We start from the raw sequence: 142020 nt of genomic DNA on the forward strand, positions 1-142020 counted from the left end.
TTTGCCAGAAGACAAATCTCGGATGCGTGTTTATCTGTTTGTTTGTTTTTTGTTTTTTTTTCTTTTTCCCAGGGGTAATCTTACCGACCCAGTGGTCCTAGAACTTTGCAAGAGGGCTCATTCGAACGGAAATGAAAAGTTCTAGTGTCCTTTTTAAGTGACAAAAAAATCGGAGGGCACCAAAGCCCCCTCCCACGCTCATTTTTTTCCCAAAGTAGTCGGATCAAAATTCAGAGATAGCCATTTTATTTAGCATAGTCGAAAAACCTTATAACTATGTCTTTGGGGACGACTTACTCCCCACAGTCCCCGTGGGAGGAGCTGCAAATTGCAAATTTTGAACAGTGTTTGCATATATTAATGGTTATTGGGAAATGTAGAGACGTTTTCAGGGGCATTTTTTGGTTGGGAGGGGGGGGGGGTTGAGAAGAGGGGGCTATGTGGAAGAAATTTTCCATGGAGAGATTCGTCATGGGGGACGAAGATTTCCATAAAGGGGGCGCAGCATTTTCTAGCATTATTTAAAAAACCAATGAGAAAATAAACATGAAAAAGTTTTTTTCAACTGGAAGTATGGAGTAGCATTAAAACTTAAAACGAACAGAAAATATTATGCATATAAGGGGTTCACCTCCTCCTAATTCCTCACTTTACTCTAAAGGATTTTTAGTAATTTCAACTATTTATTATACGGCCTTTGTGATTCAGGGGACAAAATTTAAGCTTTAATGCAAAGTGTTATTGACGAGGTATTGACGAGTGGGCGAACCTTCTCATATACGTAATAAAAAGATACGAACATAGAAGTTTGTTACGTAAGCAAATTCGTAAGTTACGTATATCTTTTACTAATGAAAACGTTCGTAAAAACTAAAAGTTCTAGTTGCCATTTTAAGTACCCAAAAAATTGGAGAGCAGCTGGGCCTCCTTCCCCTCCTTTTTTCGCAAAATCATTCGATCAAAACTATAGGAAAGCCATTTAGCCAAATAAATAAATATGCAAATTTCGCTTTAATTACTCATCTGCGGAGAGCCGAAATCAAAACATGGATTAACTAAAAAACCTTCAGAAATTAAATAAAAAAAACAAGTTTTTTTTTAACTTAAAGTAAGGAGCGACATTAAAACTTAAAACGAACAGAAATTACCCCGTATATGAAAGGGACTGCTCCTTCTTCAACGCCCTGCTCTTTACGCTAAAGTTTTTACTGTTTTAAAAAGTAGAGCTGGGAGAAAGAGTCAAACTTTAGTGCAAAGAGCAAGGCGATGAAGAAGGAGCAGCCCCTTTCATATACCGGGTAATTTCTGTTCGTTTTAAGTTTTAATGTCGCTTCTTACTTTCAGTTAAAAAAAACTTGTTTTTTTATTTAATGATAGCACTGGATCCATCAATAGGATTGTCCATTGATGCTGATTCGAAATAAATAAGGTTCATTAATTTTAGTATTGTCTTTAAGAAATTACGAGCCTCAGAAATTTTGCCTAAATTTTGGAAAAGGGAAATCATTGGAGGATTTTTTATCATTGGAGGAGGGGGGTTTTTGTTCAATGAATGATTTCTCTTCTGCAAGGACCCAACCCCAGATATAGATGTTCTTTTTCTGGCATTAATAGAATTAGTAATGTAATTAATTTAGTTTTGGATTACACGAATAAGGATGTGGGAACAGGAAGTTTGATATTAGAATGACATAGGCTGAAAACACATTACCTCTATAGTGACAGATCTAAGTAAAAAAATGGTACGAATTATTCTTTTGTAACCCATTCAACTGGAACTTCTGTGGTTTTAAGATGCATGAGAAGCTAACTATTTTTCTGCAGAAATAATTTCTAGATATTAAGCGCTTTTGTATATTTATTTGACTTTTTTCTTATAAATGTTTCGACTCCTTGTGTGTGATAAATTGTTTAGCCGTTAAACAAAATTGTGTCAAAGACATTGTTAAATAGATTAAAATAATAGTGGATGACTTTCTAAAACATGGTTCTGATCTATGACTGACTTTGGTTTCAGCACCTGCAGGTATTCGCGGAAGCGAGCCAAAAAAATGGGCCAGTACAAGGGATCGAAAGTGTCGGGCTGCACTTAAAAGCATTGACCCCACACTACTACCGTTAGCGTTCAATGGTTAATATTATTATTACTTATATGAACATTTTAGTAATGTTATCGATCCTAGCTCAAATATCCTCCTCCCCCAAATATCCCCAGCTCCCAGGCTATAATTGCCAAGCATAACACATAATAAAACATTTAATTATTCCGAAGATTAGTCTGAAGGATATTCCGTCTTTGAAAGTTCCAGATGTTTGGGCGTAAAACAAACTATGTAAAGTGTAACTGCTTCAAAACAACCAAAAAATTATTGGAAATCAAGATGGATTAGAGATCAGTGTCTACTGCCAATGAGACAGGCTGAGGCATTACTGTCTTCGAAACTGAAAAACTTGAAAACTATATTTACTGAAAACTATATTCTGTAAACTATATTTACAGAATTTGCACTTGCTAGCTTTTCAGTACACTTTGAGTGAAAATTGTCGTTTTGCTCCACAGAAAACACCACTTGATATAATTACACAATCACCTTTTGTAATAGAAAAGATCAGGAGGACATCTAATTTTCTTCCTATTGAGTCTTCTTCTTATATTCTTTTTCTATATCCATTGATTCAATATGATCACTCTTGGTAAGGGGGGGGGGGGGAACAAATAAATACACATCCGTGAACATCTTTCTTAGGAAAAAAACAACAAATTTTATGTTTTATACATAGAGGTTTGACACTTCAGCAATAGAGTTCTCTTATGTACTGAATCTGATGGCAATTTTCCCGTTTTTGAAAAATGGAAAAAGGAGCCAAAAACACCTTTTCCAATTTTTTTCAAGAAATTTGTTTTATAGAGTTTCAGTCACTATTAACAGACATTGACGTATACATGCAAATTGTTACCGTGATTTTCTTTTTTCATTTTGCAAATATGAATAGCATATACTAGTCATTGCCTAACATGCAATAAGCTATTACTTCCAATAAGTCTGATAACTCTAAAAAAATTAATAAATAAATAGTATTATTTATAGATTTTTGAAACAAAATGTATATTATAAAAGTTTCACTTCTGTTACAGAGATAAGAAGCAATTTTGGGTTTCTCTTTAACTTTCGTTAGCAATGCCTGCATCCTGGTATACATGGAAAATATTTCCTTCCAAGATACTGTAACATAGTATTCTGTAGCTGAATCAAATTAAAATCAATCCCTCAAATGTTTAATTTGAAAAAAGAATTTATCCTTAGAACTGCATGTACAGATCAACATTGGAACAAGCTCAGTCTAAAATTTGCAATTGGAATAGAACAGAGACTACATATAAGCTAAAACAAATCTACGAGGTATTGAATGTAGAGTTATGACTCCTGTAACAAAAAAGTTACTTAAAAACAAACTATTTTTGAGTTGAAACCATTGAAAATTATGAACAAAGACCCACTGAAGCTGAGTGTTCATTTCATTTTTAAGCAATATCATTAAATGTTCCCTCTTTTACATTACTAAAAAAAACTTTGTAAGCACTATTAATTTCAGAAATAATCCACCTATAAACTTTCAATATATTTGAAGGAAAAGTTATAAGATTTTTTCGATTTTGAAAAATAGTTGCTAGATAAAACAGAAGACAGAATGGAAAATCAAGACGTCATAAAAAGAGCCGTAAGAAACTAAAAGAGGACTTTGGACAAAACTGCCTCCTTTATTATTACCAGGATACTTATGATTAAGGTATGCTAGTACATACTAGTACTAGTAAGTTATGCTAGTAAAATTGTAAAATTTTATGAAATTATAGCCAAAAGCCCATTGAAATATCCATAGAAGCATCTAAGGGAGGCCAGGTCGAAGTGAACAAATGTAAACGCTAGGGGCTTTCTGTGAGGTATTGAATGCAGGCTTGTGACTCCTATGACAAAAAAGTTACTTAAAAACGAACTATATTTGAGTTAAAACCACTGAAAATTAAGACCAACAGAATCTGATTGTTCATTTCACTTTTAACCGATATCATCAAATGCTCCCTCTTTTACATTACTAAAAAAAAATTTCTTTACGCAAAAGTTTTTATTGTTTTGAAAATTAGAGTTGTGAAAAAGGTTCAAACTTTAGCGGAAAGAGCGGGGCGTTGAGGATGGGTAAGCCCCTTTAATATGTTGAAACATTTCTGTTCGTTTTAAGTTTTATTGTCGCTTCTTACTTTCAGTTCAAAAAACTTTTTTTTTATCTAATTTCTGAACGTTTTAAAATTAATGCAGGTGTTGATTTTAGCTCCCCGTAAGTGAATAATTAAAACGAAATTTGCATATTTGCTTTTTTGGCCAAATGGCTTTCTCAAAGTTTTGATCGCACGGTTTTGGGAAAAAAGGGACTGGGAAAGGGGCCTAGTTGCCCTCCAATTTTTTTGGTCATTTGAAAAGGCCATTAGAACTTTTCATTTTATTTACAAACCTTTTTATTAGTAATAAATATACGTAACTTAGAAATTAACTTACGTAACAAACTTCTATATTCGTATATTTTTATTAAGTACTAGCTGTTGGGGTGGCGCTTCGCGCCACCCCAACACCTAGTTGGTGGGGCGCTTCGCGCCCCCCAAGCCCCCCACGCGTGTAAGTCGTTACGCGCCATATTAGTTACGCGCCATTGTAGTTGTGTCCCTGTGTCCCACCTGTGAATAGAGGTATATATATAAATAAATATATATATATATATATATATATATATATATATATATATATATATATATATATATATATATATATATATATATATATATATATATATATATATATATATATATATATATATATATATGTTATTAACTACGTAAAACATGCGAATATACAACATTCTTCGCTGTTCCATTGTCTATGCATATAAATAGATTGTCAGGTTTACTGACTCTTGAACATGCAACATATAATTGTCCACGGGAAAAACAATCCGTATTCAGATTTCGTATTAATAACAATCCGTATTCAGATTTCAATCCGTATTCAATCCGTATTCCCGTATTCGGCTTTCTCAAAGTTTTGATCGCACGGTTTTGGGAAAAAAGGGACTGGGAAAGGGGCTTAGTTGCCCTCCAATTTTTTTGGTCACTTGAAAAGGCCATTAGAACTTTTTATTTTATTTACGAACGTTTTTATTAGTAATAAATATACGTAACTTAGAAATTAACTTACGTAACAAACTTCTATATTCTTATATTTGTATTAAGTACTAGCTGTTGGGGTGGCGCTTCGTGCCACCCCAACACCTAGTTGGTGGGGCACTTCGCGCCCCCCAAGCCCCCCCACGCGCGTAAGTCGTTACGCGCCATATTAGTTACGCGCCATTGTAGTTGTGTCCCTGTGTCCCACCTGTGAATATATATATATATATATATATATATATATATATATATATATATATATATATATATATATATATATATATATATATATATATATATATATATATATATATATATATATTATACAACATTCTTCGTTGTCCCATTGTCTATGCATATAAATAGATTGTCAGGTTTACTGACTCTTGAACATGCAACATATAATTGTCCACGGGAAAAACAATCCGTATTCAGATCTATACCTCATTATTCTAATGATGTGTCCCTGTGTCCCGGTCGTCATTTATATTCCCTGTGTCCTGGTCGTCATTTGTGTCTCGATGTCCCAGTTTGTAATTTCTCTTTGAGTGTTCCGGTCGTCATTTATATTCCCTGTTTCTCGGTATCATTTATATATCCCGCCTGTGCCCCCGGCGTCCCCGTTGTAGTTGTGTCCCTGTGTCCCGGTCGTCATTTATATTCCCTGTGTCCCGGTCGTGATTTGTGTCCGGGTTTCCCAGTTTGTAATTTCTCTTTGAGGTTCCCGGTCGTCATTTATATTCCCTGTGTCCCGGTCGTCATTTGTGTCCCGGTGTCCCGGCATGTAATTTCATCAGTTGACAAACATGACGTCAGTCGACAAACAACTTCATGACGCATACAGCTCAATCCTTAAAATGACGTCAGTCGACAAACATGACGTCAGTCGACACACAAACATGACGTCACTCGACAGACACACACACACACACACACACACACATACACACACACACACACACACACACACACACACACACACACACACACACACACACACACACACACACACACACACACACACACACACACACACACACACACACACACACACACACACACACACACACACACACACACACATACACACACACACACACACAAACACACACACACACACACACACACACACACACACACACACACACACACACACACACACACACACACACACACACACACACACACACACACACACACACACACACACACACACACACACACACACACACACACACACACACACACACACACACACACACACGCACGCACACACACACACACACACACACACACACACACACACACAAACACACACACACATACATACACACACACACACAGACAACTTATTTTTATATATATAGATATGAAGCTGTTCACCCCCTCGTCAATACCTCCCTCTCTTCACCAAGTTTTATTTTTGTTCCAATTCTTTAAGAATGACCCCTGAATCACAAAGGACGTTTAATTAAAATAAATAGCTCTTTTGAAATTACTTAAAATACTTTAGCGTAAACAGCGAGGTATTGTGGAGGGAAAGTAAATAAATAATAAAACCTTGTTTTTTATTTAATATCTCATTTTTTTAAATAATCCTAGAGAATCTAGCGCCCCCTTAATGGAAACTCTGTTCCCCCATGATAAATTCCTCATTGGAAAGATCCTCTTACGTAACCCCCTTCCCCCAACCAACCACCAGAAAAAATCCCCCCTGGAAACGTCTGTATATTTCCCAATGACCAACACTGTATGCATACATGGGCAAAGTTCATAACTTGCAGCCCTTCCCCCTGGAACTCTGGGGGATTAAGTCATCCTCAATGACATAGTTATGATAATTTTTGACTATGCTGAACAAAATTGCTAATTGAATTTTAATCTAATGACTTTGGGGGAAATTGTGCTTGAGGGAGCTAGTTGCCCTCCAATTTTTTGTCACTTAAAAAGGGCTCTAGAACCTTTAATTTCCGTCTGAATGAGCCCTTTCATGACATTCTAGGACCATTGAATCGAAACAGTCATCCCTGGGAAAAAAACAAACAACAAATTAACACCCATTCTTGATCGTTCTACTGGTATAAAAACAAAATTCCACATTTTTGCATATAGGAGCTTGGAGCTTCTAAAGTAGGGTTCTATGATACGCTGAATTTGATGGAGTGATTTTATTAAAATTTCATGACTTTTCCCCCTTTTTTCGAAAATAAGGCAAATTTTTTTAGGCTCGTAACTTTTGATGGGTAAGATAAAAATAATGAAACTTATATATTCAAAATAAGCATAAAATTTTATTCCTTTGATGTATATATTGGTATCAAAATTCTGTTTTTTAGAGTTTCGGTTACTATTGAGCCGGGTCAATCCTTACTACAGTTGGTTAGCACGAACGGTTTGATGTTAGTGGTAATTGTCACCAGGATTGAATCTCCAGAAAATATTTCCACGGGGAAAGGTATTTTTCCGTGGAGGCAGAGCCAGATATCCTGGCATTATTTAAAAAACGATCAGGAAGTAAGTAAAAAAAGGTTTTATCAACTGAAAGTAAAGAGCAACATTGAAACTTAAAAATAAAAGAATTCGTTACATAATTAGGAGGTGTTGGCCCTCCTCAACATCTCTCTCTTTACGCTAAAGTTAAAATTTTGCCCCAGTTCTTTAAAAACGACTGAAAACGACTTTAAAAACGACGACCACCAAAAAAAATGCCCCCTGAAAGCGTCTGCATACTTCAAAATAACCATCACTGTATGTAAGAATGGGCAAGGTTCATAACTTGCAGCCCTTCCCCCTGGGACTGTGGGGTATTAATTCATCCTCAAAAACATAGTTATTATGTTTTTCGACTACGCTGAACAAAATTGCTAATTGAAATTTTGATCTGATGACTTTAAGGAAAAAAAAGCGTAGGGGGGCATTTTGCCCTCCAATTCTTTCGGTCACTTAAAAAGGGCACTACAACCTTTAATTTCCGTTAGAATGATTTCTTTCAGGACATTCTAGGACCGATGGATCGATACGATCACCCTTGGGAAAAAAAGCTAACACGCATCAGTGATCTTTCTGCTCGCATAAAAAACAAAATTCCACATTTTTGCATATAGGAGTTTTAAACTTCTACAGTAGGGTTCTCTGATCCGCTGAATCTGATAGTGTGACTTACAATAAAATTGTTGACTTTTTTCGTGCCGTGTCACCCTTTTTTCGAAAATAAGGCAAATTTTCTCAGACTCGTAACTTTTTATGGGTAAGACAAAATTTTAGTGAAATTTATATATTGAAAGTCCGCATAAAAATTGTATTCTTTTGATGCATATATTGGTATCACAATTTCGTTTTTTAGAGTTTCGGTTACTATTGAGCCGGGTCAATCCTTACTACAGTTTCTTAGCACGAACTGTTTGATGTTAATGGTAATTGTCACCAGGATTGAATTGTCCAGAAAATATATCCACGGAAAAAGGTATTTTTGCGTGGAGGAAGAGCCAGATATCCTGGTATTATTTAAAAAACGATCTGGAATTAAGTAAAAAGTAAGTTTTTTCCAACTGAAAGTAAAGAGCAACATTAAACTTTTAAAGAACAGAATTTATTACATAATTAAGGGGTGTTGCCCCTCCTTAACACCTCTCTCATTACGCCAAAATTTAAATTATGTCCCAATTGTTTAAAAAAGAACTCCTGAAACACGATAGTAGTTTTATTAGAGCAATAAGTAACTTTTTTTGTATTGCCGAAAAACTTTAGCATGAAAAGCCAGATGTTTAGGAGGGGGCAACCCCCCTTAAATACGTAACGATCTTTGTTCGTTTTACACAATTTTTAATGTTACTTTTTACTTTCAGCATAAAGAACCTAATTCATTGGTTCTTTAATCATTGTTTTTATTTATTTATTTAATCATTGAATAATTGAGAATGTTTTATCCAGGGTGTGTTTGAAAATTTTATGGAATCATGAGGGGTACGTTGAGCTAAATCAAAGGACACTATATGTATCCAGGTCAACAAAAATACGTATCAGCAGTGATTTAGAAACAGATAAAGCTACGAATATAGGGAGGAGTTACTATTAGGATATAATAATTATATCCCTCCCTATTATTAGGGAGGTAACTATTAGGGAGGTTAGCGCTGCGACAGCTACTCTATTTGCAAATGCAACCACTCGCAACTGCTACTATGTCTATTGGTGACCTAAACTTCAATTCAAAATTCAAGTCAAACTTCAAACGAATAAAACTACAGCAAAGAGTGGTTTAGCCACACCTCCTCATTTAATTAAATAAAAAAAAAACAAGTTTTTTCAACTGAAAGTAAGGAGCGACATTAAAACTTAAAACGAACAGAAATTACTTCGTATATGAAAGGGGCTGATTCCTCATCAACGCTCCGCTCTTTACGCTAAAGTTTGACTCTTCCTCTCAACTCTTCTTTTTAAAACAGTAAAAAACATTAGCGTAAAGAGCGGGGCGTTGATGAGGAAGCAGCCCCTTTCATATACGAAGTAATTTCTGTTCGTTTTAAGTTTTAATGTCGCTCCTTACTTTCAGTTGAAAAAACTTGTTTTTTTTTATTTAATTGCTGAACGTTTTTGAATCAATGCATGTTTTGATTTTGGCTCTCCGCAGAGGAATAATTAAAACGAAATTTGCATTTTTTTTTGGGGGGGGGCTACATGGCTTTCTCATAATTTTGATCGAATGATTTGAGAAAAAAAGAGCGGGGGAGGAAGCCTAGTTGCCCTCCAATTTTTTGGTTAATTAAAAAGGCAACTAGAACTTTTAATTTTTTACGAATCTTTTTATTAGTAAAAGATATACGTAACTTATAAATTAGCTTACGTAAAGAATTTTTTATTCTCATGTTTTTATAACACATATGAGAGGGTTCGCCCCCTCGTCATTACCTCTCTCTTTACACTAAATCTTAAATTTTGTCCCAATTTATTAAGAATGACCCCTGAATCACAAAAGCCGTAGAATAAATAGTTGACATTACTAAAAATACTTTAGCGTAAAGTGCGAGGTATTAGGAGGAGGTGAGCCCCTCATATGGGTAATAATTTCTGTCTTTTTAAGTTTTAATGCTGCTCCTTACTTCCAGCTGAAAAAAAAACTTTTTCATATTTATTTTTTCATTGTTTTTTTTTTAAATAATGCTAGTAAATCCTGCGCTCCCTTCATGGAAATTTTCTTCCCCCGTAACAAATTCCTCGATGGAAAGTTCCCCCAGTATATCCCCCTCTTCTCAACCCCTCCCCCATCCAAAAAAATCCTCCTGAAAACGCCTGTACACTTCCCAATAACCGTTACTATATGTAAGCACTGGTCAAAGTTTGTAACTTGTAGCCCCTCCCACGGGGACTGCAGAGGAGTAAGTCGTCTCCAAAGACATAGTTGTAAGGTTTTTCGACTACACTGAATAAAATGGCTATCTCAGAATTTTGATCCGTTGACTTTGGGAAAATAATTAGCGTGGGAGGGGGCCTAGGTGCCCTCCAATTTTTTTGGTCACTTAAAAAGGGCACTAGAACTTTTCATTTCTGTTAGAATGAGCCCTCTGGCAACACTCTAGGACAACTGGGTCGATACAATCACCCCTCGGGAAAAAAAAAAACAAACAAACAAATACACACGCATCCGTGATCTGCCTTCTGGCAAAAAATACAAAATTCCACATTTTTGTAGGTAGGAGCTTGAAACTTCTGCAGTAGAGTTTTCTGATACTCTGAATCTGATGGTGTAATTTTCGTTAAGATTCTATGACTTTTAGGGGGAGTTTCCCCCTATTTTCTAAAATAACGCAAATTTTCTTAGGCTCTCAACTTTTGATGCGTAAGACTAAACTTGATGAAATTTATATATTTAAAATCAGCATTAAACTCCGATTCTTTTGATGTAGCTATTGGTATCAAAATTCCATTTTTTAGAGTTTTTGTCTCTATTGAGCCGGGTCGCTCCTTACTACAGTTCGTTACCACGAACTGTTTGATAACTGTAACAGTTCTAAAACTTATTACTTGCACTTTACTCGAAAAAAAATATTATGAAGCCTTTTTATATTTATAAAATTCAAAAAAATACAATTTTGTAATTCAGTTGTGTTGCATCTTGAAGATAAAATGTTGTATACAGAAGTGTTGTAATCTATTTATAATAAATAATATCTATTATCATTATGTTTGATTTAATCATTTGTTTCAATTTCTGTTCCTTTTGGTTTTCTTTTATTCTTTAATAGTAATTTTGGGTCATTTTAGGTTTGAATGGTTAAAGAACCTTGTTATTACTATTATTACTTGTCTTAAGTTTAGTATTTCTCTTTAAATTTCTTTAAAAAATTTCTTCTATCAATACTTTTAATTGATTAAAATCAAATGTTTAAGATAAAAAACCAAATTATTCGACAATTAGTCCAAAGGTAGCAGATATCCCGAAATCATACAAGTTTGTACACTCATATGTATATACATGTGCAAGATTGTTTCTTTTATACTTCTTCCCCCCCCCCTCTCTCTCTCGCTCTCTCTCTTTCTCTTTATATATATAATATATATATATATATATATATATATATATATATATATATATATATATATATATATATATATATATATATTAAATTGAAATATATAAACATTAAATTGAAGCTGCTGACATGATCGTGATTTCACAAACTGGATTCTCAGCCTGTTTGAGTGATACGCTCAATACACACACAAAAAAAAAGATCTTGCGAAAAACCTACATTAAGACTTAATAGTTTGAGGTTGCCTATTAGAACTGGTCTTTCTCCTTGCCACGTTGGCAATCAACAGCTGCTAAACTTGCTTAAAAAGGAACAAAATTAAAGAGGAGTGCAGTTATTTTTATTTATAATGAAAGAAAATTGGGTTTGGATGGCCGATTAAGTTGGTCATTGGCTCATGTTGAATCTGTAACTACCAGTACTTTCCCTAATGCGCATTCTTAGCCATAAGGTACTATAAACTCATATATATATATATATATATATATATATATATATATATATATATATATATATATATATATATATATATATATATATATATATATATATATATATATATATATATATATATATATATATATATATATATATATATATATATATATATATATATATATATATATATATATATATATATATAAAATATAGTACGTCTTTGGAGATGACTTAATCCCCCACAATCCCTGGGGGAGGGGCTGCAAGTTACAAACTTTGACCAGTGTTTACATATAGTAATGGTTATTGGGAAGTGTACAGACGTTTTCAGGGGGATTTTATTTTGCTTGGGGGTAGGGCTGAGGAGAGGGGGCTATGTTGGAGGGTCTTTCCTTGGAAGAATCTGTCGTGGGGGAAGAAAAATTCAATGAAAAGGGCGCAGGATTCTCTAGCCTTACTATAAGAAAACAATGAAAAATAAATATGAAAACGGTTTTTCAAATGAAAGTAAGAAGTAGCATTGAAACTTAAAACGAACAGAGATTATTCCGCATATGAGGGGTTCTAAAAATACTTTAGCATAAAGAGTGAGGTATTTAGGAGGAGATAAATACCTTGCTCTTTATGCAAAAGTATTTTTTAGTAATTTCAACTATTTATTCTACGGCCTTTCTGATTCAGGGGTCATTCTTAAAGAATTGGGACAAAACTTACGATTTAGTGTAAAGAGCGAGGTATTAGCGAGGGTACAAACCCCTTCGTATACATAATAAAAATATAAGGTTATGAAAGTTTGTTATGTAAGTTAATTCTTAAGTTACGTATATTTTTTACTAATAAAAACGTTCGTTAAGAATTAAAAGTTCTAGTTGCCTTTTTAAGTAACAAAAAAATTAGAGGGCAACTAGACCTCCTTCTCCACCCCTTATTTCTCAAAATCGTCTGATCAAAACTAAGAGAAAGCCATTTAGCCATAAAAAGAATTAATATTAAAATTTCATTTTAATAATTTATGTGCGGAGAGCCAAAACCAAACATTCATTAATTCGAAAACGTTCAGAAATTAAATAAACGAAACTGATTTTTTTTAGCTGAAAATAAGGAGCGACATTAAAACTTAAAACGAACAGAAATTACTCCGTATATGAAATGGGTTGTCCCCTCCGCAATCCCTCGCTCTTTACACTAAAGTTTGACTCTTTGCCAGAATTCTACTTTTTAAAACAATTAAAAGCTTTAGCGTAAAGAGCGAGGGATTGCAGAGGGAACAACCCATTTCATATACGGAGTAATTTCTGTTCGTTTTAAGTTTTAATGTCCCTCCTTACTTTCAGCTAAAAAAATCAGTTTTTTTTTACTTAATTGTAAACAGAAGACTAGCAGGATCAATACAAGATACTAGGGTGTATAGGAGTGCCGTTATTGATGTTAAAAGTAATGATCACCATCTAGTAGTGTCTAAGGTTAATTTAAAGCTGAAATTTCGGAAGGGTAACTCCCTACCGGAAAGTTATGATGTTGGTAGACTTCAGGATGAAAATTTGAGAAAAAAATTCCAGGAACAGTTGAGTACTAAACTTGAGGGTTTAAAAATTGACAACGAGGAAGATGGATGGAATAATTTCATAAAAACAATTTGTGAAGTTGCTGATGGTGTCCTAGGGAAGAGTGCTAAGACTGCAACTAGGAATATTAGTGAAAAATCTTTAGGTTTAATAGAGAGTAGAAGTGGTTTGTATAAGAATTATCTGAGTGATAGGTCGTATGAAAACAAAAGGAATGTAAAGAAAGTGGAGAAAGCATTAAAATATGAACTAAGGAGATGTGAAGTGGAGGCGATGGATAAAACTGCTGAGGATCTGGAAGATGTGGCTAGACGGCATAATAGTAAAATATTATACTCGCATGTTAATAAATTGAAAGGGAGTAGCCAATCCGGACTAGTCTCAGTTAAAGATAGAAAGGGGCCACAATTAGTGATAAGGAAAAAGTTAAAGAAAGATGGGTGAAATATTTTGAGAATGTGCTAAACTGAGATACGGTTGCAGGAAAAGATATAGATGAAAATGAAAAAGTTTGTGATACCTTGGATGTGAAGGAAGATTTGTTTAGTGAGGAAGACTTAGCGACAGTACTAAAAGGATTAAAAAATAATAAGGCCCCAGGTGTTGATAGTATGATTAATGAGTTTCTTAAATATGGTGGCTCTGAGGTTAGGAATAAGCTACTGAAGATTATGAACATGATTTTTGAAAAAGGGGAAGTACCAAATGATTTTTGGAAAACCTTAATTAAACCACTGTATAAGAAAGGTGACAAGAGTGAGTGTCGTAATTATCGAGGCATTAGTCTGGTCTCTGTAGGTAGCAAATTACTGAGTAATATGATACTTTTTAGACTGAGACATGCTGTAGACAAAGTTTTAAGGGAAGAACAATGCGGTTTTAGAAAAGGTAGAGGATGTGTCGACCATGTTTTCACTCTTAGGTTAATAATTGAGAAGTCCCTTCGTTGTAAAACACCTTTGGTCTTTAGTTTATCGATAATGAGCAAGCTTTCAATTCTGTTGATAGAACAGCGTTAACAAAGGTCTTATCGTTATATGGTATACCAGAAAAATACATTTAAGTGATTTGCGCTATGTACGAGAATAATACTGCTGCGGTTAAGGTAGGAAATGAGGTTAGCAACTGGTTTTGTATTAAATCAGGAGTTAAGCAGAGTTGTGTTCTATTCCCCTTTATATAGATCATTTTGATGGACTTCGTCTTAAGGAGCACAGGAAAGGCAATTGGAGACCATGGAATCAAATGGGGAGGATATATATATATATATATATATATATATATATATATATATATATATATATATATATATATATATATATATATATATATATATATATATATATATATATATATATATATGCGTAATTTATATATTTAATATATCATTCTATATTTACTTTATTGTATATATATATATATATATATATATATATATATATATATATATATATATATATATATATATATATATATATATATATAATTATATATTTTTTCTATACAAAAAAAAATCCTGAACTTATTAAAAAGGCTTGGATGCTTTTGTTCTTATCTAATTTTAATGTCTTATAACTAAGACATATTGCATTGTGTTTGACTGTACATTTGATGTAACTATTTTGTTTATTTATCTAAATAATTTAAAATAAAACAGCACCACTATGTAAAGAGGCTATTTTTAATATTTTTAATATAGGTAAATATATATATATATATATATATATATATATATATATATATATATATATATATATATATGTGTGTGTGTGTGTGTGTGTTTGTGTGTGTTTGTGTATGTTTGTTTGTTTGTGTGTGTGTGTGTGTGCGTGTGTGTGTGTGTGTGTGTGTGTGTGTGTGTTTATAGTACCTAAAGGCTAGGGACGCGTATTAGGGAAAGTACCGGTAGTCACAGAATCAATATGAGCCAATGACCTACTTAATTGGCCATCCAAACCCAATTTTCTATCATTATAAATAAAAATAACTACACTCCTCTTTAATTTTGTTCCTTGTTAAGCAAGTTTAGCAGCTGTTGATTGCCAGCATGGCAAGAAATTCTAATAGGCTTTCTCAAACTATGAAGTCATAATATAGGTTTTTCGCATGATTTTTTGGTGTGTATTGAGCGTATCATGCAATCAGGCTGAAAAGCCAGTTTGTGAAATCACAACCATGTCAGAAGCTTCAATTTAATCTCTATAAACTCGAGTCCTTCTGTGTTAATAAAGAGCTTAGAAATTAAATATGGCTATAAAAGCAGTGGGTACAAAATATATATGGATAATATTAAACCTTGCACTAATCATTCTAGAAAAATCAGCTATAGCTAACGGTAAGTAGGAGTAAACAACATACACCCTATATGCATTTAGAATATCGTAAGTTATATATTAACTTTCTAAAGATAAATTTAATATTTTTTCTTGAAAAAAGTTGAAAAAATGTTTCAAAGATTTAAGATGTATTTTCTAGCAAAAGATAAAAGCCACTAAACTTACAAGTACGCACTGATTTTCAAAAAGGTTCTTTGATCTTTAAAGGAATTACAAATAGAAGAAAAATTAGAACAGAGATCTTATTTCAAAATATTGCTTTGCTAAATAAACCAGACTTTTTTTTGTCTGACTAATATCTTAAATATTTCAAATATGTTGATGTTTTATATTCTCGTAACAGTTAATTTTTCTTGTGCAAAATATACTTTGAACAACAAGGAAATAAACTAAAATTAACAATGTCAGGTCTCTAACCAGGTTTCAGTTTTATTTAGAGGCCCCACTTCTAAATAAAATTTTAGAAAATCTATAATAATCCTCAGAATTTCTTCAAGCCATACCATAAAATTTCATTTTATCTAGGGAGTTGTGTATTCTCCTGATGAGCCCGTGTGTTGGGTAGTCGCCTTTGAACTATTTGTCTGATTTATTGTTTTAAATATTCGGTATATGACGACCTATGCTCATTTACGATACGACTGCCTGTCCATGGACAATTCTTTGTGGTTGATTGTTTACTGCTATGCTGTTTGACCTATGTAATTGGTTGGATGAGTAGGGTTAAAGCCTCGTTCAAGTACTTATCTATATGAATGACTAAAGTAGGAAAACAAAGTAGTCTTTTCTACAAAGTAGTCGTTTCTTAAAGTAGGTCTTTCTTTCTCCTTCTGTCTTTTTTTATACTTTATATTTTATCTATCATTTATCATTCATTATATTATATATATTATTTATTATTTACTAATTAATATTTAGGATTATTTTTTATGGTTTGCGTTTGTTTCTGTGTTCATGCTGTTGCACTGGTGATTTCTTTTTTCACTATAGTAATTAAATGGCAATTGTGTTTCATGAGTCGTTGTTAAAAAATGGAACAAAAGGTTGAATTTTAGCATAGAGTGGGACGTTGAAGAGGGAAAAGCCCATGTCATAAAAGGATTAATTTTTAATAATTAATAATTTATTATTTAATAATTGACAATATTTTCTAATTAATTATGATTAGTTTATAAAATTAATTTAGAATATTAATTTAGAATCTTCCCTTCCAAAAATAAAACGTCTCTTTAGAAATATGTCCCCAGAGAATTCCCCACCTCAAGAAACGTCTTTATACTTCACACTAGCAACTATAATTCGTAAATAATGGGCACATGGGCGTGGGAGAGGAGCTAGCTGCCATTCAAATTTTTCAATCAAATTCAAATATCATCAAATTTCTTTTGCAAAATTAGTAAATTTCAACTGCCATTGAAAATAGGCTACGAGGCTATATAGGTTACATATAAGCCTCTACGAGGAAGTGAAAACAAATTATAATGAAAAAAGAAATTACCAATGCAGGAGAGAAGGGATATTCATCTAATTATAAGAGGCACGGGCCACACCAGATAGCTTTACTTGTTTCTTCATATTTTTTTTGTGCGTTTCTTTCTTAGTTGAAAGAGTTTATAAGAATGAAATAATAATTGTGCAAATCAATATTTAAGCTACAATAATGATATTGATCAAGCATAGTTCCGATTAAGATTGATTAAGATTATTAAAAGTTCTGATTAAGATTGTCATAGTTCTGATTATGTACTGATCATAGTTCTGATCATAGTTCTGATCATTCTGTACTGATCAGTGTACTGATCATAGTTCTGATTAAGATTGATTAAGATTATTAAGATTGATCAAGATTGATTAAGATTGATTAAGCATTGATTAAGCATAGTTCATAGTTACTCCAAAAGAAGACTAGAATTTTTAATTTCCGTTCAAATGAGTTATCTTCCGATCCTCTAGGACGATTTGTTCAACACGATCAACCCTGGGAAGAAACAAAATTCAATAATAAACACTCATCCGTGTCCTGTCTTTTGGCGAAAATTACAAAATTTCAAATTTTCGCAGATGGGAGCTTAGAACTTTTATAGTAGGGTTTTCTGATATGCTGAATCTTCTGCGACAGTTTCAACAGGATTTCGTGACTTTTGGGTCATGTTTCTCTCCTTTTTTGGAAATCCTTCAAACTTTCTCAAGTTTTTAGGTTTCCATGAGTACTAATAATCTTATCTAATATGCTTGAAACATATAAGATTAACAAACGTGTCTCATACAACTGGAATCAGCCTGATGAGCAATTTTTATGGCACTTGGTATTAACCAAGTGACATATAGCAATCGCAAATTCTGTCGGTCTGTCGATCAGTCTGTCGGTCCCGGTTTTGCTACTTTAGGCACTTCCAGGTAAGCTAGAACGATGAAATTTGGCAGGCCTATCAGAGACCAGACCAGATTAAATTAGAAATAGTTGTTTTCTTGATTTGACCATCTGAGGAGGGGGAGTGGGGAGCCCGTTCATTCGTAAAAAATAGAAAAATTGAAGCATTTTTAGCTTACGAACGGTTGATTAGATCTTAATGAAAGTTGATATTTGGAAGGATATCGTGTCTCAGAGCTGTTATTTCAAATCCCGACTGGATCTGGTGACACTGGGGAGGGGAGTTGGGAGGGAGAAACCTAAAATTTTGGAAAACACTTAGATTGGAGGGATCTGGATGAAACTTGGTGGGATAAATAAGCACAAGTCCTAGATACATGATTGACATAACCGGAATTGATCCACTCTCTTTGGGGTAGTTGGGGGGGGGGGGGTAAAATGAGATATTTTTAACTTACGAACGGGTGTTCGGATCTCAATGAAATCTGATATTTAGAAGGATATCGTGTCTCAGGGCTCTTATTTTAAATCCCGACCGGATCTGGTGACATCGGTGGGGAATTGGGAGGGGGAAACCTAAAATCCTGGAAAACGCTTAGAGTGGAGGGATCGGGATGAAACTTGGTGAGAAAAATAAACACAAGTCTTAGATACATGTTTAACATAACCGGAATGGATCCGCTCTCTTTGGGGTAGTGAGGGGGGGGGTTAATTCTGAAAAATTATAAAAATGAGGTATTCTTAAGTTACGAACGGGTGATTGGATCTCAACGAAATTTGATATGTAGAAGGATATCCTGCCTCAAAGCTCTTGTTTTAAATTCCGACCGGATCTGGTGACAGTGGGGGGAGTTTGGTGTGGGGGAGCCTAAAATCATGGAAGACGCTTAGATTGGAGGGAACGGGATGAAATGTGGTGAAAAAATAAGCAGAAGTCTTAGTTACGTGATTTACATAATTGGAACGGATCCGCTCTATTGCAGGTGGGGGGGGGGGTTAATCCTGAAAAATTAGAAAAATGACGTATTTTTAACTTACGAAGGAGTGATCGGATCTTTATCAAACTTCATATTTAGAAGGACCTCGTAACTCAGATCTCTTATTTTAAATCTCAACCAGATCCAGCGTCATTGGGGGGGGGGCAGTTGGGGGGGGGGTACCGGAAATCTTAGAAAATACTTAAAGCGGAGAGATCAGGATGAAACTGGACGGGAAGAATAAAAACCTGTCTAAGATACGTGACTGACATAACTGGACCGGATCTGCACTCTTTGGTGGAGTTTGGGGGGGGGGTAATTTTGAAAATTGAGGTATTTGTAACTTACGAAAGGGTGACCAGATCTTAATGAAATTTGATATTTAGAAGGATCTTGTGCTTTAAAGCTCATATTTGAAATTCAGACTAGATCCTGTGACATTGGGGGAGGGGAAACTGGAATTCTTGGAAAACGTGAAAATTCGGGTATTTTTATCTTACGAATAGGTAATCGGATCTTAATGAAATTTGATATTTAGAAGGAATTCATGTCTCAGAGCTCTTATCCCAAATCCCGACCAGATCTTTTGACATTGGGGGGAGTTGGAGGGGGAAATCTTGGAAAACACTTGGAGTGGAGGAATCGGGATGAAGCTTGGTGGATAGAATAAGTAAATGTTCTTGATACGTGATTGATGTAACCGTACTGTATTCGCTCTCTTTGGGGGAGTCGGGGGGAGGGGATCAGTGATTTGGCGAGTTTGGTGCTTCTGGACGTGCTAGGAGGATGCGAATTGGTAGGCGTGTCAGGGAGCTGCACAAATTGATTTGATAAAGTCATTTTCCCAGATTCGACCGTCTAGGGGCTAAAGGGAGAGGAAAAACTACAAAAAATTGGGTATTTATAACTTACGAGTGGGTGATCGGATCTTAATGAATTTTGATATTTAGAAGGACATCGTGACTCAGAGCTCTTGTTTTAAATCTTGACCGGCATTAAGCCTCTGATTTTCCTTTTAAATCAATCTATTGATTCTTAGAATTTTCTTAGAGCTCATACCATATGAGCTCTTGGCTCTTAGCTCTTCTTGTCTCGTCACAAGAGCCTTATGAGCTGTTAGCTCTTTTTTTTTCTTTTTTTATGACGCTATTACTACCTAAATTCCAATTTTAGGGTTTCTTTAATTACTCTTTAATTACTGCTAATTACCCTGAAGTAATAGATGCAGGATGCATACATTCAAGAGATTAGAGTTATGTGCAATGATAACATTGCTGTGGTTAAAATATGAAATGAAATCATTAGCTGGTTTCATATTTAACTAAGATTCAGGTAGGGTTGTGTTCTATCCCCATTTATATGGATTACTTTGATGGATTTTGTTCTAAAAATTATGGTGAACACTCTGGGAAAATATGGGAGAGATTTAGTCTGTATTTAGGTCCCACATAAAATTTTAAGTCAAATAAATGTTTTTTGGAAGTTGTCAGAGGTCGGGGTAAAAAAATTAATTCAAAAATTAACATTAGACTGGTCGTCTAGTGCTAAAGTGGCTTAGATTGGGGTTAAGTAAAGGGATTAGATTGGGGTTAATACAGTGGATAGTATTTGTATTCTAGCACCACCTATTCTGTACGTAGCACAACATCACCAGTGCCGCTATTTGTGCCACTAGTGTAGGTATGCAGCCCACGATTCCTCGGTGACTATTTCACCCAGGGTGTCACAGTTCTCTGCCATTGATAATTTGTGTCGATATATCTCTTTTGAGGTCCAGTATGTATTAAAATGATGAGAAGCTCCAGACACCATCTCTTCAACCCTACAACAACCGTAGAAAATGTAATTCACTTTTGCTGACCAATGTGTTAAACCCAGCACAACTATTTATCAACTCATAAGCTAAGGAGATGATTTCCTGAAACAAACTTTAAAGACAAAATTCTATAGATGAACTCCAAGATGAATTCTAAAGATGAATTAACAAAAATGCCTATACACAAAAAGGGTTAACTAACTTATTTGGTGAACCAGGGCAGACGCTAGTCAATCAGTCCATTGCAGCCCAAAACTACATTTACACTATCTTTAACTTAAAATCTATGGGCTAAGTTTTGCTGCCCAACATATTTTATTTTAAAAAATTAGTAAATTTCAACTGTCATTAAAAATAGGCTAGCCTCTACGAGGGAGCAAAAAATTATCTTAAAGGTAAATTTACATCTAGGAGAGAACGGATATTTATTCAATTATAAGAGGCACGGGCCTCGACAGATAGCTTTACTTGTTTTTTTTTTCATTTTTTTGTGTGTGTGTTTTTTTATTGTTGAAAAAGTTTATAAGAAGAAAATAGTAAGTTTGCAGATCAATATTTAAGCTACAATAATAGTATTGACCAAGTATTGTTCTGAAACTTGAATGATTCAAAAGACTCAGAAGGGTTTGATATATATTTTTCAGAGGAATTCTCTGGTAGTTCTTGTGGGTACGCATCTGACTGATCTTGTTTCAAAAACTAAGCTATATGAAAGATTTTGGTTTTATTCCACTTTTATTGCAAAAGTCAGAGAAAGGCTGAGACAGCTAGGACAAGTTGTTTGGATTAAGGAAGACGATTTGTGGAAGATCGTCCAGTTTGGCCATCTCCAAAATCCTGATTTCGTCATCTCTAAAATCCTGAGAAGGAAGAATTCCGCAAAGGTTATCAGAGAAAATGAAAATTCTTAGAATGGTCTAAAGGGGAAGGGGCTTAAATAGATTGAGATCAAAAAAGGTCGGTAGTAGCTGTACTGGCATCAGGTATATGGTTGCTGCAGTGACTTGTCAGTATTAAATCAATTTACGCTTGTCAGTGGGAGTTCGTTTAAATTTTTTCCTTTGGAGGAAGTCTATTTTTCAATTCCTTTCCTTCTGTGTAGATGAAAATTGATTTCTTTTATTATTCTCGATAGCTCCAGATCATTTACTTCTTACCGTATCAGCTTCACATTCTTTTGGTGGATTGTTTATAGTATCTCCAATAGTTTAATTACTTAGAAATTTCTAATCAATCTTCAAACCTTCTCCAATAGTTTAATTATTTAGAATCTCTCCCAATCAACCAGGATGTATTTACCATTATTGTAGGAAACACATTTATTGGAAAAAGAGTATTTTCTTTGTTTCTTATAAAAGAAATTTTAATAAATATCGTTAATTGTCCCTTTTTGACTTTTATGCTAATTTGGCATGCTGTAGAAATATAGCATATTTTCACAATTCGTTCTAGTCCTAAACTTAATTTATATGGTAGATGGTCTTTTACGTTTTTCAGTACTCTTTATAAGCTTTTTTTGTTCTAAAATTTGTATATTTATATTTTTTATCCAAATGGTGAGAAACGCAGACTCTACTTGATTAAATTCATGGGACATTTCCATTATAGCGCCTGATAATAATTATAAAACCATTTAAATATTTATGTCTGCTGTAATTTCATTGCTATTTCCTAAGATTGTTTTTAACGTTATTAGTACTGCATCTGTTATCTCTTGCTTGAAAATCGAAACATTAATAATTTTCTGATTGCAATTTTTGTTTTGTTTCATGATGTTTTGATATTGTTAATCGCTTGTATACTTTGTGTACGAAGATTTGATTTGTTTTTGTGATTTTTCCTATCCGATTCTCTGCTCTTTTCCAAGTTTCATTCTTCCAAATAGATACTCTGAAATTTCTCCAAAAATTTTAATTAGACTTGTTATCTTTTGATTAAAGTTTTCATTTTTCTCTTTGTTATTTTTTTTTTGTAAAGTGATAAATATTCGCTCAATATCTGCAACTTGATTGTACCAGAAAATTTAACAAGGAGGTAGTTTGATGCAGAAACAAGATTAATTTCAACCTTTGTTTGTAGGGCTATGTGAAACTTTCTTAAATGATGAGAACGTGAAAGCAATAGATTTCTTTATTCCAGGGTATAAATTGTAATATAAAGGTCGTTCTTTCATACAGAGAGGGGGAATAGCCACCTTGATTAGAAGTGATGTTGGTTATAATGCAGAATACTTCCCGGTCGGCTCATGTAATCAGATACATGGGAACGACTGTCTGGAATCCATTCCCACAACAAGTTAAGGAATAAGAAAGTCTTCCTCAGCTGAAACGGCGCTTCAAGGCCTATATTCTAAACAATTAGTAATGTTGAGTATTTTAGGCCGAGAGAAGGGTATCTCCCCTCCCCCCTTTTTGTTAAATTGACCATCACTTTTTTCTTTTGTTTTTTTTTATAGTTTATGTATCTTATTTATTTATTTTCTGATGATATGTGAAATCAAACAGTTCGTGGTAACGAACTGTAGTAAGGAGTGACCCGGCTCAATAGTAAACGAAACTCTACAAAACAGAATTTTGATGCTAAAATATACATCAAAAGAATTGGATTTTTATGCTGATTCTAAATATATAAGTTTCATCAAGTTTAATCTTTGTCATCAAAAGTTACGAGCCTGAGAAAATTTGCCTTATTTTGGAATATAGGGGAAAAGAACCCCTAAAAGTCATAGAATCTTAACGAAAATCAAACCATCGCATTCGGCATATACAAAAATGTGGAATTTCGTATTTTTTTCCAGAAGACAAATCACGGGTGCGTGTTTATTTGTTTGTTTTTTTTTGTTTTTTTTTTCCCAGGGGTCATCGTATCTCACAAGTGGTCCTAGAATGTCACAAGAGGGCTCATTATAACGGAAATGAAAAGTTCTAGTGCCCTTTTTAAGTGACCAAAAAAATTAGAGGGCACCAAGGCCCCCTCCAACGCTCATTTTTCTTCAAAGTCAACAGATCAAAATTTTGAGATAGCCATTTTGTTCCACATAGTCAAAAACCATAATAACTATGTCTTTGGGATTGACTTACTCCCCCACAGTGCCTGGGGGAGGGGCTGCAAGTTACAAACTTTGACCAGTGTTTACATATAATAATAGTTATTGGGAAATGTACAGACCTTTTCAGGGGGATTTTTTTCGTTTGGGGGTGGGGTTGATGGTTTGAGGGGAGGAGGCTATGTGGGAGGATCTTTCCTTGGAGAAATATGTCATGGGGGAATAGAAATTCAATGAAACGGGCGCGGAACTTCTAAAATTACTATAAAAAAACAATGAAAAAATAAACATGGAAAAGTTTTTTCAATTGAAATTAAGGAGTAGCATTGAAACTTAAAACGAACAGAGATTATTACGCATATGAGGGGTTCTAAAATACTTTAGTATAAAGAGCGAGGTATTTAGGAGGGTACAAACCCCCTCTTATACATAATAAGAATTTAAGAATATAAAAGTTTGTTACGTAAGTTAATTCTTAATTTACGTGTATTTTTTACTAATAAAAACATTCGTTAAAAGTTAATATTTATAGTTGCCTTTTTATTTAACCGAAAAATTCCAGGGCAACTAGGCCTCTTTCCCCACCCTTTATTTCTCAAAATCGTCTGATCAAAACTAAGAGAAAGCCATTGAGCCAAAAAAGGAATTAATATGCAAATTTCATTTTAATAATTGATGTGTGGAGAAACAAAATCAAATCTGCATTAATTCAAAAACGTTCAGAAATTACATAAGAAAAAGTAGTTTTTTTAACTAAAAGTAAGGAGCGACATTAAAACTTAAAACGAACAGAAATTACTCCGTATATGAAATGGGTTGTCCCCTCCGATATCCCTCTTTACGCTAAAGTTTGTCTCTTTGCCACAATTCTGTTTTTAAAAACAATTAAAAGCTTTAGCGTAAAGAGTGAGGGATTGTGGAGGGGACAACCCATTTCATATACGGAGTAATTTCTGTTCGTTTTAAGTTTTAATGTCGCTCCTTACTTTCAGTTAAAAAAACTAGTTTTTTTATGAAATATTGTAAAGAAACGGATCGTATTATATTTTAGCTATATTTACTGGCCATTGTGACCTTTTTTTTTAGCTGATGAATGAAAGCTTATAGTATTTTTTTTAAATAAAGCTACCTGCTTACTTAATGTATGGCATAACCTTTCGCTCTGGCTTGAAGATAAAGTTGAAACTTTACTTATTGAAACACAGACTTCTGTCCGAGGAAAGTTGATATTGGGAATAGTATATAAAGTACCATCATTTTGGGATAATTATTTTATAGATGCATTGGAAGGTGTTTTATTCCAAATTACAAGTGAGCATAAAAACATGATTTTGATGGGTGGTTTCGATATTAATTTGTTGAATTCAGATGGGCGCGATGACTTCATTAACAGCAGGTTGTCATCTCATTTATAACCTCTAGTATCTATTCCTACAAGAATAACAAAGTCTTTGGGAACTTTAATTGATAATATTTTTGTTGAATGTCGATTACTAAATGTTTGTTTGGCTGATGTTCTTATAAGTAATGGATCAGACCATCCTATACTAATTAGTAAAATTAATTAGTTTATTATTAAAATTAATTATTTAACTAATTAGTAAAAATTTTCGAGAGTTTTTGGAAGTAAGTGTGCAAATGAGGCTTATGATTTATTTGTGATGACATTTCTTTAAGGGCTTAACAAATGTTGCCCATACAAGCAGATAAGAAAGAAAAAAAATATTCCAAGGAGGGAATGGATGATGAATGATATCCTTGCATCTACAAAAAAGCTGTAAAAGTATTATCTAAATGACTCTACTGAACAGAAACTCCAGTGTTTTAAAGAATACCATAATCAATTAAATGAAATTAAAAGGCATACTGAAAAACTATATTATAAAAGGGAATTCGAACACATTAAAGGAAATATGAAAAAGACATGGACAAAAATTAATGAAGTAATTGGGCGTAAAAAAGAAAAAGAGAAAATAAAAAAGATGAAATCTGGAGATGCTATTGTGAATGATCCAGAAGAAATAGCGGAAAACCTGTGCAAATCTTTTCTGAGGAAGGTTCAGAATTTTGTCATGAGGCATCTAAAAGATCAATAGGTCCCGCTGTTCTTATATACTCAACTCGACATGTAACTTCGGATTTTTTGTTTATGAATTATGATGAAAATGAAATAAATGAAATAATCATGAAAATGAAATCTGAATCTTGTGGAATAGACGAGGTTTCGCTAAAAATTGTTAAAGCCAGCAAACAAATTCCCATTCCTATTTTAGTTTATTTAGTAAATTTGTTACTTGAAGCGGGAACTCTCCCAGAAAGACTAAGAGTTGCTCGTGTATTACCATTCACAAGAGAAAGTAAAAAACTAACCCAACCAATCATCAACCTGTATCCATTCTTTCTTTTTTCCCAAAATTAATGAGAAGGTAGTTCATAAACGAGTGTATAACTGTCTCCAAGAGCAGTAAATACTTTCCAAAACGAGGTTTGGTTTTCGTAAAGGATTTTCAACAGATCATACCATCCTAAAGTTAGTTTATTGGGTAAATAATGTATTTTATAAAGGCCTAATTCCTGCAGCATTATTTATATATATTAAATAGGCATCCAATACTATTGATCATGATAAAAATGCTGTATATTCTCAAATCAATTGGGGTAGATAACTTAGCTTTAAAATGGTTTGATTTGTTTTTAAGCAACAGGGCGCAAGTCATGCATAATTCAAAATAATATCCTAGAGCCATTTTATAACGCGTGGAGTCCCGCAAGGGTCAATATTGGGATCCTGATTTTTCTCATTTATGTTGACAAAATAAAATATTATTTAACTGAAACTAGCGTAATAGTATTTGCAGATAAAACACTTTTGTTTGTTGCATCTGAAAGTCTACCTTCTTTGCTTAAAAAAATGGAAACCGCTCTCAATAAATTTGTGTCATGGGTGGATTTAAATTATTTAACGCTTAATTACATTACGACAAATTATATTATATTTTCTAGAATAACATCAATTGAAACAGATCTGAAATTAAGAATAGGTAATAATACCATAGAAAGAGTAAAAACTTGTTGATATCTGGGTTTTATAGTTGATGATAATGTTTCATGGAAAAGACATGGAGAGTTGGTTGGTAGCAAACTTTCAAGGTCCTTTGGAGTCATCCTCCACCTCAAATTCCGTTTAATTAAGAAAATACTAAAAATTATTTATTGTTCTTTTTTTCATCCTCATTTGTCTTATGGATGTTCCATCTTTTGCAATGGGTGTCCCCATTTCGCAATCATAGGCTATGAATAAGCCCAGCGTTTCCTCGGCCATTCCATTGACCCCAGACTTCAGTAGGATGAACAAAGGGTTAGAATTGCCTTCTTAAAGCACAATTTTTTTATTTTATGGTTTTAGAGTACATTAATAATGCTAACGTGGGTAAAACTAGAGATACAATAATTGACCCCAACAATAGTAATGATGAGACGGTTATTGAGCTTTAATTGAAAGGCAATGTAAAAAATTACAAAATTTATTTGTAATCCAAGACATGAAAATAAAAATCGTATTGGTTACAATCTAAGAGAAGAGAATAAGTGCCGTGTCAAGAGAGAACATGATAAATTATTCTATTGAATAAATTCTAAACATCCAAAGTTGTTCAATGATTGTAATAAAATGTATTATTGTATATGAAATTGTTTCATTAATGCAGTTCTTTACATTCTGTTCCTATGATTCTTTTATGCTGATAGTTGTCTCTAATGTAATTCTTGGAAGTATCGTCTATTAACTAATAAAATGCCATTAGCATTCTACTTCGATATATCGTATATATATATATATATATATATATATAGCATATATATATATATCGTATATATATATATATATATATATATATATATATATACAATGCAAAGAGAAATCACCAATGCAACAGCACAGACACATTAAAAAAAAACCCTGCATATGTGCCATCTCACCATATATATATATATATATATATATATATATATATATATATATATATATATATATATATATATATATATATATATATATATATATATATATATATATATATATATATATATATATATATATATATATATATATATATATATATATATATATATATATATATATATATATATTAGGAGTTGTAGTTGCTAGAAATGATGATTTTATTGAACCAACACCTGAACTATTGAACGCTATGAGATTGGACAATCGACAACCAGGACAATCAATTGTGGCAACATCAATCCAGCAGCTAAAGCAAAGGCCATTGCTAAACTGTCTGGAGTAATCAGAATCCAAAATGTTTCAAAAATTAAAATGACGAGCAAAGACGCGGCCAGTTAGAAAACGTGCGAAAACGACAGTGAGAGCACGTCAAAATTGAAAATGAAAAGCAAAGAGACACGCGGTTAGAAGACATGCGATACCGGGCAAGTCAGCCAGTAAAAAATTAAAATGAATATGATTAAACTTCCCTGAAGTAATGATGCTAGGACTGGTTTTAAAAATTTCTTAGTTGTATAAGGATTGTATGTTAATGTGAGTTATTTTATCGTGTTTTTTTTTCATTTGTTTTGCTGATGACAGCCCTTGGATATAGAGTCGAAAAAATTGTTTAAAGTTGCATTCCATTGTCTATATATATATATATATATATATATATATATATATATATATATATATATATATATATATATATATATATATATATATATATATATATATATATATATATATATAACCATTCAGCGTTAAACTACCCGAGGCCAACAAAGCTGCACATGCTCCTCCTCATTCCCTATATACATAAAGCCTTCCTATCTACCCCCTCTCATGAAGATCCAATTCCCGTTAAATTCTTCCTCCTCCAATTAGAATCGGTGATAGCCTGCTCTTCTAGTTGCAATAAATGAGTAGCCAAAAAGGGTGATCATTGGCAATATGTTATCTTACAAAATCAGCTAAAACAAATATCGTTAGTTTTATCTAGATATATATCAATTACAACTATATATTTTAGATTCCTTAAAGAATTCGGCAAAATGTCCAAGATATTTCCAAAAGCTATGTCGACAACTGAATGGATACTGTGTTCAAAGCACTTCGAAAGCAAACATCACTTGTGAATGTGCAGAAAATACCGTCAAGTCCAAATCGGGTGTATGTACAGCCTTGCAGGGAGTCAAAAACGGAGTAGACAAAGTTCGATTTCTACTTGGAAACAATGTTCAATGGTCTGATGACTTGGAAGATAAAAGTTCTGGTGATTATTTGAACCTAAAGAGCAGTGCACTGAAATTTGTGAGTACTCTCAGATGCACTTAGTATAAGTCATTACGCCGAAATTGTAGATGTAGATCCAGTTCCATATTGTCATTTATATATTATTCAGATTTTTATTTTATTTAAATATTTGTTATGGTTTTGTTATTTCATTATTAAGCTACTATTATATCGGCTGGGTCCGTTGAGTTTTTCTGTTGAACTTTAGCATGTCTGCTATGATCAAAATACCTCACAATAATTATATTTTATTTTAAAATTTTATTTCAGATTCACAGTTTTATTATAGTTATAAACAGGATAGCCTTGGTTATTAAAAATTTGAGGTTGTCAGAACATTATAAGCAACTCCATGTCAAAACAAAAACCTGAGAAGGCGAGCTAGTTGTAAATATTTTGAACTCATTTTTGGAGACTCTTCAGGAGGCATATGCCGAAGAGACTTCTTAATGAGGGAGACAAAAAAGTATATATATATATATATATATATATATATATATATATAAAATATATATATATATATATATATATATATATATATATATATATATATATATATATATATATATATATATATATATATATATATTCTTTTCACTGTCAAATACCTCCCTAAGACATTGCGGAAAATCCTATTCTGTGGAAATTATAGTTACCTAAACATATATAATTTAATGATCTATACGTACGTAAGATTGGAGAGCCAAAGCAAAGTCAAACTTGGATTTATATTTTTAGTACAAGAGATTTATTTATTGATAGCATCTATTCGTGTAGTCTTTGCCCTAGTTATTGAAGGGTTCTGCCAGTGTAAAAGTTCCCATACTAAAAGAGGACTTCTATTGACGCCATTTCTAAGTATAGGATCAGTTTGTCTATCTCAAAATTGTAAAAAACGTTCAATCTTTAGTTTTTCTTTGAAGGAAGGAGAAAGATTATTTTGAAATAATTTTTTTGAAGCTTATCACCAAAGCGCTGAGGGGATATTTCCTTAGCCTTCCAGCTCCAATGTAAAATGAAGAAAAAACAATTCCTCAGAGATTCACACCCATGTTCCCACACGGACAGAATATCATCAACAAAACAGGATCGTAAAACTATTTCAAGAGAAAAATATCAAAAATGGAATTTTGTGTTAATCCAGGTAAAAATTCGTTTAATAAGGAGAAATATATCTCCTTATTTTATAACAGATTTGTATTATAGATTATTATATAATAAATTTATACTATAGATATACTATAGATTTCTAGAATCTTATAAGCAAAACCCTCAGATTTATCCTAGAATTCTCTTTCTAAGTATTGCTCACATTTATTTATGGTTAAGTAAGTCTACATAGACACTGCATTGAAACTCGCTTATTTTTATTACCTTTGTCTATGAAGTCGTAACTAAGTTTTGATTTTGTTTGGCCCGAAAACCATTGATCTTTTTTTATTCGTCAACTCTGACATCTTTCTGAAACTTAAAATCAAAAAGATAGAATATTTTCCTAGTTTTACCTGTTACATTCATCCCTGTCTACCAAGACTGCATGTGGGGAGCTAAATATTACATTTCATTTACCATTGCAATTAGTCTAGCCTCTACGAGAGTTTAAAGTTGGCTAAAAATAAAAATTATATTCCACATATATTTAGATGTACGTAAAAATGGAACGCTTATCTCATAATAAGGGGCAGGAGTGTCAAAGCCTCCCCCGTTTAAATGGCCAACCACGCACCAAACTGGTCAGCATCTAACAACACAAAACACTAAACATCAACTTTAAAATGTCCAATAGTCTTTCGATCTTCTATCTCTCATACAATCACTCTCTTCCATTAAGAACCTCGATTCAACGGCTCCGCCATTTCACTTTTGTTGCTGACTTGTGGCTGCTGAAAGGTTGCTACAAAGACAAACCTAAAAATAACAGCGTTCAAATTTGTACTTGAGGCACATCTTCAATGTCATGTTGCGACAAGAAATTAGTAGCGTGAAGATTTCTCTGTGATCTACCCAGCCATTATCTCTGGAGTGGAAAAGAGGAAGGCGTAGATTTTTCTTGAATATGTTTTCGGACGGGTGAGTCTAGAATCTTGGAGTAAGTGGGACAATGGCAGCCACAAGGGCGTTGTAAGATATAGAGACAAGAAATAAACTCAGACTTAATTATGACGGTTACTTTTGATTTATGTACGCATCCCTTAGGCTAATCTTCAGCGGGAAGATACCCTTACCAAATTTACCTTGCGGATTCGTGAGAGGCTTCGTTGAGACTTTATATTCCACAGACATCCCTGGAGAAACTAAGTTTTGTATCTAAAGTTAGCAAATGCTTTCACCCCAATTATGAGGTGTGGAAAAGTTGCAAATTGTTGGTTTTGCAAAACCTTTACTAAAAATTTACTAAGCAGCGTCTTAGCAACGAATATCCATTACATTTCTTCCAATCTCTTTGAGACGAGATTAAGATCCAAAACTGTAAATTGAAATTCTTAAATCAAATACTAGCAGTGTATATCTATTCAATCTCCTTGAGTTTCTTTGAAAAGAGATTAATAGCCAAAACTCGAAGGTGCACTTCTTAAGTCAAGTACCCTGGCTAATACTTTCCAGGAATCTCTTAATATTTTTTTAACTCCATCTCACCTAGAAATATTTTGAAACCTGTTATAAACCATTGTCTCACAATTTCTAGTGCTTTTAAGTGGGACAGAAATGTTGAAGATATTATCAAATAGCAGTGCGTGAATATTTATCCTTGATTAAACCTTTCAACGAACGTATTATGCTTATCATACCCATGTTTCACATAACCTTAGTGATGAAATCAACTCTGTCCAAAATGATTTGCACAAGATCGGCTAAAAGAAGAATCAGATCACTGACAACTCCCTCCTTAAGGACCCAGTTCTCACTGGCTCAAACGGAGTGATGGTCTGCATTTTCTTGTGCTTGCTACGTCCATCATTTCAAAAACCCATGCAACGAAAATTTTCCCAAAAACATTGATTCCGTCTCATCTACCTAACCCACTCAGCTTAAGTAGTGAATAATTAATAACCTTGGTGGTGAAATCAACTCTGTCCAAAATGATTTGCACAAGATCAGCTAAAAGAAGAATCAAATCACTAAAAACTCCCTCCTTAAGGACCCAATTCTTACTAGCTCAAACGGAGTGATGGTTTGCATTTTCTTGTGCTTTCTACGTCCATCGTTTCAAAAACCAATGCAAAGGAAATTTTCCCAAAAATATTGTTTCCTTCTCATCTACTTAGCCTACTCAGCTGTCCTAATTGACGCAATGATTAATTCTGCTAGGTCAACTGAAATGTTTTGAATTAGTTTCAGCCCTTGATCATATAGCACTCAAATAAAGCCTTTACGTTTTTTTTTAAAAAAGAATGGTTGTTTCGTATTTCTTATAGTTTAATTTATAGTCATATTTTAATTTCCGATTATTTTTATTTGTTATCGTTTTTGTCTTCTCATTTCTGACTCTATTCACAAACAGCATATAACTCTGTTCCTTTGGTCACTTCTTACTTTGATAATCTTGCTCCGTCGTCTTGTCAAACAGTTCGTGGCAACGAACTATAGTATGGAACGACCCTGCTCAATAGTAACCAACAACCTAAAACATGGCATTTCGATACTAATAGATATATCCCAAGAATCCGACTTTTATGCTGATTTTAAAGTTATAAGTTTTTTCAAATTTAGTCGTACCTTTCAAAAGTTACGAGCCCGAGAACATTTGCCTCATATTGGAAAATAGGGGGAGAAACCCCCTAAATGTCATATTATTTTAACGAAAATCATACCATCACATTCAGCGCATCAGAAAGCCATACTGTAGAAGTTTCAAGCTCCTGTCTACAAAAATGTGGAATTTCGCTTTTTTTGCCAGGCAGATCACGGGTGCTTGTTTATTTGTGTTTTTTCCCATGGGTGATCGTATCGACCCAGTGCTCCTAGAATGTTACAAAAGGGCTCATTGTAACGTAAATTAAAAGTTCTAGTTCCCTTTTAAGTGACCAAAAAATTAGAGGGCACCTAGGCACCCTCCCACGCTCATTTTTTCCCAAAGTCACAGAATAAAAATTCTGTCTCACAGTCCCTGGGGGAGGGTCTGCAAACTACAAGCTTTGACCATCGTTTACATATAGTAATGGTTATTGGGACGTGTACAAACATTTTCAGGGGGATTTCTTCTGATTGGGGGAAGGGGGTTAAGTGGGATGATCTTTCCCTGGAGAATTTATCATAGGGAAAGAGAATTTCCATGAAGGGGGCGCAGGATTTTCTATAACTCTTTAAAAAAATGAAAAACTAAATATGAAAAAGTTTTTTCAACTGCATGTAAGGAGCTTAATTAAAACTTAAAATGAACAGAAATTATTATGCATATGAGGAGGTTCATCTCCTCATATGAGATATAAATCTCCTCATCTCCTCACGGTATATAAATACCGTGACCATTACGATAAAGTATCTTTTGTAAATTTCAGTATTTATTCTACGATCCTTGTGATTCAGGGGCTATTCTTAAAGAATTGGGATAAAATTTAAGCTATAGTGTAAAGAGCAAGGTATTGACGAGGAGGCGAACCCTCTCATATACGTAATAAAAATATACCAACATAGAAGCTCGTTACATAAGTTAATTCGTAAGTTGTGTTTATTTATTACTAGCAAAAACGTTCGTAAAAAAGTAAAAGTTCTAGCTGCCTTTTTAAGTAACAAAAAAAATGAAGGGCAACTAGGCCTCCCCCCCCCATTTCTTAAAATTGTCCTATCAAAATTACGAGAAAGCCATTTAGCCAAAACAAAATTAATATGCAAATTTCGTTTTAATTATTCATGTGCGGAGAGCCAAAATCAAAACATGCATTAATTTGAAAACGTTCAGATATTGAATAAAAAAGATAAGTTTCTTTAACTGAAAGTAAGGAGTGACATTAAAACTCAAAACGAACAAGCTGTTCCATTCTCAAGGCCTAACAATTTACGCTAAAGTTTTTTATTGTTTTATAAAGTAGAGTTGAGAGCAAGAGTCAAACTTTAGCGTAAACAACGGGGCGTTGAGGAGGGAATAGCATCTTTCATATACGGAGTATTTTCTGTTCGTTTTAAGTTTTAATGTCGTTCCTTACTTTCAGTTAAGAAAACTTGTGTTTTTTTATATCTAATTCCAAATCAAGGTAGGAAGGCCATCTCAATTATTGGCGAAGAAAGTGTTTGATAAAGATGAGCAAAACAGTTAGAAAATCTTTTAAACTTTAACAAATTGTAGGAAATCATTTATAATAGGCCTACAAAGAAATTATTGACAGTTTTGAAATGGTTCAAACTGCGATGTAATTAAGATTTACTCAGTGATGTATTGACGATTAAGTAATGTAAGGAATGCATTACTAATTTTATAAATTAATTTAATTTTTAATTTAATTTTAAGTGATGTAAGGAAGATTATACTTGTAAAGGCTGGGATGAAAGGTTACTATTACAAGCAGTAATGAAAGGATTAGAAATAGGTCTCTCACAGCACAATGACCGTCTTCAGCAGATAAATTAGAATAATGTAAAAAAATATTGCCATTTATAAAAAAATTCATTAACTGTCATAGCATTTAACGTACTTATTTTCTTCAAGGCAGTTACAGATGCAAAAATCTTTGACTTCTAAGTTTCTAGGCGCTTAGGCTCCCTATTTTAGTCTTCAGATGGGGACTTCTAAGCTTAGCAACTCAAAGAGAATTGTATCTGTAACTGCATTGAAGAATGTAAGAGTGATTAACAATTAATAATTGATTTTCGTTTTGCATGAGTGTCGATGTTTAGTTTGGATTATGCAAGGTTATCTACTGAATATCGGCCACTGCGTATGTGACCGAAGTATCCATATTTTTTTTGTCTTCTACTGTCAAATAAAATATTTCTTCCTATTGAACTATTATTTATGCGTCATTAAAGGCAGTGTGGTCTTCGAAAGTAATTATGGAATATAGTGGCTGCAAAAATATATAGGAAGCATTAAAAATTATTGATATTATTTTTGAAAAAAAGGAAATACCTTTCAACTTTATGAAAGATTAAACAAAACCCATTTACAAGAAAGGTGGTAAGAGTGAGTGTAATTAAATGAAACTATTTAAAGGTAACTAAAGAAAAATTAGCTCATTTTCTGTAAGGAAAAATTTGTTGGATTAATGGTACTTGCAATACTTAAAGAATATGTAGAAAAAGTTTGTGGAGAATGACATTGGGGCTTAGGAATAGGAGAGGGTGTGTAGACAATTTTTTTTCTGTGAGATTAATAAATTAAAAGTGGGTCAACCATCAAACCCCCTTATCCTCATTTTATAGTTTTTTTTAATTTGGGTTTGCTAACAAAATACCTTAAGTAAAAGTCTTGTCCTAATATAGTATACTAGATAAATGCATTGAAATGATTGATAGTATGCAAAAGAACAACAGTACTGCGATTGATGATGGATGCAAGGTTAGTAGCTGATTTGACCTGGGATAAGGAGTTCAACAGGGTTGTGTTGTATCCCTATTTTAAAGACTAATTTCACAAACTTCGTTTTAAAGAACATGCCAAAGGGTATGAAAGGGCATGGAATTAATTGAAAAAATCTCCTAAAGAACAAATATCCTTTAGATGGCAAAAATGATTTGATTGTCCAAATAAAAAAAAAATATTTGTAAAATATTTAGTTTTAGGAAGTTTTGGGAGTCCTTTGGGGTGCGAGAATTAGTTTGAAAATTAATTGTAAGAAGACTAAGTTACTTGGAGTAGAGATAAATTAAAGGAATAGGGGATAGTGGTTAAAGATAAGATTGGTCAAGTAGATTGCTTTACTTACCTGGAAAGTGGGGTAATACATAAAAAATGAAAAGGTCAAAGCCTAAAGTGTATTTTCACAGTTAAATATTATTTGGATAAATAGAAAAATAAGTCTGAGAGCTAAGATTAGAATACTGGAAGCCACGGGTGCCGGTAGGGCGGGGGGTACGGCCCTCTTATGGAAATTAGGGACTATAAAGCAATTATAAGGAAACCAAAGGAAAAAGAGTAGAATAGGGAAAAGTCATGGAAAAAATATAGGCTGCCCCATTGATGGCTGCCTTCCAATAGATTTTGACCCCCCCCCCCTAAAAAGGAAAGCATAAGTTCTAATTTGTGACTGAGTGACCCCTTTCGAGTTTTTCACAAACATTTTTCTATATGATTTCATTGGAGCAACAGAAAAAAAATTGAATTCTTTATAGTAATGAATGGTAAGTAAATAGCGATCCTTGTCAATTATGAAAGTATATGAGACTAACTAGTGATAACGTTCAATCAAAGAATCAGCTTTTTATGGTAATCCTAAATATGTATTTGTTTATTAGTAATAAGTGCAGTTATTAGTACACGAGAAGGTTCGTATTATTATGGAAAACACAAGAAACATACTTTATAAGGGGCAATTTTAGTAAAAATATGCTGTCAACTTTTGCTTACATTGCAAGAGTAACCATTAGGTGATATATGAAGTCACTATAGTCAGAAATGTTTCGTCTGAATGGATTGCAGGGATTTTGTTTTATTTTCTCTCTGAAAGCATGTGTCTTTTGTTTTTTATATATCATTTTTTTACAGGAGTGATTGTATTTATCCAGTTGTCAATTTGAGAAAGATTTATTTTTTTACAGTTATGAAGTATAAAGGCGTTAAATATACCGGTTTTTGGTATTCAAAGTTAGATTAAAAATACTTAAATAAAATTCTATTGATTTTCGTAAGTTTAGTTTAAATGTTTTACTTTTAACAAACTACTTTGACAGTGCGTTACTTTTTTTTATATACAATTGAGTCTAAAGTTATTAAAATACTTTGATATTTGATAACCAGGTTTAAAACTGTCGATATTGTTAAAAAATATCCTTCCAACGATTCGGCTTTGCTCAACAGAACTGAATTCTAATCATTTATATCTTAGTTCTTGTAAATAAGCTTTTGTTTCGTAATTTTCCATTTTTATATACTTTTACTTTAATTGACATTCTTTTCCCATTGCCTTTAGAAAAATACTTGTCTCTAAGCTTTATTAAATAAATAAAGAACAAGTTTTTTCAACTGCAAGTTAGGAGCAAAACTAAATATTAAAACAAACAAAAATTATTGCGTATGTAAAAAGGGGTTGCACCCCTTCTCAACACTTCGCTCTTCACGCTACAGTGTTTTGGCACTATAAACAATATTACTTATTGTTCTAATTAGACGACCCTTTTGTCTCAGGTGTTGTTTTTAAAGAAATGGGACAAAATGTAAAGTTTAGCGTAAAGAATGAGGTGTTGAGGAGAATGCAACCCCCCTTATATATGTAATAATTTCTGTTTTTCTTAAATTTTAATGTTGCTTCTTACTTTCAGTTGAAAAAACTTGCCTTTTAAAATTCAATTTCTCATCGTTTTTTTAAAATAACATCAGGATACCCGGATCCATCTCCACTGAAAAAAAACCCTCCCCAGAGAAATATCCTGCCGGTAATTCAATCTTGGTAAAAAAAAAAGCTTACCCCGTACAATTACTCTTAATATCCCCACGCCTAAAATTGAGTCGGTAAAGAGAAAGAAAGACGTATAAAGAAATTTCGTAGAGGAATTCTGGTGAATTCACCCTGTAAAATTTCCCCTAAAAAGTTCACCCCCTGGAAAATTCCCTCTCCATGGAAAATTCTTCTTCCAAAATCCTCCCAGCAGAAAATTAATCCTCCCCTCCCCACCCGGAAAGTGTAAGCATACTTCCCAATAACAGATAAAACAATTGGTAAATTTACAACTTAAAAACCTTTCCCCAGGGGCTTTAGGGGGTCATTTTATCTTTAAATAAATAGTTATTGGGCTTTCAACTATGCTGAAGAAAAAAACCTATCTCAAAATTATTATCGATTTGGGGAGAAAAGTGGTTTCGGAGGGGACCTAGTTGCCCTCAAATTTTTTGGTAACTAGAAAAGGGCACTAGTACTTTTTATTCCATTAGAATAAGCCCTCTGTAAACGTTCTAGGACCACTGGGTCGATATAATCACCCTTGAAAAAAACAAAAACCATAAAAACAAAGAAACAATGAACACGCATCCATTTTTCTGGCAAGAATTACAAAATTCCACATTTTTGCACACATGACCTTGAAACCTCTACAATATTGTTCTTTGATACGCTGAATCCGATGATGTGGTTTTCAATAAAATTATATGATTTCGAAGGGGTCCTTCCACCATTTTTCGTGAATAAGACAAATTTTCTCAGGGTCTTACCTTTTGATGGGTTATGTTAAACTTAATGGAACTTATATATTTGGAATCAGCCTATTAAGCCAATTCCTTTGATATATCTATTCGTGTCAAAATTCAGTTTTTTTTAAAGTTTCGGTTACTACTGAGCCGGGTCACTCCTTACAGTTTGTTACCACGAACTGTTTGATTATCAATCTATATCCAAACAGAGATCATAGAAATATGTTTTTTTCCGTCACCGTAATTATTGTATTCATAAAACTTCACAGTTTCATGAAATGTAATTAAAAAAATAGAAAAGGTTTTTTGAATTATGTAAGGAACAAGTTTCGAACTCAAAACAAATATAATCCTCAGAGTGTTCAGTGCTGCATTTAGTTTTTAATTGTAGATTTAAAAGTAGTTTATAATGCTAACGTTTGAGGTTTTCTGATTGAATAAAGTAATCTGACTCTGTCAGAGCTTGTTAAAGCCTATTTGGAAGTTCGATGAAATGCTATCTTGATATAGGAAACAAAGCCTTTTTAAAGTAATGCATGCAGTGTAACATAATATCAATGCTACTATAATATGATACAGGTGACACAATTGTTGTATTTCAGCTAAAGGTAGTGTTCCCCGACGCTCAACCTTCTATTGTGGGTTTCACTAGATTAACTAGTCTTCAACGAGGTTCAACAAGCCCCCAAATCATAATGGAGGCTTTATTACCTTCAGAAGTGTCTGAATATACTCAAGACAATATTTATATAGCACTGCTAGCATACCAAGATCCTGATACTACACTTGTGAATGTTCCAGGGATTGCGTTTTCTGTTTATTCTCCAGAACTTAACACCAAACGTAAGTTTTTTTTTTACCAAATGTAAGTTTGTGCACCAAAGTTATAGTTTTTTAATCGATGTTATATCCGGATTAAATATTATTTTAAACTGTATGTTGTTATTTAAATTATACTTCCATATAATTTGGGATTTGGGGACCATGAAACAAGTACTAGTGGTAAAATATTGAAAATGTATGCTTGCGCTGTCATTATAGTGAGCAAATAGATTTATTTGGAATGCTGAAACGATTCAAAATTGCGGATGGTGGATAAGTGAGAGTGAGCTACCCAAAGATGATACCATTCTATGAGAATGCAAACATAAATTAATAGTCAATGATAAGGGCCAAATTCTTACTAGTACGTGTGGTAACACGTTATCTGTTGATAGACCCTTTTAGCACCGCTCTGGTATTACCGCTCAAATGAAGGCAAAGAGAAAAAGAAATGCCTACTGCCGAGCCAATACTATAAGCCATATCACGTCTACCTGCCAGAACTGTTTCCTGTAAAGAAATAATGTGTTAATAGATCTTGAATTCGAAAGCAAAATAATAAGGGCATGGCATACAATATAACAATGGGGCATAAAGCTAAATTGATCAAAAATAAAGCGTTTGTGAAAAATATTACTACCATTGATCATGTATCAACAGATATTGTCAATAGACCAACTAATACAAACGATGAAATGTGTGATGGACTTGTAGCTGAAACTATGTTAAAATTCGTTTAAGTTTAAAAAAAGGAATTGGAAATGTCAAGAGAAAACACAATGAAGTATATTTCGAAATGGAGACAAGGCATTCGTTTTCATTCTTATGATAATGTGGGACAAAAAACACGTAAAAAACATATTCAAATATAAAAACAGATTTCGGACTATTTCGGAATGGATACGAGGCATTCATTTTCATTCTTCTGATAATGTGGGACAAAAAACACGGAAAAAACAGATTCAAATATAAAAACAGATAAAGACAGATACTGGGACAAGCAGACACCCGACCTAACACACAAGTACAGAGAGTGAGAAAGACAAAATATATACAAAAAACAAACAGATTCAGATATACAAACAAAGACAGACAATGGGAAAAGCAAACACCCACCTAGACACACTCGCACAAAGAGTGAGAGAGACAAAAACACATACCACATACATAGATTTGGACTTACAAACAGACAAACACAGACATTGGGACAAGCAAACACCAACCCAGACACACATGAATAAAGTGTAAGAGAGACAAAAACACATAAAAAAGCACACACAGATCCAGACACAAACACGAACACTGAGAGTGGGACACGCAAAACCCCACCCGTACAAATAGGCACAGAGAGTGAGAGAGACGAAACAAATACGAAAATATGGATTCAGACATACAAACAGACACAAATAGAGAATGAGACAATAAAATACCAGCCCAGACACACAGGCAAAGAGACAAAACACTTAAAAACACAAAAATTCAGATATTCAAACAGACAAAGAAAGACACTGCGAGAAGCAAATAGCTGCTCAGACACACATGCACAAAGAGTGAGTGAGACAAAAACACAAGAAAACATATACAGATTCAGATACACAAACGAAGACAGACAGTGGGACAAGCGGAAACCCATCCAGACACACAGGCAAAGAGAGTAAGAGAGACAAAAACACTCAAAAACACAGAAATTCAGATATTCAAACAGACAAAGAAAGACACTAGGACAAGCAAATACCCTCCCAGACACACTTGCACAGAGAGTGAGAGAGATGAAAACACATATAAACACAAATATTCTGACATACAAACTGACAAAGACTGACATTTGGACAAACAAACATCCGCCTAGACAAACAGGCGCAGGGAGTCAGAGAGACAAAAACGCATACAAAACAAAAATTCAGATGTGCAAACAGACAAAGATCAAAACTGGGACTAGCAAACACCCACCCAGACACACAGGCACAAAGAGTAAGAGAAACAAAACACAAACATACACACACTTATTTAGACATACAAACAGACAAAGACAGACACTGGGACAAGCAAACACCCACCCATAAATATAGGCAAATAAAATGAGAGAGACAAAATACATACATCATCCTAGATACACAGGCACCTTAGACAAACAGTGGCATGCCACTCTATGTGAACCAAAATTATCCTAACTTTAATTAAACTATTTGAAAAATATGGAGATTATAGATTGGCTGCAGTTACCCAGGTTCATGCAGAAATTTACTGGCCATTTGCTTGTGTCTCTCACTATGCCTGTATGTCTGAGCTGGGGTTTGCGTGTCCCAGTGTCGGTCTTTGTATGTTTGTATGTCTGAATTTCTGAGTTCGTGTTTTTTGTTTGTCTCTCTTACTCTCTGCGCCTGTGTGTTTGGACGGCTATTTGTGTGTCCCAGTTTCTGTCTTTGTCTATTTGCATGTCTGAATCTGTGGGTTTGTATGTTTTTTTGTCACGATCATTCTCTCAGCCTCTATTTCTGGGTGGGTATTTGCTTATCCCTGTGTCTGTCTTTGTTTGTTTATACGTCTGAATCTGTGTGTGTTTGTTTTCGTCTCTCTCACTCTATGTGCCTGTGTGTCTGGGCAGGTGTTTGCTTGTCTCAGTGTCTGTCCTTGGCTGTTTGTATATCCTAATCTGTGTGTTTTTATATAATTTTGTCTCTCTCACTCTCTGTCTCTCTGTGTCTGGGCGGGTGGCTGCTTGACCCATTGTCAATCTTTCTCTGTTTGTATGTTCTAATTTGTTTGTTTGTATGTGTTTTTGCCTCCCGCACATTCTGTGCCTGTTTGTCTGGGCGAGTGTTTGCTTTTCCCAGCGTATTTCCTGGTCTGTTTGCATGTCGGAATCTGAGTGTTTGTATGTATTCTTGTCTCTATCACTATCTGTGCCTGTGTGTCTGTGCAGATGGTTACTTGTCCCAGTGTTCGTCTTTCTCTGTTTTTATGCTAGATTCTATGTGTTTGTTTGCGTTTTTGTCTCTCTTTCTCTCTCTATCTCTCGCTCTCTCTCTCTCTTTCTCTCTCTCTCTCTCTCTCTCTCTCTCTCTCTCTCTCTCTCTCTCTGTCTCTCTCTCTCTGTGCCTGTGCGTCTGGTTGGGTGTTTGCTTGTCCCATTTCCTGTCTTAGTCTGTTTGTATTTATGATTTTCTACGCTTGTATGTTTTAGTCTCTCTCACTCTCTTCGTCTGTGTGTCTAGGCAGGTGTTTGCTTGTCTGAGTGTCTGTCTTTGTCTGTCCGAAATCTGTTTCATGAGTTTTTGTCTCTCACTGTCTGTGCCTATGTTTCTGGCTGGTAGTTTGTTTGTCCCAGTGTCTGTCATGGTCTCTTTGTATTTCCGAATCAGTGTGTGCTTGTATGTGTTTTTGTCTCTCTCACTCTCTGTGCCTCCTTCTGGAGGGTGTTTGCTTTTCTGAGTGTCTGTTTTTGTCTATTTGTAGGTCTGAATCTGTGTATTTGTATATGTTTTGTCCTTTTTCCTCTTTTTGCCTGTGTATCTTGGCAGGTGTTACCTTGTCCCAGTGTCTGTATTTGTCTGTTTATTTGTCTGAATCTGTGTGTTCGTATGTGTTTCTGTCCCTCTTGCTCTCTTTGTCTGTGTGTCTCGGCAGGTTTTGCTTGTCCAAGTGCCTTTCATTTTCTCTTTATATGTCTGAATCTGTTTTCTTATGTTTGTTTTTGTCTCTCTCCCTCTCTGCACCTTTGTGTAAGGGTGGGTGTTTGCTTGTCATTGTGTCTGTCTAGGTATGTTTGTACTGAATCTTTGTGTTTGTATGTGTTTCTGTCCCTCTTGCTCTTTGAGTCTATGTTTCCGGATGGGTGTCTGGTTGTCATAGTGTCTATCTTTGTCTGTTTGTATGTCTGATTATGTGTGTATGCATGTGTTTTTGTCTCTCTCACTGTCTGGTTCTTTGTGTCCGGGCGATTGTTTGCTTCTCATAGTGTCTGGCTTTGTCTTTTTTTACATCTGAATTTTATGTCTAGCTCTTTGTGTCTATGTTTCTGGGCGCGTGTTTGCTTGTCAAAGTGTCTATCTTTGTCTGTTTGTATGTCTTAATGTGTGGGTATGTATGTGTTTTTTTCTCTCTCACTCTCTGTGTCTCTGTATCTAAGAGGATGTTTGATTGTCCCAGTGTCTGTCTTTGTCTGTTTATATGTCAGAGTATGTGTGTTTGAATGCGTTTTTGTGTCTCTCATTCTATGTACCTGTGTTTTTGGACAGGTGTTTGCTTGTCCCTGTGTCTGTCTTTGTCTGTTTTTATGTCTGAATCTGTGTGTATGTATACCTTTTTGCCTCTCCTATTATCTGTGTCTGTGTGCATGGGTGATTTGCTTCTAATAGTTACTGTCTTTGTCTGTTTACACGGTTGAGTCTGTGTGTTTGTATGTAATTTTGTCTCTTTCTCTCTGTGCTTTTGATTCTGGGCGGGTGTTTCCCTGTCCCAATCTCTGTTTTTGTCTCTTTGTATGTCTAGATCTTTTTGTTTGTATGTGTGTTTGTCTCTCTCACTCTCTGTGCTTGTTTATCTGGGCTGGTGTTTGCTTGTCCTAGTTTCCGTCTTTGTCTGTTTGTATGTCTGAGTCTGTGTGTTTGCATATGTTTTCACTCTCTCACTCTCTGTGCCTGTGTGTCTGGGAGGTGTTTGTTTGTCCCAGTTTCAGTCTGTGTTTGTGTGTATGTCTCAATCTGTTTGTATGTATTTGTTTATGTTTCTCTCACTCTCTATGCCTTTGTGTTTGGGTGGGTGTTTTCTTCTCTTTGTGAATCCTGCCAAAAAACACATCCAGCTCATATCAATCAGACATTGGTTAAAACCCTGTTTAACTTTCTTAGTTTCTAATATACCCTCTATGATCCCACTAGTAGTATCTATTTTTCCGAAAACTCCTGTTCTTACATCACTGACTTCTTAACAAGCGTTCTAAACTTTCGACTTGATAGCATGCCTTAAATAATGGAAAAATAACAAGGGAATGAATAAAATATTTTTTATTGAAATAACAGATTGTAAAATATTTTCATAAAAGTAAAATGAATGCTTTGAATTCGTTCCATGATAAATTACATTATTTATTTTTTTAACATTGATACTTCTTCTGCTTTGGGGTCGTACACGAATTTTAGCATAATTTAAGTTGCAATTGCATCAAACATTTCATCATTGATATTACTGGGTTCATTGACTATATCTGTTGGTATATTATCCATTGTAACAATGTTCACATGCACTTTGTTTTCCATCAATTCATCTTTATACCCCGTTGTTATATTTTATGCCAATGCCCGTTTTATTTTGCTTTCGATTTCACTGTCAAATACCTCATTATTTTTACACAGGTAACAGTTCTGGCATGTAAGCAAGATATGGTTTATGATATTGAAGCAACAGTAGGCCTTTCTTTTTCTCTTTGCTTTCATTTGAACGTTAATGCTAGAACGGTGCTGATAGGATCTACCAACAGGTAACGTGTTACCACAAACACTAACAAGAAGCTTTCCCTTAATATCGACTGTTAGTTTTATGTTTGCATTCTCGTTGAGTGGTTTATTTCTGGATATCTCACTCTCGCATATCCGCTATCAGCAATGTTGAATTGTTTAGGAAGTCCAAAGAAATCTAATTGCTCACTGTCATGACGAAACACGTATACATTTCCAATAGTATTATCTAAATAGTGTTATCAGAACTTGTTTCATAGTTCAAATATTTTTTTTTTTTGTCAGCATTCAATGCAACAATGAAATTATTCTGTGCACATACTCTCTTGGAATATTTCATCTTCACTTTTTATTTTAAAATGTGATGCAAGTGTTTATCCTTCCTGGGTACGATTAATATTGATCAAGCCACACAACAAACCATCTACTCTTGATGACCAGCCACAGAGCACCATGGAGGTGGCCACATAAAAAAAAAATTAAAAACAATTTTCAACAGTTAAAAATATTTCTGTCCAAAAGAAATTCATTTCTTACATTTCTGAAATACAAAACGGAAATGGTATACATATGATGCTCGTGATTTTTTTTTCTAGCAAAATCATATTTGTAGTGACTTCTTTTTTATTTTTTTTTAGTGTTTCCACTTTTTTTATTTTTTCTACAATATTAAAATTCTATTTTCAGTGTATTTTAATGTAATATATTTGAAATTCCCGCTTCCTATAGTTGTTATTCGGTTTACCTTGGAAATCAAGCCCAGATAAGAAATATGCAGATTTTGTAAGCATTGAATACCTGTCTGTAAGGGACCCTTGCGGAAACCCTCACTGTCCTTACGTATTGTCCCTATCACAACTGGCCTTAAAATGGAAACGGAAGGAGTATTCGATCTTGGGTGTCTAATTAGTTTGAAAGTTTTTGGCTGTCACTCTTTTTGACAAAAAAACCATAGGTATCACTAGAGGCTTGGAGGGGGATGTGATAGTCAGAAAACCGCTATTTTGTTCCACATTAGTTGTATTTCAAGCGAGCTCGTAAAAATTATTTGTCATTCAAGTATTTCTGGAGTTTCTCAAGAGGGTTATTCTGGAAAAGACGCGCAAGCCCAAGTAATTCAAAAGACGCTACGGTATGTGAACTTGATTTTTCAAAACGTAAGGAGAGCTTTAATTTTGAATCAGGGAAGGGGGAAAGGGTGGTCAAATTTACTAAGCTCTTCAAGCCTATTGATATAGCATTTCTGAAAGATCTTGAGAATGGCTTGGAAAGGAACTTAAAGCTTTTAGACACTAATTGACGAAGGAAGGGAGGAATAGGTGATAAGAGAAGTTAAATTTCAGTTTTCAGGGGTATGGAAAGGGGGAAGCAAATTTTTTTCAAATCCAGAATAATCAACACAGTTGCGCTACAAGCTCCCACAAGACTCGTATGATATGCTCGGTTTAGTAGTGACCAAATTAAAAGCCACCAAGTGCTTCCGGGCTGTCAAAATGGTATATGCGTGGTATTTAAGGGTATTTAGTTAAAATTTCTGTAGAATTTCGAGAGGAATGTTGAACTAAAAAAAGTGCAAATGACGCTTTGGGTCTTAAAAGATTTAGAAGACTGGTGATATCTGTTCTTATTCAGTTTAACTTGATTATTCAGTGTAATTTAATTTCTTTAGGTTTCCGGTCATGTTTATTCATTGTTAGTTATTTCTGTTATTCATTGCTTTTAAATATGAACTACAAAATGATTTTATTTCTTTGTCTTTGACTTAATTAACGTCTTTACTTTTCTTTGAAAAACTTCTGTTTTAGAAAGTTTGATTTTAATTAATCACATTATAAGTACCCTAAAGCTTAAAAGGAAACAAATATCTGCAATGAATACAATGAACTTTTAGAGCTCCAAATTTTGAAATAGCAGAAATTATTACCTATTAAAAAGAAACCCAAAACATATAATTCTACAACGGATACTTGACACAAATTTAAATTGAACAGAATCTATCGCAAAAAACAACTGAGCTACTGTCCCCTTAAGGGACTTGAGGAATTGTTTTTTTAGTTTTTATAGCATAAGAAACGACGAAATTAAACAAAATCTTTTTTTGTGTTTTCCGTTTGTTTCTGGTTTCATTCGTTTATTAAACATGACTTGTGGTAGTTTTTCGCTTGAAAAGTTACTTGACTTTATTTTTACTCATTTCTGTTTTAATATAGATCTTTACTTTTCTTGAAAACTAAACTAATTTTGGTGAACGAGTTTTTAAAATTAAAATATGTTCTTTTTTAATGACATGGTATTTTTCATGGAAAAAAGCATTTTAAATCTTAGCTGTTTTTTCTATAAGTTTCCATTGTTGGCTTGTCATTTATATGTTGAAGAAATTTTAAAAGCTCACACATTTTGAAAATCTCAACACAAAATAGTATTGCTTAATTTAGTTTTATATCTTCTCAAGTCGAAAAAATTTAATACAAAAATTGTATCCACACTCTTTGAGAGCCTGAACATTGCTTACACTCTTTCAATTTATTTAAATTGTAAGCGCGAAAGCAGTAATAGTAATGACTCTGACACTTTCAACATAATGCCTTCAGTCTTTTGTTGGGATATTTCTGAAATATTTTATTGGTAACCAGCATACACACAGTGCCGTTTGACTTAGTTTTAAATCATAATGCGAAAATTTTATAACGGTAGAAGGGTTGTAACATCCAATTTCCTTAGAGAGGTAGTTACTGGACTTTTCGACTATGCTTAACAAAATGGTCATCTCAAAGAAATAATGGGATGTGTTTTGAAAATTAGCGGGGTTGTAAAATTGGCTGCTTGCTCTTGAATCACTTCTGACACTGAAAAAAACCTACAACTTTTGATTTCCAATCGGATTAGCTCCTTTACAAGTTTCGATTTTATTGCTATCTATTATAGCACTGTGATATTATTATTATATTATAATTTGATATTGCTTATGTGCCCTTTGAAAACCTGCTTGCATATTGCTTCTTCGTTTATGTTAATTTTCCCCTAAGCATTCCCTAAGAGTTTTACATTAATAGCTAAAAAAAAAAAACCTTAAAGCTTCTGAACCTTAAGCCTTAAAGTTACATTAGTCGTAGTATTACTACTTCGGTGGGAACAAGGGTACAAAATGATGTTTTTCTGAGGAAATGGAACAGAAAACTTCAGAAGCAGATAAAAAGTGTGTTTATATTTATTTTGATTACATTTTTAACAAGTCGGGCAAACATTTTGGGGTAACCCCTTCAAACCCTGTAATACCCCCCCCCCCGCCTATGCATTCAGCATTGGTAGAAATAGTAGCATTAGTAGCAGCAAGGACATAACACCTTTGATTTTCTTCAGCATTCCACTAAACCCACACTGAAAGTTTCAATTTAATACCATTCTTGAGGCATTGCTGATACGTCCTGTCGACAACCTGTATGTGCGTGTTGCAATTCAGTTCACCTGACCCCTTCAATTTTCCCCGGAAATCTCACCTTCATACCCTTAGGCATAATTTTAATAGTAGTCACAGTAGTAGTATACTAAAAGTACTAGCAGTAGTATAACTAGCAATAGCACTAGCATTAGTGGCATCGGTAGTATTTAGAGGTTGTCTTTAGATCGGTTGAGCACCTCTCTCTTCAAGTCCTGGAAGCTAACTTAATACAGATAGCCGTTGCTATGAAATTACAGATTTGGGCTTTTGCTGAAGTTACTGATTTACACTTTTGATAAAATTACCGATTTGGCCTTTTGATAAAATTACCAAATTGCTTTTTTGATGAAATTACGTGTTTATTCATATACTTCCTGAAATTTTCATCTTAATACTATTAGCCTTACCAGTAGTTGCAATAGAAGTAATTTTTTTTGTTTTAGTAGCAGCAGTAACAGTAGCAGTAGCAGTATTAATAGCAGTAGTAGCATGTTCATTTTGCCTTAGGTGATTTCAAAGACCAAACTGCCTTTCCATGAGGATAAATAAAAGTTCAAATATACCGCGCTAAGTCAACCTTTACAGTTTTTTAGACGCACAGCAGCAAAAAGTTATAACATATATTCCATTACAAATCGCAACATAACCATAATCAACTCAAATTTCAAATCAAGCGCCCTCATTTAAACAAACAACACATTATTCAGCCCCCCCCCCCACAGAAAAAATCATTCAGCCTCTCCCCCCCCCAAAATGCCACTCTATACCACAATACACAGACCCTTTCCCTGCCCTCACCCCTAAAAAGAACTTTAGTTACTTACCAACAAATGATCTTTTAATTTTATCTTAAATGAATTTGTTTTATTAAATTAAAAGAAATTTTGGAACATCATAATTGTTTTCATGGTGATTCAAAATTTACTACTGTGGAATTTCTCGATGTTCTTCTTTTAAAAAAAGAAAATAGTCAGTATTTTAAAATTTAAAGAAAATCAACTAAAACAATATATTTTCGTCGTTTAGCTCCGGTACGCTCGCCAAGTTAAAATTAGTTTAATTATATTTTGTATGCAAATTATTGCTTTTAATGATTTTAGTTTAGTATTATTACTGCTGACGTTCACTGCATATGTGATCAAAATGTCTAGTCTTTTTGTAAATTTATCACTATCCACTAAAGGATTTTATCCCTAGTTGAACTTTTACTTATCGTCAAGGAAAGAAAGTGTCGTCTTCGAAATTATCTAAGGTGTTGATCATGAGGAACCCCTTCATATATGTTATAATTTCTGTTCGTTTCAAGTTTTAATGTTGCTCCTTACTTTCAGATGAAAAAACTTGTTTTATTTATTTAATTATCTACAAACGTTTGATATAGCTGATATAACTTCGCTAGCAAAGGTCTTACCTTTATATGGTATACCAGATAAATTCATGAAAGTGATTAGTGCTAAATACGAGAAATTTTTCTGTAACAAATGAGGGTAGTAGCTGGTTTCATATTAAATCATGTGTTAAGTAGGGTTGCACTCTATTCCCATTATGTGGAATATTTTGATGTACCTTCTCCTAAGAAGCAGAAAAAAGGCAATGGGGTAACGCGAAGTCAAATTGGAAAGCAAAACTCTTCTGTACTTACATCATACAGATGACTTAAGCATCCTAGACTAAAGTGTGAGCAAAAAGAATGGACTTTCGGAGGTTTTCGAGTTTAGGTTTTAAGGATAGCTTTGAAAATTAACGTTAAGGAGACTAAGCTGCTACAACTAGGACTCAGTGGAGGTGGAAAAAATAGAACATTCCAGACACGGAAGAAATGGAAGATAAGTACAAGAACCAAGCTTAAAATATTGGAAGCTGCAGCAATGACAGTGGTTAACTATGGTTTTGAGGCCTGGGCGCTCTGAAAAACGGAGGAAGGTTTGCTAGATGTTTTTTTCAGACGAATTGTCTGAGGATTCCTTGGGGTAAACGACTCCATGGCCGTATTCCAAACAGTGGGCTCCTCAAGAAAATTGATTTAACCGCACTTTCTAGGGCGATAACGAGAGGAATGTTGAGATAGTTAGAGCAAGCTCTTTTGATGAAGGATGGATGAAAAATTACTTTGTTGGCCAAACGTCTAGGGCCAATTAAAAAGTAGGGCTTGAAGGAAAATGGAAAGTTTTGGTGAGGATGTGAAGAGGGAGGCCTTTAATAGTTTGGGTTGGAGTAAGAGTGTCCCCAGCTGTGTTGGCGTCAGGTGGCTAGATGCTACAGTAGCCATTTAGTTGCAGTAATGGTAGTACTTAAAACTTGTGTTGAATTTCATATCTTAGACAAAATTTTGATTTTCAGTCAAAAATTCTAATCAGCCTTTAAAAAAATTTTTTTTCTAAGAATATGATTCACATAGGAGGATGGGGTTTCTAATAACAAAGGTTAAAATCCTATACGATTTCTCGTTTACCATTGGTTTGAAACCATCCTGCTCCCGATCCTATGGACTTACTAAGGTGGGAAGTTGCGTAGAATTTTACTGGTTATCCAAAACTTTTCTAATAATATACCTGGGGTGGAATGTCTTGATTCTAATAATCAATGAGCTTGAATATAATAAGAAAATCAACTAACCCTTGAAGTGAATAGCTGGAGGCGAAGTCGTACTGGAAAGTCCAACAGCTGTATTAAGCCTCCAGGTATACAAATTAAAAATCAAGCAAGGTGTCTAGAAGCAAGCTCAAACAAGGTCTTTAGACGTTACCTCTTTTCTAAACAGTCAGTTATTGGTTCTAGTTTTCTAGGGAGAGAGGTACTAGAGATGAAGGGGGCGATTTTGGCGTTAAATGAAGAAGATTTTAAGTTGTCTAATGATTTTGGTGCTGAAACTCTCAATTCCCATTGACCCTATACAATTGAACAAATGACAATCAAATTCCTAGCCACTAATGGTTGTCGATAAGAGCCAAAGAGATTGTCAGAAGGTTCATGGGACCTGTTGAGCTTATAATTACAAACATTGAAAATGATTGCAAATATTCGGTAAAAAATAATAAGGAAGACACTATAAAACATTGGCTAAGGTCAGTTTTACAGCATGACTAGTTTTGCATGTTTTGAACGAAATTGGAAACATGGTTCTTTGCAATCAGCGTCCCAAAGAGCTACGGCTTTGACTTTTATTGTTTGATCAGCAACTTTTGAAAGTGGAATTGAATGATTTTGAAAATAAATTGTAGGAATTTGCTCAGTAATGGATCACCACGGTATAAAACTACCTTTCTGGGGGAGACACATGGGAATAACGACAGCGTGTTAACCGCTTAAGCAGTAGCATGGTGAAAAGTTTGCAGGGCAGTGGAAGCAGAGTTATACCATGATAACTGCAACATTTTGCTTTCCTTCCTTACCTCTTGTAGATTTGCACAAGTAGGTCCATCTTCTAGACTGATTGGATCATTTCAGAAAACTTCACAGTATTCAACAGCATTTACAGCTGAAACATCATCATTGTAGCAATATTCTGTATGATTTTTGATGTCAGATCACATATATCCAGAACTTTTTGTTGTTCAGCTCTCAGGCTGCAGCTTTAATTTGTCCTACTTTGAGATGAGTCCCATTAGAGGTAGGTTTAGCCATGGTTGCAGCACCAGTGAGCAGGTCGTCGATTTGGTTGGGAGCTTCTGAATTTAGTAGTTTTTATGAGTGATCTTTCCAATGGCGGAGGCAATGTGATTGGTCTTAAATTTTCTTGACAATTTCTTTTTGAGATGCATCATAACGGAAACCCATTGCCTCTTAAAATAGTGAAAGAGATTTTAAACCAAATAAAAAAAACTATCTGGATCCTGGTTGTCAAAAAATTGTATCTGTAGCATCTTAAGAACGACTTCTGGTATTAAGTTTATACTTCTGGGCTGTTAAGAGTTTGTGAATCAAAGTCCAAAACAGTTATGGTCATCGTGACTGTCAGAAAAGCACAACTTTAATATCTCAGGGACGGCCCAGGGTATTAGGCTGAAGCATTTTAATAAATTGGTTCAAAAACACAAACTGCATCAATGTTCTCAAAAGGGCATATCAAAGATATTTAAAAAAATGACTTAGGAAACTTACCTGAAACTTTCTGGGAATGTTGAAAATGATTTGAATTAATACAAAATACATCATGTGCAGATAGAATCTCAGAAGGGTATATCTGCATTTTCTCAGAAATGGCCAAGGTTATCTGGTTGAGACTTCGAGAGAATGTTAAAAACATTTGACTAGATCAAAAGACAGCAGTTACATCTAGAATCCTAAAATGGCATAAATTCAATTTATATACAATATCTAAATAATGGCTTATGCTACCTAGTTGAAACTTTCAAGGAATGTTCAAAAAAGGGTTCAATTAAATCAACAGACACTTTGTACACATAAATTTAAAAAGAAAAAATTTGTAATATCTCAGGGTCTCTGAAGACAATAAATTGAAACTTTCAGAGCATGTTGACAGGGATATTGAATCTAATCAAAAGATACTATACACTTTTAGGTGTTAAAAAAGGGGTACCTGAATTATCGCGTAAACAGCTAAGCCGCCCCAGTTGAAACATTTGAGGAATGCTGAGACGGAAGCTGAGTCAACTCCAAATAAAGCATATTCATCCAGGTTGTCTAAATGGTGTATTTGCAAAATCTCAGAAACATTTATGTGTATGAAACTGAAAATATCAGGGGAGGAAAAGGGGAATTTTAAACTACGTCAAAACTCACAATATGCATTCAGGTTGTCAAAAGAGTGCATCTGCTACATTTCAGGAACAGGTTAGGGTATTAAGTTGAAAGTTCTAGAGAATGTTGAAGTAAATCAAAGCATATCGTTTATCAAGGTTGTTCAACTAGTACGGCTAAGAGGATGGTTTAACACCTCAAGGTACCCAGTCGCAATTTGGAGGGAAAATTACACTGGGAGATCATGTAGATTTTATATTTTGACTTGCAAGTACCAGGGGGAGCTTATCAAGGAGAGTAAATGTTTGAACAAAAATAGGGCTCTATTTATACAAAATATTATTTTCGTATTTTGATCTACTAAACATTTCTGGCCATGCAGACACATCAATCAAAGTTTTCAGGACATAGAAGACCTCACTATAGAAAAAATCTGGCTGTTCTGACTCTTGGTGTTCCATTTTTATTTTTATCTTTAGAAAATCTTTCTATTTTTAAGTTTTATCTTTTAACTATTTTATTTTTATCGTTAGACTTCTTTCTAATAAATGAGCTCCTTTGCATCTACTTAAACAAACAAGCGGTTGCTTGTTCTATCTATCTAAAGTTATCTATCTAAATTATCTATCTAAAGTTATATTGTGCAATGATTGCTCAAATATTCTGCAAAATTTTGTCTAAGAAACAAATAGCTAGCCAGAGTTTCATTCTTTGTGCAGAAAAACCGAAACTAAAGTTTACAAATATCCGTCTTATTAACCAATAAAAAAACAAAGGCCAATCATAAGCGAATAAAATTTTATTAAACTAACATTTGCTAGGAATATTTTTCAATTAAAAGTAAATAGTTTCATTATGGCAAACACAAGCAGAAAAATATAAAATACTAATTCAAACCGAAAAAAAACAGAAATCAGTATTAATGAATAAATTGTACTCTAATTGGACGTAAAATACAAAGAATAATTGACTAAAACCTTCAACGAATAGAAATTATCACAAAAAAGGTGTATGGACAAGAAACTCTAAGCTATCTAAACGCAAGGGCGTCAAATAACGCTTTGCTGAAAACAAAATAACTTTTAACTATTTTTTAATGTTAATAAATTCAATATTTCAGAGCCTTCCAGGAATGAATATTTATAGCCTATATATTAAACATTTAGTTTACTTTATGTAACAACTCAGTAATAAGATGATTTTCTCTCTTATGTATTAAAAGTCTGACTCCTGCTTGCTGCCTCCTAACCATTCATTGTAGTATCTGTTTTATTTAAGGGTCTCTGTTGATCGATTTGTTTGTTTGTTTTAGCTTTGAGTTATTTTATTTTTCTTGATTTCTGCTCGTCTTGGGATTAATAGATTTCTTTTCTATTCTCTGAAAAGCTTCTTTTTGGTAAAACATTTTGTTACTTCATCAAATAAAATAATTTTCTTTGCCTTTGGAAAATTTTCAGTCTAATATTTTGCCATTATCTTTTTTCAGACACTACTCCATCTTCTACCACAATAACAACCACTCCTTCAACTAAAACACCAACAACAACTGAATCTTCAACAACTACAACTTCTATTACAACAACAGTAACAACCACACCAGTTACTGAAACAACAACCCTGACAACAACTCCTACTACTACATCAACTGCAACTACCACCAGTTCCACAACATCTGTGACGATGGGCCCAACTACTACGACTACAACTACGACTCCTTCAACTACATCTACAGCAACAACAACCCCTAGTACAACATCCACTACAACTACGAATCCTACCACAACATCTGCAACAACCACGCCGACTTCTACGACTGCAAGTTCTACAACTCCTAAAACCACGTCTTCCACAACAATAACTCCTACTACTACATCCATTACAACTACCACTAGTTCCACAACATCTGTGACGACGAGCCCAACTACTAAGACTACCACTACGACTCCTTCAACTACATCTACAGCAACAACAACACCTAGTACAACATCCACTACAACTACGACTCCTACCACAACATCTGCAACAACCACACCGACTTCCACGACTGTAAGTTCTACAACTCCTAAGACCACGTCTTCCACAACAATAATTCCTACTACTACATCCACTGCAACTACCACTAGTTCCACAACATCTGTGACGACGAGCCCAACTACTACGACTACCACTACGACTCCTTCAACTACATCTACAGCAACTACAACCCCTAGTACAACATCCACTACAACTACGACTCCTACCACAACATCTGCAACAACCACACCGACTTCCACGACTGTAAGTTCTAAAACTCCTAAAACCACGTCTTCCACAACAATAATCCCTACTACTACATCAACTGCAACTACCACCAGCTCCACAACATCTGTGACGACGGGCCCAACTACTATGACTACAACTACAACTCCTTCAACTACATCTACAGAAACAACAACCCCTAGTACCACATCCACTACAACTCTGACTCCTACCACAACATCTGCAACAACCACACCAACTTCTACGACTGTAAGTTCTACAACTCCTAAAACCACGTCTTCCACAAAAATAATTCCTACTACTACATCCACTACAAGTACCACCAGTTCCACAACATCTGTGATGACGAGCCCAACTACTATGACTACCGCTACGACTCCTTCAACAACATCTACAGCAACAACAACCCCTAGTACAACATCTACTACAACTACGACTCCTACCACAACATCTGCAGAAACCACACCGACTTCTACGACTGCAAGTTCTACAACTCCTAAAACCACGTCTTTCACAACAATAATCCCTATTACTATATCAACTACAACTACCACCAGCTCCACAACATCTGTGACGACGGGCCCAACTACTACACCTACAACTTCAACTCCTTCAACTACATCTACAGCAACAACAACCTCTAGTAAAACATCCACTACAACTACGAATCCTACCGCAACATCAAGCAATGCATCTACAACATCTTCCACAACTCCTACATCTGTGTCTTCCGAAACAACAACTCCTGCTACTTCATCCTCTACAACTACGACTCCTTCCACAACATCTGGGACGACCAGCCCAACATCCTCGTCAACTACGAATACTATTACAACAACTATAACACCAAAACCAACTACTAAACCCACTTCTAAAACTCCAACGACAGCTGTAACTCCTACCATAGCTCCTGCAACAACAATAGGACCAGGATCGGCGACTCCGCCTTTGATAATTACTACAGAAGGTAAGTTTTTGTTTTAGTCTCATATTTGTTGTATTTATTTGCTTTATTTGCATTTTAGTTGTAAGAAATAATTAAATTTATGGTCCTAAGTATGGAAAATTGGCAAAACACCCTATATTCCACTCTAATGTGCAGAAATAATTACAAATTAATTGCCCTAGCACATTTTATGGGTTACAAAAAATCTCGTTCATAAGACAAGCAACGGTGATAAATAAAATATGATTTAATTAATTGTTTTGATTTGAATGTAGTAACATTATGAAAAGAAGGATTTATAGGGAAGTTTTTTTGGCATTTCTTTATGTATAGGATAATGACGAATGGTCTTGGGAAAACATTTGATTTTGACTACGAGGGAAATTTAAAAGGAAATCCGTCAAAGTGGTAGTTGAAACTCAAATGAAGAAACTGGCTTGCCATTATCAGCTAATCAGTATTCTAAGAAGACAGCTCTGTGACTTTATAAAGTGCTTTATCATTTAATCTAAGAAATATAATGACTGGACTTAATTATATTGATGTCTGACAGAATTTCTGCACGCAAGATCTTATTTATCTCTTGAGAAAATTGTATCCCATTCTCTAAAAGCCCTACTTACCTGGGAATGTCCATTAGAAATTCAGTTAAAGAGACTATAAAGTGTGGCAGCCAAAATTTTGAAAAAACACAACGATAGCTTATGCGTCACTTGTCTCTAATGCTACACGCCCTAGTCATTTCCTTCTTTTTAAAATTTACAATAGTCTAACTGTTCCTCATCTTCTTGCTCTGTCTCCTATATTGCAACAATTTCCTGCTTCAAAAAAAAAAAGCTCGGTCGCCAAATTTATTTTAAACCTGCTAAATTCCTTTTGCACATGCCCCCTTGGTCTAATAACTCTTTTATATCTCAAAAATTTAAACTCATCTTTCCATCTATAATTATTGATAAAATAGTAAAAGATTTTAAGTCTTCCATCAGTAAACTTAACAACGGTTGGTCTTCTCTGTTTCAATGATCTTATGATTGGGTTATGATTTCTATAATTTATGTCCTTTGTGTTTTTTATTATGATTGTGTCACGCTACGGATTCATTCCTTATGCTCTTATGATTTTAAAAACTAATTATTTTGTTAAATGTTCAAATTTTCTTTTCTTTTCTATTTTTTCCTCTTATTTTGTACTCTGTCATTTAGGAGATCTACGCCCCTTTTTGTTTTGACAGAATATAAATAAACTGAATTGAATTTCTGCTTATCTTAAGCTTAACATACCTTGCTACATTTTTTTGACAAACTTCTTTTTTAGAAAGCTTATTTAATAATTTTTGTCTGTTTTCTATTGCCAGTGTTTTTTATTGGTTTATACAATGAATATTTATCTAGTTTTTCATGTCTCTGGCACATAATTTGCAGCCCCTAACATTTTCCAGTAGTTTTGCCTCAGTAACTTTAGCAACTTGGAGAATTAAGATCAAACATGCCCGCTTTTCAGTTAACAACCCTACAAAGAAATAGCAGGCAACATATATAACATGCAACACTTTACCCTGGGCTGTTGGTGAATTTTGTCATCAACTATCTTTGGTACCTTTCTCTACTTTTGCCATTAGTTATACGTGGTGGATATGACTTTTGAACTATTTTTCACAAGATGGCTATTCCAAAATGTTTTAAAAATAAACGCACCATCATCTGATAGATAAAGTAAATGTATCAACAGAAATGATGTTGATACAAAATAAATCAACAGAGGATGTAGAGAATTGATCTACAAAATTTTCTTCTGAAGGCTTTGAAACAAAAATAAAAAAACTAATTTTTTTTAGCTGAAAGTAAGGAGCGACATTAAAACTTAAAACGAACAGAAATTACTACGTATATGAAATGAGTTGTCCCCTCCGCAATCCCTCGCTCTTTACGCTAAAGCTTTTAATTATTTTAAAAAGTAGAATTGTGGCAAAGAGTCAAACTTTAGCGTAAAGAGCGAGGGATTGCGGAGGGGACAACTCATTTAATATACGGAGTAATTTCTGTTCGTTTTAAGTTTTAATGTCGCTCCTTACTTTCAGCTAAAAAAATTAGTTTTTTTTTTATTTAATTTCTGAACGTTTTTGAATTAATGCATGTTTGGTTTTGGCTCTGCGCACATAAATTATTAAAATGAAATTTGTATATTAATTCTTTTTTTGGCTAAATGGCTTTCTCTTAGTTTTGATTAGACGATTTTGAGAAATAAAAGGTGGAGAAGGAGGCCTAGTTGCCCTCCAATTTTTCGGTTACTTAAAAAGGCAACTAGAACTTTTAATTTTTAACGAACGTTTTTATTAGTAAAAAATATAAGTAACTTAAGAATTAACTTACGCAACAAACTTTCATAACCTTATATTTTTATTATGTATACGAGGGGGTTTGTACCCTCGTTAATACCTCGCTCTTTACACTAAATCGTAAGTTTTGTCCCAATTCTTTAAAAATGACCCCTGAATTAGAAAGGCCGTAGAATAAATAATTGATATTAGTAAAAATACTTTAGCATAAAGAGCAAGGTATTTATCTCCTCCTAAATACCTCACTCTTTATGCTAAAGTATTTTTAGAACCCCTCATATGCGTAATAATCTCTGTTCGTTTTAAGTTTCAATGCTACTTCTTTTTTTCATTTGAAAAAACGTTTTCATGTTTATTTTTCATTGTTTTCTTATAGTAATGCTAGAGAATCCTGCGCCCTTGTCATTGAATTTTTCTTCCCCCATGACAGATTCCTCCAAGGAAAGATCCTCCAATATAGCCCCCTCTCCTCAGCCCCACCCCCAAACAAAATAAAATCCCCCTGAAAACGTCTGTACACTTCCCAATAACCATTACTATATGTAAACACTGGTCAAAGTTTCTAACTTGCAGCCCCTCCCCCAGGGATTGTGGGGGAGTAAGTCATCCCCAAAGACATAGTTTTTATGGTTTTCGACTATGTTGAACAAAATGGCTATCTCAAAATTTTGATTCGTTGACTTTGGAAAAAATGAGCGTGGGAGGGGGCCTAGATGCCCTCCAATTTTTTGGTCACTTAAAAAGGGCACTAGGACTTTTCATTTACATTAGAATGAGCCCTCTTGCGACATTCTAGGACCACTTGGTCGATACGATGACCCCCGGGGAAAAGAAAAAAAACAAAAAAACAAACAAATAAACACGCACCCGTGATTTGTCTTCTGGCAAAAAATACAAAATTCCACATTTTTGTAGATAGGAGCTTTAAACTTTTACAGTAGGGTTCTCTGATACGCTGAATCTGATGGTGTCATTTTCGTTAAGATCCTACGACTTTTAGAGGGTGTTTCCTCCTATTTTCCTAAATAAGGCAAATTTTCTCGGGCTCGTAACTTTTGAAGGGTAAGACTAAATTTGATGAAACTTATATATTTAAAATCAACATTAAAATGCGATCCTTTTGATGTAGCTATTGATATCAAAATTCAATTTTTTAGAGTTTTGGTTACTATTGAGCCGGGTCGCTCTTACTACAGTTCGTTACCACGAACTGTTTGATAAAAAAGGAATAGGATCAATGCTAAATTTGAGGACGAATACAGTAATTCAAAACTTACTTCATTTGGGACTATTATAGCTATTATTATCATACAGTATAATTTAGGAGAAAAAGGTTAATCTTTTGCTATATCCTGGGTTCCAAATTTTATTAGTGAAACAATATGTCAAATTAATCTGTAATACCATACCAAGTAAAATTTTTCTCTGGAAAATAGGTATTGGGGAAAATATTTGCATTGAAATGATGTAATTATATGCTGCTAAGTACATAGAATTGACCAACCAGAACCATATTTTATCCCACTCTCCCCCCCCCCCAAAAAAAAAAAATTATCCAGTTTTATTCTTCTATAAACTACAATTTCTGTAAAAAGCAAAATTCATATATTTAGTTTTTCTGTGCTAATGGATTATTTGTAGCAATATAAGAAAATACTTTGTAATTACTTAAACATTTTGATTAAATTCCTTTGGAGGAAAAGGGGGTAAGAGAAATGGTCTTTCAAGCGCTGCCACACTGAATTTGATAGTACTTTTGACCTTTGTCTAACTATTAATTCAAAAAAATTAAGATAATGCTAGTGTTAATTCAGATAAAGCTAATATGCCGCAAATTAGGAATTCAAAAAGAGTTATTTCCAGTATTAGGTTGAAAAATACTAAAGCACTAGATGATATTTAACTATTTTGTTTTATATATATATATATATATATATATATATATATATATATATATATATATATATATATATATATATATATATATATCATCGGGTTTATTTGCTTTAATCAGAGGCAACGGTGTAGCGTTGCCTCTAGTTATGGCCATATGGCTCCAATGTTTAGTTTTTTTTCCCCAGAGGCACTTCATGGGGAAAGAATTGTCACATAAACTACGGAAGAGGTTCAAATAAATGGAAATCAGAAGTTCTAGTGCCCCTTTTAAGAGTCATAAGAAATTGGAGGCCTATAGACCTCCCCCACGCCGTTTTTAAAGTTCTAGTTCAGTGTTTGAGAGTCAAAACAGACTGGAGGACAATTGACCCTTTTTATACCCCTTTCTCTTCAAATCCATCCGATAAAAAATTTGACATAGTCATTTTGTTAAAAATAGTTCATTGGTCAGGTAAAAAAACTCAGGTGAAGAAACATCCCCCAAGGGCCCAGGGCAGGTGTTGTAAGCTTATGCCCTGGGGGTATATATGGTTCTTATGGAAAGAAATGCTCATATAAACTTCAAACAAGGCTCAATTGTTTGGAAATTGAAAGTTCTAGTTCATTTTTTTAAGAGTCAGAAGAGATCTGAGGGCAACTAGACCCCTAGCCCTTTTCTCTCCAAAACAATTCTATCAAAATTTGAAGATTGCCATTTTATTAAAAATACTTCAAAGGTCAAATAAAATAACTTCTCTGTCAACGCAACCTTGCAAGGCCGGGGGCAGGTGTTGTAAGTTATGTTCTGGGGACTTATGTGGCTTATACGGAATTAATGCTCGTATAAGCTTCGGACAGGGCTCATTTGATTGGAAATTGAAAGTTCTGGTTCACTTTTTAAGAGTAAAAAGAGATCGGATGGCAACAAGCCCCCCAAACCTCCAAGCCCCATTTTGTTAAAACCCATCCGGTAAGAACTTTGAGATACCCATTTCTTTAAAACTAGTCCAAAGATCACATAAAAAAAAACTCCAGTGTTGACACAATCCCATAGGACCCGGGGGCAGGCGTTGCAAGTCATACCCTAGGGTATGTATGGTTGTTATTGAAGGGGTGCACATATAAACTTAAGAGAGGGCTTATTTGACTGGAAATTGAAAGTCCTAGTTCAGTTTTAAAATTCAAAAGGGATCAGGGGGTAACTAGCCTCCCCCACGCCCATTTTTCCCAAGATGTATCAGATATAAATTTTTAGATAGCCATTTTGTTAAAAAAGGTTCAAAGTTCAGATAAAAAAAACTTTGGTGTCAAAACAACCTCACCCCAGGCTTGAGGGCAGGCACTGTAAGCTATTCACTGAGGGCATCTATGGTTTTCACGGAGATGATGCTCGAATAAACTTCTGAGAGAGCTGATTTAATTGAAACTTGGAAGTTCTAGTTCACATTTTAAGAGTCGAAAGATATCGGAGGGCAACTAGCCCTCCCTCCCACGCCTTTTCCCCCCAACCGCGTTTATGTCCTGGGGGCATATATGGTTCTTATTGAAGGAATGCTCGTATAAACTTTAAAGAGGGCTCTTTTGATAGGAAATTGAAAGTTCCAGGTCACTATTTAAGAGTCGAGAGTGATCCGATGGCAACTAGTCCTCTCCCACGCCCTTTTCCCCCAAACCCCTTCTGATAAAAAATTTGAGATAGCGATTTTTGATTAGTTCAAAGGTCAGAAAACAAAATTCCGGTATAGACACAACCCCAAGGTAGGGGGGAGGCATTGTAAGTTATGTCCCTGGGGCACATATGGTCCTTCTATAAACTTTATTGAGGGCTCATTTGATGGGAAACTGAGTTCTAGTTCACTTTTTAAGAATCAAAAGAGATCTGAAGGCAACTAGCCTCTCCGCGCCCTTTTTTCCCAAAACCCATGCGACTAAAATTTTGAGATAGCCTATTTCTAAAAATAGTTCAAAGGTCAAATAAGAAAAACTCCGGTGTCGATGCGACCCCCCTAGGGCTCTGGGCTGGCGTTGTAAGTCATGGTCTGGGGACATATGGTTGTTACGAATTTTGAGGTAGTCGTTTTCTTTTTTTATAGCCAAAAAAGGAATTAATATGCAAATTTCATTTTAATAATTTATGTGTGGAGAGCCAAAATCAAACATGCATTAATTCAAAAACGTTCAGAAATTACATAAAAAAACTAGTTTTTTTAACTGAAAGTAAGGAGCGACATTAAAACTTAAAACGAACAGAAATTACTCCGTATATGAAATGGGTTGTCCCCTCCGCAATCCCTCACTCTTTGCCCTAAAGCCTTTAATTTTTTTAAAAAGCAGAATTGTGGCAAAGAGTCAAACTTTAGCGTAAAGAGCGAGGGATTGCGGAGGGGACAACCCATTTCATATACGGAGTAATTTCTGTTCGTTTTAAGTTTTAATGTCGCTCCTTACTTTCAGTTAAAAAACTAGTTTTTTTATGTAATTTCTGAACGTTTTTGAATTAATGCATGTTTGATTTTGACTCTCCACACATAAATTATTAAAATGAAATTTGCATATTAATTCCTTTTCTGGCTAAATGGCTTTCTCTTAGTTTTGATCAGACGATTTTGAGAAATAAGGGATGGGGAAGGAGGCCTAGTTGCTAAGCAATTTTTCGGTTACATAAAAAGGCAACTATAAATTTTAATTTTAACGAATTTTTTTATTAGTAAAAAAATACTTAACTTAAGAATTAACTTACGTAACAAACTTTTATATTCTTTAATTTTTATTATGTATATGAGCGGGTTTGTACCCTCGTTAATACCTCGTTCTTTACACTAAATCGTAAGTTTTGTCCAAATTCTTTAAGAATGACCCCTGAATCAGAAAGGCCGTAGAATAAATAGTTGAAATTGCTAAAAAAATACTACAGCATAAAGAGTGAGGTATTTATCTCCTCCTAAATACCTCGCTCTTTGTGCTAAAGTATTTTTAAAACCCCTCATATGCGTAATAATCTGTGATCGTTTTAAGTTTCAATGCTACTCTTTACTTTCAATCGAAAAAACTTTTCCATGTTTATTTTTTCATTGTTTTCTTTTATGGTAATTTTAGAAAATCCTGCGCCCTTTTCATTGAATTTCTGTTCCCCCATGACATATTTCTCCAAGGAAAGATCCTCCCATATAGCCCCCTCCCATCAACCCCATCCCCAAAACCAAAAAAAAAATCCCCTGAAAACGACTGTACACTTCCCAATAACCATTATTATATATAAACACTAGTCGAAGTTTGTAACTTGCAGCCCCTCCCCCAGGGACTGTGGGGGAGTAAGTCATTCCCCAAGACATAGTTATTATGGTTTTTGACTATGCGGAACAAAATGGCTATCTCAAAATTTTGATCTGTTGACTTTGGAGAAAAAATGAGCGTGGGAGGGGGCCTAGGTGCCCTCCAATTTTTTTGGTCACTTAAAAAGGGCACTAGAACTTTTCATTTCCGTTAGAATGAGCCCTCTTGCAACATTCTAGGACCACTTGGTCGATACGATGACCCCTGGGGAAAAGAAAAAAAAAACAACAAAAAACAAACAAATAAACACGCACCCGTGATTTGTCTTCCTGCAAAAAATACGAAATTCCATATTTTTGTAGATAGGAGCTTGAAAATTTTGCTGTAGGGTTCTCTGATACGCCGAATGCGATGGTGTGATTTTCGTTGAGATTCTGTGACTTTTAGTGGGTGTTTTCCCCTATTTTCTAAAATAAGGCAAATTTTTTCAGGCTCTTAACTTTTGATGACAAAAACTAAATTTGATGAAACTTATATATTTAAAATCAGCATGAAAATCTGATTCTTTTGATGTATCTTTTAGCATCAAAAGTCCGTTTTTTAGAGTTTCGTTTACTATTGAGCCGGGTCGCTCCTTACTACAGTTCGTTACCACGAACTGTTTGATTCTTCAAACATTAGATAACAAAAATAAGGTTTTCATGCAACCATTTTTTCAAAATAGACCAAATATAATATAAAAAGAACTCCAGGGATACAGCAGTCCCCACCTCATCCCTCCAGATTCCAGGCGCAATTGTCGCAAAATGTGACATTGGGGATATAAGGTTTTTATCGAAGGGATGGTCGTCTAGACTTCGGAGGGGGCCTATTCGATTGTAAATCAGAATTTCTAGTGCCCTTCTCAAGATTCAAAAGTGATTGAAGGGAAACTATCCCCCTCCTTCAATGCCTTCCCCCCCAAATGCATCCAATAAAAATTATGAGATTGATATTTTGTTCAAAATAGTTTAAAGTCCAAATAACAAAAACTCTAGGGTCTACATATCACCCCAGAGCCTTGGACACGTGTTGTAAACTATACCCCGAGGCCGTATAAGGCTATATTTCAGGTGTGGCCGTATTGACTTCAAAGATGGCTCGTTTGATGGTAAATAAAAAATTCTGGTTACTTTTTTAAGAGTCATTGAAAGTGATCGAAGGGTATCTCCTCCCCCCACGCATGTTCTCCAAATACATCCGATAAAAATTTTAGATAGCCATTTTGTTTAAAATAATCCAAAATTCAAATTACTATAAATAAGTGGTTGAGAAATCCTCTATAGCAGACAGGACAAGAATTGTAATTTATTTAAGTTGTAAGTTCTTAAGGATCGATGGTGATCAAAAAGTAACAAGTCCCATTGTGTCTTTTTTCTCCAAACCTATCTTATAACAATTTTGAAACAGCCATTTAGTTCAAAATATTTCAAAATTCAAATTACTATAGCTTGGGAGTTGTGAAATCTTCCCTAGCCTCTGGGCAAGGATTGTAAGTTATGTGCGTTGCCCGTTATTAGATTATAAGGTTCTGTGGAAGAATCGGTCGTGTTAATTATGGAGGGGCCTTCTTCGATCGGAAATTAAAACTTCTGGCTTTTTTAACAGTCAAAAGGTGATTAACGGCCAAATAGCCCACGCCCCACTTTCCCAAAGGGTATTAGGTCAAAATTTGGGGACTGGCATTTTATTCAAAATAGTTGAAAGGCCAAATAAACATACTTTCAGGGTTGACCACCCCAGCCCCGGAGAAATGGCTTTGAGTTACGGAACTTATTTATCGTTTCTTTAATACTTTGTTTACTTTGATGTTTGATGTTTGGATTTAGTGATTTACGTGGTAACTTCTATTTACGGTGCAAGGGCTGTAAGTCTTGCAAGTTGCTTATGGTTACTTTGATACTTTGTTTGCTTTGATACCTTGTTAACTTTGACCCTATAGTTACTTCGATACTTTGGTACTTTGATACTGTTACTTTGATACTAGTTTTGATACTCTGATGAAAGATTGAGGTTGGAAAAAAATCTTATTTTGAAATAAGGAGTTTTTTAAAAACTTGAAACTTTTTGCAATCCAAAAACAAAACAAAAAAGAAAAAATGTTTCGAAAGTTTTTTCCCAATTCTTTCTGGAGTATATATGGTTATCAACTGCTAATGAATGGTATCTCCACTACAAACAAGAGTATGGCTACTGCTCATTTCCCAAACAGTAAAATATCATTCTCATACCTAAATAACCGATTCTATTACTTAATTGTCATTCTATTACTTAAGTGGCTATAAAGTTCTGAAAAACTAGCTTACCTTTTGTATTATAAAAATTAGGAGAACAGAACTCAAACACAAGGGAGAACTGGATTAAGGATTTGTAGTTAGACCGCAGTTGTTTTCAGGGAGTAGGGGCTATGTACTTATACTGAATCGTGTCTTCACTACAGACAGGAGTATGGTTACTGCCCGTTTCACTAGCGTGAAAAATATACGGTCTTCTGCATATTTGGCACTTTACTAAAACAGATTTTATTACAAATATATTCTTCTGTCCTTAGTAAACATTGAAAAGAAAATGAAAATTGCAGTGAAATCAGAGAGGGATTTACCAATAGGCATACTAGGCCTTGCGGCCTTCAGTATTCCCGAAGTTTTGGGGATTTCCCCGAAAATATTGCAAAAACAAAACGGCAAAAACGCTTGAGTCTAGAGACGTCAAAACTTTAAATCTGGGCTGGCTGAAACAAAATCATGAGCTGATGAGCTTTCAGTAATTAATATTATCATATATCTAGTATTTAGTTTAATTTATTAGTTCTTACTAAAACTGTTAATTTATTTTGGAATAGAAAAAACATTTTTAAATAGGGAATTTTGAAAAACTTGAAACTTTGGCAATTAAAAATGAATAGAATTAAATTAAAATTAAACTTTCCGAAAAATGAGTTTTCAGTAAAGGCCATATGAAACTTAAGATAAGAAGAAATAGAAACCTACAATAACTCGAATTCAAAACAACCAGAAATTACTACTAAAAAATAAATGAAACCCAAAACAAAGTCAAATTAAAAAAGAACAATCATAGAAAATAAATACAACAGGTACTAATATAAATGAATAAATGAATCTTAAAATGAGCAAAGCTTAGGTTGAATAAGCAAATCAAGTTTAAAATGAACAAAAATATATTACTATTAAGGTATAAATGAAACCCAAAACAAACAGACACTTAATAAACAATCATGGCAAACAAACAAACGATAGTTACTAATATAAATGAGTAAACAAATCTTAAAACGAGTGAAACCTCAACTGAATATGCAAAATAAAATCTCTAAAAACAGAAGGGTCTTTCACTATAAACGTCTAAATTCTACTGTGTCATTGACGCTTTGCTGAAAATGAATTATATTACAAATATTTCCTTTTGTGTTGATTACAAATTTGAAAATAAACATAAAAGTTACAGTAAAATTAAATTTTGATCTGATGAGCTTTTAGCAATTAAAATCGTTATATATCAAATATGTAGTTTAATTTTATTAGTTCTTTCCAAGACTGTTCGAGATAAATATAGCTTCACTATAAACAAGAGTTTTTATTCTGCCCCCTTCCCTAGCTGTAGGAGTCTAAAGCCTACTACGTCATTGATGCTTTACTGAAAACGCATTATATTAAAAATGTTTACTTTTTCAGTTATTGCAGCATTGAAAATGAAAATAAATTACAGTTAAATAAAATTTTCAACTCATGATCTTTCAATAATTAATACCATTATATATCAAACCGTCAGTTCGATTTTATTTGTTCTTTCCAAGACCGTTCAAGACTCTTATAGTTTTCAGTAAAGCACCAATGACGCAGTAAGTTTCAGACTTTTACAGTGTAAGAAGGACACCCAAGCTCTTTTTTGTAGAGATTTTTGTTCGTTTCAAGCTGCATTGCAGATTCAATTTAAGTTTCCCTCGTTTTAAGATTTATTTACTCAATTATATTAGTAACTATCGTTTTTTTGTTTGTTTATTATGACTGTTGATTTCGCGCAAAGAGCGATATGTTGAAGAGGAAGCAAAGCCCTTCATTGACGTAATAAGTTCTGTTTGTTTTAAGTGTTTATGTTGCTCCTTACTTTCAGTTTAAAAAAAAACAGTTTATCCTATTTAATTTATCATCGTTTTTTAATAATGCCAAGAAATCTAGCCCCTGCTCCACGGATAAATCTCCCGCCCCTTGGAAATATTCTCTAGACAATTCAATCCCGGTGAAAATTTACTCCTGGCAATAAGCCTTGCCAATTCTACGCGTAAAATTGACACGGAAGAGAGAGAGCAAGACTCATAAAGATATTTTTGTTTAGGACTTTTGCCAAATTTCCCCAGTGTATAATTTCTCCCGTAAGTTCAACCCCTGGAAACTATCCTCCGCATGGGAAATTCCTTTATTGATATACCCCCCCCCAGAAGCTTTGTCCTACCTATACGAAAATGTATACACACTTCTCAATTCAAATACTATAAGTAAACAATGGGGAAATTTTATAACTCAAAGAGTATACCCTGAGCTGCGGGTGGGGCTATTTTACATCTGAAGGCATAGTTATATGGGCTTTCAATTGTGATGAAAAACATGGCAGTCTCAAAATTTTGATCAGATGATTTCTGGAAAAAAGGTCGGGGTAGGGGGCCTAGTTCCCCTCCAATCTTTTTGTCCACTTAAAAAGGGCACTAGAACATTTAATTTTCGTTTGAAAAAGCATTCTCACGAAATATAGGACCACTGGGTCGATACAATCACCCCTAGAAAAAAAACAAATAAACACGTATTCGTGATCTTTCTTCAGACAAAACATACAAAATTCCACTGTTACTTATGATATAAGAGGGGTTTGATGGCTACCCTCTGATTACTGATTAATCTTAAAACGGAAATACTTTTGTCAATGTTAACATTTATAACTTCAACTGTTCTGCAAAGTTTATATGACCGCCCCTTCAATCAAAACCATTTATGCTTTGGGGTAAGACTAACAACCCTTGCCCCTGGAATCTGGAGGGTTGTGTCAATCCTGGAGGTATTGCTAGATGACTTTTTGACTATTATAGAACGTGGTTAGAGGGCTAGTTACTCTCCAATTACGTTTGACGCTTAAAAAATGAAATACAACTTTCAATTTCTAATTAGATGAGCCTCCTTCAAAGTCTATACGATAATCTTTTCCATTGAAACCTCGTATGCTCTCGGGACATATTTTATAACCTTTTTCCTTAGGCTCCGAGGCTTGTTTCAACCCTGAGGGCATTTTATATAATCTTAGTAATTTTTCGAACAAAATGGCTATCTATGAATTTTGAAGATCCGATGCATTGAAGACCAGAGGGTTTGAGCGGGGCCACTAGCTGCCCTTCGATCTTTTTTTTATTCTTAAAGAGGAACTAGCACTTCCAATTTTCATTCAAATAAACCTCCTCTAAAGTTTATACGATCATTCCTACCATAAAAGCCTAGTATGCCCCTGAGGCATAGCTTATAATCCTTACTCTGGGGTTCTGGGGGGGCTATGCAAACCCTTAAAGCATTCTCACATAATTTTTGGACTTTTTTGAACAAAATAATTTTTTTCAAAACTACTCTTGAATGCATTTGGGGAGAAGTGAAAGTGACGATAAGTTAGTTTTCCTCTCATCACTTTTGACTCTTTAAAGAAGAAATAAAAACTTCAATCAAAATTTTTCAATCAAATGAGTCGCCTCCAAAGTTTATTTGACCATCTTTTCCAGATCAAACTTTATAAGCTCCTGGAGAATCTCTTAAAACTCTTTGCCTGGATTTATGGGGGCTGTCTCAACCCCGGTTACGTTATTTTATAATCTCTGGACTATTTCAAACAAAATAGCTCTCTCAAAATTTCGATTAGATACATTTGCAGAATAGATGGCATGGGGGGCTGTTGCTTTCCGATCAGTTTTGATTCGTAAGATTGGGAAGTAAAACTGTCAATTTCCAATCAAATGAGGGTCCTTCAAAGTTGATATGATCACCCCTTCCATAAGAACATTACATTCTTTCTGTAATAACCTTTCTTAAAAGCCAAATTTGTTGTCTGTTTTGAACATTTGGTTATCTCAAAATTCCGATTAGGGTAAAGGGGGCTTGATAGGGGAGGATTGTATTCCTTGGCTTATTGGGAAACCAGATGCTTAGTATGAATTAGAGTCATATATTCTAGAAAAAAGTAAAGGATCTGCCTATGTAACGGTCGAACATTTAGACTGTAACTAATCTAAGAGACAAAGAATCTTAAAGTTTCTTATTAAGCAAATTTCATATTCTGGAAAATGTTTGAACAAATGTATGATCAAAATCATGAATAAAATATCTACCTTATTTGCTCATTGGTAGTTTCTTTCCAAAATGTATTGTAACTGACCTCAAACTTATTCAGTCGACAAGCTGTTATGAATGGTAGTTTTATTGATAAGTGTATTTAGGTAGAGAACTAATATCTTTTTTTTTCATTCCAGCACCAATTCCTCCATCGTCTTTTCTCCAAAATATAGTGCAAGCAATATTCAATATCCTTCTCTTTGGACCTTTTGCTATAATCACAGTCTTTTTCAATTTAATTCAATTTCTATTTAATGGCTTTGGAAGAAAAAGGTCATTCAATAGCCGTTTGTTGTCTTGGAATAGAGACCAGAATGTTTTGAAAACGCTTATTAAAATTAAAGAAAATGAATTCTTTAATAGCATTATTGAAAAATTAGAAAGGACAAACGATTGGCAAGAACTGTAATAATGGAAAGTTGAATTTTTGAAAACATAGATACATCATTGTTATTTGAAAGTATAGCCTTTGTATTTATGCTATTTATTGATTTCCGTGTTTATTTGTTATTTAATTTTTTTAATTTATTATTTTAATTTATTTTTAAAATTAAAGTGTCTTAACTGAAATACGCTTCTTTAGCCGATTAGACCTAAGCATGTTCAATTATAAATTCTAGGTTTATTTACATAAAAAGAAAGTATTTCTTTTTCTAGGATGTCATTAAAATGACAAATTATTCATGATTTAAACATTTATGCATATAAAGTGAAAGAGTAGTAATTGAAAGGGCTATTTCTGGGCTAAGAATGCATGCAGCAAGTTCTTCCTTTGTTATCTCAGCGACTGAATTCATATTATCCAGATATGTTGGGTCTATATAAACACAAGTAATTGCCAACACTATTGTTAACTCAATTCTATTTGTATGGGCCAAAGCAAAGAAAGAAGATTCTGAAACTGAAGTATAACTAAAAATTTGAATTTATACTTTTTGTTTATAGACAAGGATGAATCTAGGAGGAAAGAAGAGAAATAATTAGCACCATTTTTGCAATATTTTTCGAAAAAATATCGCTTTTATTAAACAACAACGATCTGAAAAAAATAAACCAAATACTTTAAATATTTATGAAAGACTACATGCTTTAAAAAAGAACAAGAATACAGGCTAGTTTTTGAAGATTTTTCTTTATGGTAATTGAATTAAAGCTAAAATAAAATTTTTTTTCTTGGCAGTCCAGGACAATGTGCTTTTCTGTTTCAACAGCCTCCCTAAAAACTTGCATAAGAGCTCTAACAGGGTCAATAACGAAAATGTTGTCAAATAAAACAAAATGAAGCATATTGTCATAGTTATGTTGAGTAAAGGTGGAATTAAAAGTACCAGGCTTTTGGCGTAAGCCCATATATTCATTGATTGAGGACCTATGTTCCGACAACCTCTCCCACAATTGCTAGCTGATTCTTCCGATACAACCGCAAGAACAGGGAACCGTGTAAACACTAATTCCCGAAATGGGGCTGGTTCTATATTTGCGGCTGTTAAATAAGCTCTGTATTTTACTAGAAATTTTATATTTGACATTTAGGTTTTATTTTTTTTTTAATTCTTTGTAGCTTGTTGCTTAGTTTGTGAAAATAGGGTAAAACAATGAAGTGTTTCTTATCACTTACCAAAAGGATGATACATGCTAAGGGTTGTGGAGCTAATGCATCCTTTTCTGCCTTTTTTGTTTTGTTTTTTTATGGTGGATACCAGCAAATTTGTGGGTAATCCGCTGGAAAACGAAATGAATAAAATTTTAAGATTGTGCACTGAGGACGGTCAAGCAAAGGTCTTGACCGAAATATTTGCATTATTATTTACGTTTTTCGCTTGCTTGTATTTCTTGTTTCTCTCTTCTTTACGATTTTTTCGTTTTGTCAGAACCAGTAGGCCTATTAGCAAGAAAGCTTCTATCTCCCACCAGATTAATCCTCGAGAACCATTTCTTGCACCACGGTCGGTGCTTCTAACGGCAAGGGTATTGACCAGTCAGTGTAGCAGAACCAAGTGGTCATTTTTATCCCATCATGACTCCGCTAATGATTTAAATTTTTTAAACTTTGATTTGACCTTGCCGACCTTATTGTGGAAAAATTTCATATTTGTAGGATTGCTAGCAATTTCTTATTTAAAAAAAAGCATGAATTTTGATTGTTGGCCTTTCAACCACTAACATAAATTTTCTGAGTTGATTCTTCTCTTTGTTGCAATTCATATTCCATAACTGTTAGTAACGGTGTTCATCCTAATTCTTTGAGTACGGATTTTCTGGTCCTCAATTAAATATAGCATTCATTTCTCATGCAAAGAAAGTAAGAGTGAAATGTTAACTTAAAACGCGGAGATGCGAGGGGGGCAGTATCTCTTATATATGGGGTATTTTTTCAATTTAAGTTTTAATGCCACTCTTTACTTTCATTTAGAAGATCTTTCAGCCCCTCAGCTCCTCATTTTTTGATTATTGTTTTTCCAAAATTTTCGATAACATCGTTTCGAGGAAAAGGCTCTATTAAGGTTTTGGATTTTGAAACAAAAAGTAATTTTTTGATTAAATCATCGTTTACTAGCATTTTATTCATTGATATAACACCTGCAAAATACTGCTACTACTACTTATGAAAACTTATCGCAGCCTCAGGCAGTCTGAGACCAACACAGCTACGCAAGCTCCTCCTACATCCCATTCTGTTCAAATCCTTCCTCTTTACAGCCTCCCAGGAAGCTCCCTTAAATCTTTGTCCCTTAAATCTTTCTTTATAACATCCTCCAACCCTAACGTTGGAAGATCTGCTTTCTGTTTAGCTCTTGACAGTTGGCAAAAAAGGACTATCTTCGGCAATCTGTCATCCTTCATCCACAGAACGAGCACTGGCCATCTCAACCTTTCTCTCATTATAGCTCTAGAAAGCGGGGTTGAAACGCATTTAGCGTACAGCCTACTGTTTAAAATATAGTAACTCAGCCGGGTACCCAGAAAAATCCGCATGCAATTTCTTTGGAAAATATCTTTTTGGAGCTTCCATGCTTCAGAGTTATATTTCATCACTATCATCACTGTAGTTTCCAATTTCCAAGTCTTGGTTTCTGACTTGGCTTTCTATTCTTCCAAACTTTTTCAACTATGAAAAAATACCCTTAGCCTTGGATATTCTACTTTTAACATCTTCAGAGCTCCCACCGTCTTTACTAATAATAATACCGAGGTAAGTGAAATTGTCCATTTGATCAATTTTTTTGTTACCTAGCGTAACTTTTTCATCTTGACTTATTCCTAGCTTTAGTGACTGAATTTTCTCAAAATTTATTTTCAAGCCTTTCATCTAGGATGCTTAAATCATCAGCATAATCTAAGTCCAGGAAAGTTTAAACCTCCCCATTTGATTCCTTGCTCTCTATTTGCCCTTCCTGTGCTCCTTTAGACAGAGTGTATCAAAATGAACCATATAAAAGGGGATAAACCACAGCCCTGCGTCACTCCTGATTTAATACAAAACTAGACCTACGTTGCCTGAGCAGCATGAAGTGTTGCGGCAACCTTTGTCCGGCTTCGCCGAATAAAGTGTTGCAAGAGCAACACTTTGGTTTTATTTCTTTGCTATTGGTTAAACGCTGAAGTTGTCAGCCCATCGAAGCTTTTAAAACGTTATGTTCAAAGAAGAACGCGATCAGTAGTCACATGATCAAAGGCTATTCCTCAGCGTTGAAAAAACAACATTAACAAAAGAATATCGAAAGAAGGGACTAAATTGACTTTGCAGCCAGTTGAGCTTTATCCTTTTCAATCGTAGACATCGTGACGGATCAAGACTTAGAAAAATATCTTATATAATGTAGTTGGTATTATAAAGCTATCCGTAACTTTTCAGGATCAAATACCATAGATGACACTCTATTAATTATTACGAAACTGCCTCGTTGTTTTACGTTATCGTTTGTACCTGTTGCGTAAACACTTAATTCTAGGTTACAGTGAGTATGGGTAGGCTGCGCCAACTAGAAACAGTTACCAACCCCTCTTCACTAAAGATAATTGTAGCCTAACAGACGATTACTACTTACAAGTCCCCTACATGTCTTACCACTGGAACCAACTCGGTCTTACCATCAAATACACTGGAAACAAATAATAGGTACACCAAATAGCAAAATTTGCAAACCCCTCACTTCCGAAGATGATTATGAGCTAACAGCCGACCTTTCATTACAAGTCCCCTACATGTCTCACAATTGGTATCGGCTTATTTTTGGTTTCGGTGTGTAGCCTACTACTGAAGTTGTCAACCCCTTGAAACTTTCAAACTAGTATATCTCATGAAGGAATTTTTGTACCATAAAATGGATGACATGTACTTTGATCTGATCATCTCATCAAGAGCTATCAATTGCCGTCGAAAAAAACTTATATCTGTCTTAGTTCAAAAGTTGATTTTTTTTTTCCGTAGGCCAACTTTCTAACATCACCACTTAGAAAGGAGCAAAGGATAAGCTCCAATTTCTTTAGCAATGACAGAACGTTTAAAATTTAAGAGGTATATCTGATAACATCTCTCTACCTAAATCCCAAATCCGAAAATAAAATGATAAACCCAGCCAAAACCACGGCAGTACTTTCGGACCCGTGGGAAAATGCCGCTTTTTTGCTTCTGTAAATTTTGGTATTTATCACTCAAAGAAGATATATTGGCTGTGGGGCCGGGTAACTGCCGCATATATTTAACACTTATAGATTTTAGTCCATCTTCAATTTGAAAGTGGTGCCTGCCTGCTTTCCTGCTAGAACGGAGCTTTCCACTCGAAAGCAGAAACATGGTTTGATTAAACGAAAGCTTGGCTGCACTACTTCAGATACTCCTCTCTGACATAGGCTACATAACTCCACTTCACTTCGCACACTATAGGCTGTGGCTTGTGGACAAGCAAAAATCATCCTTTTTGACCCCAGGCAAGAGTTCTGTGGAGCTTTCTAAAATATAATACCATATTCATCAATCCGGCCTGAGATCCACAGTATCCGTAAAAACCGCACAGGTTAGACCCTTACCAGTTTCCAGGAATAAGCCGACATCGGCGGCATAGAAAAAAAAGGGACAAAACCATCTGGTAACCTCATTTCCTACCTTAAATGCAGCATAATAATTGGATGAAATTGGGGAAAGCTCCAATATCAACAGAGAAGCAAAACTCAAAGTGAAAGCTTCCTAATATTAAATGGATTTGATTATACTTTGAAAACAACAAAACTCAAAAACAAAACAAAAAAATGTGTAAGATATGAAAGTGGCTAGAAGTGAAAAAAAGGAAAGGGGGTTTTCTACAGAATAATTGAACCACAACACTTTTAACAGAATAATGGAAATGAAATTAAAATTATCATTAGATCAAAGGAATCAAAGGAAATAGTATTTTTTTTTTTTTCGTTCAAGAATTAGACTTTTCAGAATTTTAATATTATTACTTAATTTTAGTTTGCTAGATCATAGAAAGGATTTAAAATCTTATTAAAAATATACCGCTTTCATCTTTCATTGAAACAGGTCTATATGCTCGAAAATGTGCCAAAGAAGTGACTGAAAGAAATTTGTGACTGAACCAGAAGGCTCTTTGTGTATATTAAATTTTAAAAAATAAAGTTTTTTTAACTACAAGTATGGAGCGACATTAAAACTTAAAACCAACAGAAATTATTCCGTATTCATTTTAGTTTGGCTCTTTGTCACAACTCTACTTTTTTAAAACAACAAAAAACTTTAGAATAAAGAGCGAGGCTTTAAGGAGGGAGCAACCACTTTCATATACAGAATAATTTCTGTTCGTTTGAAGTTTTATTTTCGCTCCTTATTTGCAGTTAAAAGAAACTTGCTTTTTTATTTAATTTCTGAACATTTTTAAATTACTGCATGTTCTGATTTTGGCTCACCGCATATGAATAACTAAAACGAAATTGGCATATTAATGTATTTTTTTGGCTAAATGGCTTTCTCATAGTTTTGATTGGACGAATTTGGTGGAGGAGGCTCAGTTGCCCTCCAATTCTTGGTTACTTAAAAATACAGCAAAAACTTTTTTACGAACATTTTTATTAGTAATAAATATACGAAACTTACGAATTAACTTACCTATTGAACTTCTATATTTGTATATTTTTATAACGTATATGAGGGCGTTTGCCCCCTCGTCAATACCTCGCTCTTTATACTAAAGCTTGAATTTTGTCCTAATTCTTTAAGAATGACCCTTGAATCACAAATACCGTATAATTAATAGTTAAAATTACTGAAAATACTTTAGCGTAAAGAGCGAGGCATTGTGGAAGAGACAGACCCCCTAATATACGTAATAATTTCTGTCCATTTTAGGTTTTAATGCTGCTCCTTACGTCCAACTGAACAAACTTTTTGTTTATTTATTTTCTCATTGTTTTTCTTAAATAATGCTAGAAAATCTTGCCCCCCTTCATGGAAATTCTATTGCCTCATGATAAATTCCTCCATGGAAAGATACTCCCAAGCAATCCCATCCCCAATCCCCCCTTTAACTCGAAAAAGTCCCCCTGAAAACGTCTGTACACTTCCCGATAACCATTAGTGTATGTAAAGAATGGTCAAAGTTTGCAACTTGCAGCCCCTCCCCCAGGGACTGTAAGGATTAAGTCATCCCGAAAGATATAATTATTAGGGTTTTCGACTACGCTGAACAGAATGACTGTCTCAAAATTTTGATTCAGTGACTTTGGGAGACAAATGATCGTGGGAGGGGGTCTTGGTGCCCTCCAATTTTTGGATACTTATAAAAGGGCACTAGAACTTTTAATTTCCATTAGAATGATCCTCTTGTGAAATTCTAAGACCATTGGTTTGATACGATCGCCACTGGAAAAAAATTAAATAAAATAAACACGCATCCGTGATCTGTTTTCTGGCAAAAAATACAAATTCCATGTTTTTGTAGATAGGAGCTTGAAAGTTCTGCAGTAGTGTTCTTTTATTTGCTGAATTTGATGATGTGATTTTTCTTAAGATTCTATGAAATTTAGGGGGTGTTTCCCCCTGTCTCCTAAAATAAGATAAATTTTCTCAGGCATGTAACTTTTGATGGGTAAGACTAAACTTGATGAAACTTATATATTTAAAATAGGCATAAAAAGTAATTTTTTGATGCAACTATTGGTATCAAAATTCCATTTTTAGAGTTTTGGTTCCTATAAAGACGGGTCACTCCTTACTTACAGTTCGTTACCACGAACTGTTTGATAGCCCCTGAATCACAAAGGACGTAGAATAAATAGTTGAAACTGCTATAAATACTCTAGCATAAAGAGCAAGGTATTGTGGAGGACACAAATACCCTTATATAAGTAAAAGTTTCTGTTCGTTTTAAGTTTTAATGCTGCTCCTTACTTCCAGTTGAAAATTTTTTTTATTATTTAATTTCTCTTTTTTTTTGTTAATAATATTAGAAATTCCTGTACCCCCTCCATGAAATTCTTTTCCCTGTTGATAAATTCATCCATGGAAAGATCCTCCCACGTAATTTATATATTTAAAATAAGCATAAAAATCCAATTATTTTGACGTAGCGTGTATCAAAATTATTAGTATTAGTATCTAACAAAAATATTAGTATCAAAATTCCGTCTTTTAGACTTTCGTTTACTATTGAGCCGTGTCGCTCCTTACTACAGTTCGTTACCACGAACTGTTTGACTATCAGTATTACCACTACGATAGCAGTAACTATTAACGCTAAGGATATTAAGGAAAAAAACTTTTAGGGAACGTTTAGGGGGAGTTTCAATGAAACAAACAATTTAAATGCATGAGGGTTTTCAAATAGGAATATAGGCAATATCTTAGGCATCATGAACATGAAATGTATATAGATTAATTATAGATTATTTTAGATTATCTTAGGCATGATTCTATTAATGAATGATGAAGCATTTTAATCATTCAAGATGGGAAATAGGTTCAAATCAACATAAGCAGTTGGGATAGTTTTGAAAGCTGACTGAAGAAAAACAAAACTTCAAAAAGAATAACTTCAAAATATGAAACCAGTCTGCCTTGAATATGAAACGGTTTAAACCACTAGATTTTCAGTCAACAAAGAAGGAATTTCGGGTTGCGTTAGCCATCGTTACGTCCTTTTTAAACATAACTATTAAAATAAATAAATACTTTGGGGAATCAGTTATGTAAATTAAAATAGTAATATTCCTGGTAGTTCCCCCTTGGAAATGTTATATCATTTAAGGACTTGGACTGGGTCAGTGGTTTTTGAAATTTTACATGGATTCCCAGATTAGTAAATGAATATAAAGGTAAATAAATATTTAAAACATTTGACAATGTCACCCAGGATTTAAAGAGAGGATTAGTATAACTATGTTTCCGCACTCTTTTAATTTTTTAAACAGCTGGTCTCACCCACTTCACCATAATAAAATTCCCCGGCCCTTATACTTAATTAAATAAAAAAAACAAGTTTTTTGAAATGAAAGTAAGGAGCGACATTAAAACTTAAAACGAACAGAAATTACTCCGTATATGAAAGGGGCTTTTCCTCCTCGACACCCCGCTCCTTACGCTAAAGTTTTTTATTGTTTTAAAAAGTAGAGTTGCGAGAAAGAATCAAACTTTAGCGCAAGGAGCGGGGTGTCGAGGAGGAAAAGCCCCTTTCATATACGGAGTAATTTCTGTTCGTTTTAAGTTTTAATGTCGCTCCTTACTTTCATTTCAAAAAACTTGTTTTTTTTATTTAATTTCTGAAAGTTTTTGAATTAATGCATGTCTGATTTTGGCTCTCCGTACATAAATTATTAAAATGAAATTTGCATATTAATTCTTTTTTTGGCTAAATGGCTTTCTCTTAGTTTTGATCAGACGATTTTGAGAAATAAGGGGTGGGGAAGGAGGCTTAGTTGCCCTCCAATTTTTCGGTTACTTAAAAAGGCAACTAGATCTTTTAATTTATTAACGAACGTTTTTATTAGTAAACAAAATACGTAACTTAAGAATTAACTTACGTAACAAACTTTTACATTCTTATATTTTTGATTATATATATATGAGAGGATTGGTCCCCTCGTTAATACCTTGCTCTTCACACTAAATCTTGTTTTGTCCCAATTCTTTAAGAATGACCCCTGAATCAGAAAGGCCGTAGAATAAATAGTTGAAATTACTTAATTTTTTTTTAGCATAAACAGCGAAGTATTTATCTCCTCCTAAATACCTCGCTCTTTATGCTAAAAGTATTTTTAGAACCCCTCATATGCGTAATAATCTCTGTTTATTTTAAGTTTTAATGCTTCTCCTTACTTTCAATTGAAAAAACTTTTTCATGTTTATATTTTCATTGTTTTTTTTTATAGTAATGCTAGAAAGTCCTGCGCCCTTTTCATTGAATTTCTCTTCCCCCAAGAAATATTTCTCCAAGGAAAGATCCTCCCATATAGCCCCCTCCCCTGAACCCCACACCCAAACCAAAAAATCCTCTTGATAACGTCGGTACACTTCCCAGTAACTATTACTGTATGTAAACATTGGTCAAAGTTTGTAACTTGCAGCCCTCCCCCAGGGACTGTGGGGGGTAAGTCATCCCCAAAGACATAGTTATTATGGTTTTCGACTATGCGGAACAAAATGGCTATCTCAAAATTTTGATCCGTTGACTTTGGGAAAAAACGAGCGTGGGAAGGGGCCTAGGTGCCCTCTAATTTTTTGGTCACTTAAAAAGGGAACTAGAACTTTTTATTTTCGTCAGAATGAGCCCTCTTGCAACACTCTAGGACCACTTGGTCGATACGATGACCCCTGGGAAAAAAAAAAACAACAAAAAAAAACAACAAATAAACACGCACCCGTGATTTGTCTTCTGGCAAAAAATACGAAATTCCACATTTTTGTAGATTGGACCTTGAAATTTTTTCTAAAGGGTTCTCTGATACTCTGAATGCGATGGTGCGATTTTTTCCCCTATTTTCCAAAATAAGGCAAATTTCTCAGGCTCGTAACTTTTGATGACAAAGACTAAATTTGATGAAACGTATATATTTAAAATCAGCATAAAAATCCGATTCTTTTGATATTTCTTTTAGCATCGAAATTACGTCTTTTAGAGTTTCGTTTACTATTGAGCCGGGTCGCTCCTTACTACAGTTCGTTACCACGAACTGTTTGATTCCCATATTCGGTTAAGTTTCACTCTAATTGTTATGGGAATATTCCAACCCGCTTGGAAGTGCTTCATGGTGGTGTTCTTTCCCCGTATCTTTTCAGTATTTGTATCGCAGTGTGTTATACAAAATTATGCCCTTTCTTTTTTGTAATTTGGCAAATGTCTTTGTATTGCATATGCGGATGATATACTTCTAGATCTAGCCGTTCTAGATTTAGCCTCTCGAATTCCGTATCATCTATTTCAAAACATTTCAAAACTGTTGGTCTGTCATTGAATATTGATAAGTGTGAGTAACTAGTCTTTAATGCAAAGTCTATGCCCATTTGAAATCCGCGTTCTAACTTCTCCATCCATTATGTCTCTGATTTGTGGCGGTCAAGCATTCATATTTATTGGAATCTACTAGCTTTCCGGATCAATATTGTACGGCATATTAAAGAAAACTAAAAGCGGGTTATGGTAAAATAGTAGCTAATCGTGGTTATTATTATCGAAAAGCGCTTGCATTGCTATACACTAGTTTTTGCGACCATTCAATACTTTTCCTATCTGGTATTTCACCTATCCTGAAAAAAAGACAAGATCTGGCTGAATTGTGTATATTATATTTCCGCTATTGTAAGTTTGTTTCATCTACCCCGGTCTTATAGGAAAAAGAAAATAATTCGGTATTTCGGGGCTTCTGACATTATTACTCATTTGCGGAAGTTAGGCTCAAAATTGGAAAAGGATTATATTTTTTCTCTGGGCCCCTTCCACCTCTTAGTTCATTTATTTTCCCATTAGTTTTCACCTGTTTTCGCTTTATAGTTGTGTTACCTCTTAGCAGTTCTTTCGTTAGTTGAGTTATGGTTGTGGTATATATGTTTTATCGCTCGTATAGTTGCGTTATTTTCAAATTATACTCCATAATAGAGAGGCTCCGAACACCCAGCATTGTATATTAAGCTCTGAATTTGACGTTTTTTTCTAACGTGACCAGATTCGTCCTGCGCCCTGCGCCCTTTTCATTGAATTTTTCTTCCTCCATGACATATTTCTCCAAGGAAAGATCCTCCCACATAGCCCCCTCCCCTCAACCCTACCCCTAAAACCAAAAAAATCCCCCTGAAAACGTCTGTACACTTCCCTATAACCATTATTATATGTAAACACTGGTCGAAGTTTGTAACTTGCAGCCCCTCCCCCAGGAACTGTGGGGGAGTAAGTCATCCACAAAGACATAGTTATTATGGTTTTCGACTATGCTGAACAAAATGGCTATCTCAAAATTTTGATCCGTTGACTTTGGGGAAAAAATGAGCGTGGGAGGGGGCCTAGATGCCCTCCAATTTTTTCGGTCACTTAAAAAGGGCACTAGAACTTTTCATTTCCGTTAGAATGAGCCCTCTTGCGACATTCTAGGACCACTTGGTCGATACGATGACCCCTGGGGAAAAGAAAAAAAAAAAAAACAAAAAAAAAAACAAACAAATAAACACGCACCCGTGATTTGTCTTCTGGCAAAAAATACAAAATTCCACATTTTTGTAGATAGGAGCTTGAAACTTCTACAGTAGGGTTCTCTGATACGCTGAATCTGATGGTGTCATTTTCGTTAAGATCCTACGACTTTTAGGGGGTGTTTCCCCCTATTTTCCTAAATAAGGTAAATTTTCTCAGGCTCGTAACTTTTGATGGGTAAGACTAAACTTGATGAAACTTATATATTTAAAATCAGCATTAAAATGCGATTCTTTTGATGTAGCTGTTGATATCAAAACTCAATTTTTTAGAGTTTTGGTTACTATTGAGCCGGATCGCTCCTTACTACAGTTCGTTACCACGAACTGTTTGATACAAGATTATATAATGCTCTTTAGCGATTTTTTTTTCTTAAAAGTCTATAGTAACAGTTCATTTATTAATTGCAAGTATTTTATGCAACCAGTATTGCCTTTAAGAATGAGTAAGGACTGAACTAGTTCAGAAAACTAGTCCAGTACTCATTTAGTTTTCAAAATGTCAACATTTAACTAATTGGATTATATTTCATTTTCACTTTCTTGATGACATGACCACTTCAGAGGCAAAACTGTAGCATTGCCTATACTAAAGGTTGAAAGGGACAATGTCGTCAAAAAAGTGAAAATTAAATTTAATCCGATTAGTAATATGTTAGACAAATAACACTTAAAGTAAATCTCTTGGATTACTTGCAAAACCTTTTGCCACTGACTTTGATTTGCGGGAGTTTTTGACTCGCAATAGATTACCTATGACGTTTATAATTGAATATTGAATGAGATTGAAATATAAATCATAGACTGAAATTGAAAATAAAGATACAATTGGTTATCAGCTCTATATGGAAATTTCTCCAAAGATATGTTAAGAAAAATATTGAAAGAGACAAAATTTTGAAAGATGCAAAACTTTTTAGCAAACAAGCTTTAACGGACGCCATCAATACTTGCAAAAGTCAATTTGACATATACGTACTTAATGGTCTTAGGGGCAGCCAGCCACCAGCTGCATTTATGGATGATATGTTTGATTTACTCTGTTTTCGTTTGAGTGATGATCAGTCTATTCCATGTTTCGTAATAACTGAGCCCAATGAAGTTCCTGATTTATTTAACGACTTTAATAGTGCTATTGCGTCAACATTAAACGACTGTAGCCTTAGCCCCCCCCAAGACTTTTCTGGCACCCTATTTCGCATTCCGTACTTTTTTCTTTTTTTAATTAAACTTGTCACTTTGATCAATTATTCGTTGTTGATTTACCCAATTAACAACAAAAAGCAAAGCTTTCCTATGAATGTAAAAAGCAAAGTAGAAACTTAAAACGAACAAAAATATATTTATCTTCTGCCGGTTCAGTGTATATCTGCAAAATTGGCACACAAATCTTTGATTGGTGCTTTCTTTTCCCTATTTTACAAACATGGAAACTAATGTTGAAAATGGATCAGTTTTTCTTTGCGTTAAACGTTCGATAAACGTTCGGTAACACTGAAAATTATAGCTATTTGTCTTTTCACAATGACAGATTGAAAAGTAGGAATTTAGCTAAAATTTCAAAATAGATAAAAATAAAATCTGGACACGAGCATTGAGTAGATAAGAGACAAAGACTGATGGCTGGATATGCAATGGGGATAGGAGGATATTTCCGGATATTTTGGAAAGATATCCGAAAATACCCAGAAATCAAAAGGTAAGTTTGGACTAATAATAAACCACCTCCAACCTAAAAAAAATCCTTAATTTCGTTTTGTGACTAATTAAATAGCGAATGGCCCAATAGGGCTTTCGTGTGAACAAATCTATCTATCTATTTATTTTAACTATACAGATAATTTGATTGAAATTAGATTAATGAAAGAGTTAAAAGCAATTTAGGCCAGGAACAGATCCATAGGGTCGGAGGTTGACCCTCCCCCCGAGACACATCTGGCACCCTTATTCTGTACTTTTTTCTTTTTAATCTTTTTTAAGATAAACTTGTCCGTCTGGTGCACACCTCAAGTCACATTGACGCCCTTGGTCCATTGGCCCCCGTGCCCAAGATTTTCCTGTTGATCTGTTTTGAGATTCAGACATGAAACTGCTCGCACCATCAGTTTACGAATCATTCTGTCATAAAATAAAAAGATATACCTCGTTTTCAAGAAAAATTAATCATATAATTAAACTTGCTTTCTCTTAATTCTCTTTCTTAAGAGCCCATTGATTTTGGGTACGGTTTCCAGGAGTCATTGGTGGAGATATGATAAGGATGGGTCACAAGAGGGGACACACATTTCAAAGGTGGTTTTGGGAAATGTTTTGGATATTTGAGTTTGCCGAGTGGGGTTTGGGAGAGCTAATTCACATACCCTATCTTATTGAGCTGCCCGACTGTAGTATGATGCATGGTAGAATACTATCTTCCTAGGACGAAGTCCTAGTGGAAAGTCGTCTATGTTATCTGAACATAATGTGGAAGTCTACGTAGGCTGGCTGGTTCACAAGTATCAATTATCTCAAGCTCTATCTCAAGCTGGCCGTTTTGGCCAAAATTGCTGCTCTGCTGTACAAAAACTAGAAATTCTTAATTTTTTAGACAGTAGCTATAAGATTGTCGTTAATATTGAATTCATTTTATGTTTTATTCATGGGAAACTTATCTGGGACTATTCAAATTCGCTTCCCAAAAATATGCACATTTTAATGTACTATTAGCTGTTGATGACCACATTTAAAATTAGCATATTTTGCATATTTATAATATATAAATACGTTAAAAAGAGTGATTTCTATCATTGTATAAATCGTATTAACAGCTTCGATTGGTAGAGTTTTATTATCTTTTGACAAAGATCACTCTTTAGTTGTAGCGTTTTATTACGATTTCTGTGATCCAGGTATCTCCTATATGTTAAAGAGGATTCTTCCCTCAATCTACCATTCACCAGTTAAGGACTTACCCCTGACAAAGCTTCTTGAGGAAAAACAGAATTTGTATTTTTTTTTTTTTTATAGACACTTGAAGTCTATAAATAGACCTTTTCTAAAGTTATTTCTCCTAAACTGAGTTTGATAATGTAATTTTCTTCCAAACTACTTGCCATTTGTGTGAGGTTTTCTCCTCTTTGGCAAATAAGACAAATTTCTTAGGCTTGTAACCTTTGATGGATAATTCTACATATAATAAATGTTTTGGATTTGGAATTTCGTGAAAAAACGTGTTCTTAAATCATTTCTTTCATTTCAATAAATTGCCTCGTTTCATCACAATTTATTTATCCGTCCTGGTTGAACTTCGCTGAGGTAAGGATGCTGGGACTGTTTTGAAAAACTGTTCATTTTAGTTTTATTGATTTTATCCTCTTGTAAGTTGTTTTTTCTTATTTGTATTGCTGAGGACGGCCCTTGGACATAGGGCCGAAATATTCATTCTAATTTGTTTCCTACTGTCTTGAGAAATTCCCTATTGTTCTTCTTGTTTTTGGTGTTTGAAGCTATGAGTTCTAATGCCCTTTCTAAATGACAAAAAAAATGAAAGACAACCAGGCCCCCTCCAACACTCATTTTTTCCCAAATTCACTGGATAAAAATTCTGAGATAGCCATTGTGTTTAGCATAGTCGAAAAAGCAAATGACTATGTCTTTGAGGACAACTTAATCCCCCACATTCCTCGGGGGAAGGGCTGCCAGTTCTGAACTTTGCCTATTGTTTACTTATAATATTGGTTATTGGGAAGTATACAAACGTTTTCAGGGAGGATTATTTCTGGTAGGGGTATTACTTGGGAAGATCTTTCCATGGAATAATTTTTCATGGGTGAAGAGAATTTTCCACGAAGAAGGAGCCAGATTTCCCAGTATTATTTAAAAACGATCAGAAATTAAATTTAACAAAAAATAAGTTTTTTCAAGTGAAAGTAAGGAGCAACATTAAAACTTAAAACGAACAGAAATTATTACGTAAATGAGGGGTTTCGCTTGTCATCAATACCTCATTCTTTACGCTAAAGGTTCTTTAGTACTTTTAAAAGAGCTATTTATTCTAATTACATGGCTTTTGAAATTCAGGGGTCATTCTTAAAGAATTGGAACAAAGTTTGAACTTTAGCGTAAAGAGCAAAGTATTCACGAGAAGGAAAACCCTTTCATATGCGTAATAATTTCTGTTTGTTTTAAGTTTAAATGTTGATCCTTACTTTCACTTTTAAAAAACTTTTTTTGTTTTATTTAATGCTGAGTCAGTAAATGATTAAAGCAATGAATACTTGGTTATGGCAGCAGGTGGTGGTTATTTATGAAGAGGTTATTTTAAAATTATTTCAGCTGCTTTTACCTTCTAAATTCTGGAAGTTTTCACTGGCATGACATGTAAATTGTTCAATTTTGCGTAGTCTTGTTTTTTCAGTAGGTTACGTCAGTTTTTTTTTTACCCTCTATATTCAGAAACTTTGGCAAGTATCTTAACTTCTAAACTTGGTCACTAAAATAAAGAAATACTCAAAAAGCTTTCACTGCCATGACAGTTGGAATTTTAAATTAGTTTTATGGTTAAATAGCGACGAAGACCACACTGCCTTTCCATAACCAACAAATACAAAGTAGAAACAATAGGGATTTTTTTTTTCAAGACAGTGGAAATCAGTTCTCTGAATATTTCGGCCCTATGTCCAAGGGCCGTCTTCAGCACAATACGAGAACAAGAGAGAAAATATGTATATATAAATAAACTTACATTAAATTATGAGAATTAAAACTAAATAATATTATTTAAAAACTTTTTTAAAAACAGCCCTAGCATCCTTACTTCAACGAAGTTCAACCAGGACTGACAAAAAGAATGAAGTGAGAATATAAACTCATTCAAACTAAAGAGAACAAAGGGATTAAATGCGATTTCTCAGAGCCAACATTGCTTTTTTAGCAGTATGTCTCAAAAGCCTTTTCGTAGCTGGTTCAGTACTATTATAAATCGGTTTGGTAAAATATTTTGTTAGATCGTTTTTAATTAAATTTGAGTATAAAGAATTTAGTGAGTATTCCCCTAGTAAGTCCCTGTTCAAAGAAATATTATTATTTATTTTGAGATTAATTTTGATTGACTCTCGAACCACCTCTTTTATCCCCAAATAATGAAGATTTTTCAAAAAGTATCGTGCAGGACGGATTATTAAATATATGCCAACCTAAAGCAGAATCAAAGGAGTTGTAGGAACTATTTGAAATTAATGCCTTATCTATGTCTTTTTTATGCTGTTGCAACCGTTTTTCTAGATTCTAATGGGTCCTGCCGACATAGTAATTTCCACACTCACAGGGTATTTGATAGGCCCCTCTTTGGCGAGTAACTGGGGTCTTATCTTTACCAAAATTTAAGAAATTAATGATTTTGAAATTATTAGTAAAAACTACGTACATATTATTTTTTGTGCAAATATTTTTTAATTTTGTTGTGATCTTTGGGATATACGGAAGATAGACAGTATTTGAGGGCTTATAACTTCATTCTTTTTGTCAGTCCCGGTTGAACTTTGTTGAAGTAAGGATGCTAGGGCATTTTAAAAAGAAGTTTTCAAATAATATTAATCAGTTTTAATTCTCATAATTTAATGTAAGTTTATTTATATATACATATTTTCTCTCTTGTTCTCGTATTGTGCTGAAGACGGCCCTTGGACATAGGGCCGAAATATTCAGAGAACGGATTTCCACTGTCTTGAAAAAAAATTTCCCTAATGTATCTACTTTGTATTTGTTTGTTATGGAAAGGCAGTGTGGTCTTCGTCGCTATTTTCGTCTAGCCTATGGGGAGCAGTTGACCTATGATATCTTTTATTTTGCTAGATTAGAAAAGAATTTGTTTAGCCACGATTTTCGCTTGTCCAAGGAACGCCTCTATAAGAAATTGGAAGGCTTGCGAAATGAATCTTCGATGAGAAACCGTATTTATTCTCCAAGATTCACTCCTGGACCTGCTATCGTTAACCTCTCTTCTAAAACATTGGAACCCCAGGAAATCGAAACACTAGAAAAAGGTCCAAAATTTTCTTTTCTACCGAAACAGGTTCCTGTGGCAGATATAGTTTCCTCTCTAGAGTCCGCTTTGCATAAACAGTATCCTTCTGGTTCTAACCCTGATGAACTTAGATCTGGTCTTATAAATACCCTTTATAACAGCCAAAAAAAGTTTAAGCCTCCTACCATTTCTATACCGAAAAATTTGCACGACATAAAAATATTATCTAATCTCCGAAAAGATCCTTCTATTGTAATAAAAAAGCAGACAAAAGCAATTCATTTGTTGTCATGAATACGACAGACTATGACAACAAAATTCTTTCGCATTTAAATGACACAATTACATATAAAACAATAACTCATGATCCTACTGATCAGTTTGCTAATAATATTATAAATGAATTAAAGCAGCTAAAACAAAACAGTAAAATCACCCCACAATTATGCAATAAATTTTTTCCCCGTGGTAGTTTCTGTCCTAAACTCTACGGTTTACCAAAAATCCATAAACAGGGTATTCCCTTAAGACCTATCGTAGCGTGTACTAAAGCCCCCGCTGCCAATATTGGGAAATGGCTCTGCACAGCTTTCAAACCTTTATTGTATTCTCAAAATTCCTATATTCGTAATTCGGCAGATTTGGTTGAAAAACTTATTAACACAAGTGTTTCAGAAAACACAATAGTTAGTAGTTTTGACATTGTTTCCATGTATACAAATATATGTGACTATTTCTAAGGAATTATTAAAAAACAAAATAGAAGAAAATTACCACTTAATCGAGGCTTCAGCGACGGGAATTGATTGTGAAGTTTTAATGACTCTGGTTAAAATTTGTAATAAGTTTCTATGTATTTTCAATTTCGCGATTCTTTTTATCAGCAAAAATGGGTTACCCATGGGGGCACCTTTATCCGGGCTACTGGCAAATATTTATGTCGAGAACCTTGAAAATTGGGCATTAAATTCTTATTTTTTAAAACACGTCTATTGGGATCGTTATATGGATGATGTAATTTCACTTTGGAATTATGGGGAAGCTGAACTTCGGGGCTTCTTAGATCATCTTAACACTTATGACCGAAATTTGTAGTTCACCCTAGAAGTTGAAATTGAAAATAAACTACCGTTTTTAGATGTGTTAATTATTCGTAATGCTGATAAACTGGATTTTACAATCTATCGAAAGCCAACACAAAACAATAGATATCTTCACTTTAATTCAAATCAGCCCCCACAAGTTAAACGAGCAGTTGCAACTTCCCTCATTGATCGTGCCCTGAATATTTGCTCCGATTCGTATATAAATGCAGAAATAAAATTTATCAGAGATATTATTTTTGGTAATGGATACCCCATTCCTTTAGTCCAGAAAATAATTAACCGTAGAATAAAAAGACATTCTTGTAAAATCGAAGAAGATATTTCACAATGTGAGGCTACTGATAAGGACATAGGGCCGAAATATTCACAGAACTGATTTCCACTGTCTTGAAAAAAAAAATTCCCTATTGTTTCTCCTTTGTATTTGTTAGTTTTATGGTTGTTTTGTCAGTAAGCAAGGTCAGTAGGTTACGCTTGTTTTTTTTTTGTCTCTAGGTCACGTTTATATGTTCCAATAGATTTGGATGCAACAAAAAATCCACGCCGACAGCTTACGTCGAATATTTTTTTTTTCATACACACAAAAAACTTGTATGCTCCTCTCTAAGAACTAACCTACTATAGGAAATAGCTTGCCTTTTAGTGGAACCATTAGGTATAGAGCATATGTTTTCGTCTCAAGCTCTTTAGTTTATAAATAAGTTCCGAAAAGGAAAAAAAGTCTCAAATAGAGTAAAATTAAATTTTACAAAGTAAGTGCAATCAAAAGATTTTTGAATTTACAAAGTCCTTCCTATAAAAAAAATATACATGTATGGACTTTCTTTTCATATTGATTCTTACCCTAAAGAAAATTCACGATCAATAAAAGGAGAGTTTCCATATACCAATGGAGTCCATAATGTCATATAAGGCTACTCAAAAGTAAATTGTGCTTATGTTAGTTCAAAAATATTTGTATATTTTATCCCCTATTCTCGACAATTGAATTAGATATCGTAATTTACAATACAAACTTTTTGAATCTGTCAAATACTAAGATTTTTTGTCTATTTGTCCTATTTAGTGAGCAGCCTAAGAGAATAGAAGAGAACATTCATACGCAGTTACCAAAGAGGCTATTACCGTAGTTACGTACCGATACGCACGTTACGTACGTTAGTACATACCGTATTGACATCAAAAATGTGTTAAATACAGCGAAATACACTGGCAAAGTTTCTTGCCAAGATACTGGTCAGAAAATGTCTCTGTATCAACAGAGAGTGGTGGTTGCCTCCCTGGAAAGTGACATGAAATCGTTTCTCTATCTTCTCTTAATATTGGTTCTTACCAGGGTTAAGATACAACATCAATGTAGATATAGCCTAACATTTATAGGACTTCTCAATCGTTCAGTATTCGTTGAACGCTTTATTTGAAGTTTAATCAAACAGTTCGTGATAACGAACTGTAGTAAGGAGCGACCCGGCTCAATAGTAAACGAAACTCTAAAAAACGGAATTTTGATGCTAAAAGATACATCAAAAGAATCAGATTTTCATGCTGATTTTAAATGTATAAGTTTCATCAAATTTAATCGTTGTCATCTAAAGTTACGAGCCTGAGAAAATTTGCCTTATTTTTGAAAATAGGGGGAAACATCCCCTAAAAGTCATAGAATCTTACCGAAAATCACACCATCAAATTCAGCGTTTCAGAGAACCCTATAGCAAAAATTTATATGTGGGAGGATCTTTCCTTAGAGGAATATATCATGGGGGAAGAGAAATTCAATGAAAAGGGCGCAGGATTTTCTAGCATTACTATTAAAAAAAACAATGAAAATATAAACATGAAAAAGTTTTGTTAATTGAAAGTAAGGAGTAGCATTAAAACTTAAAACGAATAGAGATTATTACGCATATGAGGGGTTCTAAATATACTTTAGCATAAAGAGCGAGGTATTTAGGAGGAGATAAATACCTCGCTCTTTGTGCTAAAGTATTTTTAGTAATTTCAACTATTCATTCTACGGCCTTTCTGATTCAGGGGTCATCCTTAAAGAATTGGGATAAAACTTAAAATTTAGCGTAAAGAGCGAGGTATTAACGAGGGGACAAACCCCCTCATATACATAATAAAAATATAAAAACATAAAAGTTTGTTACGTGAGTTAATTCTTAAGTTACGTATATTTTTTACTAATAAAAACATTCATTAAAAATTAAAAGTTCTAATTGCTTTTTTAAGTAATAGAAAAATTAAAGGGCAACTAGGCCTCCTTCCCCACCCCCTATTTCTCAAAATCGTCTGATCAAAACTAAGAGGAAGCCATTTAGCCAAAAAAAGAATTAATATGCAAATTTCATTTTAATAATTTATGTGCAGAGAGCCAAAATCAAACATGCATTAATTCAAAACGTTCAGAAATTAAATAAAAAACTAGTTTTTTTTAACTGAAAGTAAGGAGCGACATTAAAACTTAAAACGAACAGAAATTACTCCGTATATGAAATGGGTTGTCCCCTCCGCAATCCCTCGCTCTTTACGCTAAATTTTGACTCTTTGCCACAGTCTACTCTTTATCAGACTCTTTGTCTACTCTTTAAAACAATCGAAAACTTTCAAACAGTTTGTGGTAACGAACTGTAGTAAGGAGCGACCCGGCTCAATAGTAACCAAGACTCTAAAAATAGAATTTTGATACCAATAGCTACATCAAAAGAATTGCATTTTAATGCTGATTTTAAATATATAAGTTTCACCAAGTTTAGTCTTACCCATCAAAAGTTACGCGCCTGAGAAAATTTGCCTTATTTTAGAAAATAGGGAAAAACACCCCCTAAAAGTCATAGAATCTTAACGACAATCCCACCATCAGATTCAGCATATCAGAGAACTCTATTGTAGATATTTTAAGATCCTATGTACAAAAATGTGGAATTTTTGTATTTTTTGCCAGAAGGCAGATCACGGATGCGTGTTTATTTGTTTGTTTTTTTTCCCCAAGGGTAATCGTATCGAACCAGTGGTCCTATAATGTTGCGAGAGGGCTCATTCTAACGGAAATGAAAAGTTCTAGTGCTCTTTTTAAGTGCCAAAAAATTTGGAGGGCACCTAGGCCCCCTCCCGCGCTAATTATTTTTCCAAAGTCAACAGATAGAAATTCTGAGATAGCCATTTTATTTGGCGTAGTCGAAAACCTTATAACTATGTCTTTGGGGACGAACTACTCCCCCACAGTCCCCGTGGGAGGGGCTACAAGTTACAAACTTTGACCAGTGCTTACATACAGTAATGGGTATTGGGAAATGTACAAACGTTTTCAAGGGGATTTTTTGGTTGGGGGAGGGGTTGAGAAGAGGGGGATATGTTGGGGGAGCTTTCCATCGAGGAATTTGTCATGGGGGACGAAAATTTCCCTGAAGGGAGTGCAAGATTTTCTAGCATTATTTAAAAAAAAAACAATGAAAAAATAAGTATGAAAAAGTTTTTTAACTGGAAGTAAGGAGCAGCATTAAAACTTAAAACGAACAGATATTATTACGTATAAGAGGGGCTCACCTATTCCTAATACCTCGCTCTTTACGCTAAAGTATTTTTAGCAATTTCAACTATTTATTCTACGGCTTTTGTGATTCAGGGGTCATTCTTAATAAAATTAATATATAGCCAAAAAAATAAATATGCAAATTTCGTTTTAATTATCCCTCTGCGGAGAACCAAAATCGAAACAGGCATTGATTCAAAAACGTTCAGAAATTAAATTAAAAAAAACAAGTTTTTTTAACTGAAAATAAGGAGCGACATTAAAACTTAAATTGAACAGAAATTACTTCGTATATGAAAGGGGCTGCTTTCTCATCAACGTCCCGCTCTTTACGCTACAGTTTTTTACTGTTGCAAAAAGTAGAGCTGAGAGCAAGAGTCAAACTTTAGTGTAAAGAGCGGGGCGATGATGAGGAAGCATCCCCTTTCGTATACGAAGTAATTTCTGTTCGTTTTAAGTTTTAATGTCGCTCCTTACTTTCAGTTAAACAAACTTGTTTTTTTTATTTATAGCGTAAAGAGCGAGGCGTAGAGGAGGGGACAGCTTATTTCATATACGGAGTAATTTCTGTTCGTTTTAAGTTTTAATGTCGCTCCTTACTTTCAGTTAAAAAAACTAGTTTTATTTTATTTAATACTCTCAAAAAACGAACAGCCAATAATAAAGTATGTAAGAAGCCTTTTCTTGTAATTAACTTTAAAAGGACTATGATAGCCATGATAACTTAAGGTAGACAAAGTTGTTTAATACTTCTAAATCCAGAAATAATATCCAGAAATAAATTAAACCCATCAAGAACAGAAATTAAAATAAATCATGATAACAAGCATAAATTTAGCAGGTTATGATATAGATGAATAACTTGATCTTAAATTTAAGAAAAATCAAATGAAATATTTAAGTATTTTAAGAGTCATATTAAAATAAAGATTAGCAGAAATCGGGTTCATATAGTAATTCAAACTGAAAGTGTACACAGATTACTATAAGAAAACAACTGACACCCAAAACAAAAAAAAAGAAAAATTAAATAAGTGATCTTATCCAATATGAAGATTACCAATGATGATACCAGTCTTAAATATACGTTTAATCGATTAAAAATTAGAGTGAAGGTTTATATCAAATTTAGAACGAACAAAATTACTACAAACAAGAATTGGATTACTGCCTCCATCCTTACCATCACTATAACATTTCTAATGTATATTTTATCATTAGTGCTCATAATCAAGTGATTTCTCATCCCGGGGGGATTGGAGAACACGGTTTACCGGAGCTATATTTGTTCAATTTCTTTGACTATTTTGAAAATATGGCTTTTTCAATTTCTGTCAGTGTTGAAGGGACTTGACTTTGACTTACTTAGGTCTCCAACTGGACGTTGTTCGGCATACAGTGTGACATCTGCCTCTTCCAACCACTTCAGTCCAGTGCGAACGTTTGTGCTTCGCTCTGTCTGATGTTTTCCATCGCCTGAAACTCGGACAGGTTTTCGAACCATCGCTTCTTCGGTGAGCAGTGGGGTTGCTTCCAACCAGCTTCCGCAGGGTCAAAGTTGAAGATCATCTTTGCAGGTAAGTGCAGAGGAATTCAAAGAAGGTGTTCGAACCATCGCAAGGTATGTTCAGCTGCTTAGATAGAAAACCGAGACTGGTTGGTGACTTGCAGCAGCTTCTAGTCATTCATGAAATCAAACCACCTTAGACCGTTCTCAGGCTCTTTGTCTAGAATACATCGACGGACTTTAGTGTTGCGATTGATGCATACCATATTTCAGCTCCGTAAAGCATTAAAAAATCGACGAGGGCGTCGAAAATCCGCAGTTTTATTAAACAACTGATGTTCAGTTTTCACCAAAAATGAAGGTTCAGCCTACCCATGTCAAAACACGCTTTTGATATCCTTGCTTGCAGCTCAGGGAGAATTGATCAGGTTCACCAGGTGTGTGAACCTTTAGATAATTTCAATGCTAGTTGCTCTGTCTAGACTAACTGGAAAATTAACAGTAGGAGAAGAAGGGTTTTAGCCGTAATTTTCGTTTTATCTCCGTTTATATGAAGTCCCACGCTCGCGGCCTCTTCTCGTCAGATCCGAAGCGCTTTCAGCAACTGATCCACGGAGTCAGCTAGGATGGTATAGTCATAGGCAAAATCAGCATCTGAGATGACGCAATCTCTAAACTTGAACCCAAAACTGAGATGTAAATCTGTCTTTGTTACAATGTGGTCTGTGATGGCATTGAATAGCTCTGGGGCCAGTGCACTTCCGTAACCGACTCTTGTTGTGATTTGGAAGAATAAGCTGCGCCGACCGTTGACTTGAACACACCTCTCTGCACTATGGTGTAGAAAATAACATCCTGAAGCTGATCCTGCAGGACCATTGAGAAAGGTTTTCCGGGAACAGACAGAAGAGTTATTCTACAGTAATTTGAGCAGTCAGTTGTAGAGTCTTTCCTTTTCCATAAGTGGATAATGACACCCTTCTGCCGATCTTCAGGGATTACCTCAGTTTGCCAGATTATGTGGAAGAGAGTGTGGAGGAACAGAATCACTCTTTAATATCCCCATCAGCAAACTCTGAAAGTTTCACGGTATTACCCTACGCCTTTAGTGGAGACCAATGATGAACCATGTCCTCTAGTTCCTCATAAAAAAAACTAATATGTAAATAGTAGGTATTTTGCTAAAATTTTGACCTTTTTCCCAGGGAATCTACGTTGTTTTATTCCGGCACGCATATTTATTTGACCTTTACACTAATATGGACAAGATTTGTTTTTCAAATTTTAATTCGATGTATCCAAGGGGAGCTTAGCTACAAAAAAGTGTGGGAGGAGTATGGGTTTCCCTCCAATCACGTTTTAACATCCACTTCAATATGATCTGAAAATTTTAACTTAATGTCCTCTTCACTTTGTCATAAGATATCAAACATATCAAACAGTTCGTGGTAACCAACTGTAGTAAGGAGATATCCGGCTCAATAGTAACCAAAACTCTAAAAATAGAATTTTGATGCCAATAGTTACAACAAAAGAATCAAATTTTAATGCCGATTTTAAATATATAAGTTTCATCAAGATTAAACTTACCCATCAGAAGTTACGAGCCTGAGAAAATATGCCTCATTTTAGAAAATAGAGGAAACACCCCCTAAAAGTCATACGATCTTAGTTTAAATCACACCATCAGATTCAGCGTATCAGAGAACCTTATTATAGAAGTTTCAAGCCCCTATCTACAAAAATGTGGAATTTTGCATTTTTTGCAAGAAGACAAATCACGGATGCGTGTTTATTTGTTTGTTTTTTTTTTTTGTTTTGTTTTTTTTTGTCTTTTTTTCCCAGGGATGATCTTATCGACTCAGTGGTCCTAGAATGTCACGAAAGGGCTCCTTATAACGGAAATTAAATGTTCTAGTGTCCTTTTTAAATGACTAAAATAATTGGAGGGCACCTAGGCCTCCTTCCACGCTCATTTTTTCCCCAAATTCACCGGATCAAAATTCTGAGATAGCCATTTTATTCACCATAGTTAAGAAACCTAATAACTATGTCTTTGGGGACGACTTACTCCCCCACAGTCCCCGTGGGAGAGGCTGCAAGTTACAAACTTTGACCTGTGTTTACATATAGTAATGGTTACTGGGATGTGTACAGACATTTTCAGGGGATTTTTTTGTTTTTGGGGGTTGATTTTAGGGTGGGGGTTACGTGGGAGGATCTTTCCATGGAGGAACTTCTCATGGGGGAAGAGACTTTCAATGGAGGGGGCGCAGGATTTTCTAGCATTATTAAAAAAAAACAATGAAAAAATAAACATGAAAAGTTTTTTCTACTGAAAGGGAGGAGCAGCATTAAAACTTAAAACGAGCAAAAATTATTACGCATACGAGGGGCTTACCTCCTCGTAATACCTTGCTCTTTACGCTAAAGTATTTTTAGTAATTTCAACTATTTATTCTACGGCCTTTGTGATTCAGGGGTCATTCTTAAGGAACAGGGACAAAATTTAAGCTTTAGTTGAAAGAGCGAGGTATCGACGAGGGGTGAGCCCCCTCATATACGCAATAAAAACATACGAAAATAGAAGTTTGCTGCGTAAGTTACGTATATTTTTTACTTATGAAAACGTACAAAATTAAAAGTTATAGTTGCCTTTTTAAGCAATAAAAAATGGGAGGGCAACTAGGTCTCCTCCCTCGCTCCTTTTTTCTTAAAATCTTCCGATAAAGACTATGAAAAAGCCATTTAGCCCAAAAAAATTAATATGCAAATTTTGTTTTAATTATTTATGTGCGGAGAGCTAAGATCAAAACATACATTAATTCAAAAACGTCCAGAAATTAAACACAAAAAAAAACAAGTTGTTTTAAATGAAACTAAGGAGCGACGCTAAAACTTAAATTGAACAGAAATTACTCCGTAGATGAAAGGGGCCTTTCCTCCTTAACGCCCCGCTCATTACGCTAAAGTTTATTAATGTTTTAAAATGTAGAGTTAAGAGAAAGAGTCAAACTTTAGCGTAAAAAGCGGGGCGTTGAGGAGGAAAAGCCCTTTTAATATACGGAATTATTTCTGTTCGTTTTAAGTTTTAATGTCGCTCCTTACTTTCAAATAAAGAAAAAAAATGTTTTTTGTTTTGTTTAATATTATGATAAGCCGAGTGGAAATGACCTGTTTTGATTCAGTTAAACATACCCCTCAACAATCCCAAAAGCATCCCGTTATGCCTATTCGCAATCTTTTAGGCCACAGCAAGCATCAAACATTCCCCCTTTTCTGAATGATAAATCCTTCATGTAAGCCAGGGATATTTTGCTTTGTTAACCGTTCTTTGCCCAGGAACTCTGGGTGACCTCCCCAGAAACATAGTTGTGCGGCTTTTTGACTACATAGTTGTGCGGCTTCAAACAAAGCAAATTTCCAAAGAATTATTCAAAAAGTCATGGATATTGAGCTTAGAGGGGGATCTAAAAAGAGCAAAGGGCTTGTTTTATTTCGATCACTATTTAATATCTCCATCAACAAGCTCTGTAAGTTTCACGATATTACCCCACGCCTTTTTGGAGACCAAGGATCAAATATGTCCCCTAAATCCTGATAAGAAAAGAATCTTATTATGTAAACAGTAGGCGGATTGCCAAACTCACGGCTTTTGCCCCTGGAACTCAGGGATGGACTACCTTAATTTATACCAGGATGCACAGTTATTTGACAATTAGATTATTTTGAACAAGATGGCTTTGTCAGAAATTAAATCCGGTGTATAAAATGGGAGGTTAGCTACAAAAAGGCCTGGGATGGGCTACCGTTCAATCACGATTTTAATATCCATTTCAACATGCTCTGAAAGTTTTAACTTAATACCCTCCTCATCAGTTCATAAGATATAAAGATACACACTTTTGATAAACCGAGTGAAAATGATCTGTTTTGATTCAGTTAAACATACCCCTCATCACTCCCAAAAGCATCTCATGATGCCTGTTCATAACCTTTTGGGCCACACCAAGCATCAAACATTTCCCCTTTTCTGCCTGCATGTAAGTCATGGGCATTTAGCTTTATTAACCGTCCTTGGCCCGGGAACTGTGGGAGGACCTCCCCAGAGCCATAGTTGTGAGGCTTCTTGACTGTTTCGAACAAAATGACTTTCCAAAGAATTAATCAAAAAGTCATCAGTTTTGATCTGTGAGGCTATCTAAAAAGGCCAAACGTTTTAACATTCATCTCAACATGCTCTGAAAGTCATAACTTAATCCACTCCTCATCTGTTCATAAGATATCTAAGATACACACTATCGATAAGCCGAGTAGAAATAATCTATTTTGATTCAGTTAAACATACCCCTCAACACTCCTAAAAGCATTCCCTGATATCAATTCATAGCATTTTTGGCCACACCAAGCATGATAAATTTGGCCGAATGATAAATTCTGCATGTAAGTCATGTGAATCTTGTTTTATTAACCGTCCTTGGCCAAGGAACTGTGGAAGGACCTCCCCAGAGCTTTAGTTGTGACACTTTTTGACTGTTTTGAGCAAAGCGACTTTCTAAAGAATTATTTAAAAAGTCATCAGTGTTGAGGGGAGTGGGCATATAAAAAGGGTAAGGAGATGGTCACCCTTCGATCACTTTTCAACTTTCCCCTCAACTATAATGAAATATTCAATTTGATGCCCTCAGCCACTTCATAGACCTTGCCTTAGTGATATTCCTTTTTGACAACCAGCAAGCACATTGTGGGTTTTGAATATACTCAAAAACTCTCTAAACATTCCCCGAAAACTTCACCTTAATACTCTAAGCATTTTGAAAGACCCAGGATCAAACATACCTCCTTTACTAAAAAAAACTCATATGTAAGAAATGAGTAAATTGAGTAACTTATTCCCTTGGCATGGGGGTTATGTCAAAAATAGAAGCCTTCGGACTATTTTGAACAAAATGGCTGTCTTAAAATTTCGATCCTGTTTTCAAACAGTTCGTGGTAACGAACTGTAGTAAGGAGCGACCCGGCTCAACAGTAACCAAAACTCAAAAAAATTGAATTTTAATGCCAATAGCTATATCAAAAGAATTGCATTTTAATGCTGATTTTAAATATATAAGTTTCATCAAGTTTTTTCTTACCTATCAAAACTTACGAGCCTGAGAAAATTTGCCTTATTTTAGAAAATAGGGGGAAGCACCCCCCAAAAGTCATAGAATCTTAACGAAAATCACACCATCAAATTCAGCGTATCAGAGAACCCTTTGGTAGAAGATTGAAGCTCCTATCTACAAAAATGTGGAATATTTTGAACAAAATGGCTGTCCTTGTTTTCAAACAGTTCGTGGTAACAAACTGTAGTAAGGAGCGACCCGGCCCAATAGTAACCAAAACTCTTACCCATCAAAAGTTACGAGCCTGAGAAAATTTGCCTTATTTTAGAAAATAGGGGGAAACACACCCCAAAAGTCATAGAATCTTAACTAAAATCACACCATCAGATTTAGCATATCAGAGAACCCTATTGTAGAAGTTTCAAGCTCCTATCTACAAAAATGTGGAATTTTGTATTATTTGCCATAGGGCAGATCACGGATGCGTGTTTATTTGTTTGTTTTTTTTTGTTTGTTTTTTCCAGGGGTGATCGTATCGACCCAGTGATCCTAGAATGTTGCGAGAGGGCTCATTGTAACGGAAATGAAAAGTTCTAGTACACTTTTTAAGTGACCAAAAAAATTAAAGGGCAACCTAGGCCCCCTCCCACGCTAATTATTTTCCCAAATCCAACGGATCAAAATTCTGAGATTGCCATTTTTTTTCAACGTAGTCCAAAAACCTTATAACTATGTCTTTGGGGATGACTTACTCCCCCACAGTCCCCGTGGGAGGGGCTACAAGTTACAAACTTTGACCAGTGCTTACATATAGTAATGGGTATTGGGAAGTGTACAGACGTTTTCAAGGGAATTTTTTAGGAGGGGAGGGGTTGAGAAGAGGGGATATGTTGGGCGAACTTTCCATCGAGGAATTTGTCATGGGGTAAGAAAATTTGCATGAAGGAAGCGTAAGATTTTCTAGCATTATTTTAAAACAAAACATAAAAAAATAAACATGAAAAAATTTTTCAACTGGAAGTAAGAAGCTGCATTAAAACTTAAAACGAACATAAATTATTATGCTTATGAGGGGCTCATCTCCTCCTAATACCTCCCTCTTTAACCAAAATTTTTTTTAGTAATTTCAACTATTTATTCTACGGCTTTTGTAATTCAGGGGTAATTCTTCATGAATTGGGACAAAATTTAAGATTTAGTGTAAGAGCGAGGTACTGACGAGGGGGTGAACCCCCTCATATATGTAATAAAAACATGAGAATACAAAAATTCGTTACGCAAGCTAATTTATAAGTTACGTATACCTAATACTAATAAAAACATTCGTAAAAAAATTAAAAGTTCTAGTTGCCTTTTTAACTAACCAAAAAATCGGAGGGCAACTAGGCTTCTCCCACCCCTCACTCCTTTTTTCTCAAAATCATTTGATCAAAACTATGAGAAAGCCATTTAGCCAAAAAAATAAAAGTGCAAATTTCGTTTTAATTATTCCTCTGCGGAGAGCCAAAATCAAAACATGCATTGATTCAAAAAGGTTCAGAAATTAAATAAAAAAACAAGTTTTTTTAACTGAAAGTAAGGAGCGACATTAAAACTTAAAACGAACCAAAATTACTTCGTATATGAAAGGGACTACTTCCTCATCAATGCCCCACTCTTTACGCTAAAGTTTTTACTGTTTTAAAAAGTAGAGTTAAGAGAAAGAGTAAAACTTTAGTGTAAAGAGCCGGGCGTTGATGTGGAAGCAGCCCCTTTCATATACGAAGTAATTTCTGTTCGTTTTAAGTTTTAATGTCGCACCTTCCTTTCAGTTAAGAAAACTTGTTTTTCTTTATTTAATCTTAGGAAGAGGATAGTTTAAAAAGGGTGATAGAAGGAATATTTTTAGCCTCCAACCACTTTTGACTCTTAAAATGAGCCCTAAAATTTCAAATTTATAATCAAATGAGCCCTTTCCTAAAGTTTTTACAGTCACTCATTCCATATGAAGTAGCTGCGGAAAAAACAATATTAATAGTACATTGTCCAATGGTTTTATGGCCAATGGAAAATAGCTGCCTTTAGGATCCAATAGCTAATGGATCAATTGCAAGGTAGTCTAAAATTAGTTTAAATCCGATTAATATAATTATTAATCCAATTATCAGATTAAAACTATTTATAAGTATGGGTTATATGTTTAAAACATTTGAAGCAACAATTATGCTAAAAGATATGGCTAGCATTTAAGTAAAAACAAAACAACTCGCTAAATTACCGCAAATGATTTTTTGAATGCGTGTTTTGTCGATGACCTTATCAATTTAGCAGCAAAAATAGTTCAATTACCCTTGCCGAAAGTATGGTCTATTTTCAAAAAAAAAGACCAAAACTTCGATCGGATTCATTTGGCGAAAAGAGGGGGTTGGGGGAGGTCAGCTAGTTGCCCTTAGTACACTTTTGACTTTCCAAAAGGGAACAAGAATTCAATTTCCAATCCAATGAGCCACCTCCAAAGTTTATACCACCACCCCTTCCATAATAACCTTATACGTCCTAAAGGCATAAATTACAACACTTAATCTCGGGTTGTGTGGAGTTTTTTTTCCATCCCGTACTTTTTGTTATATAGTCTTTGGTCATACTCTTTTGGGGGGAGGAATCAGGCCAGGGATAAGTCCCAATAAATTTTGAAATAAAATGTTGTTAATAATTTTTAAGGAGGAGTCGGGCCAGGAGGGGCCAGTCCCTTAAGTTTTGGAATATACAATCCTTAATAAGTTTTTTTAGGGGGGGGGGAATCGGACCATGGAGGACCAGGAGCCACCTCCCATAATATTTGGAGTATAATATGATTATAAGTTGTTTTTTGGTTTGGGGCGGGGTTGGACCATTGGTTCCAGGGGTTAGCTATCTTTAGTATTGATATAAAATACCGAAATTAATTTTTTGTGTGGGGATTGGACCACGGAGGGCTAGGGTTCGGCTTCGAATATTTTTGGAATGAAATATCATTAATAAGTTTTTTTGGGAGGGAGAGGGGTGTCAGGCCATGAAAAGCGAGGTATCAGCTCCCCTGACTTTGCAATAAAATATCCTTACAAAGTTTTTCTGAGGAAGGGGGACTGGGCTATAGAAATCCGGGGGTCATCGCCCATAATTTTTGGAATATAATTTCGTTAATAAGTTGCTGTTTTGTTGTTGTTTTTTTTTTGGGGGGGGGGGGGCTAGGTCATAGAGAGCCAGGGATCAGCTTCCATCAGTTTAAGAATGAAACATTGTTAAAAAAAAATTCTTGGATGAATTGAGCCATGGAGGGCCAGGAGTCAACTCCTATTAGCTTTAGAATAAATTATCGTTAATATTTTTAGGAGGGGATTAGGCAATGGAAGGTAGGGGTCAGCTTCCTTAAGTTTTAATGAAATATCATAATAATTTTATTTGAGGGATAGAGGAAAGGGGTAGGCTTCATTAAGTTTTGGAATTTAATATTGTTAAACAATTTCCTTTGGTGGGGGAATCAGGCCATGGAAGGAGGTCCAGAGATAAGGTCATTTAAGAATAGAACATCGTTTATAAGTTTTTTTTTGTTTTTTTATGGAGGAGGGTAAGGCATATCTAATCTTTGAACTATTTTAAAAACCCTTCTATAAGAATCTTATATGCCGTTGGGGCATAATTCAAAACACCTGTTCCCGGGCTCTGGGGGTTATATCGACCGCAGAATTCTTTTTCATTCTATCTTTGAAGTATATTTAACAAGAGAGCTAATTTAAAATTTTTATCAGAAGCATTTGAAGGAAAAGGTAGTGGGGGTGGCTAGTTGCCCTCCGATCAATTTTGACTCTTTGAAAGGTCACCAAAACTTATAGTTTCCAATTAAACCACCCCCTTTGAAGTTTATGCGACAACTCCTTCCATATAAAATGCCTCAGGTAAAACAAACAGTCATGAAACATTGAAGGCTTATGGCCTTTAGCCTCCAATAGGCAACGCTATAGTTTTGCCTCTGATTGGTTCTTACCGGACACAAACTCCACCATCAAAAAAAGTATAGCCAGTATTTTCAGATGTATTTAAGGCTATTTCAATCTTTTAGTATTAGTTAAAACCTTCATTTGAAGTTAGTTAAGCTTTGAAAACAGCAGCTAATAATGAATTATGTAAGTGTCCTTTCCTTGTCATTATTAATTGTAGATTAGTCTAATATTGATTCAAAGTCTGATCTAAATTTATTGACATAGGTTAAATTTTGTAAACGATTAAAATAGTGATATTAAAAAGATATGACTAATACCTAAACAAAAACTAAATTATTTGCTAAGGTTATGCCAATTGATTTTTTGAATGCTCCATTTGTCAAAGATTAAAATTTTTTAGTAATAATGATTATGCAGTATACCTTGCCAGAATTATGTAATATTAAAAAATATCTTAACTAATCAAGGCAAGAATGATATTATGGCACCAATTGTGGGCAGTCCAATGATTTAACCAGTGCAGAGTTCATTCAGGAAGTCCGGGAAAAAGTGCTCATATTTTGTTCAGAGGCGCCATTTGGGCCAAATCTTGGGGCGGACATGAACTCCATCTGGGCCCCCCTCCTCGATTCACTTTGTGTCGCATAAAAAAAAATCCGGGTTTTGGCAGCACATTGATCGAATATTCTCAGTAAAAATGCATTTTCAGCACCCGTGTGTTGCTTGGGAATGTACTGCAAACAAATGTGGAACTCAGCCACACTGACCTCTAAGATTAATTATAACGAAGAATACAATCAACGAGGTTAAGTGATTAAACTGAAAGTGGAAAATTCAACCAGACTACAGGCTGGCATTCCTCAGCGAGAAACTTTCTTATTTAAGTAAACAATACGTCGGTGAAAGTAAGCTTCATTGTTATGCTGAGGGTTGTAACCAAAATCTCAGTGTCCCTTCAACAGAAATCTTCCAGATCAAATATGTTTACAAAAAGGAAAAACATAACGAGAAAAAAAAAATAACAACATTCAAGGTAACAAGGGGAACCGCCGAGCTTTCATCTTTGCAAAATCCAGCAACAAGCTGGTTTTAGTCTCAAATTGTTTCCGATGCTTGGTGATCTTTTGAATTCTTCAAGGTCGTCCTTTCTGACCAACAGAGGAGGGTCTAGTCGCGGGTCCATTCACAGCAGGTACTTCAATTTCGAGTTCTGTTGCAAACTCTCTAGCCTTCTTGAAAAGTGATACAAATGAAGCATCTGAACGAAGGTCGGTGAGTTTGCTTCTGGTGGCCTGAATCAGGGTGCGCGATCGGGAAATAACCAAGTCGACGGCGATGGCATGGAGTTGCTGAGACAGCGATTTCGTCGCTTGCGTAATTGCTTCTATGTAGTGCAATTGGAAGATAACAAGGAACGATTCCATCAAGAAATGATAGCCCAGGAACTGACCTATTTTAGTCTATCAACTTAGAGGAATTACTGCAAATATTCAGAATTTATAATATTAATATAATCATCTAGGAAACGGGCATTTGACAGAACTTGAGAATTAGATTATGTATCTAACCTGCCTGCAAAGTCTACAATGGTTAATAGCAAATAGTGTTATTATTATGACCGGCAAAGGACCCTTTTTGGTTGAAGCTTGGACCCCCTGGAAAATCTGGGGTGGGCATTTGCCTACCCCTGCCCCCCCCCCAAATGGCGCCTCTGATTTTGTTGTTGTAACTGTGGAACTATTGCTGGTAATAATCGAGACCTGAGAACATTCAAAATCCCCCCCCTAAAAAAATCATTCTGGAAACTAATTTAAAACATTCAACAATACTTAGTTACTCCATACAGTAGGGTACTTTGCTTAGTTTTACCTCCCTCCTCTACCACAGTTTTGAGAGTTTACTTTTGAAAGAATGACATAAACAAAATCAGTAAAAGAGTATCGTTACTGTAAAATTCAATAGCAGTGTATAAGCTGCCATAAGCATTTCTCTATTAGTAGGGCGGAAGGTTATTCAAGTAAAGTGATTTTGAATTTAAATTAGTAAATATTTGTGATTGTTTTAGTTTTAAGAGTTATTCAGGGCCTCATTCAAAATAGTTCCGGTGGTCTTGACTATTACCCTCTCCCTTGCAAAACCTGTTCTCTCGGCATGGTCTTATTTCTTAATAAATATTTCTGCCTTGCAACGACAGAGCAGGTAAAAAAAAAACAAGACTAAGAAATACGAACAACAAGCGGAAAAATCTCTGTTATTTCTACTTATTTTTTTTTACTATTGATGGAAAGGCAGTATATATATATATATATATATATATATATATATATATATATATATATATATATATATATATATATATATATATATATATATATATATATATATATATATATATATTTATATATTTATATATTTATATATTATATATATATATATATATATATATATATATATATATATATATATATATATATATATATATATATATATATATATATATATATATATATATATATATATAATATATATATATATATATATATTATTTTTAAATATCAGATTTGACTCTATAATCAAATATCTTTAAAAAAATTTCGTATGAAAAAACAATATATTGAGTAAAGAGCAAAAACTGGTAACTGCAACAATACTTGTATACATTATAAAAAGGGACCAGGTACGTTAGGGGCTTTAAGTTTTTCGTAACAGGGTTTTTGACTTGAGCAGTTTCAATTGCAGTTCATTTTTTTAGAATGAACTTATACAATGCGGATTGAATGAAATCATGATTACCATTCAAAAATAATCTTGAAATTCAATATTTTTTTCGCACAACAGCTCTTTCCATAAAAAGCTTTAAATTTTCAGTTAATTTTGGCTTGGCTCCATTATGTTTGTCTCATTATTAAGGATGAGTATAGAACCTATGGAAATTTTAATGCCCAAATTAAAGTTAAACACTTCCCATTCTAATAATTTATTTTTGTTTCTCAAATCAGCAAAAACAAAAAACCTAAAATTAAAATTTCTTCAGAAAACTTTAATTTTTCACCTGACCATTTTTACAGCTAACGGTGGCTAGGAATTGGACGAAACAAATACAACAAAATATAAACTTTGCCTTACTCTTGGAATATTGCAACTTCAGAAGCGTTAGGTTATAATTCGAGACGTCTTTCATTCCCCAACAATTGAGAATACAATACAATAAAAATGCATTAGAAATACAATGCAATAAAAAATAAATTTTGCCTTATTCTTGGATTATTGCTGTTTTAGAAACTGTTTTCCCCAAAAATTTATTTTAGACTGTTTATATTTATATTATATTATATTTATATTTATATTATACTTTTATTTCTAAATTCGTCTTTCGTGCATAATGTTCTTATAGATGAAGCCAATCATATTCTTCGTTGCTGTTGCAATTGTTGCCACAAGAGCAGATATATTTCTAGACTCATCCATGAATAGTAATCCTGAAGAAGTGTGGCTTCTTCAGGAAACCGAACACCTTTCACGTGTTCGCACTATTACAACCAAGGTGATTGGAACATCACTTTGTTATTCTGTTATTCCAACAGACGTTTTTGCGGTTATACAGGCTTTTACTCCTACCACTTTTCAACTTAATGTAGCAATTGCAACACTTGAAGATCCAGGAAATTGCAGAAAGAAGAGGTGGGCATTTGAAAACGCTGTTGATGGCAGACTTTCTGGCCCTAATGAAGCACTTAAAATTGCTGATGATGCCAATCCAAGGTAATAATTTTGTAATAATAAAAAGTACCAAAGGCCTTTTACATTCAGTAAATCAGTTTTGAAAAACATTTTCAAAAAACAAGTTTGCAGGGATAACCGACCAGAAACAAAGTTATCCAATAAATTAAATATAAAAAGAAAAGAATTACTAATAATGAATAAACGATATTTGAAATTTAAAAAAATATAATGAACAATACAATTAAAATAAAAACGAAGAAATACAACAAATGAGAGCGGTGGCACCCACTACACTAATTGCCCTTGAGGCAATTTGCATTATACTTGGACTAACGCAAAGTTCCTTTTTCTGCTCTTGTTATGCATTTTATTCATTTTAAATTCTTATTTAAACTACAATGTTTAAGGCTTCCAGCTCATGTATTTGACTATCAATAGGAGAGTCTGCTTTCCAGAATTAAATTTAGTAAATATTAAAAAAAAAAAAAAACTAAGGAGCAACTTTCAAAACTAAAACAAAAAAGTAATAGTAGTAGTAGTAGTAGAACAATTTTATTAGAAATAAACATTTCTTAATCAATAGCACAACATAAGCGAAGCTTGCGAGGCTGTGCTAAATTCAAAGAAAATAAAGAGACAATATGGAGAATAAGAAAATATGGAGAATGAGACCATATACCGAAATCAACAAAAAACCAAAAAACATAAACAATACACTCCCTTGCGTGACCCCAAGACAACAACAAAAAAACAAAAAAATACATAAATATTACAAATGAATAAGCAATGTAAAATTTATTCTATTTACTCTGTTTCAAAAGCATACCTACCGACCAACTCCACACGTAAATCAGACTTAAACTGGTCAAGGCTACCTATTTCCTTGATATCTATACACAGTTTATTCCAAAGTTTTGAAGCTCTGTAAATAAGTGAAAAAGAAGACCTACTTGAAGCTAATCGAGGAACCTCAGTATTACCTCGTATCCGAGTAATGTGGTGGTGAACATCAGACCTCTCACAAAATATTCCTGTAAAACAATCAGGAAGGCTACCTCTGTAGTACCTATATATAAAAATCAACGTATAAAAATCACGTAATCCAGCTGCAGGCATTATATTTAAATCTCTATACATAGACCTCAAAGACTCCTGATTCCCAACACCACAAAAAACTCGGATAGCATTATTCTGGATCACACGGATTGGACGAACTATCGAAGGGAAAGTACCAAGCCAAATCGACGAGCAATACAAAATGTAAGGGTGAATCAGGGAAAAATATAACAATCGTAGAACATTTGGGAGGAAAATATGTTTTAATTTGCGCATGATACCTAAGTTACGTGACAATATTTTCGAAACTGACTTCACATGATCTTTAAATGATAGGGTTTCATCAACATTGATTCCGAGGTATTTGGTGAATCTTGTTCGTTTAATAATTCCCCGCTCCGAAATTATTTCCGTAAACCAAGGGTAAAAATTCGGAGATCGAGAGAAAATAACAAAATTTGACTTATCTATATTCAGGTCAAGGTGGTTTATTTTAAGTCATGTACATATCCTGCTCATTGCTGCATTTATCGTTGACATGAGCAGTTCTTCTGTAGGGGCAACACACACCAAGGTTGTATCATCAGCAAATAAGGGCATAGTAAGCTGGGTCTTACTCGTACCATTGTCAACAAAGTCGTCAATTCTGGGCAGAGCTTTCACAACATGCGGTAGATCATTAATAAAAATTAAAAACAGAGTCGGACCCAGTACGGATCCTTGGGGGACCCCCCAATTAACAACATTTTTACTAGACAAAAATCCTTGTAAATTGACATACTGCTGTCTATTTTGAAGATAACTGCAAAGCAAAACCAATGTAGCACCCCTTAATCCATAAAATTCACATTTTTTTAATAATATTCGATGGTCAACAGTGTCAAACGCTTTAATTAAGTCCAAGAAAACACCAGCTACCCTAAGCTTTTTATCAAGAGCATCATTAATTATAGTAGTAATAAATGAAATCGCCATTTCTGTTGTTCTGCCCTTCCTGAAACCAAACTGATTGGTATGTAGAAGTTTATGACGCTCCAAATGCTCATAAATTCTAATATTAATACATTTTTCTAAAACTCGTGAAACAACAGGTAATAATGAAATTGGTCTATAATTCCCCAGATCATTCTTATTACCACCCTTAAACACAGGAGTTATTCTTGCAATTTTAAGACAATTGGGGAACTTCCCTTGCTTAAAGCAAGCATTAATAAGGGACGTTAATATATGTGAAATGCTTGGAAACACGGCTTTTAAAACAAGAAGGTTAATGGAATCACTCCCAGCCGAAGAACTTTTCATCTCAAAGATAATCTTACGAACTTCATCATGAGTGACAGGTCTTAGATACATTGATACATCGACAGAAGTACCCATAAAAGTCTCAAGCGGAGGATCATCAGAAGCTACATCAGAAGCTACATTATCAGAAGCTACTGTAGTACAAGAAAATCGAGCCCCAACTGTTGCAAAATGTTCCGAAAGGGCGTTACAAATTACAGCAGGCTCATTCGATTTTAACCCATCACTTGTAGTAACTTCGTCAGGCAGAACCGGATCTGTTGAAGATATAACACTTTTAATAATTTTCCAAGTTTTAGCTGGGTTACCAATAGCATCTTTAAATTTACATTCAAGATATTTTTTCTTCGCGTTTCTCAAAAGTTTATTAAGAGCATTTCTATAATTTTTATAAATTCTTGTGCAAACTGGATCGTTTTCATTCCTTATTGAATCCCTATATAACTGGTCTTTCTTATTTATGCACCGCAGAAGACTAGGTGACACCCACGGCTTGTTGGGCATCTTTTTCCTTGACCTTGTCCGATTCACTACACAAGTTTTACTCAGAATAGAGATCAATGTATCATAAAATCTTTGAAAACTTATATTTATATCATCTAGATTTTCAACTTTATTATTCCAATCAACATTAGAAATCTCTTGTTTAAACTTTTCTAAGTTACCCTGGTTGAGCACAGGTAACATACTCATTTTCAGTCTAGAACCTTGCTGCCTCGGAAAACAAACTTTAAAACTTGCCGAAATCCCAAAATGGTCAGAAACATCAGTAACAATAACCCCTGGATCTGAAAATTTAGAATTAGAAAGAATATTATGAAGTAGCTTTGCCGTTAAAGTGGTAACACGCGTACAAATATTGATAGTGGGAAATAAACTATATGACATGCAAAGCTGTAGGAAATCTATAGGAGTATTCGAATTCATATCGTTAAGGTCAATATTAAAGTCCCCAAGCATGAAGAATGGGTGCGAACCAGTAGGTAGTTTATCCAACTGTTCCTCCAAAATATCAAAAAAGGTCAGTATAGACCCAGATGGTGGTCTATATAGTACAACAACATAAACATCTTTTGGCTTAAGCCTGAGCTGAAGGATAAGTGGCTCAAATAACATCTCGTGAAACAGTACTAGATCACTTCTTACCAAAACCTCGATATCGCTCCGTATATAAGCTTCAATACCTCCATGTTGACGAAATTGACGATTCCTATGATAAAATGTATACCCTGGAATATTCAAGAGAGCAGAGTTATGCTCATTTAGCCATGTTTCTGTGAGACCAATAGCCTGAAAAATGGAAAGTTCACATATTCACCTGGCTTTCTTTCCCATCCTGACTTTATCAAAATAATATGTCACCTACCTTTGCAAAAACTTATTTTTTACCCACGCTAGTTTACAGCGTGCAGTTTGCATAAACCATTAAAAGGGCACGGCTAACACCACATCAGGATTCCTCAGGAACTAGCTCGAACGCAGAACTCACTCCTTTATATCCAAGATTATATTGTAACAATTAATTTAAGCAATTATCACGCTATTATTCACATAAGTCTACAACATGGCATAGCAACCGTTGTATCCGGGCAAAAGCAGTCAGACAAGTTTATCCATTGACTGCTGAATGCGAACTATATATTTTTAATTTATATACCTTTAATTTTTCTTGTGTCAATTCAGAAAACCAGAAACAAACACAGATTAAAAAGATTAGTCTTCTGAAAAATAGATACAACCCACATTGGAATTAATAGATATTTCAATTATAAAACAGACGAAAGTAAAAATAGATAATCAAGTCACACTTAAACCGAAGAGAAATTAAAACATATATCAGGAGGTTTTGAAGGATATCGCCTCCTTAAAATCCGTTACGATCAGACGATAATTATTTCTTTGCTGAAAAAGAGTACATTTTAAACAGATTCTCTAACGTGTTTAAAACCAACAAGTTTTTTCAAGTGTAGGTAAAAGAGATACGCTAAAACTTTAAACGAACATGGATTATTACGCATATGATGGGGTTGGTCCCCTCCTAAAAAACTCACTCTTGGCCCAAAAGTTTGAATTTTTGTCCTAATTCCTTAAAAAAGACTCCTAAAACACAAGGACTGTTAAGTTAGAACAATAAGCTTTTAAAAGTTCTAAGAAAAATAGTGTAAAAAGTACAAGATACATCAGAGGGGAAAACCACTCTTATATGTGATTAAATAAAAAAAAAACAAGTTTTCGACTCTTTCTTTCAGCTCTACTTTTTAAAACAGTAGAAAACTTGAGCGTAAAGAGCGGGGCGTTGAGGAGGTAACAGCCCCTTTCATATACAGAGTAATTTCTGTTCGTTTTAAGTTTTAATGTCGCTCCTTACTTTCAGTTAAAAAAACTTGTTTTTTTTTAATTTAATTTCTGAATGTTTTTGAATTAATGCATATTTTGAATTTGGCTCTCTGCACATAAATAATTAAAAGGAAATTTGCAGATTAATCTATTTTTTGGCTGAATGGCTTTCTCATAGTTTTGATCAGACGATTTTGAGAAAAAAAGGAGCGGGGGAGTAGGCCTAGTTACCCTCCAGTTTTTTGGTTACTCAAAAAGGCAAATAGAACTTATAATTTTACGAACGTAACTTACGAGCTAACTTAGGTAACGAACTTCTAAATTCGTATGTTTTATTACGTTAATGAGGGTGTTCGCCTCCTCGTCAATACCTCGCTCTTTACATTAAAGCTTATAGTTAGTCCCAATTCGTTAAGAATGACTCCTGAATCACAAAGGCCGTAAAATAAATAGTTGAAATCAATAAAATTACTTTAGCGTAAAGAGTGAAGTATTAAGAGGAGGTGAACTCCATCATGTGCGTAATAATTTCTGTTCGTTTCAGATTTTAATGCTGCTCCTTACTTTCAGTTGAAGAAACTTTTTCATTTTTTCATTGCTCTTTAAAAAAGAGCTAAAAATAATCCTGCGCCCTCTTCATGGAAATTCTCTTCCCCCACGACAAACTTCTCCATGGAAAGTTTCCTCCGTATAATCCCCTCCCCTAAACCCATCCCCCAACAAAAAAATCCCCCTGAAAGCGTCTGTACACTTCCCAATAACCATTACTGTTTGTAAACACTGGTCAAAGCTTGTAACTTGCAGCCCCTCCCACGGGGACTGTGGGGGAGTAAGTGGCCCCCAAAGACAAAGTTATTAGGTTTTTCAATTTTGCTGAATAAAATGGCTATCTCAGAATTTTGATCAAGTGACTTTGGGAAGAAATGAGCGTGGGAGGGGCCTAGGTGCCCTCCAATTTTTTCAGTAACTTAAAAAGGGCACTAGAACTTTTAATTTCCACTAGAATGAGCCCTCTAACGGCATTATAGGACCACTGAGTCGATAGGATCATCCCTGGAAAAAAAACGAAAAAACAAACAAATAAACACGCATCCGTGATCTGTCTTGTGGCAAAAAATGTAAAATTCCACATTTTTGTAGATAAGAGCTTAAAACTTCTACTGTAGATAGAGCTTGAAACTTCTACTCTGATAAGCTGAATCTGATAGTGTGATTTTCGTTAAGATTCTATGACTTTTAAGGGATGTTTTCCCTATTTTCTAAAATAAGGCAAATTTTTTCAATCTTATAACTTTTGATGGGTAAGTCTAAACTTAATGAAACTTATATATCTAAAATCAGCATCAAAATGCAATTCTTTTGATGTAACTATTGTTAAAAAAATTCGGCTTTTTAGAGTTTTGGTTACTAATGAGCCGGGTCGCTCCTTACTACAGTTCGTTACCACGAACTGTTTGATTACTCTGTAAATGAAAGGGGCTGTTCCCTCCTCAACACCCCGCTCTTTACGCTAAAGTTTGACTCTTTCTGTCAACTCTACTTTTTAAAACAGTAAAAAACTTTAGCGTAAAGAGCGGGGTGTTGAGGAGGGAACAGTCCCTTTCATATACGAGGTAATTTCTGTTCGTTTTAAATTTTAATGTCGTTCCATACTTTCAGTTAAAAAAACTTGTTTTTTTGTTTAATTTCTGAACGTTTTTTAATTAATGCAAGTTTTGATTTTCGCAATTGCATATTTGGAAATTTGCATATTAATTTATTTTTTTGGCTAAATGGCTTTCTCGTAGTTTTGATCGGACAATTTTGAGAAAAAAAGAGCGGGGGAAGAGGCCTAGTTACCCTCCAATTTGTTGGTTACTTAGAAAGGATACTAGAACTTTTAATTTTTACGAACGTTTTTATTAGTAAAAATATATGTAACTTACGAATAAACTTACCTAACGAACTTCTATATTAGTATGTTTTTAGTACGTATATGAGGGGGTTCTCCCCCTCGTCAATACCTTGCTCTTTACACTAAAGCTTAAATTTTGTCCCAATTCCTAAAGAATGACCTCTGAATCACAAAGGCCGTAGAATAAATAGTTGAAATTACCTAAAATACATTAGCGTAGAGCGAGGTATTAAGAGCAGGTGAACTTCTCACATGCGTAATAATTTCTGTTCGTTTTAAGTTATAATGCTGCTCCTTACTTTCAGTCGAAAAAAGTTTTTCATATTTATTTTTTCATTTTTTTTTCAAATAATGCTAGAAAATGTTGCACCCCCTTCATGGAAATCTTCTTCCCCCATGAAAAATTCCTCCATGGAAAGTCTCCCCCACATAACCCCCTCTTCTCGACCCCTCCTCCCAACCAAAAAATCCCCCTGAAAACGTCTGTACACTTCCCAAGGACCATTACTATTTGCAAACACTGGTCAAAGTTTGTAACTTGTAGCCCCTCCCACGGGGACTATGGGGGAGTAAGTCGTCCCCAAGGACATAGTTATAAGGTTTTTCGACTATGTTAAATAGAATGGCTTCGACTATGTTAAATAGAATGGCTATCTCAGAATTTTGATCCGACGACTTTGGAATAAAAATGAGCGTGGGAGGGGGCCTAGGTGTCCTCCAATTTTTCGGTCACTTAAAAAGGGCACTACAACTTTTCATTTCCGTTCGAATGAGCCCTATCGCAAAATTCTAGGGCTACTGGGTCGATATGATCACCCCTGGGCAAAAGGAAAAAAACAAATAAACACGCATCTGTAATTTGTCTTATGGCAAAAAATACAAAATTCCACATTTTTGTAGATAGGAGCTTGGAACTTGTACAATAGGGTTCTCTGATACGCTAAATCTGACGGTGTGATTTTTGTTAAGATCCTATGACTTTTAGGGGTGTTTCTCCCTATTTTCTAAAATATAATTTTCTAAAATAAAATTTACTAAAATTGGAATTGGAAGTATAAGTCCTTTTTAAGTCTAGGGTCCCTATAGTAAATCCGACAGCAACATCCCCAGTTCATCAACAGGGCTAACGATCGACCTTATCTCTATCCTTTTGAGGGACTGAGGCCAGCCGCTCCCCCGGGGTTTTCAAAAGAGCTAAACATCACTCTTATCTGTGTCCATTACAGGGATTATGGTATCCATCTCAAGGTCCTTACCTGGGTCAACGGTTGCCCTCCATAGTCTCTACGGGTCCGACCGTCACCCCTCAATATGTCAAGTGGCACCCAACGGAGTAGACAACACTCCCAACGGCCAGTAAATGTATTTAACTGTTGATCTCGAACAGGTTTTCTGAATTTTATTACAAACAAAGATTTCCGCCAACTGCACGTGCTTCACTGGCTAATTTGAATTTTAACGGATTGTCCAGATTTTCTTTGTTCATTTCCAGATTTAGGGCTAGTGACGAGTGATCTTGGCAGCAAATGTTACTAAGCACAACAAGGGCGTCGGTAGAAAAGTTTCCAAGGGGTCAGACACCAAAACAGCACTGGTGGTTGGCTGACAGGAAATATATTTCAGTATATTTTTTTTCGTAGGAATAATATCATTTTTGAATACTTTTGGAAAAAAACTCAAATAATAAGAGTAATTAGATTGCATGTTAAATGAAACAAAATACAGTAAATTTTAAAGGACATGGATTCCTGGCAGAAGGATCAACTTCCTTAATCAATAGTATATTTATTTATTATGCTTTTAGTCTTAAGAGAAAATCAAACTAAACCCAAAATCAAAGAAAGGTATGTTACTTCCGTAGATTATAAAAGAGGTAGACTTGGCTTTATGCAATTTCCTACGCCTTAGAATAGTTTACAAAAACAGTACTCAAAAACAGTACAATAGTCAAAAACAGTACAATAGTTAGAATAGTTTACAGAAACAGTACTCAAAAATCATCCTTCCTTCATGAACACCAAGTTTCGATTTTATAAAAACCTCATTTTATAAAATGCACCTCTTTCAAAACAGGACAACTCTCCCCCTCGAACTTAAATCCCTCATAAATTCAGACATTAAAAGAAAATAGAATAGTGACAGAAAAAAAATTTAAACTTACTATCCAGCTGTTAAATTGACTCTCTTTCTTGTTATGGTCCTGTTTAACTAAATAAAATAAACAGGTTCAAAAAAATCTCGTAACAAGAGAATAACTTATGAAAAAAAAAACTGGAAGTAAAAATTGACTTGGACTAATGTTCACTAATGTTCACCAAAACTAAAAATGGAATTCTCATGACAAGTGCTACATCGATAGTATTGGCTTTTTGTGCTTATCTGAAATTCTTTTATTCTGTAGTTATTCACCAAAAACAAAATATCTGAGAAAATTTACCTAATTTTTGAAAAAACAATAACACCCCCAAAAAGCAAGTTTTATTATTGAAAATATATTTATTAGATACAGTTCCGATCTTAAAAGTATGAAATTTCACTTTTTTTCTTTTTTTCATACAGAAGAAACATCATCGATCCATGTTTATTTATTTTGTTGTTTCACAGGGGTAATTCTATTAAACCAAAGGCCCAAGATAATTGGGGAGGAGCTCATTCAAACTTAAATTTAAAGTTCTTTTATAAGTAGCCATACAGATTGGTCCTGGAGAAAGTCTTGTTTTCTGCCTTTGTAGGGCACCAAACTAAGACTTACCTCGAAAGGACGAATTTGCAATCAATTTAAAATTCTGAAAAACTAATTGATTTAAAAGAATAAATTTGTTTTCTTTATTTTGTAATTAAACTAGGCCACGTTTGATGATATGAAATTTCGTACCAGGTATAATGAGCGGGTGAGTCATTGTCTAGGTGGGGATAAGGTAGATTCCTAAAAAAATACATTTTAATAGACAAACCGCTTACTATTCATAGATAAGCAATGGTGTTTTATCCCCCTTCACATGGATAATTTTGATGGACTTAAGGAGCCCAGGAAAGGGAATGAAGAACACGGAATCAAATGTGGAGGAAAAACTTTCCTCTGCTTAGATTATTCTAATGATTTAAGCATCCTCGAAAAAATCATGAGCAAAATGAATGAACTTATGTAGGTTTTGCGAGTTAAAGCTGCTAGAATAGGTTTGAAAATTAATGTTAAGAATACTAAGTCGCTAAGGCTCGGAATAAGTGAAGATGAAAAGATGAAGCTGGGTAACGAAAAGACTGATCAGGTGGACAGTTTTACTTACCTTGGTAGCAGGAGTAGGAACTATCGTGGGAGCTGTGAAGATGTTAAACGCAGAACAGCCAAGACTCAGGGCATTTTTTCAAAGTTGAAATTTTTTTGAAGAATAGGAACATAAGTATGCAAACCAAATATTAAAATATTTGAAGGTACAGTAATGACAGCGGTCAAATATGACTCTGAAGCATAGGCGCTCAAATAGGCGGATGAAGATTTGCTAGATGTTTTTCACAGATATTGCCCACGGATTGTTCTTGGTACCCGGCTGAATGACTATATTTCTAACAATAGGTTGTACGAAAGTGTGGTTCAATTCCAATTTCTATTACTATAGTGAGAGAAAGGTCGAGATGGCTAGGGCAGGCTCTACGGATGAAGGAAGATAGATTGCCCAAGATTGTCCTTTTCCGCCAACCGTCTAGGGCTAAACAAAAAGCAGGTTGTCTACAGGTGGGGTGGAAGGATGTCATACATAAATATTTAAGGGAAAAGGGAACTTCCCGGGAGGGTTTAAAGGGGTAGCTTTGAATAGACCATTTGAAACAAGAGGTAATATATTAAATATGAAATCTGGAGGCGTGAAGTGGAGGTCGTTGAGAAAACACACACTCCTGGGGAGCGTGCGTAGCTGTGTTGGCCCAAGGTGGTTTGGTGTTTTGGTGAGTTGTTAGTAGCAGTAGTATTGGTAATGGGATCACTTATTGGTCATATTTTAATTCAATAATGCAATTGAAAAGGTTTTTTAACAACACTCACATAATGTTTTTGTAATGAAAATTCACTTAATATAAAACATTAGCAATTTTCTTAACAATGGAGAATATTTTTTTTCTTTCACTGCAATCATGTAATTTTTATTCTTTTCTGTAATGAAAATCAAAATTAGACGAAACATTGGTCAAGTTTCTTCTTTCATCACGGCAATGAAGAAGATTTTTTAAAACAAAGCTCATGTAATATTTTTTTTTTTACAATTCACGTAAGATAAAATATTAGTTATTATTTTATCTTTTTCAGTGTACGTGAAAAGTCTTTTTCCAACGGTTCGTGGAAACAAACTGTAGTAAGGAGCGACCCGGCTCAATAGAAAACGAAACTCTAAAAAACGGAATTTTGATACTAATCGATGCATTTAAAAAAATATATTTTTATGCCGAATTTAAAAATATAAGTTTTATCAAGTTTAATCTTAACGATCAAAAGTTACGAGCCTGAGAAAAGCTCCGTCTCATGTGTCTTTTTTTAACAGGCAATAAATGAATGATACTACTAATAAAATTTAATAAAATAATAAAAAATTTTACCCATGTTTTTCATTTAATTATTCCATTTTTCTCTACCATTATGCCTACTTGCTATTATACTAAGTAGTTTCCGAACTAGAAAGTTAGATAACAGAAAATGTCTTTTCTTCAAAGTTTCGATAGCTTTCTACCATTTTTTCAATATAGCTATAAATATGTATATATATATATATATATATATATATATATATATATATATATATATATATATATATATATATATATATATATATATATCGTAAAAACTGATGCTTTATGAACATTAAGTATTTCTATTAGTATTTTTTACTATAATTGTATTTTTACTTTATATTGTAACTAAAAATAACAATCCTATGTACTTATGAAATATATATATATATATATATATATATATATATATATATATATATATATATATGTATATATATATATATATATATATATATATATATATATATATATATATATATATATATATATATATGTACATATATATATATAGGCTATATATATATATATATATATATATATATATATATATATATATATATTTCATAAGTACATAGGATTGTTATTTTTAGTTACAATATAAAGTAAAAATACAATTATAGTAAAAAATACTAATAGAAATACTTAATGTTTATAAAGCATCAGTTTTTACGACCCATTTCTAAGATTTCCAAAATAAAGGGATGTAATTTAGGTTCTTAATATTTTGGCAAAAAATGTTTTGGAATGTTTACAACGAAATTATTTATGCAATTTCCATAAAATGTAATTTCCAAAAAAACTGCTTAAAAACATTTCTGTACTTAAAAAATAAGCCAAAGGGAACTCAACCTTGGTTTTTATATAGAGAAGTATAAATTACGTTCATTTACTTCTATTTATATTAATAATATCTGATCGAAACTTAAATCGTTACAAATGGTTAGAAACTTTCTTCGTTTTCGATGGCAGAATAATTTTTGTAGCTGTCAATTAATCATCATTATAAGGAGATATGCTTGTGGCAAAATAAAGTGTTTTAGCACTGGAAAAAAAGAAAATGAGATTGCTGGGTTTGATCGGATTACTTTCTGACAAAATGAATTATTAATGAGAAAAATAGATTGTTTAGATCCTAACGATACCTAAACTAAATGAAGTTTCACTCATATGTGATTTGTGGATAATTTGAATTTATTTCAGATTTATAAAAAATTTAGCTACTTTTATTGGGATACATTGTATTACTCTTATAATATATTATATTATTGTAATACATTGCTATTATCTTTATTACTCTTTGTCGTCTACTAAAATTCCTTTTGTATAAAATTACGAGTAGAGAAACTATGAAAATTGACTTGTAATAAAAAAATTTCAACATCAACTAGTTTATCTTTTGGTGTATATAAACTATAGTTTGCTGAAAAAAAAACAGTCTTACGCAGTTGTTAGGTTTATCATTTTTTTCAAACAGTTCGTGGTAACGAACTGCAGTAAGGAGCGACCCGGCTCAATAGTAACCAAAACTCTAAAAAACGTAAGTTTGATACCAGTAGCTACATCAAAAGAATCGCATTTTAATGCTGATTTTAAATATATAAGTTTCATCAAGTTTAGTTTTGCCCATCAAAAGTTACGAGCCTGAGAATTTTTTTTTATTTTAGAAAAAAAATTATTTTAGAAAATAGGGGGAAACACCCCATAAAAGTTATAAAATCTTTACGACGATCACACCATCAGATTCAATGTAGAGAACCCTACTGTAGTAGTTTCAAGCTCCTATCTACAAAAATGTGGAATTTTGTATTTTTTGCCAGAAGGCAGATCACGGATTCGTGTTTATTTGTTTGTTTGTTTTTGTTTTTTGTTTTTGTTTTGTTTTTCCCCCAGGGGTGAGCGTATCGACCCAGTGTTCCTATAATGTTGCGAAGGGACTCATTCTAACGGAAATGAAAAGTTTTAGGGTAATCAAAAATATTGAAGGGCACCTAGGCCCCCTCCCACGCTAATTATTTTCCTAAAGTCACCACATCAAATTTCTGAGATTTCTATTTTATTCAGCATAGTCAAAAAATCTTATAACCATGTCTTTGGGGATGACTTACTCCCCCGCAGTCAACTTGGGAAGGGCTACAAGTTACAAACTTTGACCATTACTTACAAATAGTAATGGTTACTGGTAAATTTACAGACGTTGTCAGGGGGATCCTTTGGTTGGGAGGAGGGGTGGAGAAGAGGGGGATGTGTTTAGCCAAAAATGTTAGCCAAAAAAATAAATATGCAAATTTCGTTTTAACTATTCATTTGTGGAGAGCCAAAATCAAAACATACAATTATTCAAAAAACGTTCAGAGATTAAATAAAAAAATAAGTTTTTTAACTGAAAGTAAGGAGCGACATCAACACTTGAAACGAAAAGAAATTACTTCGCGTAGGAAAGGGGCTGCTCTGACCCCCTGAGAGAAAGTTTGACTCTTTCTCTCGACTCTGCTTTTTAAAACAGTAAAAAACTTTAGCGTAAAGAGCGGGGCGTTGAGGAGGGAGCAGCCCCTTTCATATACGAAGTAATTTCTAAAAGTAAGTTTTAATGTCGCTCCTTACTTTTAGTTATAAAACTTGTTTTTTTATTTATTTAATCAAAAGAATAGAAAGGCTGAGCAGAAAAATCGAAAATTTGTGAGAGAAAAGCAAAAGAGTAGATAATTATTATTTGTTTGTTATTTTCGAGGATTTTATTCTTAATTACGCATTACGACTCCTGTATCAATCTTTAACGCCATTATTCAGAAATTCAAATCTGTTATCAAAAGTTAGTACCTTATCATCCCATATAGGAAAATCCGCTAGATTGTTAATCACTTCACTTTTAAGTTATATATCCTTATTTTCTTAGGCACAGAAATATTCTTATGCATTTTTCTGAACAATATATTTTATGATAATTACATCAAAAATTCACTTTTGAACAGATTACACACGTGAAATAGCCAAAACATTCTTTTACTAGAATGTTAAAAAGTTAAATTACATCCCATTATTAAGGGAATCTTAGGATTGGATAGTAAAATATGTTTCTTCTTAAATAATATACTTTCATATTACTATTTCTTATTCTGTTTGCATTCTTTCCTTATATTGTACCTAAAAATAATATTGTAATTAACCTAAGAAGTATGGTTATATTGTAAATATGGTAAAGTGGAATTAAAATTTGAAGGAACGACATTTTCTGCCATCTAGCTTTCTAGTTCAGAAATTTATTAGTATAATAGCAAGTAGGCATGATGATAGAGAAAAATGGAATAATTAAATGGAAAATGTGGATAAATTTTTATATTCTGTCAACAGCTAGATCTTACTCGAAAAAAATTGTCTTTTGTAAGAATTTTTCAACTGAATTCCGCAAGTCAAGTGTGGTGTTTACACTATTGCCCGGTGCCAGCTGAAAGTTTCGAATTACTTTCTTGCATATGGCAGCAAAAACATTAAAACTACTTGTTGAAAATAAATTGTTTTTCTGTATGTGATTTTTAAGCCTAAGCAAATTTTTAAGTTTAAGGCCGTGATTAAGTGAACTGATGGAACTCGAAAATCCCATGTTAAAATGGAAAAATTATATTTAAAAAGTACTCAAGTATTAATTGGCGGAAGATACCGATTTTAATATCAGGTCGTAGTTTATGAAGATGCTACAAATGGTTGCTTTAGAGCAAACTCTAAAAAATAGATAAATAGAGCAAAATGATTTTGCTCTATTTCCTCTAATTGCTTAGAAATCTTAAAAATGTCTAGCTCTTTTTCAAAAGTGTCCTCTATGAAGGAAATTGCTTTTACAATAAAATCGGTACTATCATGAGCAGAAGACAATAACCTGTAAGGTGATTGCAACCATTTTTCGATATATTTTTCTGTTTTCGAACAGTCCCATAGAATGTTTTCAGCTACCTGAAATTTTTACAAGTTTTTTACCAGAAAGAATCGTTTCAGATCCCTATAAAGACCAAATTAACAAGCTGGTATAATTAGCCTGCTATTGAATAGTTGGTATAATTAACCTATCCGCCAATGAATAAGTGTAATTTGAAGGGTTTCTGACAATCGACGGTCTCTAGAGAATTGAGAGACAGAAGGCTACCCTAACTTCAATTTTGAAGCTCAAAGTTTTCAAGTCACTTAATCACAGCCTTAAGCAAAAGCGTCTTTGCCGCTCGGTTTTTTGAGATTTTTGGGGAAGTCTTCAAAAATTCGACAATAGTGGAAGCATTGAAAAATTTCAACTTTTGAACTAAATGTAATGAAAGAAAGAAGTAATACTGAACTCTCGGCTGCCATTCTTGGGAAACATCTGACAATAAGTGGCTACAAACTGCAACTAACAGTCGTACAGCATGGATCTTGTTGTGTTCATCGATCAGCTTACGCTGTAGTCTGCAATGTCAGCAACATGATGCATACGTAACCGAACTCTCGGCTGCCATTCTTAAAAAACCTCTGACTATTTATAAGTGGCTTCAGACTGCAACTAACAGTCGTATAGCATGGATCTTGTTGTGCTCATCGATCAGCTTACTCTATAATCTAGAATGTCAGCAACATGATGCATACGTAACTGAACTCTCGGCTGTCATTCTTGGGAAACATCTGACCATTTATAAGTGGCTACAGGCTGCAACTAACAGTCGTATAGCATGGATCTTGTTGTGTTCATCGATCAGCTTACGCTGTAATCTGCAATGTCAGCAACATGATGCATACGTAACCAAACTCTCGGCTGCCATTCTTGAAAAACCTCTGACTATTTTTCAGACTGCAACTAACAGTCGTATAGCATGGATCTTGTTGTGCTCATCGATCAGCTTACTCTATAATCTACAATGTCAGCAACATGATGCATACGTAACTGAACTCTCGGCTGTCATTCTTGGGAAACATCTGACCATTTATAAGTGGCTACAGGCTGCAACTAACTGTCGTATAGCATGGATCTTGTTGTGTTCATCGATCAGCTTACGCTGTAATCTGCAAAGTCATCAAGATGATGCATACGTAACTTGCCTTGCAACTACTGTTCCTGACCAACTAAATTTCTGAGCTGTTTTAAAATTACCTCTCTGAATAGGCAGCGTGGCGGTGGAGTGAATTTTTCACTTTGACGATAAATCAAACCTGTCCGGTTCTTGTTAAACAAAACATTCAGTGATAATTTATTGCGGCCTCTGGCATTGTGTGCCATAAGGCCAGTGCCAGACCCTTAAGTCCTGGTTAAACTTCGCTGAAGTAAGGATCCAGGGATTATTTAAAAGAATTTCATTTTATTTTTAATGGTCTTATTTAATTGTGTCTCTTTTCTTATATATATTTATGTTTCGTTGAGAATGGCCCTGGGACATAGGGTTGAAATATTCATTGAAATATAGAATTTTACTGTCTTGCAATACGATTTCTCTATTGTTTTTCTTGTTGTTGTTGCTTATGGTTTTCACAGCTCCCATTGTAAATTCAAAAATTTAGTTCTAAACAAACTTTATACGTAGAATAGCCAAAACATTATTTTGCTGAAATGTTTAAAATTAGATTACATCCCCTTATTAAGGGAATCCTAGGGTTGGGTTGTAAATTTGATACTTTTCTAATATTATGTTTTCTTACTATCACTATCACTTACTCAAATGGAATTTTTGCCTTATGTTACACCTAAAACTTATTAAAACCTTTCAAAATTATTTTAAAACTTTCTTACTTATTACTATCACTTACTCCAATGGAATTTTCGCCTTATGTTATACCTAAGACCTAAATATACTTAAGCGTAATAACAAGTAGGCATAATACATAGATAATACATAATACATAGTTTCCAAAGAACTGCAAAAACATAGAGCCACTATTCGTTCTGATTTTTCAGAAAAGATAATGAGTAATCCGACGCTTTTGTGTAAAGTTTGACCCACAACAAGAGTGAAAGGAACGCCCCCGTCAGCTCATATCTCTGCTGAGGCCTGGCAACAGCATTTTTGAAAGAGTTTTCAGAACCTGATTCCAAAGTAGAATATCGCCTTAAATGTGATCTCAATCGGAAACTGTCAAAAAAGACTCCACCTACGTTTATTGTTTCACTGTCTGATATAAGGAATTCCGCGGAAAAAATTAAGAAACCTTTTTCGAGGGGTACGGATAATATTTGTGCTAAACAAATTCTTCTTGGAAGTCCCCTACTATTTTGTCACTTTGATCTCATGTTCCAAATGGTGTTCACAACTGGAATAGTTCTGAACTCGTTCTCTTCTGGTCGTCTTACTCCTGTTCCAAAAAAGAATAAATCGCTGAATGAGTGTTCTTCATATCGCCCTATTACAGTTGCTACTACTTTCTGAAAGATTTTTGAGACACTCGTAATTCCAGAACTTACAGATAAATGCTACATGCTGCCATATCAGTTTGGCTTCTAAAAAGGCTTAGGGTGTGCCCACGCGCTTACTGCACTATCGTCAGTACTTATAGATGTTGATAAGTCTGGCGATTCGCTCGTCCTAGGGAGTCATGATGTAAGCCATGCTTTCGACTCTCTGATTCAAGTGCAAATTCTCCTTGAGCTATATAAACTTGGAGTTGACACGTCTGCCATTCGTGTTTTGTATGATATGTATAACCATCTTGCTGTTGTAATCAGACTACCTGATGGGACCATAATACGTTTCGTTATTCCAGTCCGTCGAGGCGTCAGACAGGGTGCCCTTACCTCTCCAGTTGCCTTCACAAGGTGTATCCTGAACGCCCTATCCAGCGCACTTCCTTCGTGTGTTTTAAAAGAGATTGATGTGTCGCTTATCACTTATGCAGATGATATTTTTAACCCCAGTCGAACACTAAAGTCGTTCGAAAGAAATTTTGCTATTTTAAGTAAAGAATATGCTAAGATTAACCTTACATTCAATAGAGAAAAATCGGACGTGGCTCTGTTCAACTGGAGTGACACTTGAGCAGGATTTATTATTAATCTCGACGGCGTGCCAGTTTCTCCAAAATCACAAATGAAATATTTAGGGCTTCCTATCGGTGACACTCTTAAAGCAACTAGAAGGCTCTTGATTCTTCATTTCTGACGTCGAACAGCAACTGCATAGGGAATTTTGGTAGCAAAGGAACTTCGACTCAACCGCAAACTGCTAGCTAAGCATTGCTTCTGCACTCCTGAATTTCCTATACCTTGCACCTTTTTGGCGTAAGTATACGATAACTGAGACGAAGGAGCTTCGGCAAATCTATTTCCAGTATGCCAAATACCTGCTTGCCCTTCCACCATGGTCAAGCAACTCCTGGGTCATTAATAGATACGGCATCATAGATCCGAATACTTCTATCAGAAAAAGCATAGAAGCTTATAATAGTAGAATTGGTCGGCACCCATGGAGCGCTATTTTGATACAGTGAATGTTTTGCTTTTGTATATTTTAATTGTTTTTAAGTAAGGGGAAGTGTTGTTAGTTTTCTAGGTCATTTTCTTTTTCATCCTTTCTTTTATTCACATTATACTCCGTTTTTCATGGGTAAATTAACGGGTTATAAATAAATTCAATTCAATTCAATAGTAGAGACAAATGGAAAATGCATATGGAAGACAGGGATACATAATTAAGATCTCTCAACAGCTAGATCTTAGTCAATCAAAACTTGTCTTTTGCAATAATTTTGCAATAGAATTCCGCAAGTCAGGTATGGTGTCAAAACTGTTGCCAGATGCTACATGGAAGTATTTGAATTACTTTTGAGCATATTTGAGCAAAATTATAAGAATGCTTGTTAAAGTAAATAGATTTTTTTTCTAATGTGATTTTAAAGCTCGAGCAGATATAAAAATATTTTAAAACCTTAATATTTACTCTTTGAAGCACAAATCTTTGTTTTAAGAAAAGTGGTTTGAATCCATGCTACCTCTAAAATACTAGTTATAACAGTTTCAAAAAAATCTTTTTGAATATATCACTGAAAAGTCACCGTATGAGCAATACGTTTCGGCGAATCCTTGTCAAATTAAATAAAAAAAAACAAGTTTTTTTAACTGAAAGTAAGGAGCGACATTAAAACTTAAAACGACCAGAAATTACTTCGTATATGAAAGAGGCTGCTTCCTCATCAACGCTTCGCTCTTTACGCTAAAGTTTGACTCTTTCTCTCAATTCTTCTTTTTAAAACAGTAAAAAACTTTAGCGTAAAGAGCGGGGCGTTGATGAGGAAGCAGCCTCTTTCATATACGAAGTAATTTCTGGTCGTTTTAAGTTTTAATGTCGCTCCTTACTTTCAGTTAAAAAACCATTTTTTTTTATTTAATTTCTGGACGTTTGAAAACAAAATTTGTATTTTTTATTTGGCTAAATGGCTTTCTCATAATTTTGATCGAATGATTTTGAGAAAAAAAGAGCGGGAAAGGAAGCCTAGTTGCCCTGGGATTTTTTGGTTAATTAAAAAGGCAACTAGAATTTTTAATTTTTTACGAATATTTTTATTAGTAAAAGATTTACGTAACTTATAAATTAGCTTACGTAAAGAACTTTTGTATTCTCATATTTTTATTACATATATGAGGGGGTTCCCCCCTTGTCAGATCCTCGCTCTTTACACTAAAGCTTAAATTTTGTCCCAATTCATTAAGAATGACCCCAGAATCATAAAACTACTACTACTACTAATAACTCACTGCAGCACCAAGCCGCCTGAGGCCAACACAGCTACGCACGCTCCTCCTCCAACCTAATCTATTTAAAGCCTCCCTCTTTACACCCTCCCAGGAAGTTCCTATTTCCTTTAAATCCTTATTTATGACATCCTCCCAACCCAGACAAGGACGACCTGGTAATAATTTCTGTTTGTTTTAAGTTTTAATGCTGCTCCTTACTTCCAGCTGAAAGAACTTTTTCATATTTATTTTTTCATTTTTTTTTAAATAATGCTAGTAAATCCTGTGCTTCCTTCATGGGGATTTTCTTCCCCATGACAAACTATCGATGGAAAGCTCCCCCAGCATATCCCCCTCTTCTCAACCTCTCCCCCAACCAAAAAAATCCCCCTGAAAACGCCTATACACTTCCCAATAACCATTACTATATGTAAGCACTGGTCAAAGTTTGTAACTTGTTGCCCCTCCCACGGGGACTGTGGGGGAGTAAGTCGTCCCCAAAGACATAGTTATAAGGTTTTTCGACTACGCTGAATAAAATGACTATCTCAGAATTTTGATCTGTTGACTTTGGTAAAATAATTAGCGTGGGAGGGGGCCTAGGTGCCCTCCAATTTTTTTGGTCACTTAAAAAAGGCACTAGAACTTTTCATTTTGCGTTAGAATGAGCCCTCTTGCAACATTCTAGGACAACTGGGTCGATACGATCACCCCTGGAAAAAAAAAATAAATAAAAAAAAAAAAATAAATAAACACACATCCGTGATCTGCCTTCTGGCAAAAAATACAAAATTCCACATTTTTGTAGATAGGAGCTTGAAACTTGTACAGTAGGGTTCTCTGATACGCTGAATCTGATGGTGTGATTTTCGTCAAGATTCTATGACTTCCAGGGGGCGTTTCCCCCTATTTTCTAAAATAAAGCAAATTTTCTCAGGCTCGTAACTTTTGATGGGTAAGACTAAACTTGATGAAGCTTATATATTTAAAATCAGCATTAAAATGCGATTCTTTTGATGTATGTATTGGTATCAAAATTCTATTTTTTAGAGTTTTGGTTACTATTGAGCCGGGTCGCTCCTTACTACAGTTCGTTACCACGAACTGTTTGATTATTCTACATATTCTAATAAAAATATTCTAAATATTATTCTAAATTATTCTATATAAAAATTCTAATATTTAAAATATTAATATTTACTCTTTGAAGCACAAATTTTTTGTTAAAGAAAACTTGTTTGAATCCATGCTTCCTCTAAAATACTAATTACAACTGTTTCAAAAAAAATTCTTTTTAATATTTCGTTGGAAAGTCACCGTAATGAGCAATACGTTTCGGCGGCTCCTTGTTAAATTATTCTAAATATTCTAATAAAAATATTCTAAACATTCTAATTTTTTTCAAATTATTCTAAATAAAAAATTCTAAATATTTTAAAACATTAATATTTACTCTTTGAAGCACAATTTTTTTTTGAAGAAAAGTGATTTGAATCTATGCTTCCTCCAAAATACTAGTTGTGTCTGTTGAAAAAAAATCCTTTTGAATATTTCATTGAAAAGCCGCCATAATGACCAATACGTTTAGGCGAATTCTCGTAAATTATTCAAACTGTTCTGATAAAAATATCCTAATTATTCTAAATTATTATAATAAAAAATTCTAAACATTTTAAAACATTAATATTTATTCTTTGAAACACAATTTTTTTTCAAAGAAAAGGGTTTTGAATTCGTATTTCCTCTAAAATACTAGATATAACTATTTCTAAAAAATCCTTTTGAATATTTCATTGAAGAATCGCCATACGAGCATTACGTTTCGGCGAATCATCGAATTCGGCGAAAGCGTCAAATTACATAAGGAATATTGTTTTCAGAGCTTCCACTCTAAGTTTTTTGTTTTTATCATTTCTGATTTTATTAGGTATTTCATAATAAAATGTTTTTTTTTATTTTCTAAATAAAACTACCATGTTGAGCTTGAACAGTCATATCTGCTATGCCTGAGGAACTTTCAAATATTTCAAACAAAATGCTTAAAATGTATATCAAAAGTATGTGTTTGCACATTAAGATGTGAAGCTCAGCAGTAAATTCAAAAAATTCGTGAAAGAAAAGGAAAAGAGAAGATAATTATGTCTTGTTTGTTATTTTAAGAACCCCAAAAATTATTGAAGACATACAAAACAAAAGAAGGAGCATAAACAAAAGAGGAAAAATACAACATAAAAAACTGCTCAAGATATTAATAGAGACGGTAATGTCAACTTTACGTTACAACAATACAGCGAACACATATGAATGAATTAATGAACGTATTTTTTAACCCATCAATAACACAAAGGCATGGCGATGGAGTATCAAAAAAAAAGAAAAAAAAGACACATTCAAAAATAGGAACAAATATATACAAAATAAAAACACGAATAAACTAGACTTTTCAAAAAAGTAAACAACTCCGAGGGTGGCAAACCTCTTTTGACGACAATTTTACATATAAATCATCCAGCTGTACGATCGGGCCGAGAATTCTGTAAATTTGTTTCAGTACGGTGTTACGGGTCTTACGGTGAAACATTAGGAAAAATATAGTTTCTATCACTATATTAGCTCTATGACTATCTACCTTGGTTCTACTGCCCTAGCAATGATGCATGGACAGATAATAGATAAGCATATCTATTTACAAATGAACTAACCTCCTTTTTATACAATCCTAATAAGGGGGGGGGGAAATTAAAGCCCGGTTGTTCTTCTCCCTCAGTTGGACTATCTGTCTTGGCTTTTTCTACAATTAGCCATAACTTGATGCCCGCAACTATTCCATTTTAATTCAACTATTCCATTTGTATATTATGTTGTATTTTTCAGGATATAAGATTACAATTTAAGTTTCAATCGGATATTATTAAAACCCAAATCTATAATCAAACCTGTTATCAAAAGCTAGTACTTTATCAAACAATTTGTGGTAACGAACTGTAGTAGGGAGCGACCCGACTCAATAGTAACCAAAACTCTAAAAAATGTAATTTTGATACCAATAGTTACATCAAAATAATTGCATTTTATTGCTGATTTTAAATATATAAATTTCATCAAGATTAGTCTTACCCATCAAAAATTACGAGCCTGAGAATATTTTGCATCATTTTAGAAAATAGGGGGAAACATCCTCTAAGAGTCATACAATCTCGACGAAACTCACACCATCAGATTCAACGTATCAGAGAACCTCATTGTAGAAGTTTCAAGCTCTTATCTACAAAAATGTGGAATTTCGCATTTTTTTCCAAAATACAAATCACGGATGGGGGTTTATTTGTTTTTGTTTGTTTGTTTGTTATTATTTTTTTCCCAAGGGTGATCGTATCAAGTCAGTGGTCCTAGAATGTCGCGACAGGGCTCATTATAACAAAAATTAAAAGTCCTAAGTCCCTTTTTAAGTGACCAAAAAATTAGAGGGCACCTAGGCCCCCTCCCACGCTCATTTTTCCCTAAAGTGAAAAGATCAAAATTCTGAGATTATCATTTTATTCACCATAGTCGAATAATCTAAAAACCATGTCTTTAGGGACGACTTACTCCCCCGCAGTCCCCATGGGAGGGGCTCCAAGTTACAAACTTTGACCTATGTTTACATATAGTAATGGTTACTGGGAAGTGTACAGACGTTTCCAGGGGAATTGTTTTGGTTTAGAGGGGAGTTGAGGGAGGGGGGTTACGTGGGAGGATATTTCCATGCAGAAACTTCTCATGGGGGAAGAGAATTTCAATGAAGGGGTCGTAGGGTTTTCTAGCATCATTTGAAAAAAACAATGAAAAAATAAATTTGAAAAGTTTTTTTCTGCTGAGAGTAAACTTAAAATGAAAAAAAATTATTACGCATATGAGGGGTTTACCTCCTCGTAATACCTCACTCTTACGCTAAAGTATTTTTAGTAAGTTCAACTATTTATTCTACGGCCTTTGCGATTCAGAGGTCATTCTTAAGGAATTTGGACAAAATGTAAGCCTTAGTGTAAAGATCGAGGTATCGACGAGGGGTGAACCCCTTCACATACGCAATAAAAACATACGAATATAGAAGATCGTTACATAAGTTAATTCATAAGTTAGGCATATTTTTTACTAATGAAAACATTTGTAAAAAATTAAAAGTTCTAGTTGCCTTTTCATGTAATCAAAAGATTGGAGGGCAACTAGGCCTCCTCCCTCGCTCCTTTTTTCTCAAAATCTTCCAATTAAAACTATGAGAGAGCCATTTATCCAAAAAAAAATAATATGTTAATTTCGTTTTAATATTAATGTGCGGAAAGCAAGATCAAAACATGCATTAATTCAAAAACGTCCAGAAATTAAATAAAAAAAACAAGTTTTTTTAAATGAAAGTAAGAAGCAACATTATAACTTAAAACGAACAGAAATTACTCTGTATATGAAAGGGACTTATCGTCCACAACCTCTCGCTCTTTACACTGAAGTTTTTTTATTGTTTTAAAAAGTAGAGTTGTGAGAAAGAGTCAAACTTTTGCTTAAAGAGCGAGAGTTTGCGGAGGAAAAACCCCTTTCATATACGGAGTAATTTCTGTTCGTTTAAATTTTAATGTTGCTTCTTACTTTCATTAAAAAAAACTTGTTATTTTATTTAATCCAATAAGGAAACATCTACTAGATTGTTGTACATTTTACTTATCAGTTTTTTGACTTTTTTGCTTAGGTACAGAAATGTTTTTAAACAGTTTTTGGAAATTATATTCAACGAAAATTACATCGAAAATCGAACTTTAAACAAATTTTATACATGGAATAGCCAAAACATTCTATTGTTGAAATGTAAAAAAAAATAAATTACATGACCCTGATTAATGGAACCCTAGGATCGGGTAATAAATATGATTCTTTTCAAATATTGTATGTATGTAGGTATTTATTTATAATCCATTATACAAAATAATGAAGCGATCGAGTACATTGAAAAAAGAAGAGAAAAAAAAAAGAGGAGAAACAACATACCGTAATTACATTCTAAAATACAAACAAAAATAATTCCACGTCAAAAAACAACATTTTGCCATTCATGGCCGGCTTGCATATTATGTTTTCTTCTTACTATCACTTACTCCAATTGCATTTTGCCTTATATTATACCTAAAAATAATGATCATATGTACCAAACAAATATAGCTATGTTAAAGATATGGTAGAGAATAATCAAAACTTTGAAGGATCCACATTATCTGCCATCTAGCCTTTTAATTCAGAAATTACTAATTATAATAGGAAGTGAGCATAATGGTGGAGGCAAATGAAATAATCAAATGAAAATTCTCATGAAGTACACAAAATATGAAGTACAAAGAAATTTGTTTAAAAACCAAATTATTTCGTATTTAGGTTTCCTTTTAAAGATGTTTTGATTGTAGTGACTGCATTAACTTCTATTTTTATTGTATTGACCTTTTGATCTATTTATTTTTCCTGGTATTTTCGCCTTTTTTAAATCCGAGCATGTTTCTTTTCACAGATATTTTAAGTATTATTAGCAGAATAAAGATGTGATATACATAATAGTGCAAGTAATTTTAGCAAGAACACTTTGTACAACGTCCTAGTACTGTCCCAAGATATCTTAAGCGTTGACGTGGCCTGTGCCAAAATGTTATTTGTGTGTTTCTCAAAGTGACTTGGCTTCATAACCCAAAGTTTTAAAAGAGGGTCGCACGTATACGAGCGGTTGATTCGCTCAAACGTCAAATAAACAACAACATCAAATGGAAGACAGGGGTGAATATTTATATTCTCTCAACAGCTAGATCTTAGTCAATCAAAATTTGTCTTTTGCAATAATTTTGCAATAGAATTCCGCAAGTCAGGTATGGTGTCAAAACTGTTGCCAGATGCTACATGGAAGTATTTGAATTACTTTTGAACATATCTGAGGAAAATTATAAGAATGCTTGTTAAAGTAAATAGATTATTTTTTCTAATGTGATTTTAAAGATCGAGCAGATATAAAAATATTTTAAAACCTTAATATTTACTATTTGAAGCACAAATTTTTGTTTTAAGAAAAGTGGTTTGAATCCATGCTACCTCTAAAATACTAGTTATAACTGTTTCAAAAAAATCCTTTCGAATATCAAACAGTTCGTGGTAACGAACTGTAGTAAGGAGCGACCCGGCTCAATAGAAACTAAAACTCTAAACCAAGAGTTACATCAAAAGAATCGCATTTTAATACTGATTTTAAATATATAAGTTTCATCAAGTTTAGTCTTACGCATCAAAAGTTACGAGCCTGAGAAAATTTGCGTTATTTTAGAAAATAGGGGGAAACACCCAGTAAAAGTCATTTAATCTTAACGAAAATTACACCATCAGATTCAGCGTATCAGAGGACCCTACTGTAGAAGTTTCAAGCTCCTATCTATAAAAATGTGGAATTTTGTATTTTTTGCCAGAAGGCAGATCACGGATGCGTGTTTATTTGTTTGTTTTTTTTTCCCAGGGGTGATCGTATAGACCCAGTTGTCCTAGAATGTTGCGAGAGGGCTCATTCTATCGGAAATGAAAATTTCTAGTGCCCTTTTTAAGTGACCAAAAAATTGGAGGGCACCTAGGCCCCCTCCCCCGCTAATTATTTTCCCAAAGTCAACGGATCAAAATTCTGAGATAGCCATTTTATTTAGCGCAGTCGAAAAACCTTATAACTATATCTTTGGAGACGACTTACTCCTCCACAGTCCCCGTGGGAGGGGCTACAAGTTACAAACTTTGACCAGTGCTTACATATAGTAATGGTTATTGGCAAGTGTACAGGCGTTTTCAGGAAGATTTTTTGGTTGGGGAGAGGGGTTGAGAAGAGGGGGATATACTGGGGGAACTTTCCATCGAGGAATTTGTCATGGGGGAAGAAAATTTCCATGAAGGGAGCTCAGGATTTACTAGCATTATTAAAAAAAAAACAATGAAAAAATAAATATGAAAAAGTTTTTTTCAGCTGGAAGTACGGAGCAGCATTAAAACTTAAAACGAACAAAAATTATTACCCAAATGAGGGGCTCAGCTCCTCCTAATAACATGCTCTTTACGCTAAAGTATTTTTAGCAATGTCAACTTGGTTACAGAATCATAATTCTAGTTTATTAGAAATAGGTAATTATCGATTGTGTCTTAAGAATAGGGAGACTCGTCAGCATGGTGGACTGGGTGCTTACATTAGAAAAGACTTGCTAGCTATAGAAAGAGATGATTTAAGGCTTAATAGAGAAATGGTATTTGAGAGCTTGGTATTAGAGGTTAGCAAGAAATCCAAGGTGTTTTATTTGGTTGTTGTTTATAGACCTCCGTCGAGCAATATTAATGAATTTTTTATGTTACTAGAAGAACAGTTGGACATGATTAGGAGTAGAAACTTACCTATATTTGTGTGTGGTGATTTCAATATTGACCTAATGAATCTGTTTATTAATACAGAAGTTAGCCAGTTTTTAAATATTATGCTGAGTTATGGGTTGAAGCCTACGATTACAGTCCCAACTAGGGTTACTATGAATTCAACATCGTTGATTGATAATATTTTTGCTAATGTCAGTTACTATAATGCAAGTGTGATAATAAATGAAGTATCTGACCATTTTGGGATATTTTTGAGTGTTCAAAATTTTTTTAGTAAAGGTACTAGGCTTAACTAATATTCACAAAATAGATATAAAAAAGTAATCATTGATAATAATGTGCTCATTCTTTATAAAGTAAAGTTAGAGAAATATAATTTTGAATTTTTAAATAGTAATGAACTAGATATTAATGCTAAGTTTCAAAACTGGTATTCAATTATAAATAGTTTATTGATTGATTGTAGTATTTGTAAAAATGCAACTCGTCGTAGAGAAACTCCAAAGAAACCCTGGATCACCCAAGCTCTTTTAAAGGCTATTATTAGAAGAAGATATTTGTTCAAAATGTGTGCGGCTAGTAATAGTGTAAGTGATAAAACAGAATACAAGATTTATAGTAACCAGTTAAATGCACTACTTCGTAAAGCCAAAGCTGATTACTATCGTAATAAATTTAAATCTTGTGAAGGTAACCCTAGAAAAACATGGCAAATTATAAAATCCGTCGTAAGTCCTAATAATGATGGTATATTTCCTGATGGTATACATAATGATAGTACAACTGCTGATAGAATGTGCCGGCATTTTGCTAATGTGGGAAAGGATTTGGTCCAAAGTATAGTTATTTCTGAGCATGAAGGTAGTTTTAAGAAATATTTATCGAATGCAAGTGATGTTTCGGCGTATTTGAAGCCAATCAACGCTTCTGAGCTTTCTGAAACATTGAAAAATTTAAAAATTGGAGCTTCAGGCTCTAATTTTGTAACAGTTAAAACTTTAAAGTATATTTACCCTGTTATTTCCGGTCATTTAGTGTATTTATTTAATGAATGTTTAAGGACTGGGGTGTTTCCAAGTTGTTTTAAAATTGCAAAAGTTATTCCTGTCTATAAGGGTGGAGATAAAAATGTACTAGGAAATTATAGGCCCATTTCTTTATTACCAGTAGTATCTAGATTGTTTGAGAAATTGATAGTTAAAAGAATGGTTGAATTTTTGGAGAGTAAATCATTTTAATCCAAATCAATTTGGTTTTCGGAAGGGTTTATCTACTGAGCATGCTGTTTTATTTTTGACAACTTTTGTGAATGATGCGTTGGATAATGGTATGAAAGTCGCTTCTGTTTTTCTTGATATTGTAAAAGCTTTTGACTGCGTTGACCATTTTATACTCATTGCCAAATTAGAAAATTACGGTTTTAGAGGACCATTTCTTGAATTACTGTCCTCGTTTTTAAAAGAAAGAACTCAATATGTACAACTAGGAGATAATGTTTCTTCAGTCAGTAGTGTTAAATTTGGAGTACCTCAAGGATCTGTTCTTGGTCCCCTGTTATTTTTAATTTTTATAAATGATTTATGTAGAGCTTTTAATATGATTTCGTATGATCTTGACATTGGATGTGACGGGGAAAAAGTAATTGTCCCCAGCTTTGCGGATGACACTCATATAACTGTGGCTGCACGAACAGGAATTCAGCTGTTGAGTCGTATTAGTTCTTGTCTGGAGTTTGTACACAATTGGATGAAGCTTAATAAGTTAAATTTGAATTATAGTAAATCTTGCTTTTTATTGTATGGTAGGAGCTCAAATTATTACCCTTGGATAGATAGACTTAATATTGCTGATATGGGTATTCTAAGAATGAATTGTACAAAATATCTAGGAGTTTTAATTGATGAATGTCTCAGCTTTAGAGAACATATAGATTATATTAGTCTTAAACTCGCTAGGAATGTTGGCATTTTAAGAAAGTTGCAGTATATTTTCCCAAGAGATATTTTAAGAACAATGTATTATTCCTTAATTCATCCTTATCTGCTATATTGTTGCAATGTTTGGGGTAGTACATTTCCTTCTCATCTCGATCGTGTTCGAGTTTTGCAGAATAAAGCGCTTCGAGTGTTATGTGGTGTAGGTTTTAAAGACTCGGTACAAAAGAGGTATATAGATTGCAAAATCTTGCCTTTAGCAGGACTTATTATTTTTTATCGAAGCCTGTTTATATATAAATATTTTCAAAATTGTTTACCAATATGTTTTAAAAGTATGTTTGAATTAGGAAGTGATATTCATACACATTCTACGAGACAGTCCGATATAATTCGTCGTCCGCTTACTATTACTCGTAGATCTCAATTCTCTATTCGGCATCTAGGACCCCATGCATGGAATTGTTTACCTACGACTTTGAGAAACTTGGATAGCTTTCTTGAATTTCGGCGGGAATTAAAGCTATTTTGCCTTAATATTTATGGCTTTGATAGTTGAGTGGACCTCAAGTGGAGCCAAGATGTTGGTTTTGATTTTGGCGATACTGGTTAAGTGGTTTTAGTTTCTTTTTGTTTTGTCTCTTTTGAAGTGTAAATCCGTTTCGATTGAAATGCAGGGTAATTGATTTTTTCTTCTTCTTCTTTCTTTCTTTTTTCTTTTCCTTTTCTTTTCTTTTTATTTTTTCTTCTTTTTCGTATTGTATTATATGTATGTGTATTGGGGTTGTAAGCCCAAACAAGCTTTGCTTCGGGCCTTTTGCTTGTTTTGTTGTGTTATTTATATTAATAAACCCATCTTTCTCTCTCTCAACTATTTATTCTACGGCTTTTGTGATTCAGGGTTCATTCTTAACGAATTGGGACAAAATTTAAGATTTAGTGTAAAGAAGGAGGTACTGACGAGGGGGCGAACCCTCTCATATGTGTAATAAAAACATGAGAATAAAATATTCTTTACGTAAGCTAATTTATAAGTTACGTATATCTTTACTAATAAAAAGATTCGTAAAAAATTAAAAGTTCTAGTTGCCTTTTTAATTAACCAAAAAATTGGAGGGCAACTAGGCTTCCTCCCCCGCTCTTTTTTTCTCAAAATCATTCAATCAAAATCATGAGAAAGCCATGTTGCCAAAAAAAAATAAAATAAATATGCAAATTTCGTTTTAATTATTCCTCTGCGGAGAGCCAAAATCAAAACATGCATTAATTCAAAAACTTTCAGAAATTAAATAAAAAACTAGTTTTTTCAACTGAAAGTAAGGAGCGATATTAAAACATAAAACGAACAGAAATTACTTCGTATATGAAAGGGGCTGCTTCCTCATCAACGCCCCGCTCTTTACGCTAATGTTTTTTACCGTTTTAAAAAGAAGAGTTGAGAAAAAGAGTCAAACTTTAGCGTAAAGAGCGGGGCGTTGATGAGGAAGCAGCCACTTTCATATACGAAGTAATTTTTGTTCGTTTTAAGTTTTAATGTCGCACCTTACTTTTAGTTGAAAAAACTTGTTTTTTTTTATTTAATTTCATTGAAAAGTCACCGTATGAGCAATACGTTTCGGCGAATCCTTGTCAAATTATTCTAAATATTCTAATAAAAATATTCTAAATATTATTCTAAATTATTCTATATAAAAATTCTAAATATTTTAAAACATTAATATTTACTCTTTGAAACACAAATTTTTTGTTAAAGAAAAGTTGTTTGAATCCATGCTTCCTCCAAAATACTAATTACAACTGTTTCAAAAAAATTCTTTTTAATATTTCGTTGAAAAGTCACCATAATGAGCAATACGTTTCGGCGAATCCTTGTTAAATTATTCTAAATATTCTAATAAATGTATTCTAAACATTCTAAATTTTTTCAAAATTATTCTGAATAAAAATTCTAAATATTTTAAAACATTAATATTTACTCTTTGAAGCACAATTTTCTTTTTTTTTGTTAAAGAAAAGTGATTTGAATCCATACTTCCTCCAAAATACTAGTTGTGTCTGTTTCAAAAAAATCCTTTTGAATATTTCATTAAAAAGTCGCCATAATGACCAATACGTTTCGGCGAATCCTTGTCAAATTATTCTAAATATTCTAAATAATTATTCTAATTATTCTAAATTATTGTAAATAAAAAATTCTAAAAATTTTAAAACATTAATATTTATTCTTTGAAACACAATTTTTTTTTTCAAAGAAAATGGGTTTGAATTCATATTTCCTCTAAAATACTACACATAACTATTTCTAAAAAATCCTTTTGAATATTTCATTGAAAAGTTGCCATACGAGCAATACGTTTTGGCGAATCATCGAATTCGGCAAAAGCGTCAAATTACATAAGGAATATCGTTTTCAAAGCTTCCACTCTAAGTTTTTTGTTTTTATCATTCAAAATTTTATAAGGTATTTCATATTAAAACCTTTTTTTTCTAAATAACAATACCATGTTGAGCTTGAACAGTCATAGAGGATTATCTGCTATACCTGAGGAACTTTCAAATATTTCAAACAAAATGCTTAAAATGTATATCAAGATGTATATTAACATGTGAAGCTCAGCAATAAATTCAAAAAATTCGTGAGAGAAAAGGAAAAGAGAAGATAATTATGTCTTGTTTGTTATTTTAAGAACCCCAAAAATTATTGAAGACATACAAAACAAAAGAAGGAGCATAAACAAAAGAGGAAAAATACAACATAAAAAACTGCTCAAGATACTAATAGAGACGGTAATATCAACTTTACGTTACAACAATACAGCAAACACTTATGAATGAATTAATGAACGTATTTTTTAACCCATCAATAACACAAAGGCATGGCGATGGAGTATCAAAGAAAAGAAAAAAAAAGACACATTCAAAAATAGGAACAAATATAAACAAAATAAAAACACGAATAAACTAGACTTTTCAAAAAAGTAAACAACTCTAAGGGTGGCAAACCTCTTTTGACGACAATTTTACATATAAATTTTCCAGCTGTACGATCGGGTCGAGAATTCCGTAAATTTGTTTCAGTACGGTGTTACGGGTCTTACGGTGAAACATTAGGAAAACTATAGTTTCTATCACTATATTAGCTCTATGACTATCTACCTTGGTTCTACTGCCCTAGCAATGATGCATGGACAGATAATAGATAAGCATATCTATTTACAAATGAACTAACCTCCTTTTTATACAATCCTAATAAGGGGGGGAAAATTAATGCCCGGTTGTTCTTCTCACTCAATTGGACTATCTGTCTTGGCTTTTTCTACAATTAGCCATGACTTGATGCCCGCAACTATTCCATTTTAATTCAACGATTCCATTTGTATATTATGTTGTATTTTTCAGGATATAAGATTACAATTTAAGTTTCAATCGAATTTTATTAAAACCCAAATCTATAATCAAACCTGTTATCAAAAGCTAGTACTTTATCAAACAGTTTGTGGTAACGAACTGTAGTAGGGAGCGACCCGGCTCAATAGTAACCGAAACTATAAAACCTGGAATTTTGATACCAATAGTTACATCAAAATAATTGCATTTTATTGCTGATTTTAAATATATAAGTTTCATCAAGATTAGTCTTACCCATCAAAAATTACGAGCCTGAAAATATTTTGCATCATTTTAGAAAATAGGGGGAAACATCGTCTAAAAGTCATACAATCTTGACGAAACTCACACCATCAGATTCAACGTTTCAGAGAACCTTAATGTATAAGTTTCAAGCTCTTATCTACAAAAGTGTGGAATTTCGCATTTTTTGCCAGAAGACAGATCAAGGATGGGTGTTTATTTGTTTTTGTTTGTTTGTTTGTTATTATTTTTTTCCCAGGGGTGATCATATCGAATCAGTGGTCCTAGAATGTCGCGACAGGGCCCATTATAACGAAAATTAAAAGTCCTAGTGCCCTTTTTAAGTGACTAAAAAACTGGAGGGCACCTAGGCTCCCTCCCACGCTCATTTTTCCCCAAAGTCACCAGATCAAAATTCTGAGATTGCCATTTTATTCACCATATTAAAATAATCTAATAACCATGTCTTTAGGGACGACTTACACCCCCGCAGTCCCCATGGGAGGGGTTCCAAGTTACAAACTTTGACCTATGTTTACATATAGTAATGGTTACTGGGAAGTGTACAGTCGTTTTCAGGGGGATTGTTTTGGTTTAGAGGGCAGTTGAGGGAGGGGGGTTACGTAGGAGGATATTTCCATGCAGAAACTTCTCATGGGGGAAGAGAATTTAAATGAAGGGGGCGTAGGGTTTTCTAGCATTGGTTGAAAAAACAATGAAAAAATAAATATGAATTTTTTTTTCTGCTGAAAGTAAACCTAAAATGAAAAAAAATTATCATGCATATGAGGGATTTACCTTCTCGCGATACCTTACTCTTACGCTAAAGTGTTTTTAGTAATTTCAACTATTTATTCTACGGCTTTGCGATTCAGAGGTCATTCTTAAGGAATTTTGACAAAATGTAAGCCTTAGTGTAAAGAGTGAGGTATCGACGAGGGTTGAACCCCTTCACATTAGCAATAAAAACATACGAATATGGAAGATCGTTACATAAGTTAATTCATAAGTTCCGTATATTTTTACTAATGAAAACATTTGTAAAAAATTAAAAGTTCTAGTTGCCTTTTCATGTAATCAAAAGATTGGAGGGCAACTAGGCCTCCTCCCTCCTCCCTAGGCTCCTTTTTTCTCAAAATCTTCCAATTAAAACTATGAGAGAGCCATTTATCCCAAAAAAATTAATATGTTAATTTCGTTTTAATATTAATGTGCGGAAAGCCAAGATCAAAACATGCATTAATTCAAAAATGTCCAGAAATTAAATAAAAAAATAACAAGTTTTTTTAAAATGAAAGTAAGAAGCAACATTAAAACTTAAAACGAACAGAAATTACTCTGTATATGAAAGGAACCTTTCCTCCACAACCTCTCGCTCTTTACACTAAAGTTTTTTTATTGTTTTAAAAAGTAGAGATGTGAGAAAGAGTCAAACTTTTGCGTAAAGAGCGAGAGTTTGCGGAGGAAAAGCCCCTTTCATACACGGAGTAATTTCTGTTCGTTTAAATTTTAATGTTGCTCCTTACTTTCATTAAAAAAAAACTTGTTTTTTTTTATTTAATCCAATAAGGAAACATCTACTAGATTGTTGCACATTTTGCTTATCAGTTTTTTTACTTTTTTGCTTAGGTACAGAAATGTTTTTAAACAGTTTTTGGAAATAATATTCAACGAAACTTACATCGAAAATCGAGTTTTAAACAAATTTTATACATGGAATAGCCAAAAGATTTTATTGTTGAAATGTAAAAAAAATTAATTACATGACCCTGATTAATGGAGCCCTAGGATCGGGTAGTAAATTTGATTCTTCTCAAATATTGTATGTATGTATGTATTTATTTATAACCCATTATACAAAATAATGAAGCGATGGAGTACATTGAAAAAAAAGGAAAAAAAGAAGAGAGAAACAACATATCGTAATTACATTCTAAAATACAAACAAAAATAATTCCATGTCAAAAAACAATATTTTGCCATTCATGGCTAGTTTGCATATTATGTTTTCTTCTTACTATCACTTACTTTAATTGCATTTTGCCTTATATTATACCTAAAAATAATGATCATACGTACCAAACAAATATAGCTATGTTAAAGATATGGTAGAGAATAATCAAAACTTTGAAGGATCCACATTATCTGCCATCTAGCCTTTTAATTCAGAAATTACTAATTATAATAGGAAGTAAGCATAGTGGTAGAGGCAAATGAAATAACT

At 34.0% G+C, this 142020-nt stretch overlaps 1 protein-coding gene and 1 long non-coding RNA gene across 3 annotated transcripts in view; one reads left to right on the forward strand and one right to left on the reverse strand.

Annotated features, from left to right (window-relative positions):
• Positions 1 to 15905: 15905 nt before the first annotated feature.
• On the forward strand, positions 15906 to 114942 carry LOC136025427 (mucin-2-like). Of its 2 annotated transcripts, XR_010617093.1 has the most exons (6): positions 15906 to 16083; positions 29331 to 29611; positions 39473 to 39713; positions 54775 to 56514; positions 106677 to 107044; positions 114821 to 114942. XR_010617093.1 is itself a non-coding variant. In XM_065701456.1 (5 exons), the coding sequence occupies exons 1-5, from the start codon at positions 15996 to 15998 to the stop codon at positions 70799 to 70801; spliced, it is 2622 nt and encodes an 873-aa protein (XP_065557528.1). In that variant the 5' UTR covers positions 15908 to 15995; the 3' UTR covers positions 70802 to 70956. The 2 variants fall into 2 exon arrangements, 1 of the variants encoding a protein (XP_065557528.1); XM_065701456.1 differs by lacking the exons at positions 106677 to 107044; positions 114821 to 114942 and adding an exon at positions 70530 to 70956 and having other exon boundaries at positions 15908 to 16083.
• Positions 114943 to 141284: 26342 nt separating this feature from the next.
• Positions 141285 to 142020, reverse strand: part of LOC136024665 (uncharacterized) — a 15295-nt gene continuing 14559 nt past the window's right edge. The window contains exon 2 of the long non-coding RNA XR_010616882.1: positions 141285 to 141852. This is a non-coding gene — a long non-coding RNA (uncharacterized LOC136024665). The remainder of the gene's footprint in view (positions 141853 to 142020) is intronic.

This window comes from Artemia franciscana, chromosome 3 (assembly GCF_032884065.1).
Source record: "Artemia franciscana chromosome 3, ASM3288406v1, whole genome shotgun sequence".
Lineage (NCBI taxonomy): Eukaryota > Metazoa > Arthropoda > Branchiopoda > Anostraca > Artemiidae > Artemia > Artemia franciscana.

Coding starts and splice junctions, on each gene's coding strand:
- LOC136025427 (XM_065701456.1), top strand. CDS start 15,996: ATGGCTATAAAAGCAGTGGGTACAAAATATATATGGATAATATTAAAC. Junction 16,084..29,330: donor AAAATCAGCTATAGCTAACG/GTAAGTAGGAGT, acceptor TATATATTTTAG/ATTCCTTAAAGAATTCGGCA. Junction 39,714..54,774: donor TCCAGAACTTAACACCAAAC/GTAAGTTTTTTT, acceptor ATCTTTTTTCAG/ACACTACTCCATCTTCTACC.